Genomic DNA, 142,103 nt, shown 5'->3' with positions numbered 1-142,103 from the left:
TGAGGACCAGCAAATATGGAGCAGATTCGCACCAGACATCCAACATACATTTAAATCCTGTGACTTCTCCCCCCCACACACACACACACGTATTCTGGGAACTGCAGTTTCCCCCTCAAAGACCTACAATTCCCAGTACCCTTAACAAACGAAGGTTCCCAGGATTCTTTGAGGGTTGTTGTTGTTTAGTCGTTTAGTCGTGTCCGACACTTCGTGACCCCATGGACCAGAGCAGGCCAGGCACACCTGTCTTCCACTGCCTCCCGCAGTTTCCTCAAACTCATGCTGGTAGCTTCGAGAACACTGTCCAACCATCTCGTCCTCTGTTGTCCCCTTCTCCTTGCGCCCTCCATCTTTCCCAACATCAGGGTCTTTTCCAGGGAGTCTTCTCTTCTCATGAGGTGGCCATAGTACTGGAGCCTCAGCTTAGAGGGTAGTCATGTGCTTTAAATGTATGGTGTGTGTCTGCCTGAAAATCCCTTGGATGACTGAGTGTTTGCCCTAAAGGATGTCCCATCATCCTCTGTAACTTGTAGGGGTTCTTTGGCCAAGGTGGAAAGCATTCACTTAAAGCAGAAAATCTGAAATGTACTGCTCTGAAACATCCTTGGGTGGATCTACACACAGTGGAAAAAACGCTATAAATAAGTCATAAATTAAATCACTATAAAAGAAAAAACGCTATGTAAAATCTCATAGAAAGTTTTGTGCTCTACAGTGCCATCTGGTGTTGCATTTAAAACGTTGTTTTTTTGACTAACGTAGTTGACTCCCTCTGTTCGGGTAATAAATGTGCTGAGTTCACAGGTTCTTATGAGTCGTTTTCATTCAGCTTCACAGATCTTCTTCCAAGGAGACCCCATTCTCACCCCATCAGGAGTAAAAGATGGTATGTAATAAAAACAGCTCATGGGGGAAATGGGAATTTCTGCTCCTTTGTATATATTAAATCCAGTCGTCTCCTGTTCCTCCTAACTTCTACAGGCTGCCCCATAAGATGGGTACTTTATGCTGGCAAATGCTACTTCTTTTCTGCCGAAGAAAAAACATGGAAAGACAGCCAGGAGGACTGTGCTCAATCAAATGCTCATCTTGCTGTTGTCAACAACAAAGCAGAATTGGTGAGAAGACAGGACTGCTTTGCAAAGCAACAAAAAAATAAGCATGGTGTTCTGTGATCAAATTATTGGCCTGCTTTCATAAAATAGTTCACAGTTGCTAACTTTTCAGGGCTAGACAAGACATGGTACCATTTGCACAACTAGAATGAATGGCATGAATAGTTTAGATTTGTTTTTAAAGGTTTTCCCTGTGAAGAAAAAGGGTTTGGCTGTTAAACCAGGCTTAGAATGGGGAATAGGTAAAGGTAAAGGGATCCCTGACCACCAGGCCCAGTTGTGGCCGACTCTGGGGTTGCGGCGCTCATCTCGCTTTATTGGCCGGCGTAGTTTAACCCACAGGGGGTCTCCTAACAACACTCAGTGATGCCGTGGTCTAAACCACAGAGCCTAGGGCTTGCCAGTCAGAAGGTTGGCGGTTTGAATCCCTGCAATGGGGTGAGCTCCCATTGCTCGGTCCCTGCTCCTGCCCACCTAGCAGTTTGAAAGCATGTCAAGTGCAAGTAGATAAATAGGTACCCCTCCGGCAGGAAGCTAAACGGTGTTTTCGTGCGCTGCTCTGGTTCGCCAGAAGCGGCTTAGTCATGCTGGCCACATGACCTGGAAAAACTGTCTGCGGACAAACACAGGCTCCCTCAGCCAGTAAAACGAGATGAGCACTGCAACCCCAGAGTCATCCGCGACTGGACTTAATGGTCAGGGGTCCCTTTACCTTTAACAATACTCAGCACCTTTAAGAAACTACAGCTCCCAGAATTCTTTGAGGAAAGCCATGACTGTTTAAAGTGGTATCATGGTGCTTTAAATGTGTGGTGTGCATACAGTCCAACCTTTTTCCAGTGAAAATAGGGACGTCCTATTCCATAATATTAATTTTACTATTTGAAACCCTGCCTATCTGACTGGGATGCTCCAGTCACTCTGGGCAGCTTCTAAGATATATAAAAACATAATAAAACATTAAACTTTTTTTTTTAAAAAAAACCTTCCTTATACAAGGCTGCCTTCAGATGGCTCAGGGGTCAGATAACTCCATACCCTCCGACATTTCTCCAATAAAAAGCAGGACATTCTGGGTTCAAATCAGAAACTGGGACAGCTTCTGTAAATCTAGGACTGTCCCTGGAAAATAGGGACACTTAAGGGTCTAGGTGTGGATGTGGCTTGTGGAAAACCACACTACGCTGCTTGCCCAAGGACCCCCTGTTGTAAACAAAAATTGCCCTTTTCCCTTATGGGGTATCCAAGAGCTCATATAGAGTCCATAACATAGGTTCCCTATTGGTAGGAGAAAATAACAGAGGCCAACCAGAGAATATTGAGAAGCAAAGCAGCTAGTAAGCTTGATCTTTATTGATCCGTTGCAACAGGGTGCTCCCCTCACACACAGGAAAGGAGGAGGATCCAGAAAAATATTGTGCAAGGCCTTATAAAGACTTTTGAAATTGCCACCCTGTAGATCAAGACCACCCCCAGAAACATCATATATACATCACAGAAAAAGGCAGTCTAAACACAAATTTAAATGTTGTTTTTCTCTTGTCCTTGTTTATCTCCTGTCTGGCAGGTTACTTGATTGGATTGCCTGGGGAGCCTGGCCATTCTTTTGTAGTGATAAATACTTAGTTCCTGGGCCAGGTCACAGGCTCACACCCTATTCAAACACAGACATACCCTTAAGACAGGATTTGTGAAGGAAAAGACAATGGGGAGGCTTTTCCACTTTGACCTTGCAGAGAAAACATTTGCTCAGTTTAGGAATCAAAATGGCTTCAGGTCGGTCTTCCTGTGCTGATCTATGTATGTGCGGTTATGAACATTACCATATATCTAAGACCTCAAAATTCCTATCACACCCCAAAACCAGAAGACATCCTTGCTAAAGACAAGAACCACCACTGCCCTGCCCCCCATTACTGCATTGCATTCCCATATCAGAGCTCTTGGATTTCACTGTGTTTTCTCTTACCTCTTCTGCAAATGCCTCCTATCCAGATGTTCCTGTTCAACAGAACAAACCATTTTGAGTATTTCATTGGCTTAACACAGCAAGGTTCCAAGGGATTGTGGAGATGGATTGACAACAGAGCGTATGACCCTGACGTGTATGTTTATTATCATTCTGGTCATTTATTGTTTGTCACAAAGTGATGGGGAGGAAAGCCTCTGTTACTCAGCTTTCTTTCCCCCTTATAGCAGTGGCGTAGCGTGGGGGGTGCCAGGGGTGCCAGCCGCACCGGGCGCAACATCTGGGGGGGGCGCGAGTCCAGAGGGCCCAGCCGCGTCGTGCCCTCGGCCCACCCCTATTGTCAGAGCGGCCGGCCAGCCTCCGCCTGCTCCTACCTTGCCCACCCGAGGACTGCGGCAGCGCCCACCCCCGTGGCCACCTACCCCCGCCTCGCCCATTGGCTTGCCTCCCTCGGCCCCGCCTCTCTCCGATGGCCGCGGGGGTGTCCTGCTTGGCGCCGGCGCCTTTTTTCAGGAGGTAGGGAGGCTGGACGGGGAGGTGGGGTCGGAAGCGGGCAGAGAAGGAGGGGAGCTCGTAGCCAAAAGGGCTGCACCGGCCGGCAAAGGGCCGGGGAAAGTTTGGAGAGGAGAAACGCACCGTCATGATTTCCCGGTGGAAGCGGCAGGATTAGGGATGGCGAAGCGTAATTACGCACGAATTTCGCTGGGTGAGAGCTTCGGGGATTGATCGGCGGAAATGGGAATCAATTGGAATATGAGAAAGAGAGAGAGAGAGGGACCATCATTCATAGGCATAGATTTGTAGGGTTAGGGGGCGCAAATCCACGGGTTAGGGGGCGCAAATTACTTGCCTTGCCCCGGGTTAGGGGGCGCAAATTACTTGCCTTGCCCCGGGTGCTGACAACCCACGCTACGCCGCTGCCTTATAGTGATACCTCGGTTCTTGAACGTAATCCGTTCCGGAAGACAGTTTGAGTTCTGAAATGTTTGAAAACTGAGGCGCAAAGGGCTGTCTGCAAATGGAATTGAGAAAATTGGGGGGGGGGAATGCAGTGGAAGCTGTTCAACTTCCAAGGCGCATTTGAAAACGGAAGCGTTTACTTCTGGGTTTTTGGTGTTCAGGTTCCGGAACGTTCATCAACGGAGACGTTTGAGAACCGAGGTACCACTGTTGCAACATGTGGACTATAACACTCACCCACCTTACGTGGCTGTTACAAGGATAACGATGAAGCACAAGAGACGGTCAGCTTTTTTAAAAAATGGCAGTGTGGAGGATAGGTCTCATAACGTCGCCTCTGGGGATCCTGTCAATATGTGTGTATGCAACAGGGAAATTATCGTGCCCATTCTTCAGAGTGCTAATAGTATACAGTGGTACCTTGGGTTACAAACTCTTCAGGTTACAAATGCTTCAGATTACAAACTCCGCTAACCCGGAAGTAGTTGCTTCGGGTTGCAAACTTTGCCCCAGAATGAGAACGGAAATCGCATGCCAGCAGTGGGAGGCCCCATTAGTGAAAGCGCGCCTCAGGTTAAGAACAGTTTCGGGTCAAGAACAGATCTCTGGGACGAATTAAGTTCGTAACCCGAGGTACCACTGTAATGAGCACTTCTAAGTAGCATGTCCACTTAGGCATTTGGGAGAGATGCTGGGGGCATCTACTGAACACATCCTGTCCCTGCAAACAATATCATGGCCAGTGTTCATCAGGGGCGGCCCAAGACATTTTGGCACCTGAGGCAAACCACAAAATAGTGTCTCCCTTCCTCACCAGGGAAGAAGGGGTGAGTGAAGATCTGCATCAGGAACAAGCGAGAAATAAAAGATCTCTGTTGAGATCCACTGCCCCTGTGGGTCCTGCTGCCTGAGGCAGTTGCCACCAACTTGCCTCATGAGTGTGCCGGCCCTGCAGGTGGTAACAATTTTTGTTCAGACACTATAGGATACAGGTGCTGTAGAGCACAGTACAGTGGTACCTCGGGTTACATACGCTTCAGGTTACAGACTCCGCTAACCCATAAATATTACCTCGGGTTAAGAACTTTGCTTCAGGATGAGAACAGAAATCGTGATCCGGAGGCAGCAGGAGGCCCCATTAGCTAAAGTGGTGCTTTAGGTTAAGAACAGTTTCAGGTTAAGAACGGAACTCCGGAACGAATTAAGTACTTAACCCGAGGTACCACTGTATTCAAGTTACCAGTTTTGGACTTCCAAAATCCTGGCACCTAGGTGGGACCAGGGATAGCAAAAGGCCCCACATTTTTTAATAAAAACAAAACATATATTTATACCCTACCCATTTGACTGGGTTACCTCAGCCATGTTGATCTGCCATCAGCTGTCCTGCCTTCTTTGGCTCAGCAAGTTCTGTGCAAGGTGACAGTGAAAGGGACCACGCAGACAGGAGCGCGGCAGTCTCCCAAGCGGCGACTGAGGCTAACAACTTGCAGAAGTATAGAATCGTAGAATCATAGAGATGGAAGAGACCACAAGGGCCATCTAGTCCAAAATCCTGCAATGAAGGGATCTTTTGCCCAGCTTGGGACTTGAACCCCAGCCCCAAGATTCAGAGCCACATGCTCTACCGACTGAACCTGCTAATTTTCACTTCTCTTCCCTTCACAGATTGAATATCAGAAGTAGAATTTATGACTGTGCTGTGCTTGGATTACACCTTGTCACTTCAGCACCTTGCTCCGTAGTAAACCGCTGGATTTGTGAGGAGAAGGCATAGTCGCTCTCCTCTGTATGGGAGATTCTCAGCAATGTGGAATTAAGACTCTTCACTCTGCTAAGGAACTTTGGACCTGGAAAGGGAGGCGTGTTCTCTCACACGTGAAGACTTTTATCCAGCCAAATATATGAGTGGCCCAATAAACACTGCAAATACCGTATTTTTCAGTGTATAAGACGGCCCTTATTTTGAGGGACTCCAAATTAAGAAAATGGGGGGAGATCGTCTGTCCCCTCGCCAGCAGAGCAGAATCCGCCAATTGCCCGCCCAATTGCCACAGCGACAGCCAATCAACACCAGCCCTCGCCACAGCCACCAATAACATGCCCAATAGCCGCTGACAATCTCCGGCTCACAGCAGCAGCCAATCCCATGTCCCCCCTATGCACTCTCCATGTTTAAGATGACCCCCAATTTTAAAACTAATTTTTAATGGAAAAAAGCTTGTCTTATGCACGGACGGTAAACTTCCAGTTGCACTTCTGCATTGACATAAATGAGCCGCGAGTGTGTAAATCTGCTTGTGTCTTTTGATCTTCCCTTTCTTGCCACACTGGAAGTCTCAAACAATTCCCCCTCTTGCTTGTTGGTCAGATGATCTCTCTTGCCTTGCCACATGTGAAAGATACTTTCTTCTACTCAGAAAAGAGGGTTCAGGGAGTTTAGAGAACAAGACTATATCCCTTTCCTGAGACCAGTCATGCAATAAAACCTCAATATCCACTTCTCCTAACCGCTCAACGCAGAACTTCCTATATTTCGAGACAGAACATTTTCTTCTGCTGTTGGAGGGGGAGTCCTTCATTTGTCCAAAAACCACTACTGTTTTGGAAGATTACCAAATAACGGCCTCCTGTGTTAGCAAAACATGCTAATTATTGTAATGCAACTTGCATCTGAAGACTTAAACATTTATATGACTGTACACACCTGAAGTTTTTAATGTTTGATGTTTTGAAGGCAGCACTGTATTGGGAAGTTTTAAATGTTTGATGTTTTGCTATGTTATTTTATATTCTGTTGGAAGTGTCCCACAGTGGCTGGGGCAACCCTGTAAGATGGGCAGGGTACAAGTAATAAATTAGTAGTAGTAGTAGTAGTAGTAGTAGTAGTAGTAGTAGTAGTGTTTAGTCGTTTAGTCATGTCTGACTCTTCGTGACCCCATGGACCAGAGCACGCCAGGCACTCCTGTCTTCCACTGCCTCCCGCAGTTTGGTCAGACTCATGTTTGTAGCTTCGAGAACACTGTCCAACCATCTCACCTTCTGTCGTCCCCTTCTCCTTGTGCCTTCCATCTTTCCCAACATCAGGGTCTTTTCCAGGGAGTCTTCTCTTCTCATGAGGTGGCCAAGGTCTTGGAGCCTCAGCTTCAGGATCTGTCCCTCCAGTGAGCACTCAGGGCTGATTTCCTTCAGAATGGAGAGGTCTGATCTTCTTGCAGTCCATGGGACTCTCAAGAATCTCCTCCAGCACCAGAATTCAAAAGCATCAATTCTTCGGCGATCAGCCCTCTTTATGGTCCAGCTCTCACTTCCATACATCACTACTGGGATGTAGTATTAGTATTATTTTATTAGTAGTAGTAGTATAATTAGTATATTATTGTTGTTGTTGTTGTTGTTGTTGTTGTTGTTGTTGTTGTTGTAGTAGTAGTAGTAGTAGTATTAGTATTATTTTCTACATCCACATATTTTCCATGCTGGTTTGCCTTGCTAGAATAAATTGTTGGCTTATTCAGCCTCTTATCTATATTGGAATGAGGGAGATCAGAGGCAAAAGAGGAAACATGGCTTTGGCCTTTAGGAAGCTGTGTTATATGGAGTCAAGCCATTGGTCCAGCTAGCTCAGTGTTGTCTTTTCTGATTGGCAGTCGCTTTCAAGGGTTTCAGAGAGAGGACCTTTCCAGCCAAACTTGGAGATGTTAGGGATTGACCCTGGTACCCTCCGCCTGCAAAGCATGTTCTGCAGCCCTTCCCCAAACTGACTCAACCTTTAATGGACTCAGCTCTTCATTACAAGCTAGACTTGACAAATTTCCATTTTCTAAACAGGAAATGGGAGTCCATCTCCTTCTGCCTAACACACAGTACTTAAGAAATTAATATCAAAGAAGTCTTGATCACACAAGAAACATCCTATCCATGTGGCTGAAATTTCTTTTAACTCTTTTTATTGTTGAATTTTAAATTGTGGCCACCCTCCATAGCTGTCAGTCGTTCCTTATTTGGCGGGAAACTCCATTATCCCAGCGCCGTGTCCCGCTACTGTCCCTTATTGATGATGTCCCTTAAATTTCCCGGGTTTCAAAGGAAGCAGCTCCTCTCCCTCCCTCCCTGCCAGCCAGGGAGGAGGGAGGCTCCAACTGTGTTGCTTGGCTGCCCAGCCCGCCCCCTCCGGCCTCATCTCACCAGCCTCAGCCCCCGGGAACCCCTCCCCGCCGGGACTGGTGGGAGCCTCAGGCCCTTCTGCCGTCATTCTCCTCGCAGCCACCAAACTGAGCATCTCTGCCTGGGGCCTCCCCTTGGACTTCGTTTTGTGCGAAAAGTGGTTGCTGCTTGTAGTTATTTAATTGCAGTGTTTCATCAGCTGGTGTCTTGAGCAGCAACCTCTGGAAACGAAGGGCTAAAAACTGGCACTGCTCTCCAAAATTATCTGGTCCCTTTTAACTTCGTATTTCAGTTGATTGACTAAAATCCCTTATTTTGGCTGCTGATTCCTTATTTTTGAGGCTGCTGGTCCCTTATTTTCAAATCTATAAGTTGACAGCTATGCCACCCTCCCTGGGAACCACTGGTGGAAAACGGTGGGGGCGTTGATCTCGAGACCAGATGTCCTTAAGGGGGCAGTGTATCACTAATTCACCTGAAATCAACACATCTGAGGACCATGGAAACATACTCCTGACTTGCATATCAAACACATGGAGGGGTGAGTGGGAATGTACCCCTCTGTCCCTGGCCCTCGCGTTGGAACACCCATCAGCCCCCATCCCTGCACAGACAAACCCTCTGCCAAACACACAGAGATGGAGTGGCAGGGGCAGTTCTGCTTTCTCTTCTGTGTGCTTGGCATGTGTTTGCGTGTCAATGACTGCCGAATCTCCGGTTGTGCTAATTAAAGCATCTCCAAAAATGCACACTGCTTGGATAAGCAGTCTGAGGATATGTGTGGTTGCAGAAGGAAAAGAAGCACGCTAGTGTTTGGTGCTGGCAGCAAAGTGTCAGCTTAGGGAACTTCCAGATCGGCTGTTCCTTGAGGATTCCAGCTTATATTTTTGCACAAAACTCGCAGGGAGGTGATATGACATCACCTGTTCCTCAAGCAATCACCAGTTCGATGTTCTGCATACAATGTCGTTGGCCACTGGTCATTAACCTGCACATTCCGGTGCAACTTTATTTCATTTTTCTTATTGGACTAATTGCACTTAGAAAAGCGATGGGCTAATTGCACCAGAAAGTGGAGGACGACCACCAAATTTTGTGCGAATGAACAGCTCCATCTGGAAGCGCCCTTAAGTCATCGTCTGGTAGAGATGTCGGAGAAATCCAACGGAAATGGAAACTGGAGTGGGAAATGCCAGTACTGACTCATCTCATGTTCGGAATGAAAATCACTTCAGCAAATATGACCCGTATTTGCTGGTGTTGTTTCTGGTCCACAAATGATACATAACAATACATAACCAGACACTTATCTCTCCCCCCGAACTAAGGCTACATAGAATACCATACACTTAAAGCTCACAACTACCCTTAAAGAAGGGGCGCGGGTGGCGCTGTGGGTTAAACCATAGAGCCTAGGGCTTTCTGATCAGAAGGTCGGCGGTTCGAATCCCCACGACGGGGTGAGCTCCAGTTGCTCGTTCCTGCTCCTGCCCACCTAGCAGTTCAAAAGTATGTCAAAGGGCAAGTAGATAAATAGGTACCACACTGGTGGTAAGGTAAACGGTGTTTCCGTGTGCTGTTCTGGTTCACCAGAAGCAGCTTAGTCATGCTGGCCACATGACCCAGAAGCTGTATGCCGGCTCCCTTGGCCAATAAAGCGAGATGAGCGCCGCAACCCCAGAGTCAGTCACGATGGGACCTAATGGTCAGGGGTCCCTTTACCTTTACCCTTAAAGACCACTGGAAGTGTGTTTTGTTAAGGGTGTAGCTCTGTGAGAGGTAAACTACATTTCCCAGGATTCTTTGCCTCTCCTTTGCATTGAAATAAATGGCGTGGGATAACGTAATGACAAGATAATGAATGACGCCAGATTTCACCCTAGCTGACAGCAAGGCAAATAGGCTCACTTGTGTGGGAAGCTGAATTGCAGTCCAACGGAAACAGCACTGCATATGACAAATATGAAGAGGAACAAAATCAATGCCTTTTTACATACCTACAGTCTGGGCCCAGGATTCAAAAGCAAACAGGAAATTGGGCCTTCTGGATAAATGAAAGATTCAGTGGAAAACAACAATATAAATAAGAATTTAAAGTGAGCCTGACCAGCTGCAGCATGTGACCTGGACAATTGGCAGGCTGTGCATACCTATATATGTCTGCTTAGAAAGAAGAATTGAGAGGGTCTGACTTTAAGATAAGTGTGTACAGAATCGCAGCTTAAGTGACAAGACTAATATATTTAGAATCATGATTCTATGATTCTGTTCTATGATTCTTGGGAGTTTTCATGGCTCAAAAGAATTGCAGAGCACGCAACACTAGGCCAAAGCCTCTAAGATTCAAAATAACCATTCTTATTCTGCTTACACATTTCTGATATTATCAGTTCAAAATTGTAAAATAGAAAAGCACACATCAGTGTGTAGACTTGGAAACAGGTTTAAAGACATTTTAGTTATTAGGAAATTATAATGCTTTTCCTGTTATGTTGTGGGTGAACATTTCAGACGACACAGCGATTCTTCAAACAGCTCTTGTTTATTTACAGGCCAGAACAGAACTGAACTGAAGGGTTCAGTCAGCCTGCTTATATAGAGCTCCAGTACAATGTAACTGTTACAATTTTCTAAAACTATCCAATCACTGAACGTCACTTTCGATCCCTTATTTGCATAACTATCTACAGTATCCCCCTGCTGGCCCAGGGTGAGAACTTCAGTACATAACATTTCCATTCATTGCTTTGAAGTCCAACCTGAGGGAAGGGTTAGAGCATCTTCTCTGCATGGAGAAGGCTCCACCAGATAGAGCTGAGAATGTCCCAGAATAAAAGTCCATGGTTCTGTCTTCTTCCTTGTTACGTCACTGCATGGTGCTGCTTCAGATGAACTACACAGGATTCTTCTCACAGATACAGTGGTGTTCTTGGTGGCATGACACTGGTTTCAGTTCTCCTGCTGCAAGAGTTGCACATTCATCATCCGCCGCTTTTGGTGTCATTGCAAAGCTGTAAAAACAGAGTGCAGCAGAACTGTGAAGCTGACCATGTTTGCTACAACTAAGTATAATGGCTGATCATTGGCTAAGGCCCTGATCAGCAGCTCCTTTCCTGAGAAGCCTAACTTTGATGGAGAAGCAGAGGAAGGGGGTTGTGTAGATCAAAGCCCCAGTCATTGCCCACCCAAAATGGCCAATTCCCAGTGTTGCTCCTCCCTGCTCATTTTGCTTCTCAGGCTAGTAGTTAGGGGAACCAGATGGCACTAGTAAATGGACAAGAGGTGCCTTGTTGGCCAGCTTGTTAACTCCCTCAGCTTAAAAACTCCCTAGGAACATCTAAAAACTCCCTGGAGATGTTGTCCTCAGCTTTTTCAGACTCAGGTCCCACCTTCACCCCCAACCTGCAACATGATGTGAGGTTGTAAGTTGCTTTCTGTTTCACTTTTCTGAGAAAACTGACTAATCAATAGCTTCCTCATAGTTAAACCAATTTAAATAAGCCACCACCATGGCTTCAGATGATGCTTTGATGGCAGCAAATTAGTGAAGCCACCAGACAAGGTTCAGACAATCAAACAAACCATAATTTAATAAACTGTGCAGACAAGGCCAACATAGTAGAAAACACTTGTGTTCTGATCACTAAGCAAAGGAAGAAACACAAGGTTTTTAAACCTGTGCAGTACAGGATGTGTCATAGGGAACGACAGGTAAAATAGGTAAATGACCCCTGGATGGTTAAGTCCAGTCAAAGGCGACTATGGGGTGCGGCGCTCATCTTGCTTTCAGGCCGAGGGAGTCAGCGTTTGTCCACAGACAGCTTTCTGGGTCATGTGGGTCACAAATAAACTGCTTCTGGCACAACAGGACACCATGATGGAAGCCAGAGTACACTGAAACGCCGTTTACCTTCCCGCTGCAGTGGTACCTATTTATCTACTTGCACTGGCGTGCTTTCGAACTGCTAGGTTGGCAAAAGCTGGAATAGAGCAACAGGAGCTCACCCCATAGCATGGATTCGAACTGCTGATTGGAAGAAGGAATGAATGTAGCGTATGGCGAGCGGAATTTAGCCATGATTAATAACAGGGGAGGGATTCTGGCAGAGATTCTTGGTGTGACACTAGGACCCGATTTACCGTATATGTAAAGGTAAACCAAAGTATGACTTAGCACAATTTCACAAGCATGTGGGCACTGCTGTGGGCTAACACATCATTTGGATTAGTATATGATCCAGACTCTGTCACATGGTTTGTCTTTTTCAAAGCAGGACTATGTGGGATAACCAGCTTCATATAACCAACATGCTTAAGTCTAAATGCATGAAGGGGTTAATTCCAAAGAGTAAGCTGTCCTGCCAGACTTCACCTAGGTCACTTCCCCTCACCTTGGGAGAAAGCCCTGTTGGGACTTAGCATTACATGTGAACTGAGCCTAGAGATGTTATGGCAGTGTCCTTGTTTTCATCTGTGAGATGTTGAAGAATATATCTTCGAGAGTAATGCAGAAGAGGGCATTCTGGCAGATGCAGCTTGCCATGAAGACATGAGAAAAGTTGCATTTGCTGAAATTACCACTTCTTGACAGCAACTCAATATGCAGGATACACTTTTTCGCATCAAGTCATCCTGAGCATCATCTTATCTGAAGGTATTCCAGTACTATATACAACAAAGAGGGACGCGGGTGGCGCTGTGGGTTAAACCACCGAGCCTAGGACTTGCCAATCAGAAGGTCAGCGGTTCGAATCCCCGTGACGGGGTGAGCTCCCATTGCTCGGTCCCTGCTCCTGCCAACCTAGCAGTTCAAAAGCACCTCAAAGTACAAGTAGATAAATAGGTACCGCTCCGGCGGGAAGGTAAACGGCATTTCCGTGTGCTGCTCTGGTTCGCCAGAAGCGGCTTAGTCATGCTGGCCACATGACCCGGAAGCTGTACGCCGGCTCCCTCGGCCAGTAAAGCGAGATGAGCGCTGCAACCCCAGAGTCGGTCATGACTGGACCTAATGGTCAGGGTCCCTTTCCCTTTATACAACAGAGAGCTTTCCAGAAATGGCCAGTGAGTGAAGAGGATGCCCCATGGAGAATGTAACCCACCCACCATAAGAAGGGTGAAAGAGAGTATCACACATACAGGTTATTCCTGAGTTCTGTGCCGTCGATCCATAGCCATTTGTTTTGAGCCACTGTATACGTCAGTCCAATGAAATAAGAACCCACTGCAGTTTTATTCTGAATAAACTCCTGGCAAGAGAAGAATGAATGAATGAGAAAAATCAGGGCAGAGGAAATCACGACTGGCAAGGACGGTCAGATGAAAAGGATGCTATTTACCAGCTCCCACTAAGGCAGAAAAATCTATTTGTGCCTTCAAGGACAATGAAGCATTCAGACCACATGAAAACAATACCACACTTTTCTTCAATCTAGTAGCTTCCAGATGCTTTTGGCTACAACTCCAGCCAGCAGAAAACATCTGGAGGCCACCACGCTGCTGAAGATTGTCTTAAAGGTTTTTCCCAGGACACTTAACAAACTACAATTCCCATGATTCTTCGGGGAAATTCATGTACTTTAAATGTGACTTGGATGTGCTTTACAGGTATGGTGTGAATTCTGTGCAAGATGTTCTCAACTCTCCTTATCCCTGGTTAAATAAATTTAACTCCAGTGGCACATTTTTTTCTCATCAAAGTGGGCCCAATCTTACCAGTTCATTTCTATCACTGATGATCGCTAGGTCGGAGCTCCATTGCATGCAATCGACTCGGCAGTGCAACCAAACCTCCTTGGTTTCAGTAAACCAAAATTCACTCCCACTGTGTCTTTCCCATGTAGGAGGCTTCTGAGGAATCTGGACTGCAGCATGATAAAAGAAGATGAACACATAAAGAACTCAATATTAATACAGTGGTACCTCAGGTTACATACGCTTCAGGTTACAGACTCCGCTAACCCAGAAATAGTGCTTCAGGTTAAGAACTTTACTTCAGGATGAGAACTGAAATTGTGCTCCGGCGGCGCGGCGGCAGCGGGAGGCCCCATTAGCTAAAGTGGTGCTTCAGGTTAAGAACAGTTTCAGGTTAAGAACGGACCTGCGGAACGAATTAAGTACTTAACCTGAGGTACCACTGTAATGAAAATTCCAACTCTAGAAGGGAATGGTGACTCACCACCAGAGAGGACTTTGCCCCCATTCAAATGCCATCTTAGATGCCTGCTTGCTGCTTTCCTAGACCCCCAGCCTGGCATTCTTGATCTTGCTGAAACTGCATGCATGCCTCCACTGAGGGGCAGGAGGGGCAATTTTGTGTTGGTCTCTCTTCCTTCAATGAGTGGACAGAGACAAGATCTACAACAAGGTCCTTAGGCCTCCAGCTGGATATAAAAGGCAAAGGTAAAGGCAAAGGTAAAGGTACCCCTGCCCGTACGGGCCAGTCTTGCCAGACTCTAGGGTTGTGCGCTCATCTCACTCTAGAGGCCGGGAGCCAGCGCTGTCCGCAGACACTTCCGGGTCACGTGGCCAGCATGACAAGCTGCATCTGGCGAGCCAGCGCAGCACACAGAACGCCGTTTACCTTACCGCTGGTAAGCGGTCCCTATTTATCTATTTGCACTTTGACGTGCTTTCGAACTGCTAGGTGGGCAGGCGCTGGGACCGAACGGCGGGAGCGCACCCCACCGCGGGGATTTGAACTGCCGACCATGCAAGTCCTAGGCACTGAGGTTTTACCCACAGTGCCACTCGTGTCCTCTCCAGCTGGATATATGGTAGGTTAAATTGAAAAAAGGCAGTGTAGTTTAGGAGTATTTATCTAACTGCCAAAGAATTGTGTTCCTTTGCTTTCTGCCCCCCAGTATGTTCACTGAACATGTATTGGCAAGGAGTCCCATCTGAAGGCAGTCCTGTTTAGGGAAGTTTTTAATGACTGGTATTTTAATGTACTTTTAATCTTTCATTGGAAGCTGCCCAGAGTGGCTGGGGAAACCCAGCCAGATGGGCGGGGTATAAATAATAAAGTTGTTGTTGTTGTCGTCGTCGTCGTCCCTATTACAACTGTGTCCCCTGGAACCACTCGCAACCTCTGCATGTTCACAATTAAACCACATCCACATCATACAATTAAAGCAATATCGTCCCACTTTAAACCATCGTAGCTTCCAGCATATAAAAAAACATAATAAAACATTTTTAAAAACTTCCCTATGCAGGGCTGCATTCAGATGTCTTCTAAAGGTTGTGTAGTTCCTACTATTCCCAGAGATGTGGATTTTCATATGTTACTGGTGCCACAAAAGAACCACCTACAGGGACTTGCCAGAACATTCAGGGTGCCAGAATGATGCAGCTTCAAGATTATTATTGTGACTGTGTGTGCCTGCCTGCCTGTTTTCCATCTCCTCAATCTGTACATTTAAAAATAAACAATTTATTATGAAAAGCATTAAAAGTCTCCGATGCTCTCTCCTCACTAGAAAACAGATCCATAACAGCTCTTTTTTTCTTTTTTTTACAGCACAATATAATTAATACTACTGGTTTCTGTTTCCAAATAATCAAATGACATGATACCTGTGGTTGCAATTGTAGCTCTTGCTTCAGGCAGGTTCGGAGAAGTCAGCAGTTCTGAAAACGAATACATTTTTGGCCTCTATTAATCAACTTTGAAAAGCTGTACAACTGTAGTATTCTTCTATTTAGATTTGGGGGCAATTTTGATAGGTATTTCCAAAAACACTTTGGGTTCAATCTGGACTGAGTTAATTATTCATTTTTCATTTCATTTCTATACTGCTTTATAAAAAAAAAATTTTGGGGGGGGGTCCCAAAGCAGTTTACAACCTACATTAAAACAGCAAATAAAAAAATTCCGAATAAAACCATACCGAAGAAAGTAAAATATAAAGTATACATTTAAATACAATTAACATTCATTCAAACATAATTAACAGGAAACTAAAAAATTGCGCTGCTCTGGTTCGCCAGAAGTGGCTTAGTCATGCTGGCCACATGACCCGGAAGCTGTACACCGGCTCCCTCGGCCAATAAAGCGAGATGAGCGCCGCAACCCCAGAGTCGGCCACGACTGGACCTAATGGTCAGGGGTCCCTTTACCTTTACCTAAAAAATTATCCTAAATGTTTTTTTAAAAAACACTACAGAGGTCAACTGCAGAATGCACATTTAGCAGAGCAAAGTTAACAAAAAAATCTTAAACATTTCAAAAGAAAGCATTATTAAGTGAAGTCAAATATAAAAGGTACATAATTGTAATTAGTTCCCACTGAAATCAACCAGTTTTATGTCATGATTAACTTTTCAAACTATTTTTAAAAAATTGATTTCAATACTGTAGAGCCTGAATGAATCATGACTTCAAGCTATAGCTGCAAAGATCCCTGCGCAGAGAGAGAGAGAGAGAGAGAGAGAGAGAGAGAGAGAGAGAGAGACCTTTCAGTCAACACCTAATCTTTATGCCCTGTGAAATATACTCGGAGTCGAGAGTGGATTTCATGCTCTTTATTCAGCTCATAGTGGTGAGGAGGAATGGAAGTTCCCCCAGAATGTCTGCCTTATATACATTATTTACACAATGGGCCCCACATGATTGGCTAATTCCGGGATTCTCCTGTAGGCCAATCAGGTTGCGGATTCACTTCCACCTGGAGCTGGATTGGGTGGCTCCTGTGGACCAATCAGACTGCTGCATTCTGGACCCTATTCTAGGACCAATCAGACTGCTGCATTCTGAATCTTATTGTTCTAGGACCAATCAGCCTGCTGCCTTTTGGATCCTACTCAATTCAGTACATAACACCCTGCTTGCATCAGGGATCAGCACTACTTTTAAGCCCCTGAGTGGAACGAATTCCAGAGCGACTTGCATTCGGTGCCAAATGTAAAAAGGTTCAAAATGCACTCATTCATGGCTTTACCTGACCGACACTTGATGTCATAATATGAGACAGATGGGTATGCCTGGGGGGGAATTGCCTCATAGGCCAAATTACAACTCCTGACTAACCTAGATTGGCCTGTGTACTGGAGATTCTCCTTCCCTGTTGTATAAGTAAAGGTAAAGGGACCCCTGACCATTAGGTCCAGTCATGACTGACTCCGGGGTTACGGCACTCATCTCGCTTTATTGGCCGAGGGAGCCAGCGTACAGCTTCTGGGTCATGTGGCCAGCATGTCTAAGCCCCTTCTGGCGAACCAGAGCAGCACACAGAAACACCGTTTACTTTCCTGCCGGAGTGGTACCTATTTATCTACTTGCACTTTGACGTGCTTTCAAACTGCTAGGTTGGAAGCAGGGACCGAGCAACGGGAGCTCACCCCGTGGCGGGGATTCGAACCGCCGACCTTCTGATCGGCAAGTCCTAGGCTCTGTCGTTTAACCCACGGCGCCACCCGCGTCCCACCTGCGTTGTATAAGTATTCTCCTTTTATTCTATCCTGTTTGGTGAAGAACAATAGCTGTCAACGTTTCCCTTTTTTTTAAGGGAAATTCCCTTATTCCGAATAGGATTCCTCGCAAGAAAAGGGAAAAGTTGACAGCTATGTGAAGAACCATTTTTTTCCTATTGGCTGTAACTGTTTCAGCATCACTTCCCACCCCACCCCCCTGCCGCCGCTGCCAAACTGACTGGTGCTTCTCTCTACTTCCTGTCACATGGATTATTTCAGCCAGTCAGGAACTGCATCATGAACAGAATGATGTTCATTTGGCTATATTATGATGTCACCATATTCAAAAGAGGAAAATGCTTTCTGATGTAGTACAGTGGCTGGGCCTTGCCAATTAGGGTGTGCATAGCGTGTGACATCACAATGCTATGTAGTCAATCAAGGTTGGATATGTGACCGCGTTACTGATTCACTGCAAAATAAAGTCAAATAAGAGTGACAGCAAATCAGGACTATATCATCATTGATCGATGACTGTTGCGGAAACGGTGAAAAAAAAAGAATTGCATTTTTCAGCAAGAAAATGTTTGCAAAACCCATACAACCTCCCTTCATTATTTTTACAAGCTCAGAGATTCCCCAGAGAACTGTTGTAGTGTTACCTGTATAATTCTCCTCAGGAATGAAGCTGAAGTTTCCCCTGGGGAAGATCTGTGGAACTGAAAACAAGAACATTTGGAATGGCGTCTGTCTGATGAGCACTCCTTAAAATGGCTGCTAAAATTCAGCATGCACCCAGTCATATTTCCTTGTCGGCTAGGAGAGCAAGTTATCAAAAGCACTAAGAGCAGATGATAAGTCCCCTAATGGCCTTAGGCAAGCCTCTGTTTCTGTCAGCCCCTTATCTGCACTATTGGGATAATAATGGTCACTTGATGGCTCTGAGGGATGACTGAGGGATGTGTACAAAGGCACTTTGAAGCACTCAGCTTGCAGGATCAGAGCAAAGGCCTAGCTGGTCCAGCATCCTGTTCTCATACTGACCAGATTAGTTTTGGAGGCCCCAAGCATGATGTGAGTGCAACAGCACACTCCTCGCTTGTGTTGCCTGGCAACCGCCATATAGCTTTTAGTCATTGTTAGCCTTACCTTACATGAAGCTGACTAAACCTCTTTTAAGGCCGTCCAGGTTTGTGGCCATAATAGCATCTTGCAAAAAATGATTTCCATGGTTTTATCTATGCACCACATGAAGAAAGACTTCCTTTTGCCTGTTCTGAATTTCCCGCCATTCAGCTCCCTTAGTGCTTCAATGTTATGAGAGAGGGAGGAATGACCACTCCCCGCTTAAAACGGGGGGCACCCTTTGCGTGGACGCGCACAGCCCTAGATCTGGAGCGGCCCCATCAGCATAGGCTTGGCTTTGCCTTCCCTCAGGTGGGATACCTGGAGGTCTCCGCCTACCCCAGTCAGTTGTCCAATCCCACCTGGGGGAAGTGTTGCCAAGGAGACCAGGCCAGGTAGGGGAGGGATTACCTGCCCACACAATAGAGGGAGGATCTTACCTGGGAATCCTCACTTGGCTCCAGAGAAAAACTCTCCCTGTCTACTTCCTTTGTGATGCCTCCCTCACCTTTACCTTTTCCCAAGGTAAAAAGTCCATCACGCTTTAATATTTCCTCATGGGGGGCTTGTTGCAGCCTATTGATCGCGTTCCTTGACCCTTTCCATACCTTTTTGAGGTGTCGAGATCAGAACTGTACAGAATCAAATGGCAGCTTTCATTTTTATTCCTTTCCTAGTAACCTCCTATTCAACTTTTTCACAGCACTAAGGGGGCATTGTCATTGGCGCATACAGAATACAATAAGAATGATGGATATGACAAGTGAAAATAAATATGAAAGTAGAAAGGCAGCCTTGGAACTAAAGCCTGACCAATACTTACTGAAAACAAGGAACAGGGATGTCCCTGTAAGCTTGAGCAACAAGAGGCTTATTCCAGGAACAAAATGCTGCCAACCCATGTTGGCTAATCTGAAAGAGTTCAGTAGTGTTTCATTAGCACCCAAAGATCACGGTTTATGTCACATGTAATAGCAAGCTTATTGCCCCATGTTGCATCCAATCCAATGAAAAATAAGTTGTGCTTAAAACAAGCCCCATTGAAGCCAATGAGTTATTAGTCACACAATTACCTTAAGCATTAACAACTTTAGCTGGATAGGATCAAAGGATCCTCAACAGACCGGCTCTTTCAGATTTATTACAAAAGTAATATTGATTGAAGTGTAAATATAAATTAACCCCCTCTCCCGATGGACAGTATTTCAGGATTCAGATTACATTTCTTTAAAGCTCAATATATCCCACAAGTAGAATTAAGAACCCTCTGTTTAATATAATATTCAATCTACTACAATAGGTAAGGCTATTTCCCCCCCTCTTACAATGCTCATTATTTTCTATAACCTATAATCAAAACAAATGACTGTATTTGTTGGGTAGTATACCCTCCAAGTGTCCCGATTTTCCTGGGACAGCCCCGGAATTACAGAAGCCATCCCGATTCTGATTTGATCTCAGAATGTCCCGGTGTTCCCTTTTTGTCCCCTCCATGTCTGAGAGAACAATTAAAAGTGGTATGTGTGTAGGTGCAAAAACAGAGTCCTGTTTATACTGAAAGTAAAATACCTGCACCAAATGAAGGAAATTGTTAAACTGGCATTCAAAGCCCTTCCTATAATTTTGAAGGAAAATGTCACAAATCCATTTTAACTTCTTTAATTGCAATGCACTAGAAGCCCGTCATTTCTTAGGAAACATGTAAAGTGTTTATTCCTTTATTGTAAATGGAGCCTTAAGACTGTCTACTCAGAAGTAAGTCCCCCTGTATTCAATTGAGTTTATCCCAGGTAACTGGGTAAAGACTGTTCAGCAAACCTAAGTATTTTTTACTCAGAAATAAGTCCTACTGAGTTCAATAGGATTTACTCTCTTGTATGTTCCTGATCATTCTCACAGTTCCTATTATTATTATTATTATTATTATTATTATTATTATTATTCCCCACCTTTTTCCCCTGACAGGGACTCAAGGCAGCTTGCAGATTTTATTTCATTCCATTTATCTGTAGGCGTTGTACATAATCCCCTCCCTCACACATTTTTTTCTTTACAACAATCCCATGAGGTAGGTTCAGCTGAGAGGCTGTAATCCCCTTATTTTCATCTGAGAAATGTTGGAAGGTATGAGATAGATCTCCTTTTCATTTTTTCTTAATTCGTCTAATCCTTCTTCAATTGATCCTATTTTCCCTTAAAATGACCAAACCATGTTGTGTGTGTGTGTGTGTGTGTGTGTGTGTGTTGTATTTGATAGAAAATATACTCACACTCTTCTTTAAAAAGAAAACCAGATGAGAAGCAAATGTTACCTATTAGAAGGACTCTGTAAAGATGAGAACGCTTTCCGCTTCAGTTCAGACCGTTTGATTTTCGCTCCTTGTTTTGTCGATATTCTGTGTGATCCTGCCTTTAGCCCTCCGCTATGAGAGAGGGGAAATATTTCTTCTCCTTCCCTCTCTTGGTAAGCCAAAGTCCTGGCTGACGGTTCTATCTCTTTTTCTTCCTCCTCTGTGTCAACATCCCAGTTATGACATACATCATTTTTTCCTCTCTCTCTCTCTCATGGCTTCCTGCTGACCGAGACCTTTGGAAATCAGACTAAAGTTTGGCTGGTTCACAAAATTGCGTAACGCTGCAGATCGGGTGTTTGGGGAACTAACACTTTTTGGTAGTTCTTCCCACCCTCCAGTGTATATTTCAGAAATATTTTGAATAAAGAAAAGCGAGTGTCTTATTTGATTGTACACTCTGAAACAGGCTCCCCCAATCCAGAGGTTGGGCGTTCATTGTGGCATAGCCTAATCCTGATTAAATTAAATCCTAATCCCAGTAGTGATGTATGGAAGTGAGAGCTCGACCATAAAGAAGGCTGATCACCGAAGAATTGATGCTTTTGAATTATGGTGCTGGAGGAGACTCTTGAGAGTCTCATGGCCTGCAAGAAGATCAAACCTCTCCATTCTGAAGGAAGTCAGCCCTGAGTGCTCACTGGAAGGACAGATCCTGAAGCTGAGGCTCCAATACTTTGGCCACCTCATGATAAGAGAAGACTCCCTGGAAAAGACCCTGATGTTGGGAAAGATGGAGGGCACAAGGAGAAGGGGAGGACAGAGGACAAGATGGTTGGACAGTGTTCTCGAAGCTACCAGCATGAGTTTGACCAAACTGCAGGAAGCAGTGGAAGACAGAAGTGCCTGGCGCGCTCTGGTCCATGGGGTCACGAAGAGTCGGACACGACTAAACGACTAAACAACAACAACAATCAAATCTAGCTGGATTTTTGGCTGCGTACATTTGGTCCCCCACCCTGCACTCAGTTCACCCTGCACACCCTGGGAACAGCTTTGACTGGCCGGCTAATCAGATGAGGGCAGCCGATGGGTCTCAAACCCTGAGTGAGTTAGGGATTTCCCCTGCAGGCTCCAGTGGATTCAGTGAACGAGACCAATAGTGGGTCCAATGGTCAAGAAGGCAGTGCTTGCATGTGCTGTAAAGGGCAGGTGGGGCTCGTCAGTTTGGAAAGGTAGCATATCTAGGAGAAATAAAACTATGAGGAGTAAACCTACACAAAACCAGAGTCCCTAAAATGGTTGGACGGCGCTTTGTAAGCCTTCTTCTGGCAATTCCTGCAGCCACGCAGATGTCAACCATATTGCTCTGCTTTCCTTTGGACCACATTTATTTATTTGAAAATAAGGGACCAGCAGCCTCGAAAATAAGAGATCAGCAGCCAAAATAAGGGATTTTAGTCAACCAGCTGAAATACGAAGTTAAAAGGGACCAGATAATTTGGGAGATCAGCGCCGGTTTTTAGCCCTTCGTTTCCAGAGGTTGCTGCTCAAGACATCAGCTGATGAAACACTGCAGTTAAATAACTACAAGCAGCAACCACTTTTCACGCAAAACGAAGTCCAAGCTACAAAAATGCTGCTGCAGTTCTGTATCTTTTCTTTCGTGCTCCATCTGCAGCTTTCAGTTCCATCAGGCGGGGAGGGAGGGGGGGGAATAGTGCCCGAAGTATACCTGCAGATCAGACCATCTATGCTAGTCTACCACTACAAATCTATGGGAGAAGCGCTTGCAGTCCTTCCTCCGCTTTCCCCCTCCGGAGAGGGGCGGGCCGGGCAGCCAAGCAACACAGTTGGAGCCTCCCTCCTCCCTGGCTGGCAGGGAGGGAGGGAGAGGAGCTGCTTCCTTTGAAACCCGGGAAATTTAAGGGACATCATCAATAAGAGACAGCAGCGGGACACGGGATAAGGGAGTTTCCCGCCAAATAAGGGATGGTTGACAGCTATGCACTTTGGTGCTGCTATTGTGGCAGTTTGATGTCACCCCCAAAAGTGCACTCCATTGTCTCTGGAGACTGACGCATGCCAGCAACAACATCACATTCCCGTTTACTCTGGCTCCAGTGCGCTCCCACCACTGGTGTTTGAAGCCATGGGCACATAGCATAAGCTACAATCCATAGGTATCTTGTAGCTTCTTGAGAAATATTCCTGTCTGATGTGTTCCCCCTCAAACCAGCTTCCATCCGGTTTGAATACAGAAGCCACAGTTAAGCTGAGATGTGTACGTTTCAGATAGTCATTGCACATACTCTTGACGACAGCTCTGGTGAATAGGAGCTGGGTGTGGGTGTGGGTGTTTGCATGCGCAAGAAAATAAATTGAGTAATGAGGTGAAGACATCCCCACCTACTTTTCTGGTGTATGCAGCAACATAAGAATGTGACTCGAATCGCAGCAAGGAGAACCAACCTCTCCGTGTTTCAAGCTGCTAGTGTGTACTTAGCCTTGAGGAGGACACAACAGGCTTGCGCCCTGCCAGCCCAAGCCGATTTTGTGTGTGCCCTTCAAAGGAGTTGGCCAGCCAGGCTCCCCACTGCATGGCCGGGCAAATGGCACAGCATCGCCCCACTTGGCTCCAGTGGGCGGGGGTCACTCTAGCAGTGTGCACAGCCCCCATGGCCATTGCTTTCTGGTAGTGTCCACCCTCCCATGCTGCTTTTGTTATGATTCATGTTTTCCATTGCATCATATTTGATTGTTTGATTATTTGATTGTTGTTAGCCGCCCTGAGCCCGGCTTCGGCTGGGGAGGGTGGGATATAAATAAAATTTATTATTATTATAGTTATCTCCCGCTTGGACTACTGCAATGTGCTCTACGTGGGGCTACCTTTGAAGGTGACCCAGAAACTACAACTAATCCAGAATGCAGCAGCTAGACTGGTGACTGGGGGTGGCCGCCAAGACCACATAACACCGGTCTTGAAAGACCTACATTGGCTCCCAGTACGTTTCCGAGCACAGTTCAAAGTGTTGGTGTTGACCTTTAAAGCCCTATACAGCCACGGCCCAGTATACCTGAAGGAGCGTCTCCACCCCCATCGTTCTGCCCGGACGCTGAGGTCCAGCGCCGAGGGCCTTCTGGCGGTTCCCTCATTGTGAGAAGCAAAGCTACAGGGAACCAGGCAGAGGGCCTTCTCGGTAGTGGCGCCCGCCCTGTGGAACGCCCTCCCATCAGATGTCAAAGACATAAACAACTACCTGACATTCAGAAGACATTTAAGGCAGCCCTGTTCAGGGAAGTTTTTAATGTGTGACATCTTAGTGTATTTTTGGTCTTTGTGGAAGCTGCCCAGAGTGGCTGGGGAAACCCAGCCAGATGGGCGGGGTACAAATAATAAATTATTATTATTATTATTATTATTATTATTATTATTATTATTATTATTATATCATTGAGGTGCCCTGAGGACCTGAGCTTTCACGCAAATATCAAATGAATTCAATGGGCACAAAATATGAGCATACACGGCTTGAAAATCAGTTGCTAATGCTTTTATTTTTTAATCTGGTTGTTTTTTTTGTTTTGCTTTTTGAGGAAGCCAATTAAACCTGAAAGGGCGCAGAATTTATTCAGCCGGTCCATCTTGTGGTTGTTAGTCCTGCTGTGACGTCAATTCGAGTTCTGCGGGGGAGAAAAGAAACAGGCCATTTAAGTGGGGTTGGGGGCTCCACCTGGTGTTCAAAGAGCTAGCAAGCAAGTTCTTGGAGAATGGAGCCTCTCTGTGGGCCAAGCAGGAGACGCAAGGGGTGCAAAAGCTGGTCTCCCACCTTTTCGTCAACAAAACTAGAATTATCATTAACTTCTATACTGCTTATATGCCCAAATGGTCAAAACACACTTCCCACCTCCCACTCCACTGTTTCAGGAAGGGTAGGTGGGGGAATGCAGAATACAGTGGTACCTTGGTACTCAAACGCCTTGGTTCCCAAACGCTGAAAACCCGGAAGTGTTCCGGTTTTTGAACATTTTTCGGAAGCCGAACATCCGATGTGGCTGCCGGCTATTGTTTCTGGGGGCCCCTGCACCAATCAGAAGCTGTGCCTTGGTTTTTTGAACATTTTGGAACTCAAATGGACTTCCGGAATGGATTAAGTTTGGCGCTTTTGTTTTTGCTATTTATTTTGGATTTTTGTTTTTGTACCTTTTTTGGTTAATTTGTTTTTGTGACTGTGTGGAACCCAGTTCAGCTACTGATTGAGTGAGTGAGTGAGTGAGTGCAGAAATGGATAAAAGCCCCCCATCCAAACAATGACTATTATCAGTGCATGTAAGAAAAAGAATTACCGTATTTTTTGCTCTATAAGACTCACTTTTTCCCTCCTAAAAACTAAGGGAAAATATGTGTGCATTTTATGGAGTGAATGCAGGCTGCACAGCTATCCCAGAAGCCAGAACAGCAAGAGGGATCACTGCTTTCGCTGCGCAGCGATCCCTCTTGTTGTTCTGGCTTCTGAGATTCAGAATATTTTTTTTCTTGTTTTCCTCCTCCAAAAACTAGGTGCATTTTATGTTCTGGTGCGTCTTATAGAGCGAAAAATACGGCAATTTTTATTTTTATCATCTACAATACTGTCTTATTTATTTTATGGTACAGTACATTGATTATTGCTTTCATTTTATGGATCGATGGTCTCGTTAGATAATAAAACTCATGTTAAATTGCTGTTTTGGGGGTTGTTTTTAAAAGTCTGGAACGAATTGATCCGTTTTGCATTACTTTCTATGGGAAAGTGCACCTTGGTTTTGGAATGCTTTGGTTTTGGAATGGACTTCAGGAAAGGATTTAGTTTGAGAAACAAGGTACCACTGTACCACAATACCAGAGTATTAATAGATATTCTTTTCAGCAGGTTAGGCACAACATGGCTGCCAGTTTTGACATGGTGGACATGGAACTGGTGCAGAGCAATGCAGGGTGCTACTTACCAAAGATGGAGCTTTGGAACAAGCATCAGAGATTAAGACACTTATTCCCCGAGGTTGTTTCCTTGCAGCATGGGTACGGGTCTCACACATCTCCTCCCACAGTGGGAAATATGGCAACACTTCAGATCATCTGGGCAGTCTCCATCTTCCCCACATGGTGGAGTGTTGCAGAGATTCCGATGTCCCTTCTTCCCATGGTGATGGCGACCACCGTTTTTCTGCCTTCGTTCTGAGGAGCCAGACTCCTCAGAAGAGGAATGGAACTTGGGTTTCCATTCTGAGAGGACCAACTCCTCAGAAGAGGAATCATGCTTTGGCTTCTTGAATCCCTTTCCTTTTGGACGTGGGCCGTGGTCATGGTGCCCATGGTGACGAGGCCGGAAATTTGGGTTTGGACACGATCCCGGCTTTCCTCCCTGGGTAATACACCCTGTTCAACAAATACATGTGTGTTAACAACTGGAAGGTCATTCCTTTTGTTAAGAAGATGAACAGCTAATGGCTTAAGAAAGATGGTTGGTGTTTTCTCATGGCGAGCTAATGGCTGAGCCATATCTCAAGATCTTTCTTCTATGTGCAACAAACCTTGGAAAGAGACAAACCATTCAGAGGAAGGTGCTAGATAAAGGTGTGTATTGGGATGAAGAAATAAAAGAAGGAAGTTTTATTTGTTAAAGCAACAATAACAAGCAGAAAGATGGAAAACTCTAGAGATGCAGGGTGTCTTTATCTGGAAATCTGAGTCGAGGTCTTTTTCTACAGAGAAATGTTACAGAATATAGCACTCTGCTCAATATTTTACCTCACCTCTGCAGATTGTTATAAACTGGCATTGTAAATCATTGAGAAAGTGGCCGCCTTTGTTGGCTTTTGTTATTTCAGATAATTGTATTCTCTGTGTTTTCATGTCGTTACAAACCCCCTTGGGTGAACTTCATCCAAAAGAGTGGTGCATGAGTAATGCTACAGAGAAATAAAATCATACACTGGTAAAATACACCTGTGTAGTGTAACGGTTAGTGTGTTGGACTAGGAAATAAGAGGCCAGGGTTCACATCACCACTCAGCCATGAGGCACACTGTGGACCTTGGGCCAGGCACTGTCTCTCAGCCTAATCTACCGTATTTTTCACTCCATAAGACACACTTTTTTCTTCATGTTTAGAGAAGCTTTTAATGTTTAATAGATTATTGTATTTTAGTGTTTTGTTGGAAGCCGCCCAGAGTGGCTGGGGAAACCCAGCCACATGGGTGGGGTATAAATTTATTATTATTATTATTATTATTATTATTATTATTATTATTATTATTAGAACTGTCTGTGCGTCTTATGGAGTGAATGCGTGGTCCCTGGAGCCGAATTGCCTAGGGGCAAAAAGCAGATCATGCTTCATCGCCACCTGACCCCATCCCCACTCATCTCCCCCCCACCTCTTTCCCCCTTTTCTTCCCAAAGTCTCAACAAATGAAACTGACTTGTAAAAATGTCACATGGAAAAAATATATATGTACGAGAGAGAGACATTGCACACACTTTTGTAAATCAAGAAAATATTTAATAAAAAATAAAATAAAATAAGAAAGAGGGACGTGGGTGTTGAAACAAAGCCGCTGATCGTTTGCCGATCAGGGAGAGAGATAAGGGACTCTAGAGATAAATGAGGCTGCCTGGGTGGGGGAGGTAAAGACAGCAAACTTGCAAAGGGGGGAAACAGGAAGACTAAAGCAATAAGGAGAGAAATTAGAAGAAAAGGAGGAGCAAAAAACTGCTCCAGCTGAGGAAAAGACTCTAAGGCAAACAAGAGGGAAGGGAGTGTTGAAAGGAAGCAGCTGATCGGTGGGATTGGGAGAGAGATAAGGGACGCTAGCGAGGCTGCCTGGGAGGGGGGAGGTAAAAGCCCATGGATCATCAGGACTTTTACATTGGGTCACTCCAAATTCACCCCAAGTTCACCATCAGATCACATAGCATGTCCATGGCTACAGCCTGCACCAAAAAAATCACGCATTCACTATTTCCTGGGACTGCAATGGTGCAAAAATGTGTTTACAAAGCACGGATCCACATGGATCCTCAGGATTTTTGCATTGGGTCACCCCAAATTCACCATCAGATCACATAGCATGTCTATGGCTACAGCCTGCACCAAAAAAAATCACACACCCACTGTTGCGTGGGGCCGCAATGGCACAAAAACGTGGTTACAAAGCACGGATCCACATGGATCCTCAGGATTTTTGCATTGGGTCACCCCAAATTCACCATCAGATCACATGTCTGTGGCCACAGCATTAACCACAAAATTCATACATCCACTGTTTCGTTCAGAATATTTTTTTTCTGGTTTTCCTCCTCTAAAAACTAGGTGCGTCTTATGGTCAGATGTGTCTTATGGAGTGAAAAATACGGTGCCTCCCAGGGATGCCATGAGTATAAAATGGGAAGAGGAGAACCCTGGACATACCCTTGTAGCAGCGGTGAAATCATGCATTGTGACTTGCTGATATTTTTATTGATCCTAGTTTAGTAAACATTTACTGTTATTGTTGACAGTGGATTTCTGTTTAATTATTATTTGCTGATATTTAATTTCAATTGACGGGACATGGGTGGCACTGTGGTCTAAACCACTGAGCCTTGGGCTTGCCAATCAGAAGGTCGGCGGTTCGAATCCCCGCGACCGGGTGAGCTCCTGTTGTTCAGTCCCAGCTCCTGCCCACCTAGCAGTTCAAAAGCACGTCAAAGTGCAAGTAGATAAATAGGTACCGCTCTGGTGGGAAGGTAAACAGCGTTTCCGTGCGCTGCTCTGGTTTGCCAGAAGCAGCTTAGTCATACTGGCCACATGACCTGGAAGCTGTCTGCGGACAAACACCAGCACCCTTGGCCTATAGAGCGAGATGAGCACACAACCCAAGAGTCATCCACAACTGGACCTAACGGTCAGGGGTACCTTTAATTTCAATTGTGTACTATTAAATTCCAACGGATCACTGAATATATTACTTTATTTGATATCAGTTGTTTGTTTTACAGATATATTTTTATTACGGCTTTTTTGTATTGGATCAGATTGTTATAAGGTAGGCATGTCCAAAGTCCGTTTCGGGGGCCTAATCTGGCCTGCCGGTCGATTTAATCTGGCCCCCATGGCAGTATATGTCCTGGGGTAAAATCCTTTAAAAAGCTCAGCAACCTCAATCCTAAAAAACAACTTTGGTCGGCCCTCACGCATGTTCACTTCATCAAATCTGGCCCTCTTTGAAAAAAATTTGGGCACCCCTGTAATATAAGGTGTGCAGTCTTTGTTGTATATTTTGTTGTTTCTTCAGCTTGTAAACTGCCTTGGGTATAGTACTATAGAAAGCGGAAATGAAATGAAACTGTCAACAAGATGCTCACCAGGTGTTGATGCTGGAGTTGTGGTCTCAGCCTTTGCCGTTGTGGTCTCAACCTTTGCCGTTGTGGTCTCAACCTTTCCCACTGTGGTCTCATCTAGAGGAACAAAGCAAATAGCAGCTGAATGGGGAGGCCATTTTTCTACTGAGAAAATGGTGCTGGGAGGAAGAATCAACCCAACCCAGACCAGCCCTGGGGTCCTCATCACGCCCCCCCTCCCACCCCCCACAGCTGTTATTTGCCAAAATGTGAAGAAAAATATGGGAACACCCATCACAGATCTTGTCTAGTTTGTGTGTCAGGACCAACCTACGCATTACTTAAGTCAGTCTCTCAATTTAAAAACAACAAGAAGGAAAAGCAGCCGTGGAAGCTTCAATCGAGGCTGAGAAAGGCCAAGAGAGGGGCTGTTTAATAGTTTTGCTTCCGGGTGTTTGTCCACTCAAACTCCCCACACCCAGTTCCTTCCGCAGCCACGCTGCAAAGAGATAACAGGGTTCCTGTCTTTCTGCCTGTTGCAGCAACTGTAACATGCTGTACGGTTTTTATTGTATTTTTACAGGCAATCCCTGGACCACTAAAAATGAGGCTCGTGGTGTTGAGCCAGGAATGCTCTAAGTCTAAGCCATTTCTCACTGCTGCCCATTCCTTTTATCAATGCCATTACATGATGTAGAAGAAATGTGTGGACTCACCACTTATCACTCCAGTAACTACGATTACAGGTGCTGTGGGTGCTGCAGGCTCATCAACATCTGGAGGAAAGGAAAACATGAAATGGTATTTTATGAGGTTAAGCAGATGAATCTGGAATACTGTAGTCCTTTCAGGGACATGGAACACTGAATTGCCTTTAGGGGTAGATTAGTAGCTTTCTATATGGGAACTCTGTTCTTTAGCCACTGAGAGGTCACTTTTGCACCATCCAGATCAACAATGGTGGCCGTCCTCATTTGTATGCCGTTCTAGGTTAGTGATTCTGATAGGCGCAAGCAAGACTCAAGTGTCTATTTTCCAGGGACGGTCCCGGATTTACATAAGCTGTCCTGGCTTCTGATTTGATCCCAGAATGTCCTGCTTTTCCTTAAAAGGTAAAGGGACCCCTGACCATTAGGTCCAGTCGTGACCGACTCTGGGGTTGCGGTGCTCATCTCGCTTTACTAGCCGAGGGAGCCGGCGTACAGCTTCCGGGTCATGTGGCCAGCATGACTAAGCCACTTCTGGAGAACCAGAGCAGCGCACGGAAACGCCATTTACCTTCCCGCTGGAGCAGTACCTATATATCTACTTGCACTTTGAGCGCTTTCGAACTGCTAGGTTGGCAGGAGCAGGGACCGAGCAATGGGAGCTCACCCATTCAAACCGCTGACCTTCTGATCAGCAAGTCCTAGGCTCTGTGGTTTAACCCACAGCGCCACCCGTGTCCCAGGATGACCCTATTTTCATCGGAGAAATGTTGGAGGGTACAGGAGTTATGCAACCCATGAGCCAAGGAGATAAGTAACTATACAACCTTTAGAAGACATCGGAAGGCAGCCGTGTAAAGAGAAGGCTTTTAAAATGTTTTATTGCATTTTTATATATGTTGGAAGCCACCCAGAGTGGCTGGGGCAACCCAGTCAGATGGTCTGGGTATAAATAAATTGTTGTTGTTGCTGAATAGGGCGTCCCTATTTTCATCAGAGAAACATTGGAGGGTATGAGAAGAGGTCTTATCAGGAATGGAACCTTCTGTATTGGAACCCAAGACAGTACACATGTGATTTTCTAGTCACCCATTCAGGATCAGACCCAGATCTCAGCTTCAGCAAGGTCATGGCCTTCAGACCATACATATTGAGATGAGAGAGGTTGCTTAGGAATAGGGTTCCAATAATCCACTTCTACGTGGAATAGCACCGTGGAATAGCTAAAAACCTAACATTTGATGGGCTACAATCTGGTCTTAATACTAGTTTAATTGCCATGGCTTTGTGTCCTGGGCATTGTGGTTTGGTGATGGAACTGAGAATTTCCTGACAGAGAGCCTTGGTCCCACTGTCACAGTCGCTATCTTCCCAACAAAGAAGGAAATGATTAGTGAAATAAACATTTAAGTCAAACCAGGGAGATACTCAATGGCAGATTAATCCCAGTTCTCCCACAGCATCCCAAGGAACTAGAGAAAGCCCAGCTTGGTTTGGCTTCTAAACGTTGTTGTCACCTTAAAGTAAAATAAATGCGGTATTTTATCTCTCAGTGAGAACGGCCACCTTTTCTTTTTAAGAAGCAGTGGCTGTGTGCCTGTTAACAGCTGCAAAAGAGGCATAAATCACCAGGTGATGTTTTCTCCAGTATAGAGATGCACTGATGGTAACTCGGCTACATTTGACACAGCTGTTAAAATGCTTACTTGTCTCCCTGAAATTTTTTAAGAAGTTTTCTACTCCAAATGCCTTCCTAGCCATTCATAAGGCTTCCAGTTTTGTTTTGTTTTTCTCTGGCAAGTCAACTACCTGATTAGCTTCCACCAGTAAAGCTTTTCCTATGATTGTATTGTACCTTGATACCAGGAAATGCTTCACCTGTTAAATTTCTACTGTTAAAGGTGCACAACCTCTTCCCAAAAAAAGTTAGTAATCCCAGTGCTTTTTTCCTTAAAAATAAATAAATGTTTAGGGGTACTGTCATTTTCCTACTCATATTGAAACACTGCCCCTCAATGAGGCCAAACTTAGATTCTCAAAATGATTAGGAGTATGCGTACCCCTGCATTCCTCCCCCCAGAAAAAAACCACTGAGTAATCCCTATGCACACTTTCCAGGGATGACACACAAACACACACTCTTTCTGAACACCCTCCAGAGATCAGCTTGTCAGATGCAGCACTGCCAGTTGTGGGGGGGGGGCACCAAAAAAAATCAGCCCAATTTTGGTGTTATGGTTCATAGAATGAATGAAGCAGAAATTAATCTCTGGCTACTCCCCAACACAACAACTGCTAGGGCCTCCTTTCTCTTTAATACACTTGTGTGTGTCACACAAGTCTAGCAACACCACTGCCTGTGCCTGTTTTGGCTGATCAGGTAAAGCCCGGCCTCATTCCCAGGTGGAACAGGTGAGTCCTAAGTGGATGGGCGGAGCCAAACATAGCTGGGGTCATAAAAGAGGCAGACAGCAAGGGTGGGTCTCAGGGAGATTCACTTGGATGCTGTTGTACAGGAGGAGTGGGTAGGTAGCTACCTGGGAACTATGTGCTTTCCTGTGTTTACTGTAGATGAGGAGTAAAGGTTCTGGGCTTGGTTTGTGAAGGGAGTGTTGGGAAACTGTGTATGTGCAGCTACTCCCACAGAGTCAGTTAAGGTTTGGCAGACAGCCAGAAGGCAATCTGAAAGAGTAAGTCTGCCTGGTGATAACAGAGACATGGAGACAGCTCCCTGATTGGTCAAGGTCTCTGAAGGGAGTGATAATTAATGGCCTACTAACTGGAATGTGTTAGTTCAGAGTTCTGTGTGTCAGTGTAGGAGTTGAGTCGTGTAAGAGAGAGCTAGCAAAAGATCCGTGTTCTGTGAAATGTATAAATGTGTTAGTATGTTGTTGCTGCAATTTTTGACTGGGTGAAAATGTGTTTGGGGGGGTTCTGCAATGACAAGCAGTGGGCAGACCCACAACATAAGGACATTCAACGCACATTGAAAGCACATGACTTGTTATACTGGCTTGAAACCAACACAGTTATTGTCCAGTTTGCATGTTCTACAGCTCCTATTTTGAAAATACGATGCTGGTGGTTCTTACCATTAAAAAATTAATAAACTTTTAAAAAGCACAACTTCCCTATAAGAGTCCTTGCTTCCCCACCCCCTCACAGAACTGCACTTCCCAGCACCCTTAAACTCCAGTTCCCAGGCATTGGAGCCAACTCCTAGGGTATGGTTACCAGATTTTTCCCCAATGAATCTGGGGACACTTTTTTTTTTAATGTTCCATGGCTCTACTGTGCAAATGATCAAGCCTAGCAGAAACTCAACCCGTTGTCCGTCTTGTCTACCATTAATTAAAAAACCCTGGCATGCCACAATTCTTTCCTTCCATTTAGCAAGGCAAGGTTCTTGTTGTCCGTAATCTCCATGTAGGCAAAGAGTTGTCTAATTGCACAGTGTACTAGGAAACATCTGGTGAAAGGGAAGCAAGAGAACTCAAAATTTCCATATCTCCCAGATGTTTTCCTAGCCTGGTCCAGTCCTGTTTCTTAGATACTTGCGGACTAAGCAAAGAGCCACCAGTGTCTCCGATTGGAAGGTTGGCCACTTTGCCCATCCACTCCTCCTTCAAGAATATGTCTTTAAAATAACACATGGTTACCAGATTTTTTTTTCAATGAATCCGGGGACACTTTTTTTTTTTTTTGAAGCTGAGTAGCAACAGGGAGTCAGTAGTGGGGGTGGTGAGGCAAAAGACCCTGGGCCCAAGCACACATGCATATTTTATAAAGGTGCAAAGCCCTTTTTTCACACCCTGTGAAACATAAATGCGCAGTTTTTTTAAAAACTGTGCAACGGCCTGCCCATGACTTCTGAGCCTTTCCCGATCTCCTTCCCCCTTTGTTTTGACAGATCAGGGGAAGCTTGGGAGTCACGGGCAGGCAGGTGTTGCCCAGAAGGGGCCAGCCTGGTAGCGCAGTCGGCTCTGGCTAGCTTCAGGAGCTGCTTGCTGCCATGGCGCAGGAAAAATGGCAGGCGCCACGGCAGCGGGCAGCTCCTGAAGCCAGCCAGAGCCCACTGCGCTACCAGGCTGGCTCCGGGCTGCTGAGGCTGCCACTGCCACATTTCCCGGGGACAGGTTGCAAATCTGGGGACATTCCGGGGACGGAATTTGTCTGGGGACAGATTTGCAAATCCAGGGACTGTCCCCAGGAACCAGGGACGTCTGGTAACCCTATCCTAGGGGCCAAGGTCCCTTTGCCCCCCCCCTATAAAATATTTGAGGGGGCTGGAGGGGGCACCCAAAATTGGACACTGCAATTCGAATGATGTTTGTGTGCCATGTCTTGGGGGGGCTCCTCAATATTTTGTCCAAGTTGGCCCCCCTGTTCCCAATATTCTTTGAGGGAAGTGATATGTATGGTGTGTCTCTGCCCAATGTTAGAGTTTTGCTGCAGGTACAACAAACGTCTTTTCCCTCTCTTGACACCCTGTCCACCTTCTTCCACAGCTGAGCCATGGCAACTCCATTGAGGAAGCCCACCCAGGCCTCTGGCCTGCGTTCCTCCCTGAACTCTGAGGAGTCGTCGCCGGCCCACGTTCCTCCCAGCCGCCGTCGCTCGGATGCCGGTTCCACCAGAGGCCCCCAGCTTCGCAAACAGGCATCGGCCTCATCCCTCCGCTCTGAGGGACAAGCTTGGTGCCGCCGCTCGGAATCCGTCCCCGAACCAGACCCAATCCTGCTCTCTCTGGTGCAGGCCTTGGCCCACACAGGCATCCCGCTTTCTGAGGCAGGCTTCTTCGAGGCTCTCATCACGCGCCCGCTGGGTGTGAGGCGCTCGCTCCCATCCGTGGCCCAGCTCCACCGCAGCGTTCTCCCGGCCTTGCGGCGGCGCCACAAGTCGGGTCTCCGTCAGGTTCTCCACCGCCGCGATACTTTTGTCTTCCTTCATGAGGCGACGACAGGGGACGGGAGGGCCATCCTTGGCATCTCTGTCCTGCCTCTGGACAGGCCTGGGCAGTCTCCTCTGCTCCTGGGTGTGGAGTTCTTGGAGCAGCTGAGCCACCATTTGGTGGCTCGGGCCGTCATCGGCGTTTTGAGCGAAGGGCACGTCTTGTCCCACAGGGTGCTGGCTGTGGTCACTTCTGGGAATGCCCACATGATCCAAGCCTTTGCTGCCAACGGGATTCTGGGCACGGTGTTGCCCACTGCCCTTCACATCCCCTGCCTGGCGCACCAGCTGGAGCTGGTGATGGAGCTGTGGCCAGATAAGTTGGAAAGGCTGGTTTCTGTGCTGCACCTCCTGGAGGAGACATTCGGGAGGCGGGCTGCCCTGCGCCACCGTTATGAGCTGTTTCTGAGAGAGCGCGGCCTGGCACTCTCCCTGCCCGTTCCCAGTAGGTGGACTGGGCCAGAGGCTTGGCTGGAGAAGGCCGGCGTCATCGCAGAACATCTCCCTGTCCTGATGGAGTTCGTGGCAGCTGATGAAGAAGAGGGTGCCGCCATGGCCAAACTGCAGGCGCTTCTTGGGTCAGGCAGCGAGGAGTTGGTGGCGGAGGCCACCTTTGCAGCAGAGCATGGGGCAGTCCTCCTGAGCACGGCGCAGTTCCTGCACAAGTTGGGGGAGCCATTAGCGCACCGGGCCTATGGCGAGCTGGAGGCCTTGCGCATTGCCTTCTCTTACCACCTGGACACGGGGTTTGGGCCAAACACCAGGAGGCAGCTGGCCCTGTGCCCACCTCGTTTCGCATCGCAGTTCCGCGAGGTCCTGGCTTGCAGCCTCACCCGCCTGGAGCACTTGCTCAGCTCTCACCCTGCGGTGCCCACATTGAAGGCCGTGCGCGCCCTTGATCCCAAGCAGGTGGGCGCTGTGGGGTGGAGCCAGCTGCTGCAGCAGGAGCAGGCCATCCCTGGGCTGGCAGAGGTGGCAGAGGTGGAGTGGTTCCGCTACCAACAGCTGGCACAGGCGGCTCCTGCAAATGTCTCCCTGGCTCAGTGGTGGGAGGCGCAATCTGAGCAGCTGCCCACCCTGAGCCCCCTGGCCCAACGGTACCTCTGGCTGCCACTGTGCATGCCCAAGTCCCCTTTCCTCCCAGGAGACGTACTGAGTGGAGCAGGTGTCGAGGAGGGTTTCACAGACGAGAGTGTTTGCCTGTGGCGCATGCTCAGGTATAACCGCAACCTCTGTTAGCTGGCGACTTCCACCTGTGTCTAATTCTTGCCACTGACCTTGAGTCCCGTTTTGAACAGCATTGAGAAACCAATTCACGGCTACCCAATTTCACCTCTAGAGTCACAGCCTCTATTTCTCTCTCATCCATGGAGCACTTGACTTGTTAACTAGAACAGAAGCCACAATCTTGTACGGCAATAAAGCATTTAAGATCTGCATTGAAATGTTTTGTCCTCCTTGCTTTCTCTAAGGAGATGCTAGGAGCATCTAGTATCTGGGATGCAATGTGGGAAACTTTTGAGCATTCTCAGCAAGAGGTGGGCGCAGAAGTCCATCCCAAAGAAGGCCCTGATCCACATCTCCCAGGAGCAATGCCACGTACCCATCGAGGAGGGTAAAAGGTCCTCAGATTTTCCCAGTGCAATCAGTCATAAACGGGTAGAGTTGGAAAGGGACCCTGAGAGTCATCTAGTCAAGCATGTAGCTCAGCCTAATCCCGAAATTTCATGTATGTATTAGCCAGTTTGATTTTGAGGTACATCTAGCTATGGGCATATGGGCAGGAGAAAGTGTTGCTCCAGTGTCCATATTTTTTTTGGGGGGGGGGGAGGGTCTTGAGCCCACAGCTCCCATCTTTGCTTACCTGCTTCCTCTGCTAAAAAGTAAAATTGCATTTAAAGCAGCCTGAACACTGCCAAAGAAGTATTATCAGTGGGAGACACTTAAATCATATGCAGAATTTTAAGAACCAAAAATCTAGGTATCCAAAAGAATTTTTAAAAATCATCCCAAATTTGGATTTATTGCAACAAGGGGAAAACACTGGAATGTGTGGGGCTAATGATCTTTTGATGCAATGTCCTATAACCTCTCCACAAGCTTTGTGCAAAGATTTTTTGTTTTTCCCCCCCATTGCTGTTCGCTTTTGGTAATCATGCTGACATCATCATTAAAATTGGTTGGTTTGGTTTTTTTTAAAAGTCATCCAGCTTATTGGAACAGCACAATATTCTTCCCTCTTTTTTTATCACCTTCTACCAGCCGAATAGAGGGTCATTTCCTCTCTGCCTTGCTTCCAACTAAGAAGCTGCTTCAGTTGCCAGCTGACCTGGGCCTATGGAGCTCAAAGGGGAGATTCCTGGGCACATTCCTGAGATCCATTGGCCAGGGGAGTAAGCGGACTGTGTGTGTGTGTGTGTGTGTGTGTGTGTGTGTGTGTGTGTCCCTGTCCCTGTCCCTGTCCATGTGCATAAATTGTAGATTTTTTTTATTACCTCCTCCCAAGTCTTCTTTCTTATCCTCTGGTAGCAAGTCAGGATATACACCTGCAAAATAAAGGAATAAATAACATCTTACTTCACCACTGCTGTTCCTGTGCTGGCCTGGATGTAGTCATTGTATATTGACGCAGCTGCTCAATTTTGGGGGGACGGGGTGGCAGCTGTCATTCTCTCTCACCTCCCTGCCCTGCCAAATGCAGGATGCATTTTTGTTTTTTTAAAAAGAATAAAGCTTTCTCACTGAGTGGCATGCTTAGTTCAAAGATAAAAGGATAATTAGGCAAGGGTGAAACTAGGCTTTACTTCATCCGGGTCACGGACCCAGTTTGGCACCCCCTTCCTTGCACACACATTAGTGTAAAAAAAGGTAAAGGACCCCTGGATGGTTAAGTCCAGCCAAGTCCAGGTGACTATGGGGTTGCGGCACTCATCTCGCTTTCAGGCCGAGGGAGGCTGTGTTTGTCCACAGACAGCTTTCCGGGTCATGTGGCCAGCATGACTAAACCGCTTCTGGCGCAACGGAACACCATGACAGAAACCAGAGAGCACGGAAATGCCGTTTACCTTCCTGCCGCAGCGGTACCTATTTATCTACTTGCACTGGTATGCTTTCAAACGGCTGGGTTGGCAGAAACTGGGATAGAGCAACAGCAGCTCACCCCTTCGGGTGGATTTGAACTGCCAACCTTCTGATTGGCAAGCCCAAGAGGTTCAGTGGTTTAGACCACAGCGCCACCTGTGTCCCGCTCACATTTGTGTACACACATGTGCATACCTATATCCCTTGAAAATTATCTGCTGAATCTATAAATCTCCTCCACTTAAAGCCTTGTGACTGAGGTGAGATACAGATTTTTGACCAGTGGTCTTCGACCTGCGATAGCCCTTTCATACATGCTAGCCATCACTTGCCACTAAACAAGAATATGCCAGTTACATGTGCTGAACAAGGTCTGCATGAACCAGCCCTCTGGTCCCTGAAGCGCCACTAATTCTACGGACTTACCTGCAACTAAGAGCAGGAAAGATGCTAGGAACAGAATCCTGGCCATCTTGAAGGGGAGCAGGAGTTTCTCTAGCTCTCTGCATCAATTCCAATTCTTTATATATGCACCTCACGCAATGGTTGCAGCAACACCCTCTGACATTAAGCATCTGTTTAATTGCATGATTTCTGGAAGATCATCTCTCTGCATCGCTGCGTCTTATTTCCATCTGCTCACCTGGCAAATGGTCTATAATCCTGTGATGTTCCCTGGCATGACGGACAATGGTTTCAGGTGTTGCAGCAAGGTACAAACTGTTCATTAAAATCAAATCAAAGCAGGGTCATTGGCCCTCTGGCAGGACAGCTTGCTAAAAGGTCAGTTATTTTGGATCAGGTGTTAAATTATTCCTTGTTTCTCTGGCACACAGCTAAGGGATCCCCAAGCCACAGTAATTAACAGACGCCAGTTCTAGGCTCCATATGTGTGGCACAGTGATTTAATTACGATAATTGCCCTTGGCTTCTGCCTTACCTCGGGGTGTGGGTTCAAATCCAGATTCCAGCAGATGTGGGACAAATCATAGCTTGCAGGTGTGTGCATAATACCTCTGGTATCTCCAGTATAAAGATATAAATATGAAGCCACACTGCTAGTCCCTGAGTCAGAGGTGGGGGACCTGTGGCTCCCCAGCTGTTGCTGAACCACAACTCCCCTCATCCCTGACTATTGCCCATGTTGACTGGGGCTGATGGGAGCATCTGAAGGGTCAAAGGTTCCCCATACTTGCCCTAAGCCTAGTCTTGTCCCTTCTGACTCCGTGGTCTTTCTCATTCCTGCTACGTGAGCTCCTTTTAAGATTTAAGGGCTGAAATTTGGACCTTCTATATGCAAAAAAGGTCCGTATAGTAAAAGCTATGGTTTTCCCAGTAGTGATGTATGGAAGTGAGAGCTGGATCATAAAGAAGGCTGATCGCCGAAGAATTGATGCTTTTGAATTATGGTGCTGGAGGAGACTCTTGAGAGTCCCATGGACTGCAAGAAGATCAAACCTCTCCATTCTTAAGGAAATCAGCCCTGAGTGCTCACAGGAAGGACAGATCCTGAAGCTGAGGCTCCAATACTTTGGCCACCTCATGAGAAGAGAAGACTCCCTGGAAAAGACCCTGATGCTGGGAAAGATGGAGGGCACAAGGAGAAGGGGACGACAGAGGACGAGATGGTTGGACAGTGTTCTTGAAGCTACCAGCATGAGTTTGACTAAACTGTGGGAGGCAGTGGAAGACAGAAGTGCCTGGCGTGCTCTGGTCCATGGGGTCACGAAGAGTTCAGCATGAGTTTGACTAAACTGTGGGAGGCAGTGGAAGACAGAAGTGCCTGGCGTGCTCTGGTCCATGGGGTCACGAAGAGTTGGACACGACTAAACAACTAAACAACAACAATGTGCAAAAACATGTGCTCTCTATCTCGCTTTCTCACTCTGAGCTACAACCTCTCCCATGTTGTGAGGCTAGAAAAGACTCCCTTGGCTTCTGAAAAGCTGCCACCAATCAGACTGGGAATCTAACCTGCATTCGTTTTGGACTAAAACTCCCATTATCCCTAATCATTGGCCATGTTGGCTGCAGAAGATGGGGGGGGTTGTAGTTTGCCACATGTGGTCTACGGCAACTTCATACCTTCTTGAATATAAGTGGACTTGGCTTGAGGTTAGTTGATGTGGCTTCTTGTCACAGGACTTGGCTCGTACCAACAACCTGAAGCTCATAGTTCTTCCAGGTTTCTCCATTTTAATCTTCACTAAATCCTCTCAGCCCAAAAGATACTAATGTGCATATCTCCGACTCCTTTTGCTAGCGCAAAATGTCCCTTGCACCACCCTTTTACGTTTTGGCTGGGCAGGTACCCAGATCCTTTGCCATTTTGCAAAGGGACACCACCTGGCCACAATTCAGTCTTGCCAAATGTTAAAGGTAATGCATGTCTAATGAACCAAGATACTTTAAATAATCCATCACTACGTGATTTAATGCTCTGGTGAACAGATCACTTTTATCTTGATAACCTAATCAAAGCAGTACTTTTTTATATAAAAACAAAACAAAAAACCAGGCATTGTGTATTGAGAAAGTTGGGAGTGTGACAGAAAATGAGAGTTTATGATGCCTGCTAGTAGAAGGAAAGGAGAAGTGGGTGGAGTCAGGAATTTGCCAGCATGGACTCATTGTAATCGTCATAGCGTTTTTTGGAGGAACTGTGAATCTTTTAGATGAACTGTAAAACTTTCCGTTCTGAGCTGGCTTTCAGTGGCCAAGGTTAAGTAACTTGGGTGGTCATTTTCATTTGACTGGGGCGTGTTTATAGATGCGGTGGGCAGTTCCGCAATGGTTCCATATGTTGCACAACACTCCGATCCCTCAGCAGTGCGAGATGCCAGGAGCTTAACCCAGGGCTCGTGTCTCCTTTGGAATAAGGCACAGTGGAGCCTGGTGTTTGTACGATATATGGTTTATCTGCACATATATACAACCTGGCGCTGTGGGTTAAACCACAGAGCCTAAGGCTTGCCGATCAGAAGATTGGCGGTTCGAATTCCTGTGACGGGGTGAGCTCCCATTGCTCGGTCCCTGCTCCTGCCAACCTAGCAGTTCGAAAGCAGGTCAAAGTGCAAGTAGATAAATAGGCAGGAAGGTAAACGGTGTTTCCGTGCGCTGCTCTGGTTTGCCAGAAGTAGCTTAGTCATGCTGGCCACATGACCCAGAAGCTGTACACCGACTCCCTCGGCCAGTAAAGCGAGATGAGCGCCACAACCCCAGAGTCAGTCACGACTGGACCTAATGGTCAGGGGTCCCTTTAACTTTACCTTACAACCTGAGCCTACGATAATAATAATAATAATTTATTATTTGTACCCCACCCATCTGTCTGGGTTTCCCCAGCCGCTCTGGGCGGCTTCCACAAAGACCAAAAATACACTAAGATGTCACACATTAAAAACTTCCCTGAACAGGGCTGCCTTAAGATGTCTTCTGAATGTCAGGTAGTTGTTTATCTCTTTGACATCTGATGGGAGGGCGTTCCACAGGGCGGGCGCCACCACCGAGAAGGCCCTCTGCCTGGTTCCCTGTAGCTTCGCTTCTCGCAATGAGGGAACCGCCAGAAGGCCCTCGGCGCTGGACCTCAGCATCTGGGCAGAATGATGGAGGTGGAGACGCTCCTTCAGGTATTCTGGGCCGAGGCCGTTTAGGGCTTTAAAGCTCAACACCAACACTTTGAAGGGGTTAACAGCATTAACACCTCAAGAGGAACTTATTTCTCCCATACCCACAGTCTTGGATTCCAGAAGAAATCAGGCATGGCTCTGTCTCTCGCCTGCCCAGCCTGCTTCTTCCTGCTTCTGGTTTCTAGCTCACAAAACTAAACTCTGTTAGTCTTTCCAACGAACAGACAGACTGTGTCCAGCTAAGCAACTGTGCCCATTTACCTTCTGGCACAGAACCACTTCCTTTGTTACCTTAAAGATCCATGCTTAGTGGGCCATTACCAGACTGTCCTGTCTATTCCAGCAATTGAATCCGAGCTGGATCCGGGAATTAGAAGGGTGGCTCAGGCATACAGTCTACCCCCTCTTAACGCATAACACTTCCTCTCCACAAAAGAACAAGGCATCTTTCCCCAGACGTACAAACAAGCAGTGGAATATAGATTCCCTGTAGAAAAATAATCAAGGCATTAGAACACACATCCTCAAAAAGTCATAACACATCCATGGGCTGGAGCCTTGGGTGAGAGCAAGAAAAGGATGTGCCAAACTTTCAGGGTGATGCACACATAAAGGGATAACCCTCCATTGCTCATAGCAGCCAGTGTGGTGTAGTGGTTAAGAGCAGTAGTCTCGTAATCTGGGGAACCGGGTTCGCGTCTCCGCTCCTCCACATGCAGCTGCTGGGTGACCTTGGGCCAGTCACACTTCTCTGAAGTCTCTCAACCTCACTCACCTCACAGAGTGTTTGTTGTGGGGGAGGAAGGGAAAGGAGAATGTTAGCCACTTTGAGACTCCTTCGGGTAGAGATAAAGTGGGATATCAAATCCAGACTCTTCTTCATACAGGATTTGTGTTTCCTTTTGGGAATGAGGCATAGCAGAGGCTATATTGTCTATGATATACAGTGGTGCCTTGGTTCTCAAATGCTTTGGTTCTCAAACCTGGAAAACCCGGAAGTAAGTGTTCCGGTTTTTCAACGTTTTTCGGAAGCTGAACACCCAATGTGGCTGTTGGCTATTGTTTCCGGGGCACCTGCACCAATCAGAGAAGCTGCGCCTTGGTTTTTGAACATTTCGGAAGTCAAATGGACTTCTGGAACTGATTAAGTTTGGCGCTTTTGTTTTTGCTATTTATTTTGTGTTTTTGAGGCTTTTTTGATTAATTTGTTTTTGTGACTGATTGATTGATTGATTGTGACTGTGGAAATGGATAAAAGCCCCCCATCCAAACAATGACTATCATCAGTGCAGGTAAGAATTTTGTTTTTAATTGTTATCATCTACAATACTGTCTTATTTATTTTATAGTACATTGATTATTGCTTTCATTTTATGGATCGATGGTCACGTTAGATAGTAAAATGCATGTTAAAATGCTGTTTTAGGGGTTGTTTTTAAAAGTCTGGAACGGATTAATTCGTTTTGCATTACTTTTTATGGGAAAATGCACCTTGGTTTATGGAACGCTTTGGTTTTGGAGTGGCCTTCCAGAATGGATTAAGTTTGAGAATCAAGGTACCACTGTATGGTTTATTTGCACTTATATACAACCAGAGCCTACGATGGAGGGGTTTCACAACATCAGCATCCCGAAAGGGTATTGTTTCTCGCTTGGCCACAGCCTTTGATGTAAGCAGAGACCTGGGACAGTCTCTCTCTCTGCTTGTTTCTAGGTCACATCACAGCAAAACTCAACTCTCTACTTCAAACTAAGAGTTGAAGTATGGGCCCCACTTATTTTCATCTAGCACAGATTCCTCTTACCTTTGTTCTCTTAATACCCAGGTGATCACCTCAACAGAAAGCTAACCTGGCTTGATTAGCTTTTCACCCTTGCTGGATCCAGGGATTAGAGGGGTCCAGCACCTACAAACTCATAACAACACATTTTTATTGCGTATAGCAGTGTTTCCCAAACTTGGGTCTCCAGCTGTTTTTGAACTACAGTTCCCATCATTCCTGGCCACTGATCCTCCTAGCTAGGGATGCTGGGAGGTGTAGTCCAAAAGCCGGTGGAGACCCAAGTCTGGGAAACACTGCCTTATAGTCTAATAACGATTTATTGAAACTGTTGGGAGGGATTTTCAGCAAGATCTGGAGGGTCAAAGGTTCCCCACACCTGATCTTGCCCAATAACTTCTGCATTCATATGCAGCTGTTCTCCAGGATTGCAAACTGGTCTACCTGGAAAGGCATGGGGTTCAATGCGCTAAGCGTATGCTCTGCCATGCTTTATGTGCACATGTGCTTTACCACCAAGATAGACTTCCTCCCTGGTCTTCCTCAGATGGAATAGTATTGTCCAATGCAAGTTCAGGGATAATATACTGTTACCAGATGGATCCCAATCTTTTTTCTCTCTTCTCCTTCCCAAAACACCTTGCAAAAAACTTTCCTGCCACTCCAAACCAGTGCTGGATTTACGTATAAGCCAAACAATCTATAACTTAGGGCCCCACTCTTTGGGGGCCCCCAAAAAAATTAAAGAAGAAAACCCTGGATGTACATTTCCAAAATATAACATAAAAAACAAATAAAATAAAACCTACATACAGCAACAGTGTTTTGTGTTGTGTAGACTCCTATAATATAAGTCATGGGCCCCGCCTGCTCCCTAAAATATCACTGGTTTGCTCATTTCTATATATAGGGTGCCTACCATTCTGTTGTTTTTTTTAATAAGATATTTATTAAGATTTTTTATAATATTACAATAAAATAAAAAAAGAAAAAACAGAATAACAAAAATACAGAATAAAGAAACTTTTTAAGGAAAAAAACACACACACATACATTTTCAGTTACTTATTTTCTTTTAACTTGTTTCCCGGACCTCCTCATACCTCCCTTTTTTGTATTCCAACCCAAATTGTTAGTTCAGCAAATCCTTACCATTATATTATTACCTATTTATAATCCTTTTTTTCATATTCTCTTAAAGCATTACAGCTGGAAACCACTTAATTTCAATCCAACATCATTCTAACACTCATTAATTTTACAATATTTCTGTAAATAATCTTTAAATTTCTTCCAATCTTCTTCCACCGACTCTTCTCCCTGGTCTCGGATTCTGCCAGTCATTTCTGCCAATCCCATTATAGTCCATCACCTTCACCTGCCATTCTTCCAAAGTGGGTAGTTCTTGTGTCTTCCAATACTTTGCAATAAGTATTCTTGCTGCTGTTGTAGCATACATAAAAAAGTTCTGTCCTTCTTTGGCACCGATTGGCCGACAATGCCCAGAAGGAAGGCCTCTGGTTTCTTCAGAAAAGTATATTTAAATACCTTTTTCATTTCATTGTAGATCATTTCCCAGAAAGCCTTAATTCTTGGGCACGTCCACCAAAGGTGAAAGAATGTACCTTCGGTTTCTTTACATTTCCAACATTTATTGTCGGGCAAATGATATATTTTTGCAAGCTTGACTGGGGTCATGTACCACCTGTATATCATTTTCATAATATTCTCTCTTAAGGCATTGCATGCCGTGAATTTCATACCTGTGGTCCACAACTGTTCCCAGTCAGCAAACATAATGTTATGTCCAACATCTTGTGCCCATTTAATCATAGCAGATTTCACCGTTTCATCCTGAGTATTCCATTTCAACAGCAAGTTATACATCTTTGACAAAATCTTAGTTTTGGGTTCTAACAGTTCTGTTTCTAATTTTGATTTTTCCACCTGGAAGCCGATTTTCTTGTCCAAATTATATGCCTCCATTATCTGATAATAGTGTAGCCAATCTCGCACTTTGTTTTTTAGTTTCTCAAAGCTCTGCAGTTTTAGTCTATCTCCCTCCTGTTCCAAAATTTCCCAATATTTCGGCCATTTGGCCTCCATATTGAGCTTTTTCTGAGCCTTAGCTTCCATTGGTGACAACCACCTTGGGGTTTTATTTTCCAATAAATCTTTGTATCTTATCCAAACATTAAACAATGCTTTCCTGACAATATGGTTTTTAAATGCTTTATGTGCTTTAACCTTGTCGTACCACAAATATGCATGCCAACCAAAAACGTTGTTAAAACCTTCTAAGTCCAAAATGTCTGTGTTCTCAAGAAGCAGCCAATATTTTAGCCAGCAGAATGCTGCTGATTCATACTAAAGTTTAAAGTCTGGCAGGGCAAATCCGCCTCTTTCCTTTGCATCAGTTAATATCTTAAATTTTATTCTGGGCTTCTTGCCCTGCCAGACAAATCTAGAAATATCTTTCTGCCACTTCTTGAAACAATCCATTTTGTCCACAATCTGCAATGTTTGAAACAAAAACAACATTCTAGGCAAAACATTCATCTTTATAGCTGCAATTCGACCCAACAAGGAAAGCTTCAAATTTGACCAAATTTCTAAATCTTTTTTCACTTCCGTCCAACATTTTTCATAATTATCTTTAAATAAGTTCCCATTTTTTGCTGTCATATTAATCCCCAAATATTTCACTTTCTTGACCACGGTTAAACCTGTCTCATTCTGAAACCTCTCTCTTTCAATCGGTGTTAAATTTTTCTCTAAAACCTTAGTTTTTGACTTGTTCAGTTTAAATCCTGCCACTTGACCAAATTCTTGAATTAGTTCTAAAACCCTTTTAGTACTAGATTCTGGCTCCTGTAACGTCAGTACTAAATCATCTGCAAATGCTCTCAATTTGTACTGTTTGGCTCCGACCGGGTGCCTACCATTCTGCATGGACTGGTTGCATGGCAACATGTACAAATGGCTTTAGATACCTCTTAGGTCCATAAATGACCATACAGCATATATTCAACACAAAAAACAGCGACAATTTGTTGTTGACAAAGGACAACTGGACATATAAAGGGCCCCATTACCTTTAGTAGCTTAGGGCCTCATCAAACCTAAATCCGGCCCTGCTCCAAACACGCATCCCATCAGCTTGGCACTGTCTTTCTCCCCAGGCCAAAGGATTCCTCTCAGATGGGCCCGTGAATTTCGTGGGGGGTTTTTTAGCAAGAGACTAACAGGGCTGCCCTCTCTGGAATTGCAAGATGTTGTATTTCAGGCTGTGATGTGACCATTGGCCAGTAGGCGGCGCTGTTGGGTCAAATTGCATTACAACAGCTTTAAATGCGGGAGAGGAACACTGTTCACAGATTAGCAAGAGAATTTCCAAAGAAATGTGGGGAGCTCACCCCATGTCTTCCAGACTAAACCATAGTTGTCAACCTTCCCTTTTTTTGTGGGAAATTCCCTTATTCCAGTGCCATTTCCCGCTGCCATCCCGGATTGTTAGATATCCCGTAGACTGTCCCTGTGACAGGTGAGGCTGCTAATCCCTTATTTTCAAATCTGAAAGTTGACAGCTATGAAATGAACGTGAATGCCTCTTAGACTCCTCTTTTCCAGGCTAAACATCCCCAACTCCCTCAACCATTCCTCATCAGGCTTGCTTTCCACACCCGCAATCATCTTGGTTGTCCTCCTCTGCACACTTTCCAGCTTGGCAATACAGTGGTACCTCGGGTTACAGATGCTTCAGGTTACATACGCTTCAGGTTACACACTCCGCTAACCCAGAAATAGTGCTTCAGGTTAAGAACTTTGCTTCAGGATAAGAACAGAAATCGGGCTCCGGCGGCGCAGCAGCAGCAGGAGGCCCCATTAGCTAAAGTGGTGCTTCAGGTTAAGAATAGTTTCAGGTTAAGAACGGACCTCCAGGTACTTAACCAGAGGTACCACTGTATTCTCCTTAAATTGTGGCACCCAGAACTGGACATCATGTGGCAGTGGGTGCCACAGGCAAAAATGTCGATCACTTCTCCTACTTGGGCAGTTATCTTTCCACAAGGGCCAACATTGATGCCGAATCCAGCATCGCCTGAGTTCTGCGCGTGTGGCGTTCTCCCGACTGAAATGCAGAGTGTTTGAGGACTGGGACATTCGCAGGGAAACCAATATGCTTGTTTACAAAGCTATTGTACTAACAACTTGACTGTACACTTGTGAAACCTGGACCACTTATGAACGCCATCTCCGACTCCTCGAAAGATTCCATCAACGGTGTCTCTGAAAAATTTTACACATCACTTGGGAAGGCAGGCAAAATAATACAAGTGTACTGGAAGAAGCAAAGATCACCAGTGTTGAAGCAATGATTCTTCAACATCATCTTCATTGGACTGGTCATGTTGTGCGGATGCCTGATTATCGACTTCCAAAGCAACTACTCTATTCCGAAATTAAAAATGGAAAGCATAATGCTGGTGGTCAACAAAAAAGGTTTAAAGACTGTCTCAAGGCAAATCTTTAAAAATGTAGTATAAACACCAACAACTGGGAAACACTTGCCTGCGAGCACTCCAGTTGGAGAATAGCCTTTACCAAAGGTGTCATGAGCTTTGAACACACTCAAACTCAGGACACAAGGGAAAAACGTGCTAAGAGGAAGGCACGCTTGGCAAATCCACACCGTGATCAACTCCCGCCCAGAAACCAATGTCCCCACTGCGGAAGGACGTATGGATCCAGAATTGGCCCTCACAGCCACTTACGGACTCATTGTTAAAACCGTGTTTATGGAAGAAAATCTTACTCAGCTACGAAGAATCGCCAAAGAAGAAGAAGATGCAATGTGCCTAGGCTAGCCTTTGGTCACTCCTGAACCTACTGGCTTAAAGAACCTTTTAATGAGGGTAAAAGAGGAGAGCGCAAAATATGGTCTGAAGCTCAACATCAAAAAACTAAGATCATGGCCACTGGTCCCATCACCTTCTGGCGAATAGAAGGGGAAGAAATGGAGGCAGTGAGAGATTTTACTTTCTTGGGCTCCATGATCACTGCAGATGGTGACAGCAGCCACGAAATTAAAAGACGCCTGCTTCTTGGGAGAAAAGCAATGACAAACCTAGACAGCATCTTAAAAAGCAGACACATCACCTTGCCAACAAAGGTCTGTATAGTTAAAGCTATGATTTTCCCAGTAGCGATGCATGGAAGTGAGAGCTGGACCATAAAGAAGGCTGATCGCCGAAGAATTGATGCTTTTGAATTATGGTGCTGGAGGAGACTCTTGAGAGTCCCATGGACTGCAAGAAGATCAAACCTACCCATTCTGAAGGAAATCAGCCCTGAGTGCTCACTGGAAGGACAGATCGTGAAGCTGAGGCTCCAATACTTTGGCCACCTCATGAGAAGAGAAGACTCCCTGGAAAAGACCCTGATGCTGGGAAAGATGGAGGGCACAAGGAGAAGGGGACAGCAGAGGACAAGATGGTTGGACAGTGTTCTCGAAGCTACTAGCATGAGTTTGACCAAACTGTGGGAGGCAGTGGAAGACAGGAGTGCCTGGCGTGCTCTGATCCATGGGGTCACGAAGAGTTGGACACGACTAAACAACTAAACAACAACAACAACAGAACCTACTGACATCCTGTCCATAGCTGTCAACTGTCCCTTATTTGGCGGGAAACTCCCTTATCCCTGCGCCGTTTCCCGCTGCTGTCCCGGATTGATGATGTCCCTTAAATTTCCCGGGTTTCATGCTCGCCCAGCTCGGGAGGGAAGCAGCGGCTCAGGGTCCTCCGCCTCGAGAGAGCGCGCGCATGAGCTGCCGCATCTCTGTCTCTCCCTTTTCCCCCTCAGGGGGGCATCGTGAGGAGACGGGTGGCGGCGGGCAGGCAGCCCCTCTCTTGCGAGACTTCCACTGCGCTGACAGGGGAAGCCGGAGGCGGCAGAGGCTGAGGAGGCGGCCTGAGGGAGGAGGAAGAGGAGGGGATGGGGAGGGACACAGAAGGGCGGGGCTGCAGCGGCGCCACAACCACCTTATGCCGGGCTGGCTGGTGACGTGGGCAAGAGTCTCTCTCCCTCCCTCCCTCCCTCTTGGGCACGGAAGGGCCGATGGAACTCCTTGCGCCAGGACGACGGCAGCCCCGACGTGCTGCTTAGCATCCCCTCCAACCAGTGCGGCATCTTAATGTAGTGATTTCCCCCTCTGCATCCCTTTCATAACTCTATTTTTATAAATCATTTATCAATCCATAGTTCAAATTTTTACTACAGGTTTTCTGTCAATCCTACCACTATATGTAACTCTTTACAATTGCTTTTCAAATAAATTATAAACTTTCCCTATTCTTTATTAAAGAGGTCCTCTTCCTGGTTTCTAATTCTGCCTGTAAGCTTTGCCATCTGGACGTCCTTCATCAGTTTTGTCTGCCCCTCTTCTTTGGTGGGAGTTGTAGACCCTTAGGCTCATCTAGTCCAACACCCAGCAAAACACAGTCAGTTGCAGCCAAAGCAGCATGGCTCCATCAGTGCCGGATTTCTGTATCAGGCAAGCCAAACTCCCTTATTTTGGCTGCTGATCCCTTATTTTCGAGGCTGCTGGTCCCTTATTTTCAAATCTGTAAGTTGACAGCTATGGCTCTGGTCCATGGGGTCACGAAGAGTCGGACATGACTAAACGACTAAACAACAACAACAACATAACCTACTGGCATCCTGTCTCACGTCGAACATAACACATATCTAACCAATCCGGGCGGGCGGGCGGAAGGGGATCAGGGGGTGGAGTTTCCAAGTCAGTCTTTTTCTCCCAGCGCTTATTCCCAGCGCCACCTCCAAGCGGGAATTAGCAGCAGCAGCAGCCGCGTCCCGTCGAGTCGTCCCGGCGATGTCGCGTCTCGGCTCCGCGCCGCCTTGCCTCCTCCTGCTGGCCTTCTGCTGCTGCTGCTGCTCCGCGTCCCCCGGCGAGCCCTCGCCCTCCGCCGGCTGCCCGCCGTGCGCCCCGTCCTCCGAGTGCCCGCCGCTGCCGGCCCGGGGCTGCCCGCTGGGCAAGGTCCGCGACGGCTGCGGGTGCTGCTGGCAGTGCGCGCGGGGCGAGGGCGAGGCGTGCGGCGCCGGGTCTCCGTCGGCCGGGCCCGCCGGGGGCTGGGGCCGCTGCGCCACCGGCCTGGAGTGCCGCCGTCGGCGCAAGGGCCAGCCGGGCGTGTGCGCCTGCAAGAGCCGCTACCCGGTGTGCGGCAGCGACGGGCTCACCTACCCCAGCGGCTGCCAGCTGCGCGCGGCCAGCTTGCGCGCCCAGAGCCGCGGCGGGCGCCCCGTCGAGCAGCGCAGCAAGGGGCCTTGCGAGCAAGGTAGGGGGCGCCGCTTGCAACGGGAGCTTGGGACAGCCTTTATGTTAGGGGGCAGAACAGAGTTATTTGCAATGCAATTGCTTACTTTTTATTCTTATTTACTCGATGGGGAGGGCAGCTGCCCCCTGCACCCCCGGCTACGCCCATGGCTTGGGAGGAAGCGGGTGGGGAACAGCTTTGGGTGGATCCGACCAACGGACCGTTTTGTCCCGCATCCCAACTGGCTCCGGCCATTCAGATGCCTGTAAAAAGCCCCCCAGCAGGACCTGTGCTTCCCAGCAAATCAAGGGTGCCAACCCAAGTTGAATACAGTGGTACCTCGGGTTACATACTCTTCAGGTTACAGACTCCGCTAACACAGAAATAGTACCTCAGGTTAAGAACTTTGCTTCAGGATGAGAACAGAAAGCATATGTAACCCGAGGTACCACTGTACTGCTTAATGCCAAAATAGGCCTCTAAGCAGTTCACAAAGAATAAAAACCAAATTGCACAAACCATTAAAATATAAATATCCATAATTAAAATACCCACTAAAACAGTGCCATTAAAACCAGACAGTCAATTAAAAACGGGAGATTGTTTTACTTGTCTCTACTGTATTTGGCATTGTTGTTTGATTATGTTACTCTTAACCATTGGAAGCCACCATGAGCAAGGCTTATGCATTAGAATGTGTTGTGTAGAAATTATTGCATGACTACTTCTTGCACCATTTCCCCTGCTGAGTTGGAGATATACTGCCTTTGAACATGGACGTTTGATTCAGCTGCTGTGATTAATGGACAGGCCCATTCACCATAATTTTATCTAATCCTTTTTCAAAGCCCTTTAAGCTTGTGGCCTTCGCCACGTTGTGTGGCAGTAAATTCCCTGACTGAATTATGTGTTGTGTGAAAGAACGCTTCTTTTTGTCCATCCTTGAATTCCAGCTGTCCAGCTGTCCTAGTTTTAAAATGCCAAAATAGCTGATGTTCTTCCCATGACTTAGTGCTAATGAGGCTAACAGCAAAGGGAAAGCAGTTCTGCTAGCAAAACATTCATTATATCTGGAGGTTAAGCACTGCCAAATTTTCAGAATGGAAAGATAATAGAGCCTGCGGGAATACAAACCAGTCTGAATTATGGTAAATTGTGCTCTTTGCCTAGGCAGAACCTGATATGACACCTCTGGTTTATCTTCATATATATATATATATAGTCTTTTCTGTTTCCCCCTCCTGAGTTCACCCTGCCTGCCTTGCTGTTCCCAGGACTTGTTTGGGAGTTGAGTTTTCTGGTGTTCCATTTATCCATTTCTGCAGGCAGATTATATACAAAAGTCACCAAGTTCACTTATTTTAACAGCTGAGTTCTTTTTAGACTCCTTGGGTGAATATCATCAGCACCGAACCAATTTACTGGAACTGATTTACTGAAGGCTCGTCTCACATGTGGCCACTTGATCAATTAGATCTGGTGATCCAGCACTTTTACAAGTACTGTATAAGATTAATTCCACACTTGCAAGAAATCGATATTTTTAGTGTGGCAGCATCTGATCTCCAGCACTCCCTCCTGATTAATATTAGGCAAGTACCTGTGTTGTACTCACTGCTTTATATGCCTGCTAAAACCTTATTTATTTAGGCAAGCCTTCCCAAGCATATAATTTCATTTTGTATGTTTGTTCTTAAAACTGTTGACTTTTTTATTATTTGTTTTTATTCTTTCTAATATTCTTTTATTCTTTCTAATATTTTACCATTTAGCTCCTATCTTTCATATCTCAGTTTCTAACATTGCTCACCAACCACTATATTTTACACTATATTATGTAAGATATATATTATGTAAGATATTATGTAAGATCAGATGTAAGATCAGAAGGTCGGCAGTTTGAATCCCCACCACGGGGTGAGCTCCTGTTGCTCGGTCCCTACTCCTGCCAACCTAGCAGTTCGAAAGCACGTCAAAGTGCAAGTAGATAAATAAATAGATAAATAGGTAACGCTCCAGTGGGAAGGCATTTCCGTGTGCTTTTGAACTGCTAGGTTGGCAGGAGCAGGGACTGAGCAACGGGAGCTCACCCCGTCGCAGGGATTCGAACCGCCGACCTTCTGATCGGCAAGTCCTAGGCTCTGTGGTTTAACCCACAGTGCCACCTGCATCCCATAGTCATAAATATACTTATTGGCAAATAAGCTGCCTTGAAATTAGAGGTGCTTTCTTCTGTGTAAAAGAATGGCATTGTTTCCCTCCAAGAAAGTTTGCTTAGGAATGGGACTTAAATGCACTTGTTTGGAGAGGATCATTAATTTGTGGGGAAGCTGACTAGAGAAAACAGGGCGCGACGGGGGGGGGAGCTTGTTGGCATCCATCTGTCACAGGAGACAATGGAGGAGTGTGCCTTTGGGGGTGAGGTCAAGCTGTTGGAAGGTTGCAGCACCTGCTCTGGTTGTGGAGACTAGTGCAGGACAGAGATGTTTTGCACCTGGGGCAGTTGAAGACATCCGGTTGTGTTGTTGCTATGGTGTTTTTTCTCTCCTCTCCTCCTAGTGGTCATTTATTCTCTGGTCACCACTATAAACTTCTCTGTGGTCTTTATAGCTGAGGAAGCTGTGTTGAAGTGAAATGTTCTGGAAGGCCTGCAGCCGCCATGTTGGTAGTCAAGATAACCCCCAAAATAATTGGTCACTGATTGCAAGAAGGAGCTCAGAGATGTTTATGTTTCCTTGCTTTGATATATGCTAATAGGCTTGCTTTGAGGCTGTGCTTATCTGTGGACCATAGGGTGCTGGGCTCTTGGCCCAGGGAGGGAAGAACTTTTGGATAGCTTCCACCTGTGGCCTCAACAACAGTGTTCAAAACTCCCATTTTGTGACAGGGAATTTCATTAGTGCGAGCAGTTTCTGAGCTCTGGGCGCAGTACTGCACCTAAGATTACAGATTAAAACTGCAGAGTGGAAGGAAAGGAGGACCTTCTTCTGCCTCTCCACTTCCAGCTACTCTCTGAAGACTGGAGAAGAGACCTCTGAAGAATATTAGGGGGGTGAGCAGGGGAAGGACTAGACCGTGTGAGAAATGAACAAAATATTTTAGAGGCAGTTCATTCATTTTTGGCTTTGTATTTCTGTTATTAAAAAAGCGCGCCTAGACATTCTGTTGTTTTGCCCATAACCTAGATTTAAGGTGCCATTTAGCTCCTATCTTTCATATCTCAGTTTCTAACACTGCTCACCAGCCAGTTGTGATGGGAGGTTCTGGGCAAAGGGACAGGCTGCTTCATGCATAAAGGATGTATGAGCGTTTGATTGGGCGCAGACAAGTCACCATTTCTTTAATAAAGAACTAGAAGTGCCTGTTCTGGTGTTTTTGACATCTTTCTTTGGTATCCCTGCATCAAACCACTCACTCAGGTCTGCCTTTGGTTCAGAGCAGAAGGGCACATCAACTCGTGATACAGAATCCAGCCATTTGTGTGAGATGTTATCGCAATAATTCTCAAACCATGTGTGAGTGATGTGCAGTTGCACGTTGGTCAGGGTTGCCAGCCAACCCATGCAATGTGTGCCCAAGACGCATTGTTCTTCACTGTTCTAGCAGTTTATTCCCAATCCTGTTTTGTTTTTGTTTTGTTTTTCTGTTTTTGGCAACTTTGGTTGATTATCCTTTCCCCCCACATTTGCCTAATACACAAAAAATAGATATTTCATCCTTGGAAGGAAAGCGTTTATCTCAATGACCATTTATTCTGATCCTCTGCAGTGGAAAGAACTATCTACAGTTCATGGCAGGTTAGACATTTGTGTGCAGTGAAAGCCCAGAGGCTCAGGCAAAGGTCTCCTTTCAAGGGTCCGGTTAAAAAGATATTTTGGAACTTCTGTCGCTGTGCATATTTTCCACAGGAAGTGTGGCAAATGGGACTGCACAGGCCCTCTTTTTGTGAGAGATTGCTTGCTTGCTTTATAAGTTGCTTGTCAGACTATGAATTTGAAAAAAAACAACTTTCACTCTGGGAATATGTCACTGAGCTCTCAGAAACTAGTCCTTGAGGAAGATGCTTTTACCAGGAATGGCCACATGTTAAAGAATGTTTAGTCCAGGTTTGAGGAACTTGTGACTCGCTAGACTGGTTGATTCCCCGTGGGCAGTTGTTGTCATTTAACAGAGGGCATTATCATAATCCACATTCTGCTTGAGGGAAGCTGTTTCTGAAGCTGGAAGGTGAATATTTTCACGCTGGCTTAAAGTGTACCCACCCTTGCATAATATCCTTGTTATTTCCATTGGGGAGATTTTATTCTTTACCCTGCTGTCATGACAATGGAACTGTGCCAGTTTTTATAGTCAATAAGTCTGGGAATGTACCAGGCTTGCCCTCCTTAGGACATGACTTCTTCTTCCTCTCTTGCCTTTGAAGATGGCACCTTCTGTCCATTTGGGGGGCTTTCAGTATCCCCGTCCCAGTGACCCACTATTTTTCTGGAAAGTGAAATTTAAGCTTTTCCAATTGCAGCTAATTGACATTAAAGACTTGCTAGTTGTTTTGCTGTGCTCAGTCTCATGCGTGGCCTGGGAACATTCAGATCAAAGTAATGTAGGGAGGCAGGACCACACAGGCTAGAGATGTTCTGTAAGGCTTGGAGGAGAGGGCTCAGAGCAGGGGTCAGCAACCATTTTCAGTCGTGGGCTGGCCCACTGTCCCTCAGACCATGTGGTGGGCCGGACTATATTTTGGGGGGGAAATGAACGAATTCCTATGCCCCACAATAACCCAGAGATGCATTTTAAATACAAGGGCACATTCAACTCATGTAAAAACACGCTTATTCCTGGACAATCCGTGGGCTGGATTGAGAAGGCGATTGGGCCGCATCCAGCCCCCAGGCCTTAGGTTGCCTACCCCTGGCTCAGAGGAAGCAAAATACATAGGTTGTAAGCAGAGAAGTTGCACATTTTATCCCCTGATATCAGTCCTGTACTGTTGTCTGAACATGGAGATCTGTTATTTGTTAGGGCCTGTTGAAGAAACACCAGTACAGTGCTGGCAGCAGAACATTTTGATTGTCTGGGGCTTATGAGATCAGGTGCTTGAGATTTTTCTAGGTATGTGTCAAGGGACCTTACGAAAGACTGTTTCCCTTGGTAATCCGAACTCCTGGGTCAGCTTTCTAGTGACTACGAGGACTTCTTGGAGTTTTTGGAATACCTGCTTATGTAGGGTGGGAATGTGGGACGCAAGTAAGCATATATAGTCAGTGCTAACTGACCCAAGAAGAATCTGCAGAGCGCTCAGAAATAGTGAACTCCTAGCCAGAAACGTCCAAACAACTTCTAGCTACCTCCCAAATAGCGGCTAGGAATGTTAATGTGAAGAGCTGCACCTATTTTCTTTTCTGAGGCGATAAAAATGCAATGACTTTGAGGGAAGCATAGCTAAACATTTTAACTACACAGCTGTTTCTAGATACGGTTTTTATAGCACCGGTTGGACCACTGAGCTGCAGTGTATACTTTTACCAAAGAAGTCGGGATCACAGCACCTCTCTCTGTTTACTTTTTTCCCATACACACATATAAACATAACATATACTAATAGCGAATGCAAGTGATCAAGTGTTTATCAATTTGGAAGACATACTGGGCCACCCAAAAACAAGATAGTGCTTTATGCGTTCCTTGGGACTTGATTAAGGATGCAGAAACCACTGCTTCATTTTTGGGTGGCCCTGTTTTCACTTCCTAAACTGATAGGCAGGAAAATCTAAAAATCCAAAACAATGGCCTGGACCTGGGAGCTTCTAGGATATCAGGAATGGGGTAGGGCAGCGGCAAAGCATATGTCCACGCTGCCCAGGGCAGGCGTGCTCCCGAGGGGTGGCGGCGCGGTGGGTGCCCTCCCAGGCTCAGGATAGCCACTCGGGTGCCCGGAGTGGCGCACATGGCCTGCAGCCAGGGACGGAGCAAGCCGCCCATGGCAGACATTCGGTGTGCCGCCCTCCCACCACTCCCAAGCCTCCCCAAAGCTGTCAAAACAAAGGGGGAAGGGGGAAACTGAAATACTTTATTGTCGCTTGTACAACTTGTATACAGTGAGATTACACGAGCACCCCCCACTCAGCTCTCTTAGTCTTAATTCCCTTCATTTACTGACACACACACACCAAACCCAAAAGTCAGTTGCCCTGTTATCTTTTCATTCAGCAGCCTAAAGCAGCCCACAGATAGAAGCTGTTCTTTACCCTGTTGGTGCGGCTAATCCTGCTTCTATATCTTCTGCCTGAGGGCAGGAGATCAAGAAAGTGCCAGCCAGGATGTGAATCATCCCTGAGAATTTTCCTCACTCTCCTGAGGCAACGTTCTTCCGCTATTTCATCCAGCGGATTCACAGGACAGCCCATAATGTCTTGTGCTGTATTCACCACCCTGTGTAGGCGCTTCCTATCAGTTGATGTGAATGCCGCCGGCAAAGCAGCACAGCTCCACCCCTTACCCTGACGACTCGGGGTAGGCTTGGGAGTCGCGGGCGGGCGGTGCGCTGAATGTCACCCCCCTCAGTGGGGGCAGTCATGGCAGTCTTTCCCCCCTTCCTACGCCCCTGGGGTAGGGTGGGGCTCTGGAGCTGGAAGGGAAGAAATTGGCCTTAGGAATCTTATGAGAGAGGGAGAAAAATGTATCTCTTATCTACAGTGGTACCTCAGGTTACAGAAACTTCAGGTTACAGACTCCGCTAACCCAGAAGTAGTACCTCGGGTTAAGAACTTTGCTTCAGGATGAGAACAGAAACCGTGCGGCAGCACCGGGAGGCCCCATTAGCTAAAGTGTTGCTTCAGCTTAAAAACAGTTTCAGGTTAAGAACGGACCTCCGGAACAAATTAAGTACTTAACCCGAGGTACCACTGTACTTTCATCATGCCATGCGTAATTTTTTAAACTTCTATCACCTCACCTCTAACTCACCTTTTCTCTAAACTATAAAATCCCAAACACTGCTATTTTTCTTCATAGGGGAGACACTGCATCTTGGTTGCCCTTTTCTGGTCGTCGTCCCCCCCAACTCCATCTACTTCTTCCCTAACTTCTCACATGAAACTCTGTGGTGTTAGCCTAATGATGGAGGGGTGGAGAAAAGATATAACCTTTGAGAAGATCCCCCCCCCCTATGTTTCACAATGCTGCGAATGTCTGGTCACTCAGGGCAACAGGGCTTCAGTTCCAGTAATCCTCTAAACATGGGCTTTAATTCCGAATAAACATGTGCTTTAATTCCAAATATTTTCTGGAAAGCCTGCATGTGACCTTTGCTGAACCAAGTCCTTTGGAACGCTGCCCGTTACACAGGCTTCTTCTGGGAGTTATGATTCTTTCTTTTACTCATTTAATGCATTTTTGTTGAGACGAAACATCCGGCAGAGTATTAAAAAAAAAAGGTATACGAGGAAGAACTCCCGTCAAGTCTCTGTAAATCCAGCTGACATTGTTTTCAGACAAACTACTTTATAATCAGTTGCAGATGAAGAGATTTCTCCCCCTGGGAAACGCCTAGCATGAGAAGGGCGTTTTTGATTGCCCCGACCTCCCAGGTGCCATAACACAACTTGACAGCAACGAGGCCCTGCATATTAATCCCGCTGCTTCTTATTCGTGGCTCACATGATAGCTCTGCTTGCTGCAGTAGGCGGCCGTGATTCTGGAATGAAAACTGTGAAGAGTTCCCACGGATTGGATCGCTTGTAGAATAAGCAAGCTGGGAACAGTCTCTCTGACTTCAGCCGTCAGAGGTGCTCGATCAAATGCGTCTTACCACTCCTTCTGGAAATCTGCAGCGAAGGACTCCTAGGAAGAAGTTCCTAGAACTAAATAAGAAGGTTTGCAGCACCTGCTAGTGATTCCTAGGAACGTCCATTCAACATCCTAGATGTGGCAAATTTGCAAGCACAGAAACTTTGGTTTTGCACTGGGCCAATTATAGCTGCAAAACTTTGTTCAAGATGCACATCCTTTACATTATCACGTGTTATTGCTTGCACACTGGGCACTAGGACTCTACTAGCTATTCAATAAATTTGATTTCTAAATTGATATTGGGGATTTTGATATGGTAGAAGCTTCACTTTAGGTAAAGGTAAAGGGGCCCCTGACCATTAGGTCCAGTCGTGACCGACTCTGGGGTTGCGGCACTCATCTCGCTTTATTGGCCGAGGAAGCCGGTGTACAGCTTCCAGGTCATGTGGCCAGAATGACTAAGCCGCTTCTGGTGAACCAGAGCAGCACACGGAAACGCCGTTTACCTTCCCGCTGGAGCGGTACCTATTTATATACTTGCACTTTGACATGCTTTCGAACTGCTAGGTTGGCAGGAGCAGGGACCGAGCAACGGGAGCTCACCCCGTTGCAGGGATTCGAACCACCGACCTTCTGATTGGCAAGTCCTAGGCTCTGTGGTTTAACCCACAGCACCACCCGTGTCCCACAATAAAATGTTTAGAATGTGCAAATTGCCACCATTTCAAAAAACCTAATCGGCACAATTGATTCTCTTGACTACTGTGTCTTTCAATGACTTTCCTCCTTTTTCTACTGTTCCCTTCCTGAATTAATCACATGGGAAAACTCACCTGGTGGCGGACTTATCACATTTGCTATTTGTGAGGAAAATTTAAACAAGCTAATTTTTTTGCAATGAGCAACAAAAATCCTCCAAAGCGGAAGACAGTTTTTGACCATAAAGACATTTAAAGAAAACAACTGAGAAAATAATTTTGGATGAGTCTTTCACAACTAGCTTTCAATTCATGAAGATTCCAAATTTATTTGCATTTGTCTTCCCAGTGAGATTTACAACCTGGGACTAATTTTAAACAATAATGAAGGGAACAGTGGGAGAAGGAAGAACACAGGGCAGTTGTGTGCTCTTTTGTCTTGGCATTAAGGGAACCATTAAAAGAGAAAGTGGATACTTGGTGGGCTGTTTCAGCCTCTGGAAGCAGAAACGGTAGATGCTGAATATTATCTGGGGTAGCTGTTAGCATCAGAGTTGAAAAGAGGGAAATTAATGAGTTTTAAAACAGTGCAGTTGGTATGACCGTAGGATTGCAATGGGGACCAGAGTTGGCTGAGCCTTTGCTTGCTGGTATTGACCTGTTTCAGGTGGCATTGTCCCAAATGGAAGCTGTGTTTGAGAGAATTGTGGTGCTGTGGGTTAAACCACAGAGCCTAGGACTTGCTGATCAGAAGGTCGGCGGTTCGAATCCCCGCAATGGGGTGAGCTCCCATTGGTCGGTCCCTGCTCCTGCCAACCTAGCAGTTCGAAAGCACGTCAAAGTGCAAGTAGATAAATAGGTACCGCTCTGGCGGGAAGGTAAACGGCATTTCCGTGCGCTGCTCTGGTTCGCCAGAAGCGGCTTAGTCATGCTGGCCACATGACCCGGAAGCTGTACGCCGGCTCTCTCGGCCAATAAAGCGAGATGAGCGCCGCAACCCCAGAGTCGGCCACGACTGGACCCAATGGTCAGGGGTCCCTTTTACCTTACTAAAAGACAGACTATAGCTCTCCTAGAAGGTGCAATCCAGATGAGGAAACATTGACGTGAGATGCTCACTTGTCAGACACAGGCAGCCAGACTTACAAGCCAGATGTCAGAGGAGCGAATGAGTTTCTGTCTGCGTTTCTTGTGTCCTGCAAGGGAGTGGTCCGCGTCTGTAGAACAGTGCAGCCTTTCAAAAGTTGTGACACTGCGTACAACAGGATGCAAGTGCGCCACTGACATCCTGCAGTGTATGAAACTGTTCCATAGAAACACAAACTATAATTGGCATTTCCTGTCCCATGGAGATGACAACATTGCTTTTTAATGCATGGGATGATGGGCCCACACGTAATGGTGTTTGCATTTTTAAAAAACAATTTTAACAAAGTATCCAGCCTTCATTACACACTGTTCATTTTGGCCAGGGCCGGATTTAGGTTTGATGAGGCCCTAAGCTACTGAAGGTAATGGGGCCCTAAAAGTCTGGAACGGATTAATCCATTTTGCGTTGCTTTCTATGAGAAAGTGCACCTTGGTTTTGGAACGCTTTGGTTTTGGAACAGACTTGCAGAGCAGATTAAGTTTGAGACCCAAGGTACCACTGTATATAGAAATGAGCAGACCAGTGACATTTTAGGGAACAGGCTAGCAGGCAGGGCCCATTACTTACATCATAGGAGCCTACACAACACAAAACATTGTTGCTGTATGTAGGTTTTACTTTATTTGTTTTTTATCATATTTTGGAAATGTACATTCAGGTTTTTTCCCTTTAAATTTTTTTTGGGGCCCCAAAAGTGTGGGGCCCTAAGCTATAGCTTGTTTAGCTTATACGTAAATCCAGCACTGATTTTTGCAGCCATTCGTATGTTGCCATCTCCAAAGTCTGTATATTTAATTGCAATTCTGTAGAAAGGAATGCTAATCTATACATCCCATGTTGCCCAAGGCACTGCAGGAACTGACTAAGGGGTTCCCCTCTATTATTTTACCAATAACATAGAAAATACATAAACATCAGCAGACTTTTGTCAGGCTCAAACTTTTAGCTCACAACATCTTCACGGGCTACCTGTTTGTGTCTTGGCTCATACTAGCATTGGCCTTCATAGCTGCAGGTCCAGTCTAGCAAACTATCACATTGATATTTGTCCATCGTCGTCATCAGCAGTATCAGCAGCAAAAAAATTTAGCTCCAAGTATGTGTTGCATGAAGATCAATGGCTGAATTGTTGATTACAGGATGGTTAGAAAGAGCACACGAAACTGGGTTGGGGGTGAAGGGGGGGAGAGTAGGTTCAGTGTTCATTGTGCAAAAGCCACTTATTTCCACTGTAGAATCCTGAGAATTTCTGTGTTTCCCAGACTTTTGATTGCATATTTGTATTTCCCAGAGGGTCCCTTCAGGTCTAAATTCCTTTCTGCCATGGGAAGGCTGTCCAGTGGATCGTGGGCTTTCCTTGTGATCATACAAGGCAACAGAGATAAATAAATGTCTTGTTACCAAAGTTGGGTGCCTCCCCCTCTCTCTGCCAAGCGGGGGCAAGAGCCCATGGGGTTCCAGGCACTCACCCAGGGTCTGTGTTCTTTTGGATAATCGAGACACAGTGGAGAACAACATAGTTTGTAATAAATATTGTTTATTCTCCTATTGACACCTTCAGTCTGCATGGAGGGAGTCCAGATCTTATAGCATGGTCATCTCAAGTGGGGCTTGTTCCTCCACAGAAATGCAGCACTGGAGTCCAAGGCATCTCTCCCAGCCAGCCTTCAGCCAGCCTGCCCAAAATGGATCCCAGTCCTCCTTCCTTCATCTTCTTCTTCCCAGCAACCCTCGCTCAAGGCTCTCTTTTCCTGTCACCTCACACCCAGTTACCCTGGCAGCCTTCCCAATGGCCAGTCTCTGTTCACACCTGAGGACAAGCAGGGAATTCAATTCTATTGTATTACCAATGGCCCTGTATTGTTTCTTAATGGCCCTAGCTTGGCCAGGTCCTTTTATTTTTGCATAGACTACCTCAGGAATTCCTCTGCAGCTTGTATCTCTCCCTACACATCCCAAATCATCAAAATTCTACCATTTATTAATTCCTAGGGTATAGGACAGGCATGGCCAAACTTGGCCCTCCAGTTGTTCTGGGACTACAATTCCCATCATCCTTGACCATTGGTCCTGTTAGCTAGGGGTGATGGGAGTCATAGTTCCAAAACAGCTAGAGGGCCAAGTTTGGCCATGCCTGGTTTAGGAGGTCTGCACACACACACAAACACAAACACAAACACACACACTGTAAATGTATAACAATATCTTTCACTCAGCTGTTCAGCCCTGGGCTGTCTTGACATCGTGATTTTGGGATGCCTTGGATTGGCAGCGCTTCCTCGCGAAGATTGCTGTAGCTGACTTGAGTCTGAAGGTCTGTCTCTTCCCATGGCGCTTACGGCCCCCCAGGGACTCACTTCCTCTTCAATGCTGAAGCAGATCCGAGGGAAATAGAACAAAGGGTCACAACCCAGCCAACTCTGCCTAGCCAAAGAAAGAAGCTCGCGATTCTAGCCTGCGATCTAAAATCCAGCAGGGCCTTTCGTGCTAAATAAAACTTTGGAGCGCTACAAAAAGCTCCCACCACCACCCCTTTCCTTCTCCTAGGGCTCAGTTAGATTTTTTGCTTGAAATCCATGGGCAATGTTCATTCATTAGGAGTAACACAGTAGCTTAGGAGGGGGAAATAATCTCCCTTACCCCGGGGGGGGGGGGAGACCTTAAAAGCAAGGTAAATGTTTCTTAGGGAGATATTGCCATTTATTTATTTATTTATTTATTTATCAAAAAAATTGTTGATTTTCCAAAATTTATAAACAAACTAACTAACATAAATCCTAACTGTACATAATCCAATCTTAGTAACATTGTTAAGTGACTTCCTCAAATCCCCCTGGCTGAGTTTCAATGTATATCATTGTAACAGTTTTCCAAAACAGATTTTTCATAAAATTAACTTAATTGCTTAACATCTTTCTTTCTTTTCATTTTAAATTTAAACTTCAAAACATTTCATTTTAACTTTAAACATATTATTCTATAACATCACATACTTAAATCCTAAGCCTATCGGGTATTTGCAAGTATTTCTATTTAAATTGTCTTAGCATATTTAGCTAAATAGTCTTTGAATTTCATATAATTTATATTTATTTATTTATTTATTTATTTATTTATTTATTTATTTATTGGGGGGGGGGGAAGCAACTTCTATGTCTTGTTGACATTTCTGGAAGCCACCGGAGGGCCATTCCCTTGTACAAAGAGTGATCGTGCAGAGGCAAGACTGTACTGCCGATTACACCAGTGACGCAGTGGGGCTCGCAAACAGGAAACAGCTGTCCCTCTTTGCTCTCCCATCGCTGCTGCTTGGATGAGGTTGACCCTTGAAGCTGGACAAGCAATAGTTCCTTCAAGAAGCTGGATACTGTCCGGCCAACCCATGGCAATTAGCCACCTGAGAGAGGGTTGGACTAGATCAGCCTTTCTCAGCATTGGGTCCCCAGATGTTGTTGAACTACAACTCCCATCACCCCTAGCTAGCAAGGCCAGAGCTCAGGGATGATGGGAGTTGTAGTCCAACAACATCTAGGGACCCACAGGTTGAGAACCGCTGGTCTAGATGATCCTCTTGGTCGCTTCCAGTTCTATGACTCTGGTGCTCCTCTTAATTTTGGTCTATGCAAAGGACTTCTACCTTCTCCCTCCCTCCCCTGTTTGCCTAGATGTGCGTGCCTTATTTTTATTGTAAGTCAGTGGGCCCCTCCAGATATCCTTTTTCTTGTGCATTCTGGGCTCCTGGTGGTTCTTTTCTGATCCCACATTCAATAGTGTTTACACTTGCAAAGGTTTTGGGGTTGTCCTACTGCTTCATTTCCAACCAGGGCATGGCCTGCCGCTCCCTGCTGAAATCCTATAGCTTTTTGTACCACAAATGTTTCGGTTTCTTTTTCTGTCCTCCTCTTTTTGCACTATACTACAAGAGTGTGTCTCTCTCCAGATGGCAATAATGCAATAACATTGCGGAAGAATGGCTGAGCTCAGGAAGCAGAAGGAAGCATTGATGGTCCAATACCAACCAACCAGCTAGTTGGTTGGTTGGCTTCCATCTGTCTTGGGATTAGAACAGAGGTGTGCACCTTTGAGGGTGAAGTCAAACTGCTGGAAGGTTGCAGTGCCTGCTATGATGGAGAGGCAGATATGGGAGAGACATGTTTTGTTGCAGTTGGGGCAAGTGAAGGTGTCTGGCTGTACTGATGCAGGTGTATCACGGCGTTTCTTCTCTCTGTGCTCCTCCCAGTGGTCATTCCTCTTCTAATTGTCTCCAGGCTTCCTGCAGCCAATCAGAAGCTGCTCTCTGGTTTCCAATGTTTTGGAAGCTGAATGGACTTCCGGAACGGATTCCGTTCAACTTCCAAGGTACGGCTGTACTTCATCCTATTAATTTCTGCCTGCGTTGCCTGACTTTCTGACTTCCTCTTGTTTCAAGGACCATCCATTGTGACACCCCCAAAAGACATCTGGAATGTGACTGGGGCCCAGATTTTCCTGAGCTGTGAGGTCATTGGCGTCCCAACCCCAGTGCTTACTTGGAACAAGGTCAGTGACGTTTGATGTTAATTTTGCAAACGATCCGCTGAAATCAATGCAGTGCTTCACCAGAGCACTGCCAAGTTCTCCCAAGATCTGCAGAAGAGCACCTCCAATATGTCCTGCCCCCAGCTCCCATTGATTCATTCCATTGGGTGCCGTTGCATGGAAAGCCCTGGTGGATTGTGTCCTCTGCAAGAGCACTTTGTGTGCTAACCTTGACAGGTAATTTTGACATATGGAGGGATACAGGAGGAGGACAGGGGAATTTAGACAATTGGAAAGGTATTGTTTTGAGCAATTAACCACTGAGAAAGGTGACCATAAAGGCATTCCAGATGCATAAACAGAAGGGATTAGGACGGAACATGACAAAACAAGAATGAGGCTTGGAGGAGGGGAAATCTAAATGCGTTGCCAAGTCAAACACTCCCTCGGAGCTCTGCAAGCATAATTGAGATTACTGAAAGGGGAGTGCTTTTTTTATTTGTACTTTGCTATAATGAAAACTAATAAAAATATTTGAGGGGGAGGTTTTTTAACAACAGTTACTTGCAAAAAAAAAGCTACCGACTCTGTGACCAAAAGAGATTGTGCAGTTTGTGGATAAGTAGAAAAGATCCCCCCGCCCCTTTCTTTCCAGCACCTTTTCTGGGTTTCGTTCCTGTTTATCCTTCTAAAACCAGCTCTGTTGCACTTTACCATATTAGGGCCTCTGTAGGGAAGAGGCACAAGTATTAAGGAATGCCTCCTTCTGAGCTCAAGCATATTCTGAGCGCTTTGGAAACACGGCGATACGTTGCAAGTGCTCTCACGATCTTCCGTCCATGCTGCGATCTGCAGCCATGTGGGTGTTAGAGAGGAAGACAGGAGAGCTCAGACTAGATAACTAAAGCGTTCTTGGTTTCTTTGAGGTGGCTAAGAGTCTGCACGTTGTGTTTGGAGGCTCACGGTTCCCAGTTCCTATCCAACCTCCCAGGTTTCTGAGATATCTTTAGACATGATTAGGGATTCTGTCCCTTTGGGATGGGGCAGCAGCAGTAGCCCTTGAAGAACCAGGTTTACACCCTGGGAACTTGCTGGGGTCCAGCTGTGCTCCTGAATGCTCAGGTCATCTCCAAGGCCAGGAGTGCTTTTGCCTAGTAGCTGCACCCCGTTCATCATGGCTGCTAGCCACGGGTGGGAATCAACTACCGTATTTTTCGCTCTATAAGACGCACCAGACCACAAGACGCACCTAGTTTTTGCAGGAGGAAAACAAGAAAAAAAAAGTATTCTGAATCTCAGAAGCCAGAACAGCAAGAGGGATTGCTGCGCAATGAAAGCAGCAATCCCTCTTGCTGTTCTGGCTTCTGAGATAGCTGCGCAGCCTGCATTCACTCCATAAGACGCACACACGTTTCCCCTTACTTTTTAGGAGGGAAAAATTGAGTCTTATAGAGCAAAAAATATGGTAACTGGTCCTGCCAGCAGAAGCCCATCACAAGATCTTCCACTTGCACAATGGGCCTCCCTGCCGAAATTGGGGGTCAAGAGCACCCCTGGAACAGCGCACAGAGGAGGAGAGGGAGGGGTTTTTCCATTTGGCAAGGCAATATGCATGGCCTGGCAGAGCAGTGGCCTTAATTGCAATGCTGAATTCTTCCCATAGAATTATATTTCCTCCAAATGCGTAAAACTTCCAACTATCTTAAACTCTGGGAAATTAAGGTATTGGGATAATCCAGAGGCAATTGGAGCGGGGGAACTTTAACACTAAGACTTTCCCCTCATCTGCCAGATAATAAAAGGCCAATATGGCGTCCAAAGAATGGAGCTTCTTCCAGGAGATCGGGACAACTTAGCCATCCAGACTCGTGGAGGCCCTGAGAAACATGAAGTGACTGGTTGGGTATTGGTAAGTGCCTGTTCTCTTTTCAGTTGAATTAATTAGAGCGGGTTGTATCCATCGTTAGTCCCCCACTTACATTACTAGACATGACTAACTTAAGGTAAAAAGGTAAAGGTACCCCTGCCCGTACGGGCCAGTCTTGCCAGACTCTAGGGTTGTGCGCCCATCTCACTTAAGAGGCCGGGGGCCAGCGCTGTCCGCAGACACTTCCGGGTCACGTGGCCAGCGTGACAAGCTGCATCTGGCGAGCCAGCGCAGCACACGGAACGCCGTTTACCTTCCCGCTGGTAAGCGGTCCCTATTTATCTACTTGCACCCGGAGGTGCTTTCGAACTGCTAGGTTGGCAGGCGCTGGGACCAAACGACGGGAGCGCACCCCGCCGCGGGGATTCGAACCGCCGACCTTTCGATCGGCAAGTCCTAGGCGCTGAGGCTTTAACCCACAGCGCCACCTGCGTCCCTATGACTAACTTAGGTCCATTAATTTAAAAGGGGGTCTCCCTGTGATTATTACTAGCATTTTGACAGAGTGGCAGCGTCTTTCAGGGAAGAAAGAGGCAGTTCAGGCTGAGGGCTGGGACAGATCGTGGCACCTTGGGGCTGTGCCTAGTGAGTGGGTGAGTTTGTGCCTTTCTAGGCCTGCTAAAGGTCCACGTGACCATGGAACATTCGCCTCCTTGCTTGTAGCACAGGGGTTGCTAATCTGGGGCCATCCAACAGCTATTCTACTCCGGTCATCAAAAGAGACAGGGGAGTTGTAGTGCAGCAACATATAGGAAGCCACAGGTTCGCCACCCCCAGATACAGTGGTACCTTGGTTGTCGAACAGCTTGGCTCCTGAACAAATTGGCTTCCAAATGCTGCAAACCCGGAAGTAAGTATTCCGGTTTGTGAATGTTTCTTGGAAGCCGAACTCCTGACGCGGCTTCCAATTTGAGTGCTGGAAGCTCCTGTAGCCAATCGGAAGCCGTGCCTTGGCTTTCAAACGGTTCCGGGAGTTGAAAGGACTCCCAGAATGGATTAAGTTTGACAGCCAAGGTACCACTGTATAACAAACCTCTGACTTTTGAACGTACAAGGGCAGGTTCCCACTGCTCCATCCGCCTTTGCCTCTGGCCCTCGCCTACCACAAGGGAGCAGAGCTCTCTGGCTGAAAAAGGTTCTGAACATCTGGTATACAGCATGAATGTGAACCTTGGAGGATACATTTTCTAGTTATCTCCCACTTAGACTATAGCAATGCGCTCTATGTGGGGCTACCTTTGAAGGTGACTCGGAAATTGCAGCTAATCCAGAATGTGGCAGCTAGACCGGTGACTGGGAGCGGCCGCAGGCACCATATAACACCGGTTCTAAAAGATCTACATTTGCTCCCAGTACATTTCCAAGAACAATTCAAAGTCTTGGTTTTGACCTTTAAAGTCCTAAACGGCTTTGGCTCAGTATACCTGAAGAAGCGTCTCCACCTCCATTGTTCAGCCTGGACACTGAGGTCTTCCTCCGGGGGTTTTCTGACAGTTCCCTCACTGCAAGAAGGGAGGTTACAGGGAACCAGGCAAAGGGCCTTCTCGGTAGTGGCACCCGCCCTGTGGAACGCCCTCCCATCAGATGTCAAGGAAATAAAGAACACAAAACTTTTAGAAGATGCCCGAAGGCAGTCCTCTTCAGGGAGGTTTTTAGTGTGTGATGTTGTGCTGTGTTTTTACTGTTTTGTGGTTTTTTTGTTGGGAGCTGTCCAGAGTGGCTGGGGCAACCCAGTCAGAGGGGTATAATAATAATAATAATAATAATAATAATAATAATAATAATAATAATAATAAATTATTATTATTATTATTATTATTATTATTGAGTGGAGTTTGGCCTCTGACATCTTGCTCAACTTCGTTCAAATGGAGAAACCACTTGAGTTTTTGACGATTGAGCAGCATAAAATTTGTTAAATAAAATGAATAAAGTGTAAGTGTGTGCGTGTGAGAGAGAGATATATTTCAGGTGAGGCCTAACAGGGTGTATTTCCCTTCCAAGGTGGTTCTGACAAAGGGTGTTCCTTTGTATGGTGGCACTATTGGAATTTACTTCACTGAGAGACCCATTGAGCCAGCTCTGCTAGGGGCTTTCAGAAGGTAGAACTTGCCATTTATTTGGGATGCCTGCTATTCCAAGTAAATAATTTGCTGCTGATTACAGATTCAATGTGCATTATATACTGTGATTGCATTAAAAGCCTGGAGAGCAGAACGCTGGGCCACAAGTTATGGCTTGGATCCAAAGAACAATAGGCACACATCCACTGAGACTCACACCCCCCTCCATGCTTTCTTGCCAAAGCTGTGTGAGAGTCAGGATGATGCGGAACAGTACGCTTGGTGGGAGTGGGTGGGAGAATCACCCCTGCACAAGGAGAAATACCCAGCATGCCCCATGGGGAACTTTGGGATCCATACCATAAAAAATAAATTTGAGAACACATGTTTTCCATCTAGAGATGAACAGCCTTCAGAACTGTTTCCAGGGTCTTGCTAGACATCTTTTCAAGAAAGATATGAGACATGCAGATCCCTTCATTTTAAAACATTCTCATGCCCACAATTACACGTTATTAACTTAGTTAAGTGTGTGTGTGCGCGAGAGAGATTCCTATCCAAATGCTTTCCATTAATTGCAACAAAAACTGAAGTCGTTCATCTGGAAAACTGTCTCGCAATGGACTTGGGGCTTGGGTTAACCAAGTATCCAGGATGCAGCCAATTATCAATGGTTCTGTTTCAACAGATATCCCCTTTGAGCAAGGATGATGCTGGAGAATACGAGTGCCATGCACTGAACTCCAAAGGAGAGGCAACAGCTTCTTCAAGAATTACTGTGGTTAATTCTTTACAGGAAATACCCACAAAAAAAGGTAGGGAGTTTTTTTGTGTGTGAGAGCGAGCGTACTTTACTGCATTGGGGCCAATATGAAAAGTCAACATGTGACTGGATATAAAAAAATGTGAGCCTGTTGACTTTAGTAGCATATCGTGTACAGTCATGTTTTAACATTTCCTACAAGAATTCAGAAAATCTGACTCGAGTTTCAATGGGTGTTCTTAAATGTCAAGACAACTGAAAATATGGTGTGTGTTTTTAATTGACACAATGCAAAGTCATCAAGAAGGTGAAACAGGCTCCCACTCATGTCTGGAGCTGTTTCTTTTCTTTCCTGGCCAGCTTAGCAAAGCAAGAGGATGGATTCATAGTTCCCACTTGCCTTGGTGATTATAGTCCTGCAGGACATTGTAAAAGGAGCTGGCAGGAACCTGGAATGGAGACGCATGCTTGAGCATTGGCTATCACAACATTCAGTATTGCTTGCAAATGGGTCCCAGGTCAGGACAAGAAACCATGCTTTTGTATATGCAGCCTAAAGTCCCTGTTATTATTAGGGAGCTTTTACAGATATTTCTTAAAGCAATATGTTTTGGGGTTTTTGTTGTGGTTTTTTTTTTTTTTTTTGCTTAAAGGGAATTCACAGAGTTTCTCAGTTCTCTCACATGCATTTCAAAGAAAACATAACCCTACTGCATTTATTTATTTGCAGGAGACAGTGCTGAACTGTGAGCTCTAAAGATTCTATATTGCACATGAAGAAGTAGAGGCTATCTCATCCATGCCAGGTTTATGTTAATCTCCCGGAAAACTGCTGTGTTTATTTCCCTTCCATGCCACCTCTACAGTTATTCATCCCTTGTATAATTTTTGCTAAAGTATCAATAAAATATTTTACAACGGATACATGGCTGAAAAGCGTTTATTTCTATTTACAAAAAAATGAACTCACACACTAAACAGTCTGAAAATCCTCAGCCATGAAATAGGTTTCTGAATTTTAAAAACGTTTAAAGAAAGCATGCGACTCAAAAAATTCAGAAGGGTAAAAATCACTTGTCGCCAAGGAGAAGGGAGATCTGTTTGAAGGCTACACACTCATCATTCGAGGTGCGATACTCATCGACATCAGTTCCTGGAAAAGGAGTTTGCACGCGTACGGCATTCTAACCAGAGAAATCTGAAAAAGAAAAGGTTGACAAATATTAGTAAAAAATGTATTTTTCAATATTTATGCACCAACCTCCCCTTTAAAACTCCCATGGCAGCTCTCACAATAATTAAAGGAACAAATGCAGCAGGACTCAATGTTGAATATCTGAAAAAAGCAACAGAAACGAGGTGCTAAATCCTCAAAAGAACTGAAAAAACCAGCTTCAGCGACATGCTGGAAAAAGCATGGGCAATTTTTTAAAAAGTGTTTGCCTGGTGCTGGGATGACGAAGTCAGCAGCACCAGGCAAGCATCCCTTAGGAGGGCGATCTATGTACATGGTGCCACATGTGAGACAGGGGGTGGTGGCTGGGTGTGAAAGCTAACTTCAAGAGTGGGACGGTGCCTCTCTGATGGGCAGGCACATGTTGCAGAGGACAGTCCTTCAGGTATCAGGCTCCCAAACCCTTTGAATTGCATCTGGATCACATACGGCAACATGCTGTAGGCATCTAATATGGAGCTCACTAAGGAGCAGTGGCCAGGTTCTGTCTGCCCAGGAAGGGTTGCAGCTACCGCGCCAGGCTTAGCGGATATAAGGCAATGCATGCTACAGATTCCACCTGGACCTCCGGAGAGTGCTGGTTCTGTCAGCAACCACCGGTTGCAGACCCTGATTCCTTATAGGTTACTATCCAGTACCCAAAACTGGCAGTGATCTACCACACCCTCGCATTGTTATTCTTCAGGAAGCCTTCCCTTCTCCCATGCCTCTGAAGTCATTTAAGGTTATGAAATAAACATATAAAGGGATCTTTATTTCACTATTATTATTATTATTATTATTATTATTATTATTATTATTATACCCCGCCCATCTGTCTAGGTTTCCCCAGCCACTCTGGGCGGCTTCCAACAGAATATTAAAAAACAATAGTCTATTAAACATTAAAAGCTTCCCTAAACAGGGCTGCCTTCAGATGTCTTCTAAAAGTCTGGTTGTAGTTTTTCTCTTTGACATCTGTATACAGATACAGTAGTTATGTTTGGATATCATCATGACAGATCCAAACAGTTACTAGATGGACAAGTAACTAAACAAGTGAGAAAAGTCAAACTACAGCCTGCCTTAGGGGAATGCAACCCTATCTAGAAGAGGCTGAACACCACATCCTGCTCTCGTAATTTCTATCGCATCTCAGCTGAGCTTCAGTGGATTGGCCCTCACCCAGCACACTACTGATACACCGATACAACTTCTGCATTGCTTTGCTTCAATTTGATGTGATGCAGAGCTGGGTGCCAGCAGCCAAGAGTAGGGAAGCTGTGACCCTCCAGATAATGTAGGGCTACAGCTGCCAGTTGGGACCCAACTACAATCGGGAGCCCAACATCTGGAGGGCCAAAAGTTCCCCACCCCGGCACTAAGCAAACCCACCCAATGGACGGAATGCATCTCAAAACAAGGAAAGGTCCAAGTTAAGTTCTAAAATCTAACCTAGTACCTTAGGCGATAAGCATCCTACACACAGTGGAATCACAAGACATGCTCTGCACTGCTAGGCTGCCCTGGGTTTCCCACAACATTAAACCCAGATGTAAGGCAATCGTGTGGAACAATGTAGTGAATAAGGGGTTTGCAGACAGCACAAAACAGACAGTGAAGGTTTTGACGGAAGCAACAGATTTTGCAGAGGGTTTCGAAATGGCAGAAGGCCTGAAGATGGGACCCAAAAGGATGAGAAAGGATTAAGCAGGGTTGGTGAGATTAAGGAGGGTGAGAGAGAAACAGGTATCTTTCCACATACCTGTGTCTTATTACGGCAACCTCTGCACTCGTAGGTGTGTGTCCTGGTGTTTGCTATCGCCATTAAGCCGCACAGGTTGCACACGTGAACCTGATATGGGTCTGATGCCTCAAACAATCTCTCTCGTAAGAACTGTGCTGCGCCGTGAGCAATCTGACAGTCTCTCTCCATTTCTCCAAAACGAAGGCCACCGTCACTTGGGGGGGGGGGAGAGAAACAAGCTTGTTTAATTCCACATTTTTCTAAGCCAGAAGGCTAAGTTATACCCACGCTGCCCTAAATACAATAAACTACTGGAGCAGAATCTAAGTGGACTGCCACAAAAATAACCAAACCCAACTTTCTGGAGGAAGTTAAGAAATGAGAACTTTTTTTTACAGAAGATGCTAAAAAAATGGTTGGGATTTTCTCATGCTATCTGTGCTATGTATGAATGTCGTCTATGCAGGAAACAGTACAGGGGGAAATCAAAGGGACATTTAGCAATAAGATTCTGGATTGTAGGAAGTTCAGACAACCCAGTTCCCTGAGCACCTCTGCTTTCAAAGCAATGTTCTAGCCCTTATGTTGTGAAGATATGCTTGAAAAATCTGTGGGCAAAGCTCGGGGAAAATTTCAGAAACTAAAAACATTGCTAAATGAGATTTCCAGAGGTGAGGGATGGGGTTTCTGTGCCCTTTGGATCTCACTGGCTTCTCCTGTGACAAGCAGAATATATTATGCAAAGCTGCAAAACCTGAAGAATTAAAAGAATGCTAAGTAAGTTGCGTCACTATACTTAATTTAAAGGTTGCAGAATTCTGCTTTTCTTGACACAGTGTTCATGTTAACTTTCACGTAGGAGGGGAAATAGTGCAAAGCACGTCAAGGTCATAGGCTGCTTTACATACAAACCAATTTAAGATTTATCTGCAAATGTTTCCTGCCCACAGAAGGTGACAATAACCAGCCAGGGTGCACCTATGCAACCCCGTTTCCAAAGACTTACAAGTCAGTCCACAAAAATGACTAACCCACCAAAAAAAATTTCCAAGCCCACCTCTACCAATGTAATTTGATTGTATCAAAGAACAAGCCCTCTTACATTTCAGACAAGAGTCTGCATCTGGCCACCTGCGAGGGATTCACGCTTACACCGCAGGCAACTGAGAAAATGACCTGTCATTTCATTCTAGACACCTGAGCCCATCTCCCTCCTCAGAAGATGGTTTTTGAAAGGCAAGGACTACAAACAGACCCTTCATTGCTCCGGACAACATGTCATTAAGGCGCACATCTATTTCTTACCGGGATCGACCTTCCATAGGCTGCCTATTAAGGATCTGAATCGGCCCTCTTGCACGGGAATGGATTTTGTCATCTACCATGTGTTTTAACCGCTGGTAGTAAGTAGGGCCGATAAAGATCTGTGATGTGATTTTGCGGCCAGTGAAGCCATTGTACAAAACCTGGAGGGAAAGAACGAGACTCTGTGAACACCAAATCATAGGCGGCAGCATGGTTGAGCTCCTGTTGCCACTCAAGACCATGACGTACCTCATTTCCCCTTAGATGATAGCCATAGTCAGACAGCAAGTTAGAAATCTTCTGCACGTTGACTGCGTCATTGAAAGGTGTGGCGTCACCGATTTCTCCTTTATTTGCCGATACCTAAAAAGGGGAGGCAGGTAGTTTAACAGAGTACGGGCAGCTCCCAATTTATGCAGGGGTTACACTCCAAGGCACTGCTTGTTTAAGTGAAATCTGACATATTTGAAACACCATTGAAAAAGCCTGCAAACACCCCACCCTGCCGTTTTGTGACTTTTCATGTCACTTCAATATTCCCCAGTTCTTACCTTCCCTTGCAGACATTCAATCAAGTGACCAATGGTCATACGTGAAGGGATGGCATGAGGATTGATGATTATATCAGGGGTGATACCTTCGCAGGTGAAAGGCATGTCCTAGACAGGAAAGGAAAATGCCACTTATAGCTGCTTTCTGTAAACGTTTTATATATGTATACAGTCGTACCTTGGATCTCAAACGCCTTGCGACTCTTAACGTTTTGGCTCCTGAACGCAGCAAACCTGGAAGTGAGTGTTCTGGTTTGCGAACGTTTTTTGGAAGCTGAACGTTCGACGCTGCTTCCACGGTTTCCGATTGAGTGCAGGAAGCTCCTGTAGCCAATTGGAAACTGCGTCTTGGTTTTCAAAAGTCGAACGGGCTTCTGGAATGGCTTCTGTTCGAGAACCGAGGTACGACTGTATATAATTCGGGTTAATACACATTTACTTGCTGTGAATCAACTGTGCACCAGGCAAGCTGCAAAAATGGTTTTGTTAAACCAGGCTTTCGATCTGTTCTGAATTTCCGCTGCTGTCCAGTTGTGTACTGACAATTCTGTTTTATGACACTCAGTTTTTATTTTAAGTAACACTCCACACGGGGTTGCCCTTGAACATGATCCAGACATATTTTATCTAGCTCAGAATTCTGCTGCCCAACACCTTTGACAGTGACTTGCTACAGGAAGCAACTTGCATCCCAAAAAACAGAGAAGGCTTTTACCTCTTGTCTGTACTGGATACCACAGGTACCTTTCTGCCCATGTCTGCTGGCAAACTTATCTCCAATTTGTGGGATTCTCACAGAGCGCACCTGGAGATAAAGAGGACAGTTAGTTACTCCAGAATGATGGCTTTATCGTTAGCAAATAATCACGCATAACTCCTATGCTTACCCTAATTTTACAGAACTTGTATCCCTCCTGGTTCAAGGTAACCATGACCTGATCCACAATGCCCGTTTCGCTAGTGCGTAAGAAAGTGCTGCAGTCTCTCTTGGTGTAACGGCGGTTGGTGCTCTCCAGCTCGTCTTCGTTCTCGGGCAAAGTTACCGTCTTGCCGATGATGACGTCATCTCCCGAGACGCGCACGCCGGGTGCAATCAAGCCATCGTCGTCCAGTTTGTCATAGATGGCGTGCCTCATCCCTGGGGAAAACAAATGCACAACTTGCAACCCACCTAGCTGAACACAAGCATACCAGCACATCAAGGGCTTACAAAATCATCCCCCAACCTCAGTGATATATATATATATTTACATACACACACACAAAAAAAAATAGGTGCCAGTACTCACCATGAGGTTGTTTAACAACAAAAAGACAACACTTTTTAACAACAAAAAGAGGTGCTGGTACTGCACACCCTTGAGTACCCCCTGAAAAAAAGCACTGCCCCCACCCCAATTTGGGCTTCCTGCATGGTAAAAATATACAGCTGGTTGGCTAAATCACACACAGCGCATGGCTGACCTTGGTTCTCTGCAATTTCAAGTAAGCCCATAGCGCAATTCCTAGGTGTGGTTGTACTGAAGAGCACCGCATGTTCTTAAGGTGATTGGGTGGCCTTTGAGTTCAGCTTCATCCTTTGAGGCCATGATCCAGCAAAGCCAGATGCATGCAGGGGAAAGAACCAGACATACTAATGGGGGGGCTGTCACTTCCAGCACCGTCATTGTTATTTAGTTTTGTTGCTGAACAGCTAGATTAATGGGGTAAGTTAAATTTTTAACATTTATGCTAAAGGGCGGGGGTCAACTCATCTGTTTCACACAAATTTGTGATCTCAAAGGAACCATCCCTAGGAAGCATTTAATCCATATGAAGTGTATTTTCATTGCCCATCACACCAGTGCAATGCAAACCAAGGTTAACAAGTTTAAAACATAATCTAATTGTCGTTACAAGGGATAACATACAAAAAACAACAACCCAGTAGTTCCTTTCCCTGCAAGAGAATGTGCGAGAACATAAGGGGAAGCTTTTTGATTTATAAAGGCACAGAGGAATCAAAGTTTTGAGCCGCAACCTGTCGGCCTAGTTCTCAAGAATCCCTGTTTAGTCTTACCTTGACACGTTTCACGAGTAGGTTTCTCAAACACTTCCTCTTGGTCAAATCCTTTCTTGGACTCTTGCTCTTTGTAAGAACGATAGAATACAGATCTGAAGGGGGGTGGGAATGAAAAAGGCCTCAAATCCAAACCCAAACCCACTCTTCCAATTCAGGCGATGTTTCAAACAGACACGCTACAGGGTGTGCCTCAGTCAAGAATAGGATGCAATACTGAGGGAAACAGCTGAAGCAGTCCTATTAAGAGTCGGCAACTAGAAGCCCCTTGGCTAAATCCACCCCACAGTCAATTAGAGATGAAAGGTGTAGAAAACAAAATGTATTGTTATGTTAGTGGGGGTGGGACAGAGGTTGCAATAAAAGCCTACCATCCCTTGCAGCCTTCTCAAAGAGGTTATTTCAAGAAAACTAGCTGCCAACAAGGGACTTCCAGGGAACTTATTCATTTAAGGCAATGGCACAAGAGACATTTCCCTGCTGAGAATTGCAAAGGCCTCCTGGCACTGGGAAAATGAGCTCTCCTCCTCAGGAAGTACCAAGCACATTTTTGATGCAAGCCTTCATCATTAAAAACATTCAGCCAACCAGCAATCTGCCCCCACACAATACCACCTGCATGAAAACATAAAGAAGGTCAATGTGACAACTTCACATGTTTTCACCCATCAGTTATCTGCCTACTGCGGTGGTTTTTGAACTGTGATCTGGAACATTCTGGGCTTCCTTTTAAGTATATATGAGGGGGAAGTTGCAGAAGCAGATTACTGCCCATGATAGACATCTTGGATGCCACTGCTGATTTAGGGGAGAACTGAACACTATCTTCTGAGGCACACTCTATCCTCTCCTGGGCGAGTCCTAACAAATCTGGTCAGCATCCCACATATCCCAAGACTGCCTACCAGGATATACCACTGCAGTATCAGCCGCACAGGAAGGCATGTGTGTACACACAATTGGCAAGTGTTCCTTGGCAGATCCATTCAAAAACTGTTCTCTGGAGGTGCAAAGTCTGAAAGCCACTGTCCTATTGCAACTACACTTCCCATGCATGAAACTGCAGAACACCACTTGAGAATTAATCAAAGTCATACCTTGGTTGATGAACGCCTTGCGAGTCGAACGTTTTAGCTCCCGAACAGAGCAAACCCGGAAGTGACTGTTCCGGTTTGCAAATGTTCTCTGGAACACAAACATCCAACACGGCTTACGCGGCTTCCAATTTGTGTGCAGGAGCTTCCGGCAGCCAATCGGAAGCCTCACCTTGGTTTCCGAATGTTGTGGAAGTCAAACAGACTTCCGGAAGGGATTCTGTTTGACTTCCGAGGTATGACTGAAAGTAGATTTATATACCACCCCTTCATGGTACGATCTCAGGGTGGTTCACAAGATAAAATTCAGTATAAAAACAAGTAAATAATTAAAACAAGTAAATAAAAAAGAGGAACGTTTTCACTTGGCAGCTAAGAATATATAATGAAGGTGCCAGGCGAACCTCCCTGGGAAGAGCATTCTACAAATGGGGAGCCACCACAGAGAAGGCCCGTTCTCATGATGCCACCCTCGGGACCTCTTGAGGAGGAGGCACACAAAGGAGGACCTCAGAAGATGATCTCAGGGTCTGGGACGGTTTATATAGGGAGAGGCGATCCTTGAGATATTTATCCTAAAGGACTGCCTCATACAGAAGTCTAAAGTCAAGTAGGTCAGACCTGAAGAAGCCTCTATCAACTGCCGAACGGTTCATGATGACAGAGTCTTCTTGGTTATATCCAGTATATGAAGCTATGGCCACAATAGAGTTGATGCCTGTAGGAGAGATTCAAGAGCACAACTCGGTCATCACACATCACTCCTTCTCCGTCTTGTATTGTAATCAATTGGCATTTCTATTATCGCGTTCCCAGAAACAGGAATGTCAATACAAAATACAAGCACATGGCAGCTGTGTGGAAGTGGTTTCTTAAACCTCTCTAGTGACTCCTTGTGGTGAATCCTGGCAATGCTGTTATGTAACAGGAACCTCATTTTGGTGAGGTGCAGGCATTTCAAGCAAAGTATTTTGTTTGTAGCGGCCACTCAAATGTTCCTCCTGCCCATCTGCAACTGCTTTCCGCTCACTACATCCAGTGCAAGTGAACGAACAATTATGCCTGTGCTCTTCTTAGGAGGTGGTCCACTGTGAGCCTAATAATCCGCATTTCTGGTCTGGCTAAGCAGAGTACAGTTGGAATTCTAGAAATACCTTGCGCTTGCTGAAAAGCTGGGAAACCACCACCTTGGTGGGATGCAATAAGGAAAGTACAAGCAAGGAGAAGCAAAAACTAATGCTCAAAAGTATGGGCCTGAACAAGAAAAATTATCTTGAGGAATGCTCCTAAGGAGCACTGATATCAGTTGGCTTCATGGCTACGCAATAGCTAAAGAGCACTCTGACCCAACATGCGTACTGGGTATAGCACACCCCACACCTAGGGAATAGCCCCCCCCCAAGTTGTTTTATATTGCATTCTGACTGTAGGTGGAAGCGTAGTTTTCATGTCAGAGCAAATTGACATGAAAACATCAGAAACATGTTGAGAAACTGGAAAGGAGAAAAACCACACCTCTTTGCGAGACAGTTCGCAAAGGACTATCCTCTTGCACCAGCCGAGGCAGATCTTCCTGCTGCAGCAGGGACAGCTTGTACAGTGGGCTCCGTCACTTGCAAACCACTATGGCCCCACTCAGGTAGGGGCCAAGGGGCTGTCTTATCTCTCAAAGTGTCCCTCCCCGTGATCAGGGTTTCGAATACTAAATTTCAGAAGCAGAGCAAAGAAGTTTCAGAAGAGGACCTTGTAAACATACCTGCCGGCAACTCTCTGAATCGCAGGTATTCCATGGAGCGTGTTGTTACAAGGGGTTTCTGAGGATAATACAGGACATGGGCAAGGGTATCCATACGGACATGGAAGTTGGTAATGTAAACGCCCATAGCCTGTTTCCCCATAGCAGACTGGTACGTGTTCCTAGGAGACTATGAAGGTAAAAGAAGATAATTAAGATGGAAAACATCATGGCAGGTTTTAAAAAAATATTTGCACACACAAGCAGATCGTACATATTCTGCCATGGTCCAGTTATAAAACTTTTTATTGTCTACCTTATAACAAATTCTACAAACCTGGTTGTGATCAGGAAATGGGATAATCGATGCGCAGACTCCTAGGATCATGGATGGGTGAATCTCACAGTGGGTGTAGGTTGAACAGTAGGCAACGCCTTTCTCCTGCAAGTCATCTGGAGTCATGGCCAGCATGACAGTCTCCTCTTCTAGGGTGTCAATGTATTCTACTACACCACTGGCCACCAGATCCTGCCAGCTTTAAAAAAGAAAAAAGGCCTCAGTTATTTTAGGCCCAAATATCTGATTTTATATCAAGCAGGTGTTGTCCATTTGCAACTGGTGAACTTAGAATCCTAGAGTTGGAAAACACCCTGAGGCTCAGCTAGTTGGGAATATGCAGCCGTCCCTTATGGGGATCAAACTTGCAAACCTCAGCATTATCAGCACCACACTCTACCCAACGGAGCTATCCAGTTTTCATTTAATGCAACTGCAAATCTTTCAGCACCAGGACTTGGAATAAATGAGCAGCGTCGATGCAATTTTGAAGCCCTTTTGCCCATTTACACATGATGCCGTAACACACAATCGACTCCACCAGAAGCACTGATTCAGTAACGGATGTTCACTGGCAAATAATCTTTTCAGCTGGTGTACTACAGCATATTGCCTCCTCTACCATGAACGGGTGGCACTGTGGGTTAAACCACAGAGCCTAGGGCTTGCTGATCAGAACGTCGGCGGTTCGAATCCCCGCGACGGGGTGAGCTCCCGTTGCTCGGTACCTGCTCCTGCCCACCTAGCAGTTTGAAAGCACATCAAAGTGCAAGTAGATAAATAGGTACCACTCTGGCGGGAAGGTAAACAGCATTTCTGTGCGCTGCTCTGGTTCACCATAAGCGGCTTAGTCATGCCGGCCACATGACCCGGAAGCTGTACGCCGGCTCCCTCGGCCAATAAAGCGAGATGAGCGCTGCAACCCCAGAGTCAGTCACGACTGGACCTAATGTTGAGGGGTCCCTTTACCTTACTATGAACAGCACCGTTTCACAAATGCTGGTGGCGAAGCACGAGACATACACACCATCCCTTAAGAAAAATGAAATAGGAATGGAAGCACTGTGCAAAGTTTCCCACCTGTAGTTGTTATATTCACGCTCTTTCAGCTGGTCGATATGCCTCTTCTTCAGCAGCAGCTTTTGCTTTTCCACGATTAGAAGTGGGCGGCAAATCCTGCCAGCATCAGTGTAAATGCGAATTTCCCGCTCCCTGATATCCCTGATCATGGACACCTATATGAGAAAGCATAATGCTCAGAAACAATGGTAGGAGAATGGCAAATGTTTAGCATAGCCTAAGCCAACCTGATACTCCCAAGATGTTTTAAACTACAATTTCCATCAGCCCCAGACAGCTCAACCAATGATCAGGGATGATGGGAACTGAAGAGAAAAAGATCTGGAGGGTACCAGGTTGTGGAGAAGTGATTGATTACATGCAAAAGAGTGCTTGAATTGGCCATTCTGAATTTTAAACGCATTCAGCAAGCCAGGTCCAACGCTATTAACAATCGCTACCTGAAATATAGCAGCAAGTCAATGAATATTCCAGTTATTGCGTTCCACTGGGTAGAGCAATATTATGACCCAATATCTACCTCCGACACAATGATGTCCATCTGACGCCGCAGTTTCCTTAGTGTGTTCATGAGCTGCTCCGGGTCCTTGTGTATCCCAACCCAACAGCCGTTCACAAAGATCTTTGTAGCGCTTCAGAAAAGAAGAAAAGGATTTTGAGAACGTTGTCTTAGATTGAACCATATGGACGTTATCAATACTAAAACATCGTTTTCGCACTTACTCTGCAATAGCTGCTGGAGAGATTTCTTCTAAGTTTTCCATACTCCATTCTTCTAAAAATTCCAGAATTGGGGATGGCTGAGACCCCACAGAGATATATGCCATTAGGGCTAGGTTCTTCACAAGCCCCACAGCATGACCCTAAGGACACATGGAGTCGGTTATTTTTTACACCGGCATCTCTTTAAGACCATGTGCAGATTTCATGAAATTCCTAAGGCACAAAAGTTCTGAATTGAAAGCTTTCTTATGTTCACATCAACCCTTTCCGCTGAGAAATTCTGCAGCACCCAGGTCTCCCCTGGGTATTCTGAGGCATGTATAAACTAAGGATAGGTCTCAAACCTGCTTACCACTCCACTGTGCAAATGAGAAGACTGAACATAGGACACTCCTGTTTTCAGACAGGGGACTTTCACAACTCTACCTGGAGATAACAGAAGCTGGACCCGAGACCTTCTGAATGAAAAAACACGTGCTGTTGTTATATTTGTAACCTGCCTATCTGGCTGGGTTTCCCCAGCCACTCTGGGCGGCTTCCAACACATATAAAACATAATACTGTAAAACATCAAACATTAAAAACTTCTTAATACAGAGCTGCCTTCAGGGCTCTTCTAAAATTCGTGCAGTTGTTTATCTCCTTGACATCTGATGGGAGGGCGTTACACAAGGTAGGTGCCATTGCCGAGAAGGCCCTCTGCCGGGTTCCCTTGCAACTTCCCTTCTCACAGTGAGGGAACCCCCAGAAGGCCCTCTGTGCTGGATCTCAATGTCTGGGCTGGACGATGGGGGTGGAAACGCTCCTTCAGGCCGAGGCAGTTTAGAGCTTTAAAGGTCAGCACCAACACTTTGAATTGTTCTTGGGAACATACTGGGAGCCTAATCAGCTTATGAGAAGCACAAGGGTTTCCTAAATCGCTTTTCCCTAAACCACCGGCTTTATCAAATTTCTTTATGAAGTCTACAAATGAAACCAACTGCCGTTGTAAAGAAAGACATAGATGAAAAACACTGAAGCACATGGGCACGTGGAATGCTTTGTTTTCAATCCTATCTCCACATTACCTCTGGTGTTTCGGCAGGACAAATCATTCCCCATAAGGTGTTGTGCAGTTGTCTGGGCTTTGCTAGTTTGCCATCTCTGCCAATAGGGGAATTCAAACGACGTAAGTGGGAAAGCGTAGATGCAAAGGTGAGACGGTTCAATACCTTCAGAGGTGCAACAAGAGGACATTTTTAGGCTTCCTCATGAGATCCAGGAATATACCACATATCAAGGGCTAAATATCCAGTTACTTAAATTGAAAGTTACGTAGAATCCTAGAGTTGGAAGGGACCCTGAGGATCATCTAGTCCAACCCCCTGCAATGCAGAAACGTGCAGCTGTCCTGTATGGGGATCAAACCTGCAACCTTGGCGTTATCAGCACCATGCTCTAACCAACTGAGTTATCGTACAGTTAATGAACATTCAGTTACAATATTCAGCATGACTCCAGCATGGCAATTAACTAAGAGTTCAATTCAGACCTGGCGAGCAGCCAGGGTGCATTTGACGCTAAAGTAAAGCAAGTGTGGATCTAGAAGGAGCACAGTGGAAGAGTGAGATCTGCTCCCTTGCTGTCCTCAACCTTTTTCTTAGCTCTCATGCCCAAAATGTCATATTCCCTTTGCTCACAACCCATAGCCACCCACAACTGCTCTCTTGCACTAAACAGAACTTTTCCTCTCAGGTCAAGGCCCCATATGACCTTCCAACTGTTTCACTTTGATTCCTTAAGGCCAAGGGCGAAGAAGGACCAAAAAAAGTCAAACAAGGCAGATTTCAGTGAGACCCCTAAAATAACCTGATCAAGTTAGAGGGGTTCAGATATGAATGGCATGTTTACCTGCAACACACACAGCCTCATGAGATTGATTGAACACTTACTTGAGATACTCCAGCTCTGGCCTGGTGAGCTTTCTTCTGGTCTCCCCAGTTCCCTGTAGCTAATGAGTATTTCAAGCCATCCGATATAATCCTGGTTTTAATAGCCAGCTCCAAGTTAAAATCTTTCCCTCTGTCAATAAATTTTTGTGCATATATTCTAACTTCTTTCAGCAGGTTCTTAAACATTCTGTAGAAAAAGAAATCAGAAAAAATCAGCTGTAGGGGGATGGGACCAGCTTTCCCCATAAAACATTTTGGAAAAACCTTTGAACATACATTATCAGTGATAAATAACAAGAAGAACTTGTTGCACTCACCCTCTGAACAGGAAAGCGAGCAAGGGGCCTGCAAGGTCAAGCCGCTTGTTGCCATAGTGATCTCTGTCATCCAGCTCCCTTCTCCCTAAAGCTGCCAGCAGAAGCCTATGAACCATGTACCTAACAAAATATGCAGGTTATTTAACAGGAGTTGGGCATTCAGATTTCTGGGACAAAAAGAGGACATTAAGCTATTTTTAAATTACATCACTTTGAGGAGTTATCAACACATTATATACCTAAGATGTTTGGGGAAAATGAACTTGTAAATGTTTCCTAAAATATTTGTTTTTATTATTAATTATAATAAATATTTATTATTATTTATTATGCTGATTTATTACTTTAATCAAGAATATTGCTACAGGCTTCTGTCTTCATTTTTTAACCCCCATCTAAGTAATGTGCAAATAAGTTCCCACAGGCAGACTGTGCATATTTACATACCCAAGAAAGTAAGCTTTTTTGGTTTCACAGAAGTCACTGACACCGACATGCGGAAGCATCTCCTTCTGCAAAACTTCTTTTGCATACTTGATTCTTTTCTCCTTGGTGACTCCTGGCTTTGCACCTCTTGAGCCGATGAAGTTCAGCGCGACATTCTGTTCCTGGATGACGAAGGCTTCATCCAATGAAGGCTTAACCTATCATATATATTAAAAAGACGGCGTTGTCAGGGTTGAGGAGCTTCCTGAAGTCAGCATTAAAGTTAGATGTTAGAAACAGTTGTACCTTGGATCTCAAACGCCTTGGCTCCCGAACAAATCGGCTCCTGAACGATCAAAACTCAGAAGTGAGTCTTCTGGTTTTCGAAAGTTATTTTGGAGGCCGAATGTCTGACGGGGCTTCCACGGCTTCCGGTTGGCTGCAAGAGCTTCCTGCAGCCAATCAGAAGCCGTGCTTTGGTTTTCGAACATTTTGGAAGTCGAATGGACTTCCGGAATGGATTCCATTCTACTTCCAAGGTAAGACTGTACTGGCAAGCAGACATTACAGAATTAGTTGGTAAAAGTAAAACTGAGTGCAACCAATTTTGCATGCTGGGTTTCATTACATAAGGTTTCTGAATATACGTGTAGCTCTATGTCACAGATCAATATAAAAAAATCAAGATATTACCATTTCCATCATCTCAGGATCTTCAAAGTCATAAATTATATGTTCCAGTATATCTCTGTCAGACACAAAACCAAGCGCACGGAAAACGATAATAATGGGGACTTCCTGCTTGATGTAGGGCAAAGTTGCCACAATACGTTGACCTATGGCACTCTTCTTTGCACCCTAGATATAGAAACAGATTTTCAATGCATTTGTCTTCAAAGAGCAAATATTTATTAGTTTATTCATTTCAAATATATTGTTTTCAACAAAGGTTAAAGCCCATACGATCCAGAACAGGATACATTTCAAAAAACTCTTTACTCCAATGGTACAAACCATTGCTGCAATACTAAGGTTTACATCATTTCTAATTGATCCTTCAGAACTATGAACAGGTGACTCAATAACTTGAATAGCCCACAGTTAAAGAACCCTGCAACTAGTTCTGTAAGCCGAATGGGATTTTGGACATGATTATTGAACAGACCCTTACGTTGCATAGCAAATTGCTTTTAGAATTATTTTTAAAGCAGTTTATGATAAGGCATTGAAAAATAAATATACCGTATTTTTCGCTCTATAAGATGCACCAGACCACAAGACGCACCTAGTTTTCGGAGGAGGAAAACAAGAAAAAAAATATTCTGAATCTCAGAGGCCAGAACAGCAAGAGGGATCACTGCGCAGTGAAAGCAGCAATCCCTCTTGCTGTTCTGGCTTCTGGGATAGCTGCGCAGCCTGCATTCACTCCATAAGACGCACACACATTTCCCCTCACTTTTTAGGAGGGAAAAAGTGAGTCTTATAGAGCAAAAAATACGGTATATATATATATTACAAAAGAGAAAGGAGTAAAAATTCCACTGAGCATGTGCAAGGACTACAGATCAATTATTTTAAAAAAATTATCACACATTGGGCTGTAAATAGAAAGTACTTTGGGACAGATTAAGTTCAATAACACTTTTTTTCTTGTTAAAATTAATGGGCCTCTCAGATCCTAACCATGTTTATTTGGCAAACCCCTGCAATTTAAATGCTGCTTAATTCCAAGTAAACATGACTAGGACTGGTCTGTAGATCAAAATGCAAACTCAGATTCTCATTCCTGTTTCCCTAATTCTGAGGAGGAACTCCACCACTCGTCTCCTTCCCAATGTGCAAACGAAAGTTCACCATCAAGGTGGGAAGGGGGAGGACGGAAGAGGTACAGGGTAATGCAAGACATATGTACAATTCACGGATGGTCAGAACGTTTAGCTGCCAAAAATAAACAGAGTTTCAGATGGCCACTGGTTGCTAGTATTAAACTAACTGGCGAGGGGAGAGGAGAGAAACCCACTGCCTTGCCAAATACAACAGATAATAGCAGTGAGTCATAACAGCATTTGTAGTTTGCTTGACAATTGCTTATGTCTTCTTAAGGGGCTCCACTTTCGGAACCACAGCCATTAAGCAGACTTCTTACCCTCTTGCAATCCCAAGATTTAAGCCAAATTGCTTACCTGGCCACCTCTGGCCAGCATGCTGACCCATATCGTACTTGTGGGCCGAGAAGAATTTTCCAGGCAAGACCTGCACTCTCCGGTGTAGGCGTATTTGGAATCTTTCTTTGCAAACACATATACGGTATTTGTAGCCATCTTCTCTTGAGCAATCAGAACCTGTTTGGGGAATGAGCAAGCACAAAGACGTAGCTCGTTTTAAGAGTCCAATTTTGTAACATTAACGTTGGCCGTCATTGTTCATCATCTAAGATACGCATGCCTTAAGAGATCTCTGAGCTGGAGACTAGCGGAAGGAATTATGATAAAGCAAATGTAACACATGATATTGGTCCAAGGAGACCTGGATTCAGGTAGGTAGCAGTGTTGGTCTGATGCAGATGAAATAAAAAAATAAAAAATTGTCCAGTGGCACCTTAGACCAACTACGTTTGTTCTGGGTATAAGCTTTCGTGTGCATGCATTTCTTCAGATACCTGAAGAAGGGTATATGAAGAAGTGTGCAGGCCCACGAAAGCTTATACCCAGAACAAATTTAGTTGGTCTCTAAGGTGCTACTGGACAATTTTTTTACTTATTTCAAGGAGACCTGGGCTCTCTCTATTCAGCAATGGTGTGCCCCCCCCAAAGGTAAACAAAATCAACCCCATTAGATTACAATCAACTATTAGATTACAAGAAAGGAGGTCTATGGAACTTCATTCTTGACATTTCTTACATATAATAAAAGGGTAAGGTTGTTGACATGCAGCAGTTCATTTGACTGCTGACAGGTGGCACTGTGAACTACACCATGACAACCGCCTTCTGAAAGCTGCTGGACCGCCTTCTGAAAGCTGCTGGACCACTGCAGCAGCGTTGGAGGGTGAGGAGAAGGGCAGCAGAGGAAGGACTCTGGGGTGGGCAGTTCAGGTGAACCACAAAGGAACAGCTCTAAGGAGAGAAGGGTAGGTTGGGTGAGGTGCAACATGGGGATAATATTGACAGGAGGTAGATGGGGTTGGTGAGCAAAGATGAAGACGGGGTGAAGCTACCGTGTACCAAATGCATGGAATTTTCTGTGCAAGTCATTTTTTCATGTGAATTCCTAATTCTTACCTTTTCGGATCCATTAATAATGAAATAGCCACCAGGGTCAAGAGGACATTCATTCAGCTCACAAAGATCACGGTCTGTTAAGCCATTTAATAAGCAGTAGGTGGATCGGAGCATGATAGGAATTTTGCCTATGAAAGTTTTCTGGTGCTGCGTCTGCAACTGGTCCTCTCCTTCCTTAATAACTGTCTTGGTTATGTCCACATACAACGGAGCAGAATACCTTTGAAAGAGAAATTGCCATGTTTCAATGGGAAAAAAATAAATTTTAATTAAATATTAAAGAAACTTGAGTTTTTTTGCCAAGTAGTTGGGAATTTGAACTAGAAATACCGGTAGCTCTACAAATTTAGCCCAGGGTTTTTTGGTTGTTGTTTTTTTGTGCTCCTGTATTTCAGACATTGCTACAATTGAGGTTTCACCATATATCATCACTAATAAGAGAAGTCGATATTGCTTACGTAAGGTTTCGCAGCCTGGCTTCATTTGGCATCATAGGTGATGGGGCACCATCTCTTTCCCAATGTGTAGGCTTGGAGAGATAAATTTGCTCAAATTTCAAAAGGTAGCGTGGCTGAAAGTAACACAAGGCTCCATTTAGAAATTCTATACAATGAAAAGTGACAGCTTTCATAGGACAGGATTTGGATTGCCTGACTTACACCTTACTTTGAATTATTATTATTATTAAAATTAACATGATAAGACTGGCTCTTACTGGCTCTTCCACTTCTCCTGTAGCGTGTTGAGCTTCTGCTTGCAGATCAATTGGTGGTGCATCTTCAACAATTCTCTGCACAGACATCTGAATGAATTCATCAAAAGAATCTAGCTGCTGTCGGACCAGGCCTTTTTCATCAAAATAGGAACTTTGGAAGGTAATTTGTGAGAATGAACAATTTATTATAAGATCAAAACTGAGAATTCTGAAGTAAAAAGCAGATTGCTTTCATTCTTAGATTCCTGTGTGTATCATACCATCTAAAATGTTTAAGCAACTGGTATTAATTTAAAAATCTGCTGATGGGTTTTAATCAAATAATGCAAACAATTAATTGATAAAAAATTAAATCTTTAATTATCATTTGTATGAAAATTCAAGTTCTCTTACCTTTAATTCTCCTAGAACAACTCTCAGATAATTTTCCTGACTGAATACCTACTATAGGACAGAATGTTTTATGTCCCTTTGGACTGGAGGTAAGAGGGGAGGATCTTCGTTAAAAATCTGTAGCATAAGGAGGTTATGCTGGGGAAAGTGATCTTATACAGCATCATCCAGCCAAGTACTGCATATTCTGACTGGCAGCAGCGTTCCAAGGTCTCATGCATAGGTCTTTCCCAATCCTGCTTTAACCAGAAAAGTGAGGGATGAACCTGAGACCTTCTGCAAGAATAGCATTTGTTCCATGTTCAGTTACTGCTCGATGGGAAGAATGAGCTTTTACTTTTTAGCTGCTTCTGGTAGAACAAACCAAAAGATGAAAGGAATGAGAATGTGACCAGAAAGGACCACCTGAATAATTACACTAACAAGTAAGCAACATCTGTGGGTCTGGCAAGTGGCTCTTGCCCATTCATACAATGCAGCAAGCACTCAGTGGCATCTTACTTGTAGATAAGCCTCATGAGATTTAGGCACAGCTGCACTTAGCAAACACTTGGTAGGGGAAAAAATAGTAGAATAAAGATTGAAGGAAGTGAATGAAATAAGTGACCAGACAGATGCTCAAAATCAGGAGATTTGGGAGCATTCATTTCAAGTGTACAGTGAAAGTCTAACTTTTAACACTAGGTTTAGCAATAAAGTGATTTTTCAGAGAACGGAATAAAATAATTCTAAACATGTATGCCATATTCTTCTTCTGAAATTCAGTGAGACTATAAAAAGTGTTTCAACTTTGGCTAAATCAGAATCGTTGTATTTTCCATTTGGAAAGTTACCTGATCACAATCCAGCATGCTTCCTGCCACAAATCTGGAGTGATTTCATCATCGTCCTCATCATATTGCATATCTGCAAAACAAATATTTTCACGGAATAGTATGTAGTTCCTTTTAAGAGTTTTCATCAAGTGGCTCATTTCTGAAAAGTGCTTATTTCCAAACTCCCTGACTGATAAACCCCAACTCCAGTCCTGCTCTGTGAGCCTTAGGGAGACTGAACCTGGTCTAAGGGTTTACTCTGGCATCCCTCCTGCACAACAGGTGTGTTTGTGTGTGTGTGTGTGTGTCTGTCTGTCTGTCTGTGTGGCAGAGATCTGCCTGAGATTCTGCAAGTGGTTCATGGCATGTTCTACTTCCACTATCAGAGGCTGCCTGCCTCTGCCTACCACTTGCAGGGACTTTCAAGTGGCACGCAGGTTCTGTTCGCCAGCTTCTCACAAACATCTGAGAACAAGATGCTAGTCCATATGAACTTTTGGTCTGATCCAGCTGGAGTCTTTTTAACGGTTAATCCCTCAAAAAAAACTCACAACATTATTATTAAGCAGGCTGAAGAGATGCCATAAGCCTTGATTTCTCTCCTCTAGACAGCTGGGATTACCTTTCAGAGGTAAAGAAGACATTAGACTCCCCGCCCTCCCTCAAGAAACCCCAACCGCCCCATAGACAGATGAAGGACCCCCCCCACCCAGTCTGCTTTCCCTATGTGGGACCTCACCTTCATCCGCGTCGTACATCTTGGCGAAGGCGACTCACGGCAGGTCACTAAACCAAAATGCAGGAAACTGAAGGGACGGAAGGCGAGACCCGAGCAGCGCGCGCGCTCCTTTCTGTGAGAAAGAACGAAACGCAGCCGAAGAGCAGGAGCACTTGTTTAGGACTGCGCCTGCGCACAAGCTCACATTCCACCCCCCTGCCGGCGCGCGGCCACTTCCTTTCGGTCTCCAAAACGTCACTTCCGCTCGCGCTGCCCTGCGCGCGCAATCTTACTGGCCCCTCCCACCCTCTCTTCCGCCCACCTCCCCAATATAGTTAAGAGGGTCTCTGACAAGGTTTTGCGCCTGCGCAGAGGGCCCCATAGGCCTTTCAGATAAATTACAAGTCATAGAATTGTAGAGTTGGAAGGGATCCCAAAGGTCATCTAGTCCAACCCCCCCCGTAATGCAGGAATCTCAGAGAAAGGGTCCTTTTTATTTAACTTTTTGTTTTATAAATGCATAGGCTGTGAGCTCTTCGAATGAAGGGCGGTAAAAAAAAAAAACCAACCACATTACTGTATATGGAAGAGGGCGGTCCCCCGCCCCCCTCCGACGGCGCGCGCTCAATTTGAAACGCCAACTCTCCCCCGACAGGGGGCGCGGCGCCTGGAGGACCGCGAGCCGGAGCCGCTCTGGCCGGCGCGCTCGCTTCCTTTTCCCTCACGCGCCGCTTGCCTCCCCCCGGCCTTCCCTGAAGGGGCGATGAACGGCTTGAGGCGAGCCGCGCTGCTGGCTTTCCCTCAGCTTTGGCGGCGGCCTCCATGGGGCGGCGGAGGAGCGCTGCGTCGGCGCGCCGGGACCCGCGGCTTCCCCGCCTACCGGAGCTCGGAGGAGCCCCTCAGGCGCTGTGGAGCTGCGGCGGCGGCGGCGGTTGCTCCGCCTGAGGAGGAGGAGGAAGAGCAGTTCGTCTTCCTCGAGTACGTCCCTGAGGAAGAGCCGCGGCTGCCGAAGGCGGGAAACTCGCCGGAGCCTGAGGGGAGGCCGGAGCCGGACCAGCCCGGGAGCGGCGGCGACGCAAGCCGGCCGCCTCTGTCGCGCCGTCCGAAGCCGCCCCGGGAGGCCCACCGGCCCAAGGGCCACCCGGACCCGTCCGTGCCGTCGAGCGGAGTGAGCTGCTCGGGCTGCGGCGCGGAGCTGCACTGCCGGGACCCTACGGTGCCCGGGTACCTTCCCAGCGAGAAATACCGGAGCCTGCTGGGAGAAGAGGAGGAGGACGGGGAAGGGAAGGATGGGCAAGGGGCGACCCTCCGGCAGCAGGCGCTGGAGGGAGCTGTGTGCCAGCGCTGCTGGATGCTGGTGCATCACCAGCAAGCGCTGCAGGTGCAGATGCCCCGGGAGGAGTACCGCCGCGTGGTGAGCGCCGCCCTGCGCCGCCCTCCTCGCCACGGCCGCCCGCCTCTGGTGCTCTGCATGGTGGATGTGCTGGACCTGCCCGACTCCATCCCGACCGACTTGCCCGAGCTGGTGGGCAGCCAGGCACACCTCTTCGTACTGGGGAACAAGGTGGACCTGTTGCCCGGCGACTCGCCCCAGTACCTGAGCCGTCTCCGAGAGCGCCTGTTGGAGATCTGCGCTGGCGCTGGTCTCGTGGACCTGGCAAAGCCCAGCCCGACGTCGCCGCAGAAACAGCAGCGTGTGGTTGATGTGCACCTCATCAGTGCCAAGACCGGCTATGGGGTGGAAGAGCTGATCTCCAAGTTGCAGCGCTCCTGGAAGTTCAACGGGGATGTGTACCTGGTGGGAGGCACTAATACTGGGAAGTCTACCCTCTTCAATGCCCTCCTGCACTCGGATTACTGCAAGTCGAGAGCATCTGATGTGATCAATAGGGCAACAATCTCACCTTGGCCAGGTCAGGTCAGAGGAAGTGCTTTTACTTATTTAGGCCAACCTAAGGAAGCCCACATAGAACATCATTTATGGTTGAGTAATATAATGCTGTGATGCTCTTCCAGAAATACTGGAGATGATAAAAAAGTCAATACCTGTTCCTTGTCCAACATACATATGGCTGGGAGCTGTCCATGCCTGTTGCACAGCCATGTGATACCTTAAACACCAGCAAATCAGTGGTTGTTGATGAGCTGTACTAAACTCTTATATTAACAATAAATTGTGTCACACTAGACTTTTTATGAGCTTTTCTAAAGTTGCCATAAGACTCATATTATAGCAAGAATGAGGAACACAGCTACTCTTCTGAAACCAGTCACACATAAGTCAACTATCATGTGGACGGGAGGAAGACTGAAGCACTGGAGTGCATGAGCTATGAGGCTCTGATATGAACAAATTAGATAACATTGAACATTTTTATATAGCACTTGAGATCTGTATTTGCCTGACACTCTTAAGCCAAACCTTGAATTAGCAAGACTGCATGAGCATGCCGTCTTATGATGCTTAGGCATCTTTGGTAAACATTTGTGCTTTGAGGCCTTTGCTGGTGCTTGATCTCAGCATCTAAATTCTTCCCTAGTTTTTCAGTTGTATTTTCTTCCGGTATTTTAATGTTTTGATTTTAATATTGAGATACACTGCCACAAGACTTAATGTGAGAAACAGTATAGATTTTTTTAAAAAATAAAATAGTAGCAAGCCAATGTCACACACATATTGGGGAATGAGTCTGAGATACAGTAATATGCCTAAAGCCAGGCCACTTCATAAGGGCATGAATTGGCATGAGGTTTGAACTGGGAACCTCTTGCCTCATGATTTAACCTTTTAGCCATTACGGCAGTTCTGTTATTTACTAGTATTATTTATTACACTTGTAGATCCTAAGATCCCTAAGATCATAGGGTGGTTCACAACATAAAAATATAAGCTCTAGAGAAGATGGGTTGTCAAAATGTAAGAAATGGCAGAACAAGTTTTTGCCATCAGTTTTCTCCATTTCTTATTACTATATTATGTCCCATAATAGTTTGGGGGCCATATTAGCATTGCTTATACTTACCTAAAATCTTAATCCTCTGTTGTTGTTTTTCTAGGAACGACCTTGAATCTCCTGAAATTTCCAATTATTAATCCTACACCTTACAGAATATTCCAGAGGGAAGCAAGACTAAAGGCAGATGCAGAGAAAATGGAAGAAGAACTCAGTGAAGATGAGCAAAAGCAGCTTGCGATCCTCAAAAAGCAAGGGTACTTAATAGGTGAGTACTTTCTGAGAACTATGCAGTTTTCCCCAGAGGAAAGCAATGGGACAAGAGTAAGTGTATATGAGTCCTAAGTATGACTAATGTTGCCTATCACCCCAACTGTACTTGTTTTAATTTATATAATATCTAGGGCTAAGATTGTAATTCTATACATGCTTACCTGGGTCCCATTGAGCATAATAGAGGACAGATTAGTCAAGTGAGAGAGAGAATTTACAATTTAAAAGAGGATACAGTAAGAAGACTGGCTCAGTTCTTTAGTTTAATCACCAGAGGACAGACAGACTAAAAGGTGATTGTACACTGTAATAAGTATTTTCAGAGTGAGATCTTAACTCTAAAGGTGATAGCCAACATCAGTCATACTCGGAGTGGCCCACAAATGTTTTCTTTTGTTATAAATGCTTTGATTGTATTCCCAGAAAATTATAGAATTGAATAAATGAAACAATCATATAAATATAATTAAGCACGTGCTAGAAAATCAGGATACAAATTATATGATCCCATGACCTTTTGAAAAATTGTAAATGCAGAGGGGATGCAGAGAAGGGGTTATGTACAGTGGTCAAATACATAGTTCATATCGCATATCATTCCAGAATTTAATCTGAAATAGTGGCCTTAGCTCCATATGTTGAAGCTCAGTTAAGATGCTGCTGCCTCCAGAAAGCTGGATCATGAGAAGTTTGTAAGGGACAAAAACTACTAACTGAAGAAAAGCAATATAATTTGTTTTTTTTTCTTTTGATGTAGGAAGAATTGGGAGAACATTTCAAATGCCAAAAAAGCTGAAGAAAAATTGTGAAATTGAGTTTGATGCTGAAGCATTGTCTTTTGGTATAGAGGAAGAACCTTCTGTTCCACCTGTAACTGCTAAGAAACTTGAACTCACATACAATGAAGTGAAAGACGCTCGCTGGTTTTATGACACTCCAGGGATTGTTAAAGATGGTTGTGTAAGTTAACGCTTCTACTTTTAAGAAGTTTGTTACATAGGACTGAGAAGAGGAAAGGCATTGGCTTGGATCAAAAAGTGTCTTCCACTAGAACATTATGTGAAAAAGTGACACTAAATCAAACATAAATAAAATCTTGAGCAGGAGCATGCACAATCTTTTGTGTTAGCTGAAGCAGAACTGCTGTAGAACTTCATTATTGTATTGTGTGAGGTCTTGTTCAAGCACTGCAGAAGCATTTTCTGAAAAGTCTTTTTTAAAGAAAAAAACATTTGAGTGAATTTCATGTCCAGTTTTAAGTGGCTGAGAGACTTCCCTTGATTACAGGCACACCCCCCCCCCACTAATGCGCATTCTACTTGTGTGCAGCGCCAGGAAATAATTAAATAAATAGAATCATACTAGGCAATGGTGGGAGAAAGCTGGAGAATCCTGGTGACTTGCAAGGACACCCTTCCCAGAGTCCAAAGAGGATGTCAGTGAGGGCAGAGGAAACCGCAAAGAGACCTGAGGTGTAGTGGGGCTTTGTTGAGGCTGCTCTGCTACCCTGCCTAACATCTGGTGTATGGGGTAGCACAGCAGGAGCAGCTGCTTTCCCGCATAGCCTCCAGACAGCCCCAGAGCTTCCAGGCTAGTTGTGGATCTTTTTGGATAGAGTATTTTTGTTAAGGATTGAAGAGAGAGTGGCAGAGAGGGCGGTTAAAGGGTGTTTAGAAAATGCTCCCCACTTTATATGATTTCACTTAGACTCTCCCTTCATAAGTGGGGAGTCCCCTGCATTGTAAAATTAATCCTATAACTCACTCTTCTAAGGTTAAAAAAAAGTGGATGAAAGAAACCCAGAGCTGGATGAAGGTAGAAGCAGCTCTGGACCTCAATCCTTTATTAGTGACTTCGTGTATGTGTGTCCCTGTGTGCACACAGCTCAGAAAAGCTAAAACAGAAGTCACTTTGGAAACCAACCTGGCACAAGAAAATTTGGGTGGAGGGAAGGTCTGAAATAATAGAGTAAAAAAAAAAATTAATTAAGACTACTTAATGAACTGCTTATTTAGTACAAAGCACATCTGCTTGGTTCAAAGCTGGGCAACTTTAGAAGAATACCACAGAATTTAGCAAAAGCTTCCCACAGCTCTCTGTCAGACCTGGTAATGAATGATTGATTTTTGTTTGATGCTCTCTATAAAATAAATTGTTGTCTTTGATCTAGTTTGCTGGGAGTAGCTGTTGATTACACAGACAGCTTTGAAGCCTTCATTCAGAGGGGGCCAGGAGTTGGTTGAATGTGTATAGTGGATGGGTTTTGTTTCAGTTTCCAATAACTTTGCCCATGTATGATTAAATTTGGAATGTGTGTCAAGTGGAGCCGCAATGATTTGCTGTTGCATCATGAACCAATGTACAAATTCTGTTATGCTACCCATATTCTCCCATGTGAAGGGAGATCCTTACAGGGCAGCTGAATTGCCCTGATGATGAAATACACATTATGGGAGTCATCTAGTTGAATTGGCTGGATAGGTCCTTTGATGATAATTAGTGTGTACAACTAATGTGATTCCTGCATTGCAGGGAGATGGGCTGGAGAGCTGGGGTACCTGCAAATTATGTTGCTGGTGATCCTTTGCAGAATTTACTCAAGCTAGTGAAATAAATTGAGCAAGTAGATATCCAAAGAGCTGTTTCACATAAATTCAGGGACTTGGCCTGAATTTTAGCATTCCCCCCGTTATTTCTGACACTCCACCCGTTTAAACCATTGGCCAGGTATTCTTGGAAGCTGCTGTTCAATAAATGAAATCTAAAGGTTTATTGAACGTACTGAACTACCAGTAGCGTATTTAGAGAGAGCTACATCACCGCAGCGGGAAGTGAGTGGCGCTGTGGGTTAAACCACAGAGCCTAGGACTTGCCGATCAGAAGGTCGGCAGTTCGAATCCCCGCGACGGGGTGAGCTCCCGTTGTTCGGTCCCAGCGCCTGCCAACCTAGCAGTTCAAAAGCACCCCCGGGTGCAAGTAGATAAATAAGGACCACTTTCTAGCGGGAAGGTAAACGGCGTTCCGTGTGCTGCGCTGGCTCGCCAGATGCAGCTTGTCACGCTGGCCACGTGACCCGGAAGTGTCTGCGGACAGCGCTGGCCCCCGGCCTCTTGAGTGAGATGGGCGCACAACCCCAGAGTCTGTCAAGACTGGCCCGTACGGGCAGGGGTACCTTTACCTTTACTTTACATCACCGCAGCATGCATATACATGGCTTCTTTGGATTAAGGCCATTGTGTATTACGTTTTTAATTAATTCTGCCTTAAGTAGCTATGCATTCCTGCACCTGAATAGCATTTAGATGACAAGTGCCGTCTTGCTATCAATGGCCTGAGAAACATGATTTATATAACCACTTTTCCTGTCAACTGCATATGAAATAACTTTAACCTGTCCTATAAATCTCAAAGTAAGAGAAATAAAAAATGAAAATGTGTTTCATCTATATAATAGACTCTGTTTTGGTTTTAGGTTTTAAACTTGCTGAAGGAGAAAGAAGTCAAGCTTGTCTTGCCAACCTGTGCAATTGTTCCAAGGTCCTTTGTGCTTAAGCCTGGGATGACGTTGTTTCTAGGTGCTTTGGGACGCATAGATTATTTACAGGTAAAGGAGACAGAGGCTCTTCTGAATTTGATTTAAAGTTCTCATTTGTAATGTGTGTTATATAGAGTGTAGTAGAATAGGCTGTGTGAGGTATGTTCCAGATTGAGAGCTGGCAACTTGAATGAGCATTTTTCCTTCTCTTCCCTCAGTAGTGATAAATAACTTGTGCTTCATAGACATCACCACCAGAGGTTGATAGGGAGCTACTTACTAAATGCCTCAAGTCATATAGCCACTCCCTTCTTCAGGGCCATTCAAGTATCTGCCTCTGGTATTCTCTCTGATTCTTCTCTTCACTCCCCACCACCACCACCAAAAACGTTTTCCTTTGGGTAGAGATCCAGTTTCTGACCGTACCTCTGGGCTAACAAAAGGATTGATTTTCCATTGTTTATATCCTCAAGATTTACTGTTACTCTGTTATTGAAAAGTTATGAGGATGAATATTCAATAAGGTGATGTCTGTTGTTCAGTTCTTCAGCAATTATTTTCAAGCTCTGTATGTCTGAAACAGAATAAGTTGCCTGCATCTTCACTGAGCAAAAGGAAAACAAGCTGCAGCTGTTTTGTATGAAAAAGTGTATGTGTGCATGTTTCCAGAGTTTTGGAGTATCATGTTGTAAGAAAGCCAAAATAACACAGCTAAGCTAAATTGTTCATTAAATACATTGTGTTTCTTGTTTGCTGAATCTTAAGATATCTCTTCCCAAACTGGAAACATTATATTAAGGGCTTTATGTTTTTTCTTTGGATATTAAATTAAAAGGCAAGGGTGGAATAACTATAGAAAGAGTATTATCAGACTGAAAATCCTGTTTCTCCAGTCCCTTGTTAGTAACTGTGGATCTGGAAATGTTTATAAGAATGCAGGTCTGTCCAGCCTTCTATCACTAAATCACAGTCAACTATAGAGAATGGAGAATTCTTGTTAGCAAAGATGGCTTTAAGCTTATTGATGAAACTGGTCTTTTAAACTTAATAGAATTTATTTCAGACAATTCATTTTCAGCTTTATTACTCTTTAGGGAGACCAGTCCTGCTGGTTTTCTGTTGTGGCCTCTAATTTGTTGCCTGTGCACATCACTACAGTAGAAAAAGCAGATGCTGTCTATCAAAAACATGCAGGTCAAACATTACTGAAGGTAAGCCAGTACTGTCTCTACCATTGGAAAATCTATGAGGGCTAATGCCTTGTGATCTCTCTCCTTCCACAGCCATTCATTATTGTGCCTCTTAGGTCTAGTACAAGGCAGGCTTTGTTCTGCTCTTAGCCAGCACCATGACTGCATTGTCTCAGATGAGTTCTCCGTATCTTGGTGGTCTTCCACTTTATGCAAGAAAGAAATAATACCTCACATTGTTTTGCTTCTATCCAATCTCAGCAAAGAAGATAATAGAATTAAATAGCATTCTGTGAGCACTACTGCAAAAAGATTATTCCCTGTTAAAGCCACACTATAGAGCAGCCTCATTGCAAGATGTGCTATCTCAGCAACTGGAGATATCTTAGATTTTAATTTTATTGCTGTTAATGTATATAAATTTCTAACAAGGTGCTTTACAATCTAGGCCTTACTTGGGGTGGAAATACCTAAAGTAGTGCTAAGAAACTGGAATATAGCCAAAGCTGTGTGAAGTTACTTCCTTTTGTTCACCCTGAATCTTATAAGCACCATCAGACATCTTGAAGAGTTCAAACAGAAGCTTGATTGCAATCAAGAGAAAGTGCATTTCACACATCTTAGTTTACAGTAGTCAGTAAGATTAGTCCACGATTCCTAAGGGAAGAGACAATATTGGAACTGGGGAGGACCCCACCGGGATAATAAGATTATTAAATAGAATGAGTGAATCCATCCGATGTCGTTTTAAGTCTACTGAATCCTGCAGTTGCATGGAGTTGAACACATCATTTCATTCCAGAATATCCATAGAAATTGAGGCTTATGTGTGACCACGCATTGTGGTTTTTTACTTTAAAAAATTGTGTTGTGATCAACACTTTAAAGTGCACTGAGGATCAGAGTCCAGGCAATGTCCCCATTTTGACAAGACACCACTTTAAATCAAGAGTGAGGAACCTCTGGTTTGGGGGCCAAATGCTGTCCTTCAGGATTTATAATCCCACCATTGGCATGTGTGCCACAGAAGCTTGTCCGTGAGAGAATGCACCCCTAAACCTGAAAAGTCTCTTAAAGCAACCCTTTCCTCCAATACTTGACAGGTCCTGCTTGGATTATCAGTCTTATTTTATATCTGGCGTATTGCAGTGGCTTTTTATCTTCAACTCCTTGTTTCTCTTTTCTGCCATTCAGCTTGCGGTTTTCTGTCACTGTTTCAACCACATCTCACTTCTTTCTCCATTTTCGTTTTCCTTATCTTTTTCTAACAGAGCAGTTCTGTAAATGTCTACTTAAAAGTAAGCCCCACTGATTTCCTTTCTACACCTTTGTTCTGTTTGATCTGTTCTTCTTGTTCAATCCTGTCTTCTCTTTCCTTTTTAACAGTTTTCTCACGAATCAAAGTGGTTTAAAAAACAATGAAAATAAAATCCCAAAATACAATTGTTGTTGCTTGGTTGGCTGCCAGCCTACTTTATTCTCGGTTAACTTGCCCCCACCCTTGGGCTTTATCTCCCCGACTTGACCTGCTACTTATTTTATAATTTGCTAATTACATTACTATGTAAATGAAGAGTTATTCATTTTTTTTACTGTTTAATCCCTGGCTTGTAATATAAGGTTCCTATGGGAGGTGAAGAACGAATGAAAGAATTCCCGCCACTTGTCCATCAGGATGTGATTTTGGAAGGAATTGGCAGTACCGAGGCAGTGGCTGATATAAAGCTTTCATCTGCTGGTAACTTCTGCAAATGTTTTTCTTGTGTCGGGCAGGGTAGCTACGTACCCTGGTACTTCTTGTTTTGTCCTGATCATGAATATAACCAGAGAGCTAGTGTAGTGTAGTAGACTTTGGGGGGGGGGGGAGGAATGTTCCCAATTTCTCAATCTCTTATCAAGTTCTTGGGATTTTACTGAGTATAAAGATTTTTGGACAGGCCCTAAAAAAAAAAGAGTAAATATATATATTGTCTTAATACTGAAAAATGATATTTGACATAGTCCTGCTTCATTCAAGGAGTTGTTCAACCAGCAAATCCAATGTTCCGATCCGATTTCATTTTGTTTAGATTATATACATGTTCTGGTATTTCTTCTACACAGGCTGGGTTGCAGTAACAGCTCATCTGAATGACAAAGTACATCTCAAATGCTATACTCCTGAAGGAACAGCACTGACAGTACGTAAACCACCTCTGTTGCCATACATCGTTCACATCAAAGGACGTCGTCTGCAACGAAGTGCAGCATATGAAACTAAAAAACCACCTCCCCTTGTGGCAAACTTAAAGAGAGATGTAAATAAGAAAACAAGGCTGGGGAATCTAAGAAACTGTAGATAATGAAATCTCCCAACAGGTCATTTACCCAAGGATGACACAGTGCTATTTGCACAGAACATACCTTTCTTTTCAGATTGATTGTTGTAAAACAAGTTTTGTAAAAAAATAAATAAGGATTTGAAGTTCTAAACGTGTTGTATCATTTATATGAATCCCCACCCTTCTTTGTGGCCAATACACATTTTCCTGCCACTTGTAGAGACCCAAACAGAGCATAGCAGTACTGCAAAACAAGGCTCTAGGTGTCAAGCTCTGGGCTTGGCTTCCCAGCTATCTCATGTGCACCTAATTGCCTGTAGATCTCTTTGTTCTCTGATGGTGAAAGAAATGGAATGAGCAGAGCAGGCTGGGTCTCCCACCAGGAGGAAGGCTCCCTGACTAGGGTCAAGCAGAATCTTGTATTCCCAGAGGGAAGATGGCAGCAAGCAGAGTGTGGGAGGGCTCTGTTGCTCTCCATTCCTGAAATGATGAAGTGCAGTATGTGTGTGGGCAAGAGCCCTTGAGGATGGATAGATGAACGAAGCAGGAGAAAGAATGGAAGCTGTGGTTGTCCACTTTTCACATTAGCTCTTAAACTCCTGTTCCAAGTTTTCCCGTTCCTAAGGAACTAGCTCCTTTATGAAACTTGGCAAGATAAGAGAAAATCAAGGGCATCTGTACATTCAAAGGATTCAAAACCCTGTCCATGTTTGAGCTCCATAAACTGTTGCAGTGGTACCTTGCTGTTATGCATGGAAAGGGGCACTGTGAGTAAAGCCTTCGGGCCTGTAACTCTGGCCTTGCTGACCCTTGTGTCAACGGTGACGTCTTGAGGCCAGGAAGTCCAGGCATCACTCAGTAAATGAAGCCTGCACAACAGCAAATAAAGGGGGATATAGCATTAAAATATTTTAAAAATCAACGTCCTTATTTACTGAGACTGGTGCTTCATGTACCATTACTTTCCCCCCTAAAAAAATGGTTGAGGACACTTGAAAGGGGCAGATCTTACTCTCCACTTTGACGCACAGGGGATGCAATTTGCTACTGCAAAACTGCCTTTGCAGCATGAATTTGTGGGCATTTTGTTGATAGCAGATACAAGTGTCAGTTTAATTCAGTCTCCTGGAATCATTAATCAAAAAATACTTCCCACCAGATCTTTCTCAATGACTTATGGGAACAGGTTGAGTGTTGTTAGACGTAAAAAAAATAGCAAGGGCAGAGAAGTAATATGGTTTTAACCAGGAAGGGACAGACTGCTGTTGCTGGGTCTGCAGTGGTATGTATCAAAGCATTTACATAGTGGTTCATTGTCCTAATGCAGTGAAGCATTGACAGCAAAAAAAAGCTAAACCCGTCAGGACGTCACTCACTCACTGAATTATTTTGAAATATGTATGACAGTAAATGAGAAGGTTGTTGATAACATAATCCAAACTAACACCTTACCATGAAGACTGTAGGAAAGGGAACAACAGTATTATTGAGACATGCATTTAGTCATGATATTTTTCTGCTGACTGGATGTATGTTCTGTCTGACAAGGCAGTAATTGAACTGGATGTACTGCGATTTTTCAGACCTCAACATTGCACAATGTTAGGACACCAAGAAGACTCATAATGTAATTCCACAGGAACAGAATTCAGCAAATCTCACCCTTTTAAAAAAATATATATGTATGTTTATCGTTATTATGTTTGTGAATATCTGCTTGGAAGATTGCGGGTAGTGCCTGCTGAAAAATCAGAAGGCAGAATTGCCATGTAAGATTTCCAAGATTCAATGCAATCCATAGTTTCTTGTTCTTCCTCATTACTAAAGAAAGCCAGTATGTTATGCAAATATGCCCTGTTCTGCATAAATTTATACAGACTATAGAATACAGCCTTTATTTTTGAAGCGTGGTATTGGATTTCAATGTGCATCTCATCAGTGGGAGATTTCTTAAGACAAAAACTTTTGTTTCTTCATTTTATTTGTGCGCACCAACTTGCTGGAGACAACAAGGAGAACAAAGTATACCGTAGCTTCATTTGCTAAACGAGACAAGCTTTAATCTTGGTATAATCTGAACAGAATACCAAATGACCATGTTTGCAGGTATCTGGCACCACCTTCAGAGCTCCTGAAGCACTGACCCAAAATATTTTAATGAAGAAAAGTCTTACAGATTTTAGTAAAACTTTATTGTCTTTTGAACTGGGGCATTTAGCCAGGCAACTGCTGACATTCGCAGACACTGCTTTATAACTGGTGTTATTTTAACCTTCACAGGATGGCAAAGTTCTTAAATATGCATTCTATGCTCTTGTCCACTGCCAGCTGTCTATCAAGAAATGCCTTCAAGGATAGGGGTGTGTGGAAATATCCCCTTATTTATGTATCTACTGAATTCATCTCCCACCCCCCTTCTTCACCAAGGAGCTCAGGATGGCAAACATATCAGTAATAAAAATAGAATTAAATATAATTCAAGTATCCAAGATGCTGGGGAAATTACATCTTTTATTGCTCTAGCACAGCTGTCATTCAGTTTACTGCTTCACAGGTAGCAAGAGACAATTTCTGCTACAGAAATTGTCTCCTACTTTGATAATGTTGATTATCTGACAGGTCGAATATCAAAGAGGGTGGAAGAGCCCCAAAGATGACCATGGTCCCGTCACCTCGCCAATATAGATTTTTATGCATGCATCTTGTGGCCCTTTAGCGCAGGAGAGGACCAACCGTGAAGCTTCTGGAGCCACTTAATTTTTTGCTAAAACTCTAGGAGGCAATAATTGGGGTCTGGTTAATTCATATTCCAGGAATTTGTTTCAAGTATTGGAACTGAACGCAGGTTATCACAGTCCCTCCACATATCTCTGCCTCTCACCAATTTAGGGAGTTATTTTCTTGCCACCGTTAAGCAGCTGGGAGCAAGAAAGCTTTGTCAATCCATTTCAAACCACCCAGAGATCAACCAATGTATGCTTCTCTTAACTTCTATCCACCCCTTCCATAGCCAATGGTATTATTTGCTGAATATTCAGAAAAGACAGATGAAAGATACACATATTCCTTAATAAAGTTTATTGACATAACTATGCTTAGGAAAATACACTCATGGGTTAATATGCAATTTAGTTTAACACCTTACATTTTGGACAAAGGCTTGTACATAGTTTAGGTAAATAAAAAAACCCAGGATATGTGATCTTTTCTGATTTTACATCTATTACAAACATATAAAAGCTCTTCATGCACTACAGTAGAGAGAAAGCATGAAAAAAAATTACCTTTGGTTTAAATTGACAGAATAATACAAGTATTGCACTGTAAAAAGCTTCAAACACGGTGCAACCAAACATAAAATGTTTCAGTGCCAGCTTACAAAAAGTTCTTTAGCTAGTGTGATTTGCTTTTTAGGGGAGGGAAAGGTATATATACACATGTGTGAAACAATTTCTTAAACTACCTGGATGTAATTAATATTGTATTTCAGCTTGTTAGCTACACAATCAAGATTCAATAAACCTAACTGAACCTGTGCTTACAATACATCAGCAAAACAACATACTGAAATCAAAGGCATTATGAGTATTAACTGACCTGTCAGTTTGTTCTGTAGAAAAGATTTAAAGTTCCAGCCCTTAGGTCAATCAATCCCTAAATAGCAGCAATATTAAGATGTGTTGCCAAGTTCCTAGTAATCCATTCTTTAGGCTACTTTTCCAAAAACACTATAGATTCTACTAACTAGCCACACTGTCAAACAACATGAGATAATGCAGGATGTATCAGGCTGGGGTGTTATGACAGGCATTGCTGCTGAGAGAAGCCCTTTAATAAAGGAAGACGCTGGAAAGGAGTATCCAAAATTCCTGTGACAATCTCAAAATTCAATTTAAGAAATATCTACTTTAGGCAGAAACACAGTAACTCATCTGTAGTTTAACCCTAATTTCACTAATCCACTTGCAACATCTAACATTAAGTGACATTCCATCTTTTACCAGTTTTATTTTTAAACTGTTCAATCACTATAGGTACCTCCTTCTATTCTAACAAAATAGGGGAAAACATACAGGAATTTCAAGTCAATCACAATATCCAATATATCTCAAGACACAACAATTACATCGCTGGAAGATATTATTTTAATACTTAACAGTTTTGCCCTCTCAAGCTCAGAAACACTACCCAACACAGGTACCAACTTCTACTGTCTTTTCTAGCGTGAAAGTCTTACTCCTGATCATTTGCTAGTAAGTTCTTCTGAGTAACATGACAACATTTTCTTGTAATGTGAAGTCATCTAATGTCATTACTGCGAGTGACACCTCTTTGCCTCTACCTTTTCAACCAACTTGTTTTTAAAAAAAAAATCACAAAAAATGTAGCTTAAGGCCACAAAGGCTTTTACAAAGTGGAAACATCTCTTTTTAAAAAGGCAGAGAGAGAGAAAAAAACTCTACACTGTACTGGAGTTTCCAACCTCTGTCCAAACCTTTTACAAAACAATATTTTACAAAATGACAATATTTTACATCCAACAATAAAGTTGTGTTTAATACTATTCCAACTAATTGGTTAGGAAGACAATTCAGCAGTGTTTAATGGTTCAACATAAATATAGTTGCAACTTGATTCTCAGTTGACAATGATTGTCACAGCCAAAGTAAGTATTCAACACAAGCTATTCACACACAAATAACCAATGTTACACAATTTATTTCTGCCCTAAAGGGATTTTTCTCCCTCAGATCTTTGGCCTCCTATTAGAAAACTCCACCCACCCACCCACCCACTACACAGAAGTATTAGGTTCCTGTATTCAGTCAAGTTACATCGAAAAAGAACCACAAAAGGTTCTAGCAGAAAGGAGGAGGAAAAGAGACCGAATACAGCTTAAACTAATGCAAGCGTTAGCAGTCTCCAAGACAAAAGAATAAGAGTTTGCTTTAATATTTCTGCAGCAGGTCAAAAAACTATCCTGATAGCCATTCTGAGGCACAGTTTAGCAGGAAGTTCTTCTGCGCAAGCCCCCAGAAGTAAACAAGAGCCATGCCAGAATACACTCATGGGGTTTGTCCTGGAGAAACGTCCTCACAGATCAGCCTTTGCCTATCTGGTGCCCTCCAGGTGGGAGTGATAGTACATGGCATGGAAGGCATCAGACTGGCAAAAGCTGCTGGGATGGAATGTGCCCTTTGGAAGTGCAAGCTTCCATAGATGTTGCTTTGCAGGACTGCAGGTGGCATTTATATCTACAAATTTAGGAAAAGGGGATAGATGCAAAAGACCTGCAGTTTTCTCACTGCTCACACATTCCAAATGCCTCAAACCTTACTGATAACAGACTTGCTTTACTTGTGACTTTTCTCCCAGTGTTTGCAAATTCATAATATATCCAATCATTTCAGCTCCTTTTTATGTCAAGTATAAAAGTATCAGGGTAATTAATTTAAGTTAGAACTTGATGGAACAAGGATCAGGAATTTCTACATCTTCCCTTATTTGTTGCTTTCCAAGATCTTCCTGATAGTGTTGATCATTTCAAATTCCATGTATTATGTAATTGCCAACATTTGTCTTTGTCAAGCAGATAAGGAGCACAATCCACCTGGAAATTCTTCTGCACAGGACCCTCTGAAATGAGTATGAGCTGGGCAAGAGTACTTGCAAATTTTAAAATTCACGTGTACTTTTAATGGATTTTTTGCTCTCATTTGACTATTCCATGCTTAGAACTCGACAAGCACCATCCATTAACAAATTAAGTTTCCCATGAAATTTCACATGCATGCCCCTATTAATTTTAATGGAGGGCAATGAAAAGTTTCTCCCAGCAATAATAAATGCACTAAAACAGCAGAAAGTACTGTCTGCATAAAAATGCATACTATATGAATATATTATCCAACCTTATATACAGAGATATGTATGAACAACCTTCTTGGGGGCACAATCTACTGAGAAGTTCCCCTTTCACAAGGGGAGCTATCCATGAGCAGTAATTGGTTCTTGGTGTGGTCTGTGGGATGACATTCCTTTAGTATCATTTGTTCCAAAATCAAATAATTAAAGCTACAACACTGCACAAACTCAGAACCAGAAAATGTGGTCAAGATAAACAACACTGGCCACAATACGCAACAAACCTGAAAATCAACATTACAGGAAGGAAACCCATTAACAAAAACCAAACATGCATATATAAAGTGTTCATATACACAGAAATAACTAAACTCCTAAAGGCTTAAACTGCATAGGTAAAAATAAAAACAATTATGTGCAACATTTTTTCATCTCTTAAAGCACAAGAAGAAATAAGAACCTTGTCGAAAAGTAGTATTTAACAAATAATGGATTCACTAATCAACAGAAAGGTAGAAAGAACTCCCAAGATTTTGGCTTGCTGATCATGATTGGGGGACCTGAAATGTATATGCAAATTAAATATATGATCATGCAATTTTGTTTTCTGTTAGCCAACCTCAACATTTTTCTGAAAGTGCTCTTTTTACAAATAATCTGCCACAGTGAGTTCTTTAAGCATTCATCATACCAACAGGTGAAAATAAAAAAGGCAGATTTTTCTAGAAACAATTGGAGCAATATTTCAATTTCTAGGAGTTTATTTCTGTAACACTTTGTTCAACAAGCACAGATGGCCTGTGCACTTGTCACATTGCAAGGAATTATTAACCAGGGATGAGCCTGATGGTCTCACACCCAAGACTCTCATCCTTCCGAACAAGGAGGAGGACAAGAGTGAACCAGGCTGTGCTGTTTACTGAAGACATTATCTCCCTAACCACCCAGTCTGTCTTCAGAAAACCCCCATTCACATACAGCTAAGTATTCTGAATATCAGAACCACAGGGACAGGACCAGTTACTGTTTTCTTCCCATTAGGGGGTGGGAAAACTCACACACTTGGCCTTACCTACACTGCAATGGTGTAGAAATGGAATATGGGGAAGCAGTTCCACATTGTAGCAAGTGTATATAAAACAGGATCAAATAAGGGGTTTTTGAATGCGTGATCAGGAAGATACCACGTTCAAATAAATGCTGATTCACCTTTGACTTTCTCCTAGCAGTAAAGGGGAAAGAGAGAAGGAGCACGTGTCTCATACCAGGCTGAAATATCTTCCTGGAATGTAATGACTGGACAGGCCCAGACTGTGGGCTCAGTCAACTGTGTTAATATCTCCTGCTCAAGTCCTATGGAAACAAACAGGACTCTGCAACAGCACAACAGTGCTCTTGCACACTTCTATTATTTTTTTAGAGTCTGTGCAGGAGACACTCTTGGTGGGTTGTTCCCCAAGGCTACATTTCTAAACCTACTAACTTGTGAATAGTTCTGCTTCAAGTCAACAGAAATACTCAAAGAGATTCCAGGGCTCTATCCCAAGGAGTTCTGCCAATTTAACAAGCCACAGCATGCATACCCTATTTGCCCTCTCTAATCAAAGAGATACAAGTAATTAATTAGTTCAACATTTCATCAAAGGTCAGAAAAACACAACCAACTTTAAAAAGTATAAGCAAACTGAGCTTAAGCAAAGATTCTACAAGAACTGGTACCTAAGCTCTAGAATAAACTGTCATGAAACTGCAGTTTGGTTAATCTTGCCCCTTTGTTGCTTTCTCAAGATAGTACACATTTACTAAATGGCGATTCAGGTGCTTACTGTATTCACCTTCCTTTTTAAATGAACGATCGCAGAATATGCACACATAGTTCTCCTTTGTGGCCTTGGCTTCTGCCACTTCTTGGGGTGGTTTCTGATCTTTCTCCTGTGCTGTCCGAGCACCATTTAACCCAGAATCATCACTGCCTTCTGATATGTTGTCACTTATATCACTGCCCTCGTGACTGTGGATGCCTTCATCCTCTTCCATTTCCTGATTTTCATTTACTACTGTGCCACTGGACGATGCTGAAACGAGGTCTGCTTTAGTGCTCTTCTCCAGTTTTTCCGGCGACGGTGGTGGAGGAGCTTCTGCTGAGTCTTCAGCCTGCAATTCTTTTGTAGAACTGACATCTTCTGGATGTGGGTTACTCACAGTTTCTCTCTCGCACATTTGTTGTACCTCTTCAGTTTCTTGTATTGGATCAGGATCAGTCACAATCTGCATCTCACAAGTTTCTGTGGTTTCCGTATTTTGGGACAAATCAGGTAAAGCATCTTTTAGTACACCTGTCTCTTTTTCAAAGGTGGTATTTGAGTCCTCAGACCTGATACAAGGAACGACTGTCAGCTCAATTTCATTCTGAGAAACTGCTTTAATTGTCTCTTCTGCCATGGGCATTTCTTGCTCTTTCACCTCTAGTTCTATATCCATAGCCTTGTGCTGCGCAGCCAGTGACTCATGATCTTGCATGTTCTCCACAGGAACGCACTGGCTCTCTCTAACATCAAGGATAACAGTAGGCTGGAGTTCACTGCAAGCATTATCAGTTACCTTACTTTCCTCCTCTTGTATAGCAACAGATTCTTTAGAGAACGGCTCCTCATCTGTGACCTTCTCACAATCAAGCTTTCTGTTGTTCTTACCAGGCTTACTCCTCAGATATTTCTTTTTCTTGTTTTTCTTCAGGCAAGAATTTTGCTTTTTGGTGACTTCTAATTTGTTTTCACTCTTTTGAGAGTCCTGACATTTAGGGGACATTTTTTCAGTTTTCTTTTTCTTCTTCACTATAACATCAGTGTCTGCTGCAAAATCTTTTGTCAAAGGAACAGGGGTGGCATCTGCTTTTCTCTTTGCTTTCTTTGCTCTGCCAGATTTCTCTGTCATTTTCTCAGTTTTCACATTTGCCTCTTTGCTTTCAGCAACGGTTTTGCGACTTCGAGTTGTTACGTGGCCTATACCAACACTGCTAGTTGGTTTCTTTTCTTTTGACAGGTTCTCTTCTTTTACAGTTCTCTCACTTTTCTTTTCAGTTATCTCTTTCTTTGCCTGTTCTTGTTCCACGCCCTTATTATCACCACCCGTGTTTTCAGAAGTATTCACTTCATTCTTTTTAGTTCGTAGTCTTACTTTTGAGACATCCATTGTGATGTCACAACAGTCAGGGTGCCTGGATTTGATGTGATACTGCAAATTACACTTCTTGGATGCAGCATACTCGCAGACTGGGCAAAGGAACTGCCGTGGGCTGACATGGAGTTCAACATGCTTCTTGAAGTTGCTTCGGTCAGCAGTTTTGTAGTCACAATGCGGGCAGGCCAGCGGTTTGGGCCCATCATGAACCTGCCTTGCATGCCGAGTCACTTCATGCTGGTTTGATGCCACATAGCTGCACTGCTCACATTTAAATGGCTTCTCACCTGAAGCAATCAAGAGGGAAATTACCAGTCATTAAATTACAAACAGCAACTTATTTGCACAGCTACAGATTTATACAGTTGTGCATGCTTTTGCATTTCTCAACTTAGAAAAAAAAAAAGATTTTACAGTTAACACATTCACAAAAGACAGCAACAAACCAAAAGAAGAAACAAAAACAAACATGCAAGCAACAACTAATCCACATATTCCATCTATGATAAATACATACCAGGAAAGATCAGTCTACAGTAATACTAGCAATTGGAATCCAAACCAAACTGGTCCACTGAAGGCAGTGTAGAAAAATGGAAATTATAGATGAATAGTAGGCTTACACAAATATTACACCACACCCATATAACCCAGAAGCAATTATTTCCTCAAAAAGGTAAAATGTTTCTGCAGTGTTACCACTCAACCCCCCAACCCAGACATAATACATAGTTCCAGGAAAAACATACAAACTGACTGGGTGATCAGCAACTCTTACTTGAACATTAAATGTGAGTGTATACTAACAATAAAAACAGAAGTCAGTCATTAATATGTACAGCAGCAATCAACTTCACAAATTACATGCATGGAGGGGTTAAAATTCAATGGCTGTTTCAAAAGTTGTCACGAATGCAGGAAACACATTAAAAGTCATGTAGATAAGTGACAATCACAAGAAAGTTTTGCAATGGGAATGCTCCAGTTCAGCAATGCCCTCTTCTATTCTGCCCCAACCCCCACTTTTTTTGTTTAACACTCCCAGAACATCAGCATTCTGGGATTCAGTGAGCATTGTTCAGTTCTCAATGGCATGCATTTGGGTTCCCCACCTTTCGGGGACTATCAAAGTTTTTTTTTATAGTACTGCAAAGCTTTGCATTTCCCCGAGAACTGCTGATTTATTTTCCTCTTCTGCATGGATGCTGCTTTGATGAATACTGGAAACATAGCTTAACAAGTGGGGAAGGAAGTTCACTCTGTATATTGGGAGGGGGGCTTTCAAAGCTCTTTCTTATCATCCAGGAGACTGCCCAGAGTAAAAAAATAAATAGCAGGGATTACAAGTGCAAAGCATCCAGCTAGCCATGGCTGTTTCCACAGCCAATGTAAGCACACAATTTACAACTCACCTACAGGCTGTTTTAGGCTTTAACCTTTGGCGGTCATAAACAGGCTACGAATTTCATTCTGCCAATCCCTGCACTGACATATCAGACATTTAACGAATACAGCCACAATCCTAACTACCACGGCTCTCTTGAATTGCCTTTTTACCAACCTGAATGCGTGCGCATGTGCCTGGTTAAATGAGTCTTCTGAGAACTTGAATAAGGACACATGGAACACCGATAGGGACGCTCTCCTATTAAAACAGATAAAATAAGCACAAATTAAAAATCCTTAAATTGCTCATAGAGGATTGAAGTGCACAAACACACACACACACACACACACACGAGAACACAAAATAACTGAGCTGGATAATTTGGTGAGAGAAAAGTGGCATAAAAATGTTGTTTCATCTTAAAACCGGACTAGGATTTTGGTTTAAACATCTTCCTTCCTAATATACCTGGTCTAATATACCTGGCAAATACCTCAAATATAAATTATCCCTAAAATAACTAACATCCCTCACCTAAAAAGTAATTCACCTGCTCTATAAATATGACATAAACACTAAATGAAACCAGGGTTAACTATTTTTTTAAGCCTCTCTTGCAGAGGTGCGTGTGTGTGAGACTATTTTATAGTTTGCATTTGGGTTGAAGTGATTTCTATCCATGATATTTGTAAATTATACAACAACTCTAGAAACAATCTAGGGGTTTTTTTATTCCCATATTGCAGGTATTGTTGCTGAAAAATAGCTGCTTGTCTAAACCTGCCTTGTAATTCTTGGCTGAAGCAAGATTTAAACCAGGGAATTCCTGCCTCCCATTCTTAGCTAAACATCCACAAATGCAATAATCAACAAGTGCAAGCGCCCCTGAACTCACAAGGACACTCTGCAACCTCCCACATACTCTTACAGAAAATAAGCAGCAGCAAAATTTTCTCCCACCATTTCCAGCACTGCTGCTCAAATTACAGAAAATTGCAGTTCTCCCTCAACTCATTTTGCAAGGTCAGAGGGGATGGGAGAGAGACTGTGTTCTCTCAGACTTGTCCTGAGGTCCGAGCAAAGGTAAATTATAGGGATGAACAATTTTTTGAGGGAAACTGTCTGACCTTGGTGAAGAAATCAAAAATTGTAGCTACAACAGTCTCTCATCTTCAGGTAACCCCACCCCCATTTCCCCAAATGTTTTCCCTTGGGCACAACTGCTTCAAGGAGCGTCAATCACCTTCTGGAAGAGCCATGCAACCCTCCTCCCCATTCCCCATTTGTCTTTCCTGTGTCAGAGGCCAGTAGTTAGGCCCTTCTTGACCAAGGCTATCCAGGCACCTTGGCCAAACACCTGTACATCTCATTTTCAATGGGAGACACTTAAACAAGTACTTCACATTAAAATGTACTGTGCTGAAGTTTGGCTGGATTATGCTCTAACTCAATGACCTCTAAAAGGTGTAATGGGACCCACTACCAGGTGGTAGCCTAATAAAATTTCTCCTAAAAACTCAGTTTCTATCAGACTTTTGCTAACATACATTTTTCGACACAGTCTGCACGTTTCATAACAGCAGCAATTAAACTGACTGACTGTCCCTACTGTTTATACTAGGGGTCTCTAACATTTTAGGACATGGAGTCACAGCTGTAAACCTAAAGAAACTGTTGAGTCCAACACAAAATACTGATTTCATGGGTGGATGGCAGAGGAAAGGGATTTATGTTCAGATTTCTCCCCATAAAAAACACGTACACATACACAAAACAAGTATGACCAGAAACAATAGCAGGCAAGTCAAAATGAAACAATCCCCCCAAAAAGCACAACAAACAGACAAAACTCAAATTAAAAAATAAAAAATCATGTAGGAGGGAAAGGGAAACTGTATGGGCACAAAGGGGAGTGCCTGAGGACACCATAGTGCCTGTGAGTGCCACACTCTAAGTATACAAAGTTGTATTGGGGTAACTTTCTTCTCCCCTTCACTCTTTTGGTCGCAAATATAGTATTACCACTTATTTGGGGTCAGCATCAAATGATTTAAAAAATACAACTTACTTTTTTTCATTTAGCAGAAACTGGCCAGCACAAGGAAAAGAGATCACAATGAGGAACAGAATTCTGCACATATATCCACAACTCAACTATTTATCATATTATGTCTGGTACAAGGTTACATTCTACATAGCATTACTGGAGCGGATATGTATCTAAGCTAGAGCAAAATTCTGAAGTCTTTTAGATAGGAGAACAGGGGCTATACACCACTTGAGTCTAAGATCACTAGAATATGCTACTGAACCTCAAGCACTTCGTTTTGCCTAATAATTCAAGCATGCACATGCCTGGCTTTCACTCCTGGCACCGCTGCAGGTTTTGTCTCCACTAATTATGACTAGTCTGTTTTTCTGCCCTTTAACAATGGTTTTATACGCAGAAATCTATAGGTGAAGATAGTCACGGCAACAGTATCACCTGGCAGTTTCTGCAATAAAGGGGCAAGGATAGGATTCAAAAGTGATCAACTACACTCTCCATTCCAAGCAGAGTACAGTTAGAGGAGGAAGAATGCTTTCCTGCAGCACCCAATGAATCTGCAACATTGCAAAGGAACAGCAAGATGGTCTCAGTTTCTGAACATATTAAGTAATCCACTACAGCCTCACAACTCCTTCTGTAAAAGAAAAAAGAAAAAAGTCTGCCACCTTGAAAAGAATTCAAGCCTGAATCATGACGGTTGTTTCTGCTCTATTAATGCAAAATCTGAGCAAAAGTGGCAAAAGAATGCAGGCCACCACTGCACACTACATATAATGAAGCTGAAATTCCAAAGCCTGGCTACTTGTGCTGGCTTGAATTCTCTTCATCCGTAGAACATAATTACATCCAATACTGGATTGAAATCCCTATCCACATTTTTTTTTATATTCAACTGCTATATCCTGATTCTAGAAGTGCACTTAAATTGCTGTGTCACATCAAGTCTCATAGTTGCTAAAGCATGATCCTCTGCTTGGCAGGAGAAGCACAGCCACAAAGCTTCCTTACTTGCCAAACAGAACTTTCCGAACCCAGGGGCGGGGGGGGGGGCAGGGAGAAGCACGAAGTTGCAAAAATATTGAGGCAGCTGGAAGGATCCAACATGCCACCTCTGTGAGCAAAACTAGGCCTGCCCCAACCAGTATCTGGTCCCAATGATTGGCTTGGGATGAGGATTAGGCCAAAGAATTCATAGAAAAATATGAGGTTTGAGGGATGCTCGTCATTTTGGAACTGCACTGTTCTTCCACTACCACTAGGTCCCTTAAGCACTGCCCTAAGAGCAGCTACAAGCTTAAATAGCTCAACTACCACTGTCACTTTTAACTCAAACCAATTGTTTCTGACTTCATTTTAAAATTAACTTCAAAAGCCAAGTCTACTTTTAGTGATTTCTGGCAATTTTGTTATTTTCCTGTTCTGCATTTCTTCAAAAAAATAACTTGGACACAAATGTTTTGTGAGGGTTTTATACAAACAAACCAAAAACGTTGAGCAGAGAAAAACAAATCAGCTGACTGTGGCAAAGTATTTTCAAAAGCAAAAACCACCATTGTTCCCTTACTAGAGCTAATTTTCAGTATATAAACATCTATTTTATTGGTGATTATTTAAAATTTGATTGGAGAAAATTGTAATTCTCAAAATACACTCATTCTCCTTAAAACCTATCAGTGAGAATCAGCAAATATCACCTCCCCTGCCACACAAAGATGTAATGAATTGTGTTTAGTTTTATTGTTTTACCCATTAGCTCTAATGTAAAACACAATACTCCTGGTACACATAAGCCAATCATTTAAAATCAGATAGTACTAGTTTATAGCACAGTTTATAACATGATGGCAAACAAGTGCAAACGCACTCAAATCCAGCACACCCAAGTCCACTGCAAACAGCCAAACCTAAGAAACAGATACAACACTCACCTGTATGAGTTCGAATATGTTGCACATAGTTGTTCTTCCGGTCCGAGAAGTAGGAGCATTGTGAGCATGTGTACACTTTCCGTGGGAAATGGTTTCTTAAATGCTTCTTCCAGTGATATTCACTGACAGTTGTGTATGTGCAGATGGTGCATTTGTAGACCCTCTCATTTTCTCCAGCTTTGTTGTGGTGCTTCAAATGAGCCAGATAGTGATCATACCTGTTAGTGTTGTAGCCACAGCGATCACATCTGATGGGCCCCTTGGAGAAATCAACTTCATCTGTAGCACTGGAGGCAGCTTCTTTAACTTGGCCATGCTTCTCAGCTTTTTCTTCTACAATGAATCTCTTGGCACTGTGAACCCGAATGTGATGGACAAACTCCTTCTCTGACTCTGCCTCATACTGACACGGCTTACAACGAAACGGTTTGTTCTTCAAGCTCTTACATTTGTCATCTGCACTCTCTGGAGTATCTGGCACCTCCAACGGGTAGCCCTTGTCTTGGCTGCAAGTATGAGGAACAGAAGGCTCCGTCAGTTCTGCCATTTCCACATTACGAACCTCAGGAGCTTCAAGGGATCCCAGATCCATATCTTCCAGGCGTCTATGGTTGTTCTCCATGCCCTGTGCTTCATCTATTCCTTCTCCATCGCTGTCTGAAAAGTTGGCATTGCCGACGGTTGTCAGTTCAGCCATTTGCCTCTCTTCACCAACCATGTAATCACAACAGTTGCCATTAACTTCTCCTGTCAGGGCCACATTTGCCAGCATAATAAGCTGTGGAGCTGCTAGCTCAGCTTTGGAAAGTTCCGAAAAGTCATACATGTCATTTGGCAAAGCCATGCCAAGGTTAGTATTTCCAGGGAACAGGCCACTGCCACCAGACTGCCCCAGCACTTGCATTGCCATATTAACAGTTCTGTTAAAAAGGGAGGGAAAGATTGTTTAAGTGTCTGTCTAGAAATTATTATGTAATAATCCAAAACTGAGAACACTTCCAATAACAGTGACAATTTAATTATGATACTTATCTTGATTAAGAGAAATTGTGGTCAAATATGGCCACATTTTCCACGAAGTCAAACTTTTAATTGCATCATGATTTCATTTTATAGCAAAGTGTCAGCGTCCTTCCCTCCTAGCATGCTCCCAGGCAAGGACTTTATATTTCAAACGAGTTGTTCACATTCAATCTTTCTGTGTGCACAATTGCCATGCTAAATTCCACAATTGTATTTGTTCCAGTTACACTGTTATTCTGCCGCTTGCTGTCCACACCAGTGCCCTTCACTACCTATTTCTGTACCTGCACACACACTGCATTAAAATAGATCCACTGGAAGTAGCTGGGGATTTCTTTAATACTAATGTCTTGCACAATAATTATATTTGGCGGGGGCAGGCGGCTATATCCAAAACAATTTGGAATGTCCCCCAGTCCCTTTTTACTCTTAAAAGCACAAGCACACTTTTCCCAGACTGAAAAAAAAATCGCAGCAGCAATGAAATATTTCAATTATGATAAAGAGTTATTGCACAAAGCCTATGTATTTTAATGTGTGGAGATCTTCAGAGAACAGCTCCTTTGAACTGGGTTGCTGAAATTCAAGCACATTTTCAGCATGCAGCAATTGGTAGAAATAGGTCTTTTTCATTTGGTATTGTGGACTACAGAGGAAAAATAGCTAGGTTTGGCTCAGGTGGGGAGCAAATGTGCATAGTGGCCATCCAACGAAATGTCACCACACATGAGAAACTTCTTGACAAACCACCTACCAAAAAGTGTGCTAAATGAGCTTTTATGCCAGTGGTGACTAGATATGCAGCAGGATATACAGTATATATTTTTTCTTACCAGATTTCCCACAGTAAGATGAAATCAGGATTATATACTTAAAAAGCACAACTGAAATTTTTATGACATGTCGATGCTGCAAAAAATTTATCTGAATGCACTGATTCCACAATAAATTCCAACTATAAGCACACCTACACCCAAGCATGCTTCATTTAACAGCAAACACCAAGAGCCTTGTAACCTAGCCAAGTGTGAATAAGCTTATTAATTATAAATAATTGGTTATCACTTTAAAAACATGTCTAGGATCCAAAGCATTAAATCTGAAGGCCACACTATTCATCTTGAAATGAAAAGCTGAAACTAGGCATATTTTAGTTAAATGTGCAGGGTTTTATGAATACTGATAACAGTTGTAGTCAAACAATGCTTTGTCTTTTCCAGAACATTACAAGGAAAAATAGATTTAAAGTGCTAATTGTTTTGAGATGTCTCATGGGAAGATAATTGTTGATTAACTATTATTAATTCTTTAGAAGCTAGCATGTGGTCCAATAATTCTGTATAAAGCAAGCTTCCTCAACCTCGGCCCTCCAGATGTTTTTGGCCTACAATTCCCATGATCCCTAGCTAGCAGGACCAGTGGTCAGGGATGATGGGAATTATAGTCTCAAAACATCTGGAGGGCCGAGGTTGAGAAAGCCTGGTATAAAGGCTGAGAGTGGGTAAATAGTTGTCATTGCTCCTTTGCTTCGGAAAACCAACTTTCAACACCAAATTTGAATAACAGCAATTAAACAATGATGGTCTAGATTAAATATGCTTTAATCCAATGCACTTTATTTCTAAACACCAAAATCCTCTAGGCCACAGCAGCAGAGTTAGTTGTAATGCAATACTGCAGGAGTCCCTACCAAGCAAGGAGCTAAGCAGTCCTCTTACCACAATGGGTAAGGCCATGTTAAAAATATATTTTGTTATGGCCTTCTTGAAAGCCAGAACCAAAGATCAAACAAATGCTAACTGGAAGACAGTTCTATTATTGCAGAACCATCACAGCAACATACACACAGACAAGTCCTCAAACACAGAACTTGGATTACAAGACCTGGCTTGGGCCTTACTTCCCGTTGTACTACTACAGTTAAATCATTTCAGAAACCTTTCCACAGGCCAGACTTCTTAAAACCTACTCAGAGTTGTTGTTCTGCCGATACAATTACCTACACTGCACAAGTAAAAAATAAAACAGTGAAGCTACCTGGAGTAAGGTATCATGTAACCATACATGTTCTTTGAATTATTTCAAAGTAAATACCTACAGACCAGATATATCCCCACACTATGGAGGGATTCACAGCAAAACAGGAATGGCTGTCGGTGATGTGTATTTTTGTGCAATTCAGGATTTGTTTTCAAAACTGAAAATGCAGACACCATGGCTTTCTCGGCTCCCTTCTCTTCTACCAAGGTACTGAAGAAAAGCTCAAACACACACACATTCCTCAACAAAGTGTGTTTGGCAAGTTACTTGGTCTTGAAATTAGTCAACCAACAGCAGGGTGGGGATTGTATTTAAATAAAATGCTGGTCTCGTTTTCGGCCTAAACGCAAACGAGCTCAATGACCTACATACACAATGTTATCAAGGCAGAAAGTAAAAAGAACTAGCAGTGTTTTAAAGTCTGGAAGCTTTCAAATGCCGATGGTCTTTTATTCAGCCTCCTGCACGTTTGCTGAGAGATTAAATTCCAAGTTTTTACTCCCAAGTAAAGGAACGTGAGGCCGCAGCTATTCGCCGAAAAAAAGCTCACAATGGGAGAAGCCCGTTACCAAATTGTGTGTACCATCAGCCCCAACCACCATCGGCTGCCGCTGCTGCTGTTGCATTCCAGAAATAGGCATTCGGCCATTTTCTCAAATACCAAGTAGAAGCACAAAGCAGCTCTTTGCAAAACTCTTGCCTGCAGCGCACAACGCACAAACTCACCGAAGTCGGTGCTGCTGCTCGGGAAGCGGGGGGGGGGGGAGGGGGTTGCCTTCGCCTCGTCAACCCACTTCGCCCCCCTTTCCTTCAACCTTACCCCCCAACTACCACACCCGTCCCCCCGAAAGTTACAACTCTCCAGCAACTTTATAAAGAAGGGGGGGAAAGTGAGCGAGGGCGAAGATTTGCCCAACTTCCTCTCACCCCACCCCCACCCAACACTCCCCCGCCCCCCACCCCAAGAGAAGGAGGGCTGGGGCCTTTTCCTTTCTCCCCCGAGACCTAAGCAATGCAGCTTAGTGTGTGCGGGGAGACTGTGTTGCCAGGTTGTTCTGCAACGTCTCCCCCCCTCCCCCCACCGCCGCCCACCCCCCCAAATACATACACATGCAACTTCCCACGGAGACACGCCACGAGTCTCCCTCTCAACTCGTTCCCTTCGAGGGTGGGGGCGGAGAAGGAAGCTGGGGGAAGGACTCAGTAGGGTGGTAAGAGGTTGGCGATGGGGGGAGGGAGTTGAGAGAGTTAAGTTCCGTACTTTCCTCCTCCAAGGAAAACGTGGTTGGGGGTGGGGGGCTGGGGAACGTGACCCGAGGCCCACCCGATTTCCACACACACACACACCCGCCCCGCTTTGCTGGGGGTGGGGAACGCGCGAGCCTCCCCCTCGCCCCATCCATCCCTCGGCACCGGAGAGCGCAAGGTCACCGCGCGGCGCACAAAAGCGGCAACTCACGGCGAAGAGGCCCAGCGGCGGGGGAGGGCGAGAAATCGCTGTCCAGCTCCACCACGCAGGGCGGCGGCTGAAACTGCGGAGGCCTCGTCGGCTCGCTCTCGACCCGGGAGACGGCGGCGGCGAAGGCGGCTCCTCCCCGCCGAGCCTTCCTTCCGGCCACCGGGGACTAACGGCCGTTGGTCTTGGCGGCGGCGGCGGAGAGGCTGTTCCTCGGGGGGGGGGGGGCTCCTCCGGCGGCTTCCTTCCTGAGAGGCCCCTCAGCCAGCCTGCCTGCCTGCCTGGCTTTCCCCGCCGCCCGGCCGCCCTCACTCCACCCACTCCGGCGACGCCGTCCCATGCGCAGCAGCAGCAGTAAGCAGCCGCCCTCAGATCAGCCCTGGACAGCGCCACAGGCTCGCTCCCGCTCCCCTGCCTCCCTCCCAACGCCAGCACCACCAACGCGGCGGCGGCGGCGGCGGGGCAACTCACCGCCTCTCCTCCGAGGCCAAAGGGAGTCGAGGGGGCGACGACGGCGACCAGCCTCCCCTCAGCGCCCAGACGAACGGGCGGCGGCGGCGCGCATTCCAGCACTCACCACGCGCGTGGCAACGGCAGCCACGGCGAGCGAGCGAGGAGGCCCGCCCAAGCCGAGGCAGTTATTGCCCCGGTCCCGCCCCTTTCCTCATGGCGCGTCCCCTCTTCTCCCTCCCCCTCCCCACAGCGCCTCGTTAGGCCAGGTCACGCTTAGGCTGCCTCACGAGCAAGGCCTGGCGAAGTGGTGGCTGTGTTATAAGAGCACCAGCCAGCCGTAGCTTCTGACTTTGCCAGGTTGTTTCGATAACTTGCCTCGTTTTGTGTTAGTCCCAGACAAGCAGCTGGAGGAGGTTTATCGAGGGGGGGGGCGGTGTAGGCCCTGAGTTAAGGCACTTCCTCTTCTCCTCACCCAAGATTTACCACAGATGTTGCACAGCCCCTGCTTTTTGGGCCTCCCTTGGTTCGTTATCTACCACCTCAGAAGAACCTACTTCATAAACACATGCAAAAAAACACACACACTGTTGACTCAAGAAACTTGAGAGACGCACAGGAGCACTCACTGAGCCCCTCAGACTTGGAAAACTGCAAATGGAAATTGATCTCATCGTGACCAGCTTGTAAAATAAGGAGTAGTGTTGAGGTGATGAGATTTAGGCTGGTTTGGGGATTCTTAGAAATGCCCAACCTCAGTGCATGCTAAAGCTGACCCTGTTCCATAAATCACATAATTGTTCAGGCAGCCTGTTCCTCAACAATATGGAAGGCACTTTCCCCGCCAAAGATTCAACCTGTTCGCTTTCTGTTAAAATAATACTCACACAGACTGTTCTTGCAATCTTTGCAGGCAGAGCTGGGAGAAAGCTCTGTTTAATATGGATCTAAGCAGGGCTTTTTTCAGCCGGAACCTCTCAGGTGGGCGCCATTGCCGTTCTAAGAGAATGAAAGAGGCATTCGTGGTGAGTTCTGGCACCTCTCTTTCTAGAAAAATAACACTGGATCTAAGCAAATGCATTTAAGATTGTGTTGCACAAATGTTAAGGCTACAGCTCCTTCACACCAATGGGATCTTCCATCCCGTGTAAATAGCAATGGTGGGACCATGGTGGGGATAGACAGTTAAAGTACTCTTCCCTCCGTACCTGTCCTCAAACAAATCCCTCCCCCCCCCCCGGCTTTTTAATTTTTTTAATAACAATACATAATTAGTGTCATCTCTATATTTGCCTCTGGAGCTTTCCCTTGAGCGTGGTTGATGGGCACCTCATTCACCAACTTCAAGTGAGACAGCCAATGTAAACCTGAGAAGTCACACTGAGCTTAATATGGCTTACTGCGGATTAAATGTGCATAATTTTGCATCTCAAGTCTGAGTCAGGAAGTCTGTCCTTCATTACTACCCTGGATGAACATATGCAATCCAGGCTGATTTCAACCATCGTACTGTCTTAGGAATAATGCAGGTTTACCTTATAGGGTTGTTCTAAGATACATTGAGAAAATATGTCCAAATCACCTAGAACATTCTAAAGAACTAGATAAAATGCTAAGTGATATAAATAATTTTGACCAACTTTTTCTGAAGCCAAGAGTTTTTGGATGCCGTTGAGTCAGCTTCTTAAATCCTAGAGGAGGGCAAGGCAAGCAAAAATGCTGAGGGAAGGAGGCAAAGAAGCAGCGTGGGAAGCAACACAGCGGAGACTGGGGAAATGTAATTTGGGATTTAGATATGATTGCCAGATGTCTCAAGGCCTAGACTGGAGGACAGATTTCTGGAGTGAGACTTGGAAGTATTTGTATGTTTTTAGAAATTAATTCTCATTTGATTTCCAGATCAGAATCTCATGGTCATACTTATATGCTATATATTATACTTGCCTTTCTTTACTATATTTGTAAAGCCTGTCCTATATAATAATAATAATAATAATAATAATAATAATAATAATAATAATGTATTATTTATACCCCACCCATCTGGCTGGGTTTCCCCAGCCACTCTGGGTGGCTTCCAACAGAATATTAAAATACAATAATCTATTAAACATTAAAAGCTTCCCTAAACAGGGCTGCCTTCTGATGTCTTCTAAAAGTCTGGTAATTGTTTTTCTCTTTGACATCTGATGGGAGGGCATTCCACAGGGTGGGTGCCACCACTGAGAAGGCCCTCAGCCTGGTTCCCTGTAACTTGGCTTCTCGCAGCGAGGGAACCACCAGAAGGCCCTCAGTGTCCGGGCAGAACGATGGGGGTGGAAACGCTCCTTCAGGTATACTGGACCGAGGCCGTTTAGGGCTTTAAAGGTCAGCAACAACACTTTGAATTGTGCTCGAAACGTACTGGGAGCCAGTGTAGGTCTTTCAAGACCGGTGTTATGTGGTCTCAGTGGCTGCTCCCAGTCACCAGTACAGTATAACATTCTCGGGAAGTTTCACTAAAAATAAAATGCAACATAATAAAAAAGCATTATCCTTATTTATTTCCAGCAGAGAAAGAAATAATACCAGCTGTCAGCATGGCCATAAATCAAATACTAAGAACAGGGGGTAGCATTCAGCTAGGTTTTACTCCTAGTTAGTCCCAATTATATTATTTAACATGATAATCAGAGAATCATAGAAAAGTAGAGTTGGAAGGGACCCTGAGGATCATCTAGTCCAACCCCCTGCAATGCAGGAATATGCAGCAATGAAGAATGACGAAACTGTCCCATATGGGGATCAAACCTGCAACCTTGGTGTTATTAGCACCACACTATTATGTTAGGTCCATTAATTTCAGTGGATCTGCTCTGAGTAAAATTTAGTTGAATACCACCCTCAGATTTAAAAACCACTAGTTGTTTAAAAAGCCCAGGTAGATTAAAAGGTTACATCTGGCAGTGAAAAGGCCATAGAGAAGACATGAGGTGAGCTTCTCTTGGGATGCTAGTCCACATCTGGAATGCCACCATTGAGACGGCCCTCTCACTAGTAGACACCTGCCTTGTTTCACTTGGCGGAGTGCCAGGAATAGGTTCTTTTAAGAGGATCTCAAGATTTAGATAGATGTATGCTAGAAAAGTTGGTGCTGGAGGAGACTCTTGAGAGTCCCATGGACTGCAAGAAGATCAAACCTATCCATTCTTAAGGAAATCAGCCCTGAGTGCTCACTGGAAGGACAGATCCTGAAGCTGAGGCTCCAATACTTTCACCACCTCATGGAGAAGCTGAGGCTCCAATACTTTGGCCACCTAGGGAGAAGACTCCCTAGAAAGGACCCTGATGTTGGGAAAGATGGAGGGCGCAAGGAGAAGGGGACGACAGAGGACGAGATGGCTGGATAGTGTTCTCGAAGCTACTAGCATGAGTTTGACCGAACTGCGGGAGGCAGTGGAAGATAGAAGTGCCTGGCGTGCTCTGGTCCATGGGGTCACAAAGAGTCGGGCACGACTAAATGACTAAACAACAACAACATGCTAGAAAACACTATCTGTCAGGTAGCCAGGCTCAAAGCTGTTAAAGATTAGGACCAGCACTAATAGACCCAATAATTGGGCCCACTAATGGACTAGGGGCCAGTGCATCTGACAAAGCACTGATGCAATATGGCCAAAACCCCATTCCCAGTCAATAATCTCACCACACTATTTTGAACCAACTACAGCTTTTGGACAATTTTGATACAACACATTGTAATATAGGAGCATAACTGGCCAGCTATCTCCATCCAAGTATGGGCACAGCTAATAGATCACCTGTGTCACTGTCCTAGCACAGAAAGGGAAAGATATAAATACTAACATGATGTGGGGGATGGTGGGTTAAGCTCTTAAAAGAATATGGTTGAGGAATAAATGCTGGAAATGGACCCCAATGAAAACCTCTGGGCCCCTTTCTCCTTGGGATTAACTTTTTCCCTAAACTGAACCCTTCCCTAGCCTAAGGAGGCGGCTAAAATCCTAACCAGTTCCAATCCTGAGATCCAGCAACCATTCAGTTAAGAAAAGGTATAAGGAGGCAAGAGGTCCAGACCAAAGAGTCAGGATTAAGAGGGGAAAGAAAATTTAGAAATAATTAATACCAAAAGGAGAGGAGTACACAGTCAGGAGCTGTTGAGTTGAGAAATCATATACCAATTTGAACTAACCAGGCATGTTTTTGGCTGTGGGCCAAAGTATATCAAGGATTCTGTAAATACTTTTGAGAAATGCTAAAAGGAAGTTCAGAGAAATTTGGCATGTGTGAGGGAGTTACATTTAAATGAGTATGGTTTGTTTTCATCCACTGAAGTATGGGTCTGTTTAACTTGTTGCCCAATCATTTATGTGAGCTGGAGATCCCATTTTTAGAACAAAAGTGCTGTCTGATGAGATGCTAAATTGTGACCCCCACCTGAAGTTGACACCCTCAGGCACTTTTCTCTCACCCTGCAAATTAAAGGTATGCAGATTGCAGCCTGTTGTTTTGCAGCGAGGAATAGTTTCTGTAATGAGAAGAGGCAGGTGGGGGCATAGTTGCTGGGTTCTTCAGCTGGATATAATTTCACCACTTCATTAGGCTGTGAGTACATTTTCTAATATTTATCCAGGTACTGAATGGTTCGTGCATAGCTAGCTTTCCTTGATACTGCAAAAGCTTGGGTGTTTTTATTAAAGTAACAGGGTACCTTCAAAAAGTGTGTTATGTGGCCTGGGGAGGGGTTCTGCTTTTGAAAAAGAAAGTAAAAAAATTCCACCAAGCACTCCCGCCAAGCCCTTAGGCTTATCTATAATAGCTCTTTGGATCCCAGACTGTTTGCTATAGTTTGAGATGTAGGTTTTCAGTTTACTTGAATGGCCACAAATACATGCAACCCAGTCTATATCTTTTGCATTTTTAAAATATCCAAACCTTTTAGGCCGTAGAAATTACAGCATTTTATTGTTTTCCTTGATCTCAACCATTCTTGCACAATCAACAGCTAAATCACATGCCTACAGTCCACGAGTATATCAAAATTATATCAAGATTAGCAATACATTATTTCCAGTCCTACAGCCTGATTTCACTTATCTCACTCAGGTATTCAAGTTACACAAAGTCAACAGTGTTTTCTTTCTAATAATATTTCAGCTAAGAATTTTTACATAATCCATAATCAATTATGTAGCTGCACCTTCTGCACCTTGTTATTTCAAAGCATAACAAATAGGTAGAATGTTAAGTTTTATTTATTTATTTCACAATATTTATACATAAACTGCTTCATTGTAATAAACCTGTAAGTGGTTTACAATAAATATGTTATGTACTGAAGTTCTCACCCTGGGCCAGCAGGGGGATACTGTAGATAGTTATGCAAATGAAGGATCGAAAGTGACATTTAGTGATTGGATAGTTTTGTATGCAAATGAAGGAACGAAAAGTGACGTTCAGTGATTGGATAGTTTTAGAATGTTGCAACAGTTACAATTGTTCTGTAGCTCTATATAAGCAGGCTGACTGAGCTCCGCAGTTCAGTTCTGTTCCAGCTTACAAAATAAAGAGCTGCTTTGGAGAAATCGCTGTGTCGTCTGCTATGTCAACCCACAACTTAACAAAATATTTTAAAAATTGGCAAAGAAAGCAAAAAACAAGTAATTAAAAACAATTTAAAGTTGGTTAACATTAGACTAAAAATAAATTAAAACACACCGACATTATGTATCTGAATGGACTTGCCAAGCAAAAGTGTTTTAAGCAGGTGCCAGTGCCAAAAAGAGTACAGCAAAAGCACCTGCCTCATGTCATTAGAGGGTTTCAAAGTTTAGGTGCTGCCACACTAAAAGACCAATTTCTTAAAAGTGTTGAACAAGTATTATGTGGCACTTGTAACAGTGCTAGTTCTAAAGATTGAATCAGTTAAGTGGGTACATATGGAGTAAGGCAATCTTACAAGTACACTTTCATCTCCTGATATTCTCCTCAATCATCTCCCAGAGAATCACAATATTTGAGCAATACTAATACTCCGTTACACTTTTATACCTCCAGTTCATATCTCCCACCCTGAATACTATTTTTTGAGTGTCAAATGTCATCTTAATATGAATTTGTAAGATTAATAATAATATTTATTACAATGCTCCAAATCCATTTCGAAGAATCCTCCCAAATGCTTCTTCCTAAGCCTCTCTTCCATGTATCTTGGTATGAAATGGGAATGGGGAAAGCTGTAGTTACGGTATTTAAATTTTATTTTATGTGCTCCAGCTCATAACAAATATTACAAAGCCAGCTGGGTAAAGAGGAGCTAGAAATAATATTAATGGCTAATGATAGTTATGGGAATGAGAATTATGGTCTTCTATGTTCATTAGCTTCTCATTCCAGTAGTCTGTTGAGATGTTATGAGAAAGATAAGGTGTGCAGAATAATCTATAATAATATGTGTGATTATAGATAAATTAGCATTATAAATTATGCACAGCACAGTCTTATTATAAAATTTTAGGGTGCACACACATAGCAGACACCCACTCCACAGAAAAACAATCCTTCACCCTTCAAAATTCAGGTAATATTCCTGAGAAAAAATAGACTTAGAACAATCCCAAAAACCTTCTTGGCTCTCCAAAGGACTCTATTTCCTCTGCAAAAGAAGAACCTTTCCCAATAGTTATTTCACTTACAAATCTTTCAAATCCTGCCTTAAGGGCATATTTTCTGTATGAAAAGGGTATGCCTGCGACTTGAATTCAAGACTATCATCTCAAAACAATGGCCAGACTGCCCAGGTATTGCAATCAGTAAAAACATAATCAGACATTGGGGAGAGAAGCCACACTTCTGTGATATATGTATGATGCTCTTAGGGTGGTATTTGGCTAAGGGGTTGGGCAATGACTAAAGTCTTTAAAGGTTCCTGCACACTTTGTTCTAGAAGGGACGTGGGTGGCGCTGTGGGTTAAACCACAGAGCCTAGGACTTGCCGATCGAAGGTCGGCGGTGATCTCCCGTTGCTCGGTCCCTGCTCCTGCCATCCTAGCAGTTCGAAGGCACGTCAAAGTGCAAGTAGATAAATAGGTACCACTCCGGCGGGAAGGTAAACGGCATTTCCGTGTGCTGCTCTGGTTTGCCAGAGTCCTGTATGCCGGCTCCCTTGGCCAATAAAGCGAGATGAGCGCTGCAACCCCAGAGTTGATCACGACTGGACCTAATGGTCTGGGGTCCCTTTACCTTTACACTTTGTTCTGGGTCTTTCACTTCATTGCAAGAAGGCGGGGGGGGGGGGGAGACGGACTCTGTTGCAACAATAAAGCAAAGCAAATTCTGCCTCTCTTTCACTGAATCCTGTCTCCATCCATTCTTCTCTGACTGTTCATGGACTTAGGGGACTCAGAGTCCCTTGGGAAGCTGGGCAGCAAAAGCCAACCCCCAATTTTTCTACAACAGTACTGTATACTTGCTTGTGCAAAATGCAACATTTTACAGAGATTAAAGTTACATGTTTGTAGAAGGTATTTTGGTGGAAAGTCGTTCAGAGACAGCATACAAACAGCATAATTCCTGGTAAGGAACACAAAAGACATTGTACACAATCCTGCACAAGTTAACTGTGACTAAGGCCTAAGACAAATATAATGTTCTCCAACGTATCTCTTACCTGTGTTTAGAAGATTGGGAATGACCTGCAGGCTTTCACAATGTTTTATCCCTTCCTTTTTTTGGAGGTCGTCATGGCACAGCAAAAACTCTGATAGTTTGGGCACTTGTATGGGGTAATTGGCCAGGGACAGGAGAAGGTGTACAGTGGTGCCCCGCAAGACGAATGCCTCGCAAAATGAAAAACGCGCAAGACAAAAGGGTTTTTCGTTTTTTGCGTTGCTTTGCTAGACGATTTTCCCTATGGGCTTGCTTCGCAAGACGAAAACGTCTTGCGAGTTTGTTCGCTTTTTTCTTAAAGCCACTTGAAGAGGCGCAGTTGCGACGGACCGTGCTTCGCAAGACGAAAAACATCGCAAGACGAAAAGACTCGCGGAACGAATTAATTTCGTCTTGCGAGGCACCACTGTATATGCCATTGTATAGGCAAATGACCCACCAACCACAGCTCTATGTAAATAAATAAATATGCTTACTTTTGCTGAGGGAACCAACTCAGACTGTTAGGTCTTATTCTGTGTGTCAGTGGCTATAGGGTCCCATGAGGATTTTTCAGTGGAGGAGGCACAAGTGTTCCAAGACCCAACACAAAACACCCAGAGTTCAGGCCCCCTGGGCCAGTCCCATATCACATCCCTCCCTGCCTTCTTCCATCCACAAATGTTCTCCTGAATATACCCCCAGCCTGGTGTTCCTCTGGGTTTCCACCCCCCACCCCCGCCAAGGTCTGAAATAAGATGTAAATCTAGAGAATTGGCCTGGGGGGGTATTTCCAGGACATAATCAACAGGCATAGGAAGGTTTAAGATCCTCTTCCACCATAGCCAGTGCAGTAAACTACGGTAAACTTAAAATACCTTGGCAAACATAGCTTTGGGAAATTAAGCATGTAGTTATGTTACAACTTTTTAGCACAACTTTTTTGGAATACTTTCAAATTCCTAAAAAGTTGTGCTAAAAACTTGTAACATGACTTGGAATGCAAAATATATTTTGATTAAATTATTTTGATTAAATTAAATTAGTATAATTTTGTTTTGCTTGGTAAGTAAAATGTGTGTAAAATTGCATAGGAATAATTTTTTAAAATGCCAAATACTTGCAGTTATATATTAATATTATTTTTATGTATGTATTATGTATGTATGTATGTATGTATGTATGTATGTATGTATTTAGCATTATCTGACATTTTCAGAAAGTAAAATTTAAATTCTTTGGTTTTCCGAGAGCAGTTTACATGCTTCTTCATCAAATGCATAATTACTAAGCGAAATGCTGCCATTCACAAAAAAATAAAATTTCTCACACCCCAAAACATATATTTCACTGAAGAAATTTGCAAAAATTAAGTTTGACCTCCTAAAATGACACTGCTCTGACCTGCTAATCAGCAGAAAAACTGTTCTATCTTGATTCAAACAGTGATTATATCCTTCTTTGAAAAACTCATAAATAGATCTGTGCTGGGAAATTATGCTTAAGAGTTTTCCAATAGACAGGTCAAAATTTACATAACAGAAGAATTACTTGGCAACATTTGATCATTTCAAAACATGGGAGAATGTCCAGTGTTGTTTCTTTGTCCCAGCAGCTTCCTCCTGAAATCATTTTGCACTGAACAGCAACTAATCTAATTAACAACAAAGAGTCTTGTGGCACCTTAAAAGACAAACAAATTATTATGACATAAGTTCAAGTTCCATTCTTCAGATGCACGAAGCATTATCAGTTTGCAGGGTTATTCATTCACATCTACACATGGTGAGCAATTGTAAGCCGAGAACTCAGAGGGAGATGAAATGCAACAAGTACAAGCAGTGGCAATTCATTCGGGGCTTGGAATATATGTAAAACAAGCATAGTGTCCTTTCACAAACGATAACACAAATGATAATGTTAGAAACTCAGCAATGCTGAGTTACCGGTAGTTAACTTCTGTAGTGGGACAGGAAACCATTGCCTGTATTCAGACTCAAATGAACAGAATAAAACTTATGACTATCCAGGATTTTCCCTTTGAGATTCCTTTGTTTTAGGACCAGTAGCAGATCGGCAACAGAATATCCTGGTAGAGAGAAATGGTCTCAGACTGTTTTCAAAATAGTGCCATCTGAAAGTACAAGAGTAGGTGAATACTTCAACCAAGTAGGACACTGGTAAGGTAAGTTTGGAAGGCCCTAAAGAAATACGTCTTCCAACCGGCTTATTTGTAAATCATTATTGATATTTCATGGCCTGAATTCTGGTTTATTGCTGTGAGAAGTGTTTTTCTTGGCCTGTTGAGTATTGCCTGTTCTCTCAAGGGGAAGGGGGCTTTCTAGTTCTTGTATTGCTGATACTTTGGCATTTCTATTATAAAGGTAGAAAAAATAAAGGTGAAGAACTCCTGGATAGTTAAGTCCAGTCAAACTTGACTATGGGGTGCAGCACTCATCTCTGCTTGCAGGCCAAGGGAGCCAGCATTTGTCTGCAGACAGCTTCCACAGGTCATGTGGCCAGCATGATTAAACTGCTTCTGGCGCACTGAGCACCGTGATGAGTGCCAGAGTGCATGGAAATGGCGTTTACCTTCCTGCAGCAGCACCCACTGTACTCTCTCAAAATTAAACATGTGCCCACTGGTCCATTCCCTGCTTTGCAGCCTTGGTTCTTTCCTATCTTACTTACTTTGCACATTTCCCAACTCTGAAATCCTTTCAAGGCGAGCCAAGCAGAATCAGCCAGCCAGCCAGTCGACAGATCCTATCCTGCCTTTCCACCCTGTAGATCTACAAGGCGGCTTACAAGCAGCTTTGCATACATTTGTTTTGCACATGTAGATCTTCCGCCTTAGTGCAAGCCAACAGAATTCCTCACTTGGCATGTGATGTCTGCTGCGGAGGGCCAGTACCCTCAGGCGCTGCCTGTAGGAAGATAAACAGCTAGTCCTCCCCCAAAGCACCTGCCAATCTGGGAGTAGAAAATAATGTTAAGGTCAGGGCCTCCTCGCAAGCAGAAACTTGAAGCAACTGTAATTGCTATTCCAGATGTGTCAGTATTATCAGTTTCTGCAAAGGGAAAGGCGTTAAGATAATGGCTGTTGTATTTTCAGTCTTCTTCCTAACAATCCCAAACATTGCATTTGTCTTTTTCACCACCACTGAGTTGAGGCTCTCATTGTGCTAACCCCAAGACAAGCACGTAGCCCTGATGCTAGATCGAATGAAAGGTGGCCTGCCAGAAGCTTCTGGAAACCCCACATGGCAACAGCCCTTACCCCAGGGCTTCCTCAGCCTCGGCCCTCCGGGTGTTTTTGGCTTACAACTCCCATGATCCCTAGCTAGCAGGACCAGTGGTCAGGGATGCTGGGAATTGTAGTCTCAAAGCATCTGGAGGGCTGAGGCTGAGGAAGCCTGCCTTACCCCAAAGGTACAGGAAGGGCACTGCTCCTAGCTATGTTTTCCCCTCAAAAGGGATGACAGGTTTTCCTCCTGCCAGAGAAAATAGGAAGGAAGAAAACCATGCATATCACCTTGGGAACCTTGGAAGGAAAGTGGAACATAACTGTCAGAAATAAATGAGAATAAATAAACTCCCTACCCTAGAATATGACAGAATGCTGTGACTTATTTATATAGATTATATATAGAGTAGACCTAGGGGTGGTGTTGGAATTTGCATGATTTCATACCTGACAATTTGGAAGTGTTTGCTGATTTTCCAAATCTGGTTAATTGACTCCTGGTTTGACTGGTTTGGCTTCACTTTAAGTGGAGTAAGTAAGGAATGACTCAGAAAAGATTAGCATTTCAAAGCCCTGCTGGGGGAAAAGAAAGAAAATTCTTTGTGGTAATGTTTAAATTTTACAAGGTGGGTGTTTCACATTGCACATGCCCAAAGAGTGTGCGTGATATCTTCAGTGGCAACAGGGAAACAGCTGCTGGAGCTGCTAGAATGTTATAGCAGTGGTTAGTTTTGGTCTTGGAGCAGGCAGATCCAGATTCCCCTCTCCTTTCAGGTATGGATGATACTAGATGGCCTTGGGCCAATCATTGTCTTAGCCTAAACTGTGTTGCAAGGTTGTTGTGAAGCTAAAATAGAGGGGGAGGGGAGAGCCATGTGTCTTGTCCCCAGTTCCTTGGTAGGATGTATAATAATTTAATCTTAAGCCTATTAGAGTGCTAGGACTTACACAGTGTATGTTGATTCTGATATTAAGTGTCTCACTGTATGGAACTTGTCACCTCATGTGAGAGATTTGATGAGTTTTGATAATCAGGTGCACAGATTATTATTTGCTTCTGGCATTTTACGAATTTTAAATTGCGACACACACTTCACTTTTACACTCCCAAGCTATTCCTTGCATACTGACATCAAATACTAGAAATGTACATTGCAAATTTATTATTTTGTTTTAAAAAATTGTCACAGAGCTTCGTATATGTTACTAGTGAGGAGTGCCTAATGCTGCCTAGGTATTTTTTTGAAACAAAAAATGTGATTTTTAAATGAATAGTGCAATTTGAGAATTTGGACCCATCAAGCCCAATATTGGGTAAAATCAATCCAAAGTCATGATTTGGTATGCCATATTGATTGAAAATTGTACCTGACATCCAAACATGGATAAAGACCACTACTCCCATCTGGGGAACCCTTATGCCAAGTTTGACCTCTCAAGAGATCAACTCCAAACTTGTTCCTGAGGTGGAAGTGGTGGGACAGAAAACATCCACTTTCAAAAATATAGATTTCAGTCCTTGAAGCTTGTCTAATACCATGATCCTCATATTGTGGATGAGGGGCAGCTGCTGGGAGAAAATCGGCTCTCCGAAGGCCACCTAGTAGCGAGTTCATAGCAAGACGAGGATTTGAACCAGGGACAATAGCACATGAAAGCAACCCTTAGGCTATTGCCTCAGGAAGGCAGGAGATCCTGTCAGGCAAGTTTCCAGCTGAGCTGTACTTGCTTGAAGGAAGCAACTGATTTGCATCAGTGTGGGTGCTATATGGATGGTAATTACCATTTCGATGATGCATGCGAAGACAGGCTCTGGTGGATTGAGCAGGCAAAACCAACTGGGTCCAGAGGTCAATAAGAGTTTCTGCATGTGCTGTACAGAGAAGTGAGGAACAGATAGGGCTCATCAACCTAGGAAAGTAGCCCATCTAGGAGAAGGCAAACTCTTATCCTAACCCTTCACTGACTTGTGGGATTTCTTCAGAAGAAAAGGCTAAGGAGTAAACCATACACAAATCCAGCATGGAGTCCCTAAGATGGTTGGATGGTGCCTTGTATGCCTCCTTCTGGTAACTCCTGCAGCCAACCTCGTGCTCTGCTTTCCTCTGGACCACATCGGTGAGGTCTTGCGGCTTGGGCAGCCCAGGACCTCCATACACACTGCCCCAGAGAGGTCACTTTATGCTGCTAACACAGCAGTTTGGCTTCACCCCTGGAGGCACACTCTGTAATTTCTTGGGACTTTGATTGTGCAACAGGCAGGGCTGGTTGGCAATACACTGCTGCCCTAGGCACAGAATCAACATAGTATCCCAAATATGAATTAACACAAGACCCAATTCACAAGAAAGTTCTTTTGCACAATCCCTATTTACGGTAAATAAATAGCTCAAATTGGGGACAATTCCACAGACTTTAGATGTGTGGGTGACTCCAGGAAGGGAACAAGAAACTTTCCCCCAATGAACTTCCTTCCATTTAAGTATCTTAGGATCTAAACCATTGTATGTTTCAGCTAGACTGGTTTACCAGAACAGTGCTTAAAGGTAGACCAGACCAAGGAAGAAGTGGAGAAAGAAGGCAGTCCTTGTATTCTCTTCCTCTTTTCTATATGTTAGAAATAATGCTAGTGAGCTCTCATCACTCTTAGTGCTATTTATTCAATTTATATCACCCCTTCCAAAGGAGCTCAAATGCTAACTGTAAAACGATGCAGCTATTTTGGTAGGTAAATCATAGCCACTGCAAAGAGAAACTTGATTGGCCTAATCATGGTAAATACGAATATATCTGTGAAGTTGCCTTTCATGGAGACAGACCAGAACTGTACAAGGTAATTCAAGCATGGTCTCATAGAATTGTGTTTGGCTGGCATCCGTCTGTCTCATGAGATAATGGAAGAGTGCCCCTTCTGGGGAGAAGTCAAACCGTTGGAGAGTTGCAGCGCCTGCTGTAGAGACCGATAGGGGAAAGACATGATTTCTTGCAGCTGAGGCATTAGAATAGTGGTAGGGTTTACTCCTTAGCCTTTTCTTCTAAAGACATCCCACAAGTCAATGAAGGGTTAGGATAAGAGTTTTCCTTCTCCTAGAGGGTGCCTGGAGGATATATATACTGCATGAAATTTCTCATTTCTTTGGACTTGCTGTGAACTGACCACGCAAGTGCCTTCTGCTATCCGGAGAGCAGAATAAACTCTTTCTCTGAATCAACCTCTGTGTCATTTGACTTCCTTTCTCCCTCCCGGGAGCAACGCAGACCCCACCAGTCGGTAAAGTCTAATAAGGCTACAGTTTTCAATCCCTTTCCTAATGAACCCTAGCATGGAATTCACCTTTTGCATATCTGCCACACCCTGGGTCAACATCTTAACAGAGGTATCTGCTAAAACCCAAGGTCTCATTCCATGTCAGTAACCACCAGTCTGGCCCCCCATGGGTATGTGAAGATACACAGGACAGAAGCAAAAGGAGAGCCTGTGAGGGCCTGGCTTCCTAAATAAAGCTCCACATGTTCCCCACGTGTTCAAAATTCTGTAGTGAAAAAAGAATAATTTCCTTTACTCAGTTTTAGCTTTGCACATATTAACAGTTCTGCATTTTATTACAACGTTTGCTGCTTATTATTTGTCAACTGTGCTTATTTACTGAGTTAAACATACAGCAAAAAGAGAGCATGGAAACTGCTGAATAAAAGGCAACAATACAGAGGCAGAGTTCCAAACCCATTCTCTTTACTGTTACATGTTAGATGTCTGATCAATGGAAAAAATGCAGAGTAATGCTAAACCCAACCATGGCTCAGTTCTGGGTAGTACAGCAACAGCAGGACCAGGGGAGAAACAAATCAGCTGCATTTTTTGCTGTGTAACCTGCATGTCTGTTCATTCACACTAAGCCAACCTTTGACTTAACATTATGTGCAAACCAAGCCAGTTCCACTATCTCCATTCAATACATTATTCTTTTCCACATAGGAAAGCAGTTTATAAACAACCATCCAGAAGATCACAACTATCAAATCTATAGTGTTTTTTTAAAGAATGGCTGTCAATTTAATGCAGGACACTGGATTTTTCAATTAAATTAATCCAGTTCTTATGATTTCATATACCTATTCCATTAGCCATTGTCTCTAGTGTTAAAGGAGTTATTAAATGAAGAAATCAGTTACTTTGACACAGTCTTAAATCCAAAGTATGAAGATTTTTACAATGCAGACATTTTGGGTTTTTTCCCCCTCACAGGAGTGGAAGGAGAACCAAGACAACAGTCACAACTGTACTCTCAATAAGAGTAAAAGGTTGTGCACAAGGAACATATAATTATATTCAGCAGAATGAAGGGCATGAAGGAAGATATCAATGAACACATGTACAAAGTCTATTATCGCACCCAAATTCTACCATATGAAAAGATAGCCCTCTGATGCAGCAAGGGAGATAACTGACAGGGAAGTTGTATTCTGCACAAGGACCTGATTTTTTTAAACTAGTTTTTATTAAAGTTTTTTTTTGTTACAAAACAAACAGAAAAACAGGGAAAGGTACACCTATCGTCTCCACTTTGCATTCACAAGTCTTTTTCACAGTTTGTTTGCCTTTAGTGAAATACATTTTTGTCATAGACATCTTGCGGTTGAGGGGGAAAGGGAGTGGGGGAGAGATTGTTCTTTCGTTCTGTTGTCTAGTTCTAGTGTAGGGCTTTGTGTCAGCATCATGTGGGTAGGACAAGGACCTGATGTTGATGAAATCCACATTATGGTGCTTATCTAGGTGAATTGGCTGGATATGTCATTTGATGATATATTACTGTGTACAACTAATGTGATTATTGCATTGCAGGGGGTTGGGCTAGATGACCCTTGGGACCCCTTCCAACTCTACAGTTCTGTGATTCTATGTACTAGTGGCCTATGACCAGAACTGGTTAGGGTCAAGGTCTACAATTATATGTATACCTGGAAACAAGCTCCACTGAACTCAATGGGTTTTAGCCAATTGAATCCACTGATTTCAGTGGGTCTACTCAAACTATGACTAAGTTGAATGCAAACCAAATAAGACTGACTTACTTTTAAAACCCCATGCATGTCTATTCTTGTGTTTTCACCCCAAAACCAAATAAAAACAAGCTAAAGCAGTTTTTTTCAAGGATGTAGATATGCCATTTCCTAGTTGTTATCCCGATTGTTATTTCCATGTTATTATCCCCAGAAAGCAAACTGGAATTCTCAAACTTTCACTTCCATTTTTTACTTATCAGGCATAAAGATAACTATCCAGAAAGGTCCTTCTCTCTCTCTCTCTCTCTCTCTCTCTCTCCCCCACCCTTCTCTATCCTCCTCCCCCCCTACAGTGGGGGCTACTTTGAAATCTGTCCCTTGTTTCAAGGTTGACTGATGGGGGGTTCTGTTACAAGCTCGTCAAGAAGTACAGATGCTTCTGGCACTAAGAAGAACTTTTTGTCCCACTACAGAACCTTTTTATTTGGAAGGAACGAATCTAAAAGATGTTTTTCCGCAAAATGATCAAGAAATAGAATTTAACCTTATACTATAACTGCTACTAAGATTATAACAGCTAAAAATTGGGGAGGGGGAAAGCATATCTCTCACTATATCTGAATGGATAGAGAAAATTTGGTACAATAGTTACTATGATTATGGTTTATGGGGAAATGGGTATTTTTTGTAACATTTTGGAACAAGTTTAATGAGAAGATTCGCCTTCATGCTGCTTTCAACCTGCTGTAATAGTATTTCTTCATGCTCTTTATTTTTGGTTTTTTAAAAAAATGTTGCCCATTGTAAATTATGGTTTACTCAGAAATGTACCATTGTTTTCACTGGGACTTAATGGTTTCAGAAAGAATTTGTGTCCGTTTCTTGTTTTTCTATTCTAAGCAATTATCCAAAACAACTCCTGAAATCTAAAACTATATATTAAAGTTCAAACTCGAATACACATATGTGTAACTGAATCCAAAGATGAACTTTTACAAAGCCAAACCTAAAACAGGTTTCAAAATTGTTGGAAAGAATTTTAAAGAATTGCTGGAAAGTTGTTTTTATTCACACACTCAAGCAGATCAGGAACTTTATCTCCTTTTTGTGCCTCCAAAACCTAAGAGAGAAAGAGAAAGATGATCAGTCAATGGGTAATACTTTTAAGAACAGATTGAAGAAATCATTTTATATTATATACATAAATTCTATTAATGTTTACTTGTTTTTAAATTATCCCCCCCACCCTTTGTTTTCAACTGTTCTTATTTTATCTGTAAGTGGCCTTAAGTCACTGTCAGAGAAAAAGGCAAGGAAGAAATATATATATATGTATATATATAAAACAACAACCACCAATAAACAATTAAACATTACTACAAATGTGTTGTGTGGTGTGTGGGTGTATCCTCTCTCATCTATTACAATGTTTAATAGAACTCCATTTGAGTAAATACTGTACACATAAGACAAGACCTTTTGAAAATAGGTGGAAATCCGTTCTACTCGCATATTTTAATACACAAATTTTCTATATTCCAGATGCGAGGCAGTAATATGGGAGAGTATTAAATTATGTGTGCCTTCTCCTACATTATGTTGTACAGTCCATACAAGTTTATCAGCTTGGTGAAAACTAAGCCTAAATCCTATGAAAAATGAGGCAGATGACTTGTCACTTATCTACCCCCAAAGATTTAAACAGGAATTACATTACAGAATGGGAATGTGTGGAAGAATATATGAGAAAACATTGTTCCAAAACAAATTTATTGATATGCATTGCCTAAATTTTGTAAAGCTAAAATATTGGCAGACGTCTTATGGGGGAAACAGAAGCAATATACACAACACAATACAAAAAGAAACAAAAACAAAAGAAGCTGTAAAGTGGTGGAGGGAAGTCACGGATAGGAATAAGGAAAATATATAAACATAGAGATTTACACATATAGTATTGAAAACAATAATTTGGAATGTATTGCCAAGAATGTTAAAATGTGTAACTGAATGTAATAATGCAAATAAAATAAAAATATCATGAAAAAACAAAATTAAAATTAAACAGGAATTAAATGCAATCAATTTCTCTGGACTGCAGTGAAGTGATTAAAGTCACCGCCCCTGAGGTTCACCAGGAAAATAAAGATAACATGGCTTATAACTTACCTGAGGTGGACTTTGTCCCTGAATAAGACGTTGAAGAGCTGTTTGAAGCACCAAATGTAGGAGGTGGAGCAGTTGGACCAGCCCACGTATTATGGTAAGGTGAATATCGGTTATACGTAGATGACCTGTGGTGGGGAGAAATTGATTAAACTATTTAAACTATTTTAGTGACAAATGTCATTTCCCCACCACATGCAATAGCAGTAGTAATATAAATGTTTAAAGAAACAGATAAGCTAGTATAGAAGTGGGGAGGTAAAATATTTTCCCCCTATAGATTTTATTAAAGTTTGAAAGAAAATTAAAAAGATATTGGACGTTTGATATGAACCTTTGTATCAAAAAAGCAAAAACAAAACTAATCTAAATAAAAACAATTCAAAATTAAGAAAAGAAAAAAGAACTGCTGATTCTTTGTCTGTTAACTATATATAGAAAATTATTCCAAACATCCACTGTAAGGTTAACACCCTACAATTACACTTTCTATAAACCAATTATTTTCTTCAATCCTTAAACCCAGATATCACATGTTCACTTTATTTTTAGGCAAAAAGTCTATAAGGAGTCTGGTTTTTTTAAAGTGGAAGGTCATATAATGTGAAACTCACCAGCAACAAAGGCACTGTAAACCCAGAAACCACCCCTTTCTTTTAAAAAGGTCACTATAGGAAAAACACATTTATATATGCAAGTGGATATTCAGTAATTTTGGAAAGAGCCATAGCACAGTGGCAGATTCTATATCCAGCATCCTGAGGTAGGGCTGGGAGAGAACCCTGCCTCAAACCCTAGAAATATGCTACCAGTCAGTGTTGGGAATACAGAGGTAGGACTGACATATAAAGCAGCTTTCTAGTTCCTAACAGCAACAAATTACAAGTAAACTTTCCTATGGTTCCATTAAAATAATACACTTCAATTTAACAAAGAACAAGATTGCCAAGGATGGTACTGAGCAATTTATTAATTTTCAAACACAGGAAGTTGATGAACACCCCTAAATCCACCAATGTAACTCTTAATAAAAACTGTCCAAAGAATCAAACTTAGCTTCAGCTTAGAGGAACCTGTTGCCTGCACAGAACAGGGTTAATCTTGCCAGAAGACGTAATTCCCATGAGTAGCTTTGGGATTTTATCTAGTCTCTTAACATGTTAATCAAGGCAGAACCACCACAATAGTTTGCAGAGATATTTATAACAGCATCAAATACTCAGAAGTCTTTTAGATTCAGTGCAAAACCAAGGTCACACAGCCAGTGTAAATAATAGTATTACCTAAGAACCTAAGAAATAAAGTGTCTGTACAAAAGCAAACTAGAAGGCTGTGCTCAGTGAGTTCTTGGCAAATACTAAAAATAACTAAACATTGCAGGAAAATGCCAAAACAAATTGTTGCAAACTCACTTAAATAAGAATCTTAAGCCTTTTTTCTTTTTTTAAGAAAGAGACTTAACATGGTTACTGAGTTGTCATCAACTTCCTTTTTCCTCTGATTTACGTGGGCTGGGATCTTGGCTGTGTTTTGCACTGATAACTGAGCACTGATAAGCTGTTACTTAAATTTCATTCCTTTTGAAGCAGCAGTTAATCAACTATACTACAAAACAATTATGTGGGGGAAACCACAAAGGGAAATGGAGAGAAAAGGGAGGCTTGATAAGCAAAAGGAGCCAAAGAAACCAGAGGCTGGGAAGGAATAACCTGGAATGTAAGATGAGCTAAGAGGAGCTGGAGATCAAATAAGTACCGGTAATTAACAGAATTATACCTGGATCTGGTAATGGAAAGTAGCTAGTTCATAACAAACGAATCCTAATTCATAACAAACAAAACTGAAGAAACATTACTGTACAGTAGTTGTATATTGGAATAGGCAGGCCACAGGAATGCAAGACAAATATTAGACGCTTATGTTAGAAAGAAGGAAGACCAGCTTAAATACGATTTATAGTAACTTGGCCTTTGAATTATTTTATATTTATTTTCAAATGTACCCCTCTCCTTTTTGTTTTTTAGAACTCCCCAAAACAAAAGATAATATGCAACAAGCAAAACACAATTTAAGAATTTTTAGTATTTGAAATATTCTGTTATTTGAAAGCAAAGACCACAATTTAACACCTCAGTTCTCTTGAAGCTGCTGCTTTACAATAAACAGGGTAGCAGGAATTTCTTCACTGAATGATGCAATGTTATGCAACTGCAAAGCAAGGAGCCTAATTAAAAGAGCATTGTATCAAGCATAGCCGATTTCTGTATTCTCTGGTGGCCAATCTAGTTTCCAGGCTGTGGCCCTGAAGAATACTTTGCACACAACCTAACTCCTTCATGGCTACTATAATAAAGTCTCCAAGTGACTACAGGCTGGATCACTATGTACAGAGAAGCAGCACTTCAAGTACGAGATAAATATTTCTCAGAACTTTAAAGCATTTTTTCCTTTTGAAGCTGTAGCATGCTTAATAAAATATTACAAATATTACAAATCATATCATATCAAATGCTGGAAATGCAATATAAATACTGCAGATTTTATGCATCTCTGGAAAATATATATTCCAAATGGGATAAAAACAGATTCTTGAAGTTTTTGGCCTTAGGGATTAATTTTACTATAGATGTTAGGGCTCGTGATTGATTTTGAATATACTGATGATTGTTTTAGCTATACATCAGAAAATTCCAGTTATTCCCCTAATTAAAGAATGGTTAATCAAAACTTTAAAAATTGAATAGATAAATTATCGGATGTTGCATGTAGAAGACAATGTCTCACTTTGGTTTCTTGTCCTTGGGAACGCCATTCCTTTCACCTCTCACACATTTTATGTAAATATATCACCCACCAGGACCAGAAAGTATTGTTGCCAAGAGAAAACAAGGTAGATAGTCTTAGAGCTTACCTTTGGTTGCCTGCCAGGTATCCCAGTAGCCCTCCAGCACCTAACCCAGTCCAAAATCCTGGCCCTGAGTTTGAGTTTGAATTTGAACCAGAATACGAGCCACCAGCATCACCTTAATCCAAATAAAATTATATAGATTTAGATTAAACAATCTTTGAAACAGAAGCAGTGCTGTTATGTTGAAGAAGTTACCAGAGGGCTATTTGCTTTGGAATGTCACTCAAGATCAAGGCTCTCGAATTATTTCAGACGTTGAATCAAGGTCAGCTTAAAAACTCTGAAGGAATGAAGGGGAACTACACTAACAGTTCACACATGCACACTCATAAATACTGTTATGTAATGCTTCCAGATTCACAATGGGTAATATGAAGGCAATTCATCTGATGTTAATTATACATGCAAATCATCATGATGCTACAGTTAACAAGAGACTCCAAATTTATTTATTTATTTAAAAAAGCATCACTGCTATGTCAGCCAACACTGGGTCCCCATTGCTAGAAACTGAAGGGTCTTTTAAAATTTCTAACAGCCTGATCTCAAATATGTTTATTTAAAAGTAGATCCAGAGATGCCACTGGGAGTTACTTCCTAATAAGCTGCTCTTAATGTTTGATGTTTTGGGGCAACCCAGCCAGGTAGACAGTGTATTACTACTACTACTACTACTACTACTACTACTACTACTACTACTGTAGTACAATGGGACCTGCAATATTAGCAGAACAGGTACTACCAACAAGCTTTCCAGTTTGTTTGATGCCTTCTTTTTATTGACTCAGGATCTGCTAATAAAACCTTGTGTTTATTATTTCCAAGATGCAATGTAGTCATTCTTAATCATTCTTTGACCTTCTGAGGTTACTCTACTCCATTTCATTGACTTGAGATTTGAAAGACAGTACAGTGACAACATAATATACCTGCATCACTACCAGCCACACATCTTGCCACAAATAGTTATAAATATAGAGGTAGTAACTAAGAGGGTATAGAAAAGATTATCTACAGAAAGCAAGCCACACCTACAAGCAATGAAGCATCCAGATCTCCTTCTGCATTGCAGACTGGTAGAAGATGAGAGCTCAGGCCCACATGAGTGGCATACTCTATTTCATATCCTCTTACCCTCTCATGGGATTACTGTTTCCCACCCTTTTGGTTTAGAATAAACCAAATCAAGAGTAGAAGGAACTGTCATAAGAATGAAGTTCTACAGAATATAATAATGTCTT

General features: G+C 43.9%; 8 protein-coding genes across 12 annotated transcripts in view; 3 read left to right on the top strand and 5 right to left on the bottom strand.

Annotated features, from left to right (window-relative positions):
* The window catches only part of LOC128405177 (C-type lectin domain family 5 member A-like), a 9,738-nt gene extending 3,844 nt beyond the window's left edge, over positions 1–5,894 (top strand). Inside the window, exons 3-6 of the mRNA XM_053371511.1 lie at positions 833–889; positions 985–1,121; positions 3,114–3,223; positions 5,716–5,894. Of these exons, the coding sequence (XP_053227486.1) occupies positions 833–889; positions 985–1,121; positions 3,114–3,223; positions 5,716–5,824 (413 nt within the window). The 3' untranslated portion in view covers positions 5,825–5,894. The remainder of the gene's footprint in view (positions 1–832; positions 890–984; positions 1,122–3,113; positions 3,224–5,715) is intronic.
* A 4,763-nt stretch (positions 5,895–10,657) lies between these two features.
* Positions 10,658–21,478, bottom strand: LOC128405161 (C-type lectin domain family 5 member A-like). Its single transcript, XM_053371481.1, has 7 exons — positions 21,060–21,478; positions 19,571–19,659; positions 18,285–18,341; positions 15,787–15,840; positions 13,924–14,072; positions 13,348–13,457; positions 10,658–11,222 (listed from the first exon to the last, which is right to left on the bottom strand). The coding sequence occupies exons 2-7, from the start codon at positions 19,647–19,649 to the stop codon at positions 11,105–11,107; spliced, it is 567 nt and encodes a 188-aa protein (XP_053227456.1). The 5' UTR covers positions 19,650–19,659; positions 21,060–21,478; the 3' UTR covers positions 10,658–11,104.
* A 3,095-nt stretch (positions 21,479–24,573) lies between these two features.
* Positions 24,574–38,674, bottom strand: LOC128405120 (uncharacterized). 2 transcript variants are annotated; one of them, XM_053371346.1, is made up of 6 exons: positions 38,571–38,674; positions 37,559–37,609; positions 30,123–30,182; positions 29,431–29,523; positions 26,031–26,460; positions 24,574–24,725 (listed from the first exon to the last, which is right to left on the bottom strand). In XM_053371346.1, the coding sequence occupies exons 1-5, from the start codon at positions 38,614–38,616 to the stop codon at positions 26,072–26,074; spliced, it is 639 nt and encodes a 212-aa protein (XP_053227321.1). In that variant the 5' UTR covers positions 38,617–38,674; the 3' UTR covers positions 24,574–24,725; positions 26,031–26,071. The 2 variants fall into 2 exon arrangements, with proteins under 2 accessions (XP_053227321.1, XP_053227322.1); XM_053371347.1 differs by lacking the exon at positions 30,123–30,182.
* An 11,680-nt stretch (positions 38,675–50,354) lies between these two features.
* IGFBP7 (insulin like growth factor binding protein 7) lies at positions 50,355–70,720 on the top strand. The gene is made up of 5 exons (XM_053371750.1): positions 50,355–50,912; positions 64,957–65,066; positions 66,838–66,954; positions 69,724–69,850; positions 70,529–70,720. Exons 1-5 carry the CDS (start codon positions 50,450–50,452, stop codon positions 70,546–70,548), a joined length of 837 nt encoding a protein of 278 aa, XP_053227725.1. The 5' UTR covers positions 50,355–50,449; the 3' UTR covers positions 70,549–70,720.
* POLR2B (RNA polymerase II subunit B) lies at positions 70,721–90,460 on the bottom strand. The gene is made up of 25 exons (XM_053371744.1): positions 90,260–90,460; positions 89,539–89,611; positions 88,313–88,463; positions 88,056–88,168; positions 87,598–87,817; positions 86,500–86,658; positions 85,010–85,174; positions 84,338–84,534; positions 83,891–84,010; positions 83,574–83,760; positions 82,710–82,853; positions 81,643–81,782; positions 81,440–81,551; positions 80,920–81,074; positions 79,840–80,038; positions 79,524–79,692; positions 78,389–78,485; positions 76,674–76,768; positions 75,502–75,752; positions 75,330–75,419; positions 74,615–74,722; positions 74,313–74,426; positions 74,064–74,224; positions 72,777–72,972; positions 70,721–70,996 (listed from the first exon to the last, which is right to left on the bottom strand). Exons 1-25 carry the CDS (start codon positions 90,276–90,278, stop codon positions 70,907–70,909), a joined length of 3,525 nt encoding a protein of 1,174 aa, XP_053227719.1. The 5' UTR covers positions 90,279–90,460; the 3' UTR covers positions 70,721–70,906.
* Positions 90,461–90,897: 437 nt separating this feature from the next.
* NOA1 (nitric oxide associated 1) lies at positions 90,898–100,662 on the top strand. Its single transcript, XM_053371749.1, has 7 exons — positions 90,898–92,151; positions 93,296–93,460; positions 94,223–94,425; positions 96,938–97,069; positions 98,095–98,211; positions 99,811–99,928; positions 100,294–100,662. The coding sequence occupies exons 1-7, from the start codon at positions 91,002–91,004 to the stop codon at positions 100,530–100,532; spliced, it is 2,124 nt and encodes a 707-aa protein (XP_053227724.1). The 5' UTR covers positions 90,898–91,001; the 3' UTR covers positions 100,533–100,662.
* Positions 100,663–106,185: 5,523 nt separating this feature from the next.
* Positions 106,186–120,016, bottom strand: REST (RE1 silencing transcription factor). 4 transcript variants are annotated; one of them, XM_053371748.1, is made up of 4 exons: positions 119,912–120,016; positions 114,922–115,841; positions 111,118–111,201; positions 106,186–109,843 (listed from the first exon to the last, which is right to left on the bottom strand). In XM_053371748.1, exons 2-4 carry the CDS (start codon positions 115,829–115,831, stop codon positions 108,135–108,137), a joined length of 2,703 nt encoding a protein of 900 aa, XP_053227723.1. In that variant the 5' UTR covers positions 115,832–115,841; positions 119,912–120,016; the 3' UTR covers positions 106,186–108,134. The 4 variants fall into 4 exon arrangements, with proteins under 4 accessions (XP_053227723.1, XP_053227722.1, XP_053227721.1 ...); XM_053371747.1 differs by lacking the exon at positions 119,912–120,016 and adding an exon at positions 119,444–119,694; XM_053371746.1 differs by lacking the exon at positions 119,912–120,016 and adding an exon at positions 119,246–119,310.
* Positions 120,017–136,577: 16,561 nt separating this feature from the next.
* Positions 136,578–142,103, bottom strand: part of SARAF (store-operated calcium entry associated regulatory factor) — a 9,790-nt gene continuing 4,264 nt past the window's right edge. The window contains exons 4-6 of the mRNA XM_053370724.1: positions 140,866–140,977; positions 137,958–138,082; positions 136,578–136,908 (exon numbers count right to left, since the gene is read on the bottom strand). Of these exons, the coding sequence (XP_053226699.1) occupies positions 136,883–136,908; positions 137,958–138,082; positions 140,866–140,977 (263 nt within the window). The 3' untranslated portion in view covers positions 136,578–136,882. The remainder of the gene's footprint in view (positions 136,909–137,957; positions 138,083–140,865; positions 140,978–142,103) is intronic.

Source organism: Podarcis raffonei, chromosome 17 (genome assembly GCF_027172205.1).
Source record: "Podarcis raffonei isolate rPodRaf1 chromosome 17, rPodRaf1.pri, whole genome shotgun sequence".
Lineage (NCBI taxonomy): Eukaryota > Metazoa > Chordata > Lepidosauria > Squamata > Lacertidae > Podarcis > Podarcis raffonei.
This window is presented reverse-complemented; position numbering and strand designations above follow the sequence as displayed.

Bases quoted from the DNA above. Each gene is read 5' to 3' on its own strand.
- LOC128405161 (XM_053371481.1), bottom strand. From the start codon at position 19,649: ATGGGTTGGCAGCATTTTGTTCCTGGAATAAGCCTCTTGTTGCTCAAG. The intron at 18,342-19,570 runs GTAAGTATTGGT...TCTTGTTTTCAG, and splicing joins ATCCCTGTTCCTTGTTTTCA to TTCCACAGATCTTCCCCAGG. The intron at 14,073-15,786 runs GTATCATGTCAT...ATCATGCTGCAG, and splicing joins AGCTACAATTGCAACCACAG to TCCAGATTCCTCAGAAGCCT.
- LOC128405120 (XM_053371346.1), bottom strand. From the start codon at position 38,616: ATGGCCAGGATTCTGTTCCTAGCATCTTTCCTGCTCTTAGTTGCAG. The intron at 29,524-30,122 runs GTGAGTCCACAC...TTGTTCCTCTAG, and splicing joins AGTTACTGGAGTGATAAGTG to ATGAGACCACAGTGGGAAAG. The intron at 26,461-29,430 runs GTGAGCATCTTG...TTTGTTGAACAG, and splicing joins AACTCCAGCATCAACACCTG to GGTGTATTACCCAGGGAGGA.
- IGFBP7 (XM_053371750.1), top strand. From the start codon at position 50,450: ATGTCGCGTCTCGGCTCCGCGCCGCCTTGCCTCCTCCTGCTGGCCTTC. The intron at 65,067-66,837 runs GTCAGTGACGTT...CTCATCTGCCAG, and splicing joins CAGTGCTTACTTGGAACAAG to ATAATAAAAGGCCAATATGG. The intron at 69,851-70,528 runs GTAGGGAGTTTT...ATTTATTTGCAG, and splicing joins GGAAATACCCACAAAAAAAG to GAGACAGTGCTGAACTGTGA.
- POLR2B (XM_053371744.1), bottom strand. The intron at 81,552-81,642 runs GTAAGTGCGAAA...TCTTTTCTGAAG, and splicing joins TCTCCAGCAGCTATTGCAGA to CGCTACAAAGATCTTTGTGA. The intron at 78,486-79,523 runs GTATGTTTACAA...TCTCTCCTACAG, and splicing joins ATTCAGAGAGTTGCCGGCAG to GCATCAACTCTATTGTGGCC.
- NOA1 (XM_053371749.1), top strand. From the start codon at position 91,002: ATGAACGGCTTGAGGCGAGCCGCGCTGCTGGCTTTCCCTCAGCTTTGG. The intron at 93,461-94,222 runs GTGAGTACTTTC...CTTTTGATGTAG, and splicing joins AAAGCAAGGGTACTTAATAG to GAAGAATTGGGAGAACATTT. The intron at 97,070-98,094 runs GTAAAGGAGACA...ATTACTCTTTAG, and splicing joins GACGCATAGATTATTTACAG to GGAGACCAGTCCTGCTGGTT.
- REST (XM_053371748.1), bottom strand. From the start codon at position 115,831: ATGGCAATGCAAGTGCTGGGGCAGTCTGGTGGCAGTGGCCTGTTCCCT. The intron at 111,202-114,921 runs GTGAGTGTTGTA...CTGTTTTAATAG, and splicing joins ACATATTCGAACTCATACAG to GAGAGCGTCCCTATCGGTGT. The intron at 109,844-111,117 runs GTTGGTAAAAAG...TGATTGCTTCAG, and splicing joins GCACATGCGCACGCATTCAG to GTGAGAAGCCATTTAAATGT.